Genomic DNA, 109,806 nt, shown 5'->3' with positions numbered 1-109,806 from the left:
CTGACCTCTCCGGGCCAAACACAATTTCACGTTCTTCTGGGGCCACAAATTCATTCCCATAATATATAACTCCAACATAAATCGTGTGCACTATGCCACAATCGCATTTAAAGACATTAAGGTTGCGTGTGATATGTGAACACGCGGCCCAAACGAGTACTCAGCCCGTGTGCACCGGTGCCACACATGGCACTAAATATGTTAAAAAAACACCATGACACTAAATATGTTGGCCGATATTTACAGTATAAAATCACACGGAAGTTTAAACTTTTTAGAAGATATATGGGAACCATTTTCAGAAATACCTATCCATATTTGGAAATAATCATCGTATTTTATGAACTTTAGGTAGCAAGGTAAATTGTTATTATGAAGAAAATTTCTCAGAAGTTCATTGATGTAATTCACATATGGACCGATATGCGGTATTAAGTTAAGCAGAAGTTCGAAAGTTTATATATTATATTATGTATTTATGGTATGTATATGGGTAAAAAGTCAAAATGTGTGGGGTTATATATTCGGTATCTGTGGACTTAAGTTATGGTCTGTTTCTGAAAAGTTATGACCCGATTTCGACAATTTGTAAATGTGGTATGGCATATCCTAAAGGTATTATTCATGAGTAGTTTATTTTGATAATGATATGTACGATGATATGATTGCATTTGATAGGTTTCCAGTTAACGACATTTTTCGGTCGTTTCAGTAGTTCAATTTGGCGTAATGAGTTAAAACTTCTTCTTCTTTACTGACGTAGACACCGCTTACGCGATTCTCTTCGCTACGTGGCGCCAATTGGATATTCCAAGCGAAGCCAGGTCCTTCTCCCTTGGCCCTTCCAACGGAGTGGAGGACTTCCTCTTCCTCTGCTTCCCCCGGCGGGTAAAGCGTCGAATACTTTCAGAGCTGGAGTGTTTTCATCCATCCGGACAACAGCGTAGCCGCTGTCTTTTAATTCGCTGAACTATGTCAATGTCGTCGTATATCTCGTACAGCTCATCGTTCCATCGAATGCGATATTCGCCGTAGCCAACGCGCAAAGGACCGTAAATCTTTCGCAGAACTTTTCTCTCGAAAACTCGCAACGTCGACTCATCAGTTGTTGTCATCATCCAAGCCTCTACACCATATAGCAGGACGGGAATTATGAGTGAGTATAGAGTTTGGTTTTTGTTCGTGGATAGAAGGCTTTGCTTCTCAATTGCCTACTCAGTCCGAAGTAGCACCTGTTGGCAAGAGTTATCCTGCGTTGAATTTCCAGGCTGACATTGTTGGTGGTGTTTACGCTGGTTCTAGGATAGACGAAATTATCTGCGACTTCAAAGTTATGACTGTCAACAGTGACGTGAGAGCCAAGTCGCGAGTGCGACGACTGTGTGTTTGATGACAGGAGATATTTCGTCTTGCCCTCGTTCACCACCGGACCCATTTGCTTTGCTTCACTGCCATTCAGCGGGCTGGAGAAGTGTTCCCTCCATAATCTAAGTATGCTCTGGGCATCGGTGGCTAGATCACCTTTGAGGGTTCTACAGGAGTATGCTCCGGTCTTGAAACCTTCTGTAAGCCGCCGCATTTTTTTGTAGAATTTTCGAGCATTACCCCTGTCGGCCAGCTTATCAAGCTCTTCGTACTCACGCATTTCGGCCTCTTTCTTCTTCTGTCTGCAAATGCGTCTCGTTTCCCTGTTCAACTCTCGATATCTATCCCATCCCGCACGTGTTGTGGTCGATCGTAACGTTGCGAGGTAGCAGCCTATTTTCTCTCCGCTGCGACACGGCACTCCTCGTTGTACCAGCTGTTCTTTTGCACTTTCTGAAAACCAATGGTTTCGGTTGCAGCTGTACGTAAGGAGTTTGAAATGCCGTCCCACAGTTCCCTTATACCGAGTTGTTGACGAGTGCTCTCAGAGAGCAGGAGTGCAAGCCGAGTGGAAAATCTTTCGGTCGTCTGTTGTGATTGCAGCTTCTCGACGTCGAACCTTCCTTGTGTTTGTTGGCGTGCGTTTTTTGCTGCACAGAGGCGGGTGCGAATTTTGGCTGCAACAATATAGTGGTTCGAGTCGATGTTAGGACCTCGGAGCGCACGCACATCTAAAACACTGGAGACATGTCTTCCGTCTATCACAACATGATCGATTTGGTTGGTGGTTTTTCGATCCGGAGACAGCCAGGTAGCTTAATGTACATATCTTCTTATGCTGGAATCTAGTACTACAGATAACCATATTTCGGGCCCCGGCGAAGTCGATCAGCCTCAACCCATTTGGGGATGTTTCCTCGTGGAGGCTGAATTTACCGACCGTAGTGCCAAAGATACCTTTTTTGCCCACCCTGGCGTTGAAGTTGCCAAGCACGATTTTGACATCGTGGCGGGGGCATATCTCATAAGTGCGCTCCAAGCACTCATAAAAGGCATCTTTGGTCACATCGCCCTTCTCTTCCGTCGGGGCGTGGGCGCAAATCAGCGATATGTTGAAGAACCTCGCTTTGATGCGGATTGTGGCTAGACGTTCATTCTCCGGAGTGAATGATAGTACTCGACGGAGTCTCTCTCCCACCACGAATCCAACACCAAACGTGCGCTCCTTTATATGGCCACTGTAGTAAATGTCACAAGGACCTACTCGTCTCTGTCCTTGTCCCGTCCATCGCATTTCTTGGACGGCGGTGATGTCAGCCTTTATCTTTACGAGGACATCTACCAGCTGGGTAGCGGCACCTTCCCAATTAACGGACCGGACATTGCATGTGCATGCCCTCAAATCATAGTCCTTATTTCGTTTGCCATGGTCGTCATCAAAAGGGGGGTCTCTCATCTGAGGCTGTTTTTTTCTTTTCATTGGGGGTGTTTTTTTACGTGGCGGGTCCCAAACCCAGCGCACAACCCTATGCAGGGGATGTTTCGCCTTCAAACGGATGTTCTTAGGCTACCCAGAGGATACTTGGTCAAAGACCGGAAGTCGTGAGCTGCTTGAGTCATATGTAAAAGAATCGTTTCTGGCCACTCCCAAGTGAATGGCGATCAGAGAACTTTCCTCACTTGCGTGAACTTCTAAACATGACTCCATCCTGCGTGATGGCCACGGCGAATATCGCATTCGATGGAACGATGAGCTGTATGAGATATACGACGACATTGACATAGTTCAGTGAATTAAAAGACAGCGGCTACGCTGGCTAAGTCATGTTGTCCGAATGGACAAAAACACCTCAGCTCTGAAAGTATTCGACGCAGTACCCGCCAGGGAAAGCAGGGAAGAGGAAGACATCCACTCTGTTGGAAAGACCAGGTGGAGAAGGACCTGGCTTCGCTTGGAATATCCAATTGGCGCCGCGTAGCGAAAAGAAGAAACGACTATCGCGCTGTTGTTGACTCAACTATAGTTGCGTAAGCGATGTGTACGCCAGTAAAGAAGAAGAAGAAAGGTCTCGTTTGCAGCTGTACGTAAAGACAGTTTCCTTATGCTGAGTTGCTGATGAGTGCTCTCAGAGAGCAGGAGTGCAAGTCGAGTGACATACAAAAAATTCAAAACCACTTCCTAAAGACAGACGAGACAAGAAACGAACAAATTCATGTAAACAAATATTTTAATATCGCATTAGAACAAATAAAAATATTGTAAAAGACGACAGAAGAGAAATTGGTAAAAGTTTTAATATGATAAATATAATATTTGATGAAGAGTATCAACAAAATATGTACTTAGGGGCAAATGCAAAAATTCAATAGTTAAAAATCATGAAATAATGAAATATAATATTGATTTTAATATTTTAAAATATTTACCATTGGTAACAGCAACTTTTAACAATACAGCCCACGTTTGAAAACGTGAACTAATTAAAACCAAGACAGTTCACATTTGCGAAATGTTCACGTTTTCGAATACCCAAAAATAATAAGTTAATATATGTATGTATGTTTAAATAAATTATTTAAATTCACATTTTATTATACTTTCGGATATACATATGTTAATTTGGACTTAAAGGATATGATAGGAAATGTTTGAGAAAAGTGTAATTTAAAAAATCCGTCATTGTTTTTGATACTTTTTTTTTTATAATAATTGAAATACAGCTTTCTCCCTTAGTCGTCTCAGTACATTCACATCGGTTTGATTGATGCCTTCATGACTAGCCCACTGCAGTGTTTAATTGAAAATTTCAACTGCTTCATTTGGTTTTATTTTCTCCGGTATCTCAGACGAAGAGATTCGTCCTCTGGTTCAATATCGTCGTCCGCAATATCTACCTGAATATCTTCGTTCCATTCACGAACGGTCAACATATACTATCATCTTTTCCGCAAAATTTTAAATATTCTTCCAGCGATTAGCTAGGCTTTCTTCCCTGACACGACTTCAAGCACCTCCCAAACGACTTATTACAGTTTTTATACTCTCGCAACAAAGTTTCTAAGGAGAGTAGTATAGTTTTGTTCACATAACGTTTGTTTGTAAGTCCTAAAACTAAAAGAGTCAGATATAGGGTTATATATACCAAAGTGATCAGGATGACGAGTAAAGTTGAAATCCGGATGTCCGTCCGTCTGTCCGTCCTTCTGTCCGTCCGTCCGTCGGTGCAAGCTGTAACTTGAGTAAAAATTAAGATATCATGATGAAAATTGGTACACGTATTTCTTGGCTCCATAAGAAGGTTAAGTTCGAAGATGGGCAAAATCGGCCCACTGCCACGACCACAAAATGGCGAAAACAGAAAACCTATAAAGTGTCATAACTAAGCCATAAATATAGATATTAAAGTGAAATTTGGCACAAAGGATCGCATTAGGGAGGGGCATATTTGGACGTAATTTTTTTGGAAAAGTGGGCGTGGCCCCGCCCCATACTAAGTTTTTTGTACATATCTTGGAAACTACTATAGCTATGTCAACCAAACTTTATAGAGTCGTTTCCTTCAGGCATTTCCATATACAGTTCAAAAATTGAAGAAATCGGATAATAACCACGCCCACCTCCCACACAAAGGTTATGTTGAAAATCACTAAAAGTGCGTTAACCGACTAACAAAAAACGTCAGAAACACTAAATTTTACGGAAGAAATGACAGAAAGAAGCTGCACCCAAGCTTTTTTTAAAAATTGAAAATGGGCGTGGCGTCGCCCACTTATGGACCAAAAACCATATCTCAGGAACTACTAATCTAATTAATTTTACAGCAAAATAAAAAAATATGTAAATGACGGATAATGAAATCTCGATTATCACTTTATCATGCGAGAGTATAATAATGTTCGGTGACACCCGAACTTAGCCCTTCCTTACTAGTTTCTTTTAGCATTAAGGTGTTACTAGACTGTTTTTGTTTCGCATATGGATAAACCAACGATAAAGATTTTTCTCCATTTTAGGAAATTCTGAAGAATGCAGTGTTCTTTTTTCCAGGCCTGGAAAATGTTTTTAATCTTCGAAATCCTATGTGCCGGCAACTACTTTCAAAGCAGCCCCTAATATATTAATACTCCTTGCCTTTCTAAGGTTCAGTTCCTGGTATTGTTTCTATATTACCCCTAAGAAATTAAAGAATTTTTTTTAAGTGCGACTGGGAAAAATGCGTCATAAGTAATCTTGCTTCACCAGCTATTTTTGAATACATGGTTAAATTGGATGTGTGCCTGAGATAATTAAAGTTTTGCCAGATAGCTGAGTTTCCATCACTTTACCGTTTTCACCCTGCAGTATTTCCTTTAGTGGTTTCGCTATAGATTCAAAATCTTAGATAAAATACCTATAGGCTTTCATACAAAACGATTTGATTTAAAACATTGTCGTTGGTACTTTAAATTTTCTAATAGCTTCCGTTTTAATGGAGTTTGTTGTAATGTTTCCTCGAGAGTCCACAAATTCAATATACTCGACTTTTTCTTTGAAAAAGTGTGACTTTTCTCGCGAAACTTTCGCATTTGCGGTAGAGAGCATGCGATGTGCTTTAAATGGTCTACCATGCATGATTTGCCAATTTGATTCCGAAGCACATCATCAATAGCTCTTTGAAACCAGACAGAAGTCTGCAAAGTTCGCTACAGAAAAGGCAATTTTTCCGAATTGGCTACATTAAGGTCGGCAAATACGCCTTTTCTTTTTATAATAATTTTGCCGAATTTTTGCTGAACTCGCTTGGGAACTTCTATGTTATTGGCGTCAGCACATTTTAAAAATTGAAGTTTTACAGAACTGAATGCAGTTTGTAATCTTTGATTTTTGATATTCAATCCCGCACTTACCACATTAAATGTTGACAGATTTGGACGTACATATATAAAAAGGTCGTTGTGGAGTTGAAAGGATGCATAAGGCATGAGTTTTGAACAGAGTTAAAAGCATGACGTGACTTAAGGGGTTGCATGGGTTTACAAGTTTCAAAAAATTTATTTTTTTATTGTCTCCACCGATACTAGAATATTGTATTAAATTGATCCGAGTAATAGTTTCGGAGATACACTTCTGGGAACTTGTGCGCTCGATACTAGATAGGCTAGAAGTAAAACTATTTGAAAAAAATATAGCGAAATATTCATTAAATTCAATTTTTTTTTTTGTAGAAATGTATGCCAAAAATTAAATTTTCAGTTTTTTTATTTACTTTGTCCATTCTAACTTAAGGTTTTAACTAAAATGTAATTTTTTTGGCCGAGTTTAAAATATATTTTTTTTTTAATTTCAAAATTTCTTTGTTAATAGTGGTTGTTTGTGACATTAAAAAACTAACAAAATATTTAATTTTTTATATATGAAAAAAACCAATGTAACCCTTAACTAAGAAATACTCCTTTACTGCATGTACGGTTTAATGTGAGCTCCTATTTCCATAAGTAGCTTTACTGTGCTGTCTACTATCGGTTGTTCTACAAACGACATAGAGCTATTCCTAAAAAATTCACTTCATCATATTGATTAGTTTCATCTCTAATGTCATTAACGCCCGATTCGGCTATATTTTGATATTCTAATTCCTCTTGAGTAGAAGAACTTTTATTTTATGAAATATTGTTTATCCATTGTTGCTTCGGTCTCGTATACCCTGCAGTGCCGCTATCTGGCCTTTTGATGATTAATTCGAAGATGTACATAAGGAGAGAAATTTCTTTTTGTTAGCTGGATAGGCTGTCTGAATCGGATGTTTTGGGAATGGACTCCTATTTTCTATCTTCTGTCTATTAAAAAATGGATTTTGGCCCAGTTGTAGCTTTGTATCGTCCGAGTCTAAACTCTATTGCAATGGTTGTTCAATCCGATGAGCCCTCTCTTCCAAACTTTTTGCAAAATTATTTTCGAATTGAATGCGTTCATAATTAGACTAAGCTTCTTGAGTTAAGGCTAACGCTGATGGCAAGTGATTCGGACATGCCGTAAAAATAATCTCACTTAAGGGTTTGTACTTGAAATAGTTAAGTACTCTTAGTGCATATGATCTGAATTTTTCGTTAAGAGAAGCAGACAAGGTGCTGTCTTATGTCATTATCGTTTTATCAATGAGAAGTGTTAGCTTACATTCGATTTGCTCATAGTATGCATTGACTTATTGTCAAATTCCCTTGTAAAAGTAGTATACTTGTATATTTATATCTGAGCCATTCCCGACCTGCTTTATTGTTTACCTTGGATTTTTGCTATTTCTTTGTTTACTTTGTGTTTATTTGTTATATTTTGGTTTTACATTTTTTTTTATTTTAAATTTTTACATTGATTTGTAAGTATTAGTTAAAAATGGCGAAGCGAAAGGTTACAGAAAGTGAAATATTGGAGGCTTTGGAAGCGAGTGATGATTTTTCGAGTGCTGACTCTTCACTTTCACCGGCAGATCAGGCCTTCAACAAAAAATTCCAACAGATGTTCCTTTTTTAGGAGGCATTTCTTCTATTTGTAGACAACGAAGTTATTAATTAAGTATGTGCAAGAATATTTAGATCAATCCACCTTAACCAGATCTTTGCGCAAAAACAATGAGTACCGACAACAAACTTCTCTTTGTAGATGGGTTTGGTGAGCGTCGAATCTATCAGAGATTATTGGTCTAAATATTTGTTGTACAACTTTTCAATTCCGGGAAAACAATGTCGTGAAATCGTTTTCAATTGTTGCCCAGTGTCATGCACTTCTCAGATAATAATTCCATTTTACCAGGCGATGGTATTAGCGCATTAGGAGTGCTATAAAAACGTGCCACATGGCACTCAATGTGTTAATATAATTGCATTGAAATTCAGAGGTGTGTTCCGTGAATACATTACCATGTCCACGGAACACTTACTATGTTTCTAAGAATGTCTGATGCTTGATAATGCTTCGAATTTCCCTGGTACTTTCCGAAATCCGTATAGGCTGTGTGAGCAGCCTTATGCCACGAGACGTATATATCGGGTTTCTCTTCAAAGTGAGGTACTGACAATACTATATCTAAAGTTTTGTCGCTGACGGTGTTGAAAGCATTCTCTTATCACAAGAGGGCCAAATTCGTCCCAGGAAGAAATCAACCATCGAATAGCATCCAAAACAGGAATTATTTTCAACAATTTACTTGCATTGTTGCATTCATCAAGGCATGTTATCAGAGAAAGCATTATTTTTGATCTATAATTTGTTTTTAACTACTAAAAGAGCGATAAATCAATAACTAAATATGCCTGTTTAATCCAAACAAATACTCCTCTGCATTACTCCCACAAATTGCATAAAGTAATAGAGGCGTAATGCAGAGGAGTATCAACCGCCCCAACTTCACGCAACAGGCGAAAAAGGAGGAATGAAGGAGACGATTTTCCCGCGCTTTCACCAAAAAGAGTATTATTATCCCGCCAACATACCGAAGCGAACACAAGTGAAATCGAGTGAATACAAAAAGTAAAAGTGCGCCATCAAATAAAACATAATTTCTCTAACGATAACAAGTGGACACAATAAGTGAGACATCCAATAAGTGATCATAATAAAACGTTTTCACACAAGTAATACGGATACAACATAAAGATCCACGGACATTCATTTGCAATACTCCACAGCGAGGGAATAAACCCAACACACAAAACGAGTTACAACGTTTAAATTCACAACAATTCGTATGTATAATAACACTGAATTCTAACACTAGCAAATAGGAAATCAATAACAATTAATAAATATTGGAAACACACACACACACATTCATATTTGTATAAAACCAATGAATTATTAAACCAGAATTTTATAACGTTCATACTCAAATTAAGTTTCTTTTAATTAAACGCAATCGGCCCCATACGTCGACATACCCCGACAATGCCAGAGACTTGAACTTTTACACCTAAGATGGTATGAGAAGACTTTATAAGGAGCCGGGGTCAAAATTTAATAATGGGCCTGGCACCCCACCACTTTTAGAAGAAATCACATATCTCGGGACCTGACGGATCGATTCCGACTAAATTTAGTTCGTGGCATTCTTTTTAAATACCTATGTATGTCCAAAAAATTGTTCATCTCCAACCCCAATATCTATAGTTGACTTTCGTCCGAAAATATCGGGAAACATTTTATTAGTCTTTGGCTTTTTAATTGCATGTAGTATTGACAAAAAATGTATCAAATCTCGTCAATACTATTTCCTATATATCTAAGATCTTCAAACTTTTCAAAGTTGCAGTTGGCTTTATATCGTATATATCGGACAAAATGTAAGATATCTTTTGAAAAGTAAGTGAACGTATAACACTGGATGTACTATAAGTTAATGCCAAAAATGTGAGAAATCGATTCACCAATTAACCCAGCTCCCATATACTTCATAAACATTTTCGTTGTTCTGAGGCCGAATACGTCGGTCAGTGTGTCAGTTATGTAGTTTGGAAGCGCTGCCAAAAGTTAATACAATCAGTCCAGACTTTCCTTTGCCCCAATATATCCATTGATTTCATTAATGTCATTTAAAATATGAGATATTTTTTTTTTATTTTGTGAGAGTTTTGTTTCAAACTTCATATCCCTAGTATAATGAATTCCAATCCTCAGGTCCGAATTCAGGAAGGTCTTTATCAGAAGTTAAATCAATGTTCAATACCGGCTTTAATGTGCTAATTCAATTTTACGTTGTCGACGTAATTTGTTCGATTAATATATTAACGAATAATACTGATTTTTCCGGTAATAGTAAATTCAAAAGACTCCGGAAGATTAAAAGTAGATAGGACAGAGTAAGAGCCGTTGAAAACATTGATAAATTCCTCCATTCATCAGATGGTTGGACTTAAGTTACAAATAAGATTATTTTTTTGTATTTACTTCGTCATATTTTTCACACCTGTTGTTGTGAAATAAATATAGTTTAAAAAACTAAAAAACTAAAAAACACACTTTTAAAGCACATCAAACTAAAAAGTGAAGAATAATTCTTTGTATAAAATAACAATAATAATGAAGGAAAAATTCCTGCATTATTGTGAAAATAGCGTGGAATGCTCGATATATGAAAAATATGTCACAAAGCATTCCACACTGCAGTTGCTTTTCGGAAGCGTTTTGAAAACTAGTATCTGATTTTTTTTTACTACAAAAATTCTATTATAAGTATCCATTTTTTTATTACTTAAAAGTCACATGTTTTGCATTATTTGATATTATTTCTTCTGGAGCGCGGTTATATTGATTTGTCAAAAAAGTCTTGCGGTATTGTCGCTAGTTGGCGCTGAAAGCGCGTAGTTCTAGTTTTATTCGTCGCATCGGGTCATGCTATACCTTTTTGGAAAGCTCATTTCACGAGCTAACACGTGTTTGATTAATTGTCGTTTCTTTTAAGTCGTTCTTGAGTTATAGCGTCGCAAACATGGAGCAAAATAAAAAGAAAATACGGCATATTTTACAGTACTACTACGATAAAGGCAAAAATGCATCTCAAGCCGCCAATAAAATTTGAGCAGTTTATGGACCCGATACAGTTTCCATTTCCACCGCACAACGATGGTTTCAATGTTTTCGTTCTGGTGTAGAGGTGGTCGAAGATGCGGCACGCTCCGTTAGGCCTGTCGTCGGAAATTGCGATAAAATCGCTGAATTGGCCGAAAGAGACCGGTATAGTAGTCATTATAAACCATTTGAAGAAGCTTGGAGTCACTAAGAAGCTCGATGTATGGGTGCCACACGAATTGATTCAATAAAAATACCGCAAGACTTTTTTGACAACCCAATATATACATACTATATATCTATATAAAGTATACTTTTAAGCGCATCTTTTTTGGTGAGCTGCTTAAACTTACTATCGTCATCCTACAGTGTCGCTCAAATATTCTAGGTTTCAGTACCACTTAAAAAAGTACCAACAAACATACATACATATAAGTGAAGCTAATAAAAGCGTATTAAAAATGTAAAATCCATAAGGGAAAGTTTCTACTTATGTCCATATTGTGTGCCCTTTGCCATCATCTACAGGTCATTATCATTTCAGACAGCTCGCAACTTATGCATACGTATGTATGTACATACGTTTGAAATTGTAAATATAAATATACATATATCCAAGGTCATGTGCTCTACTCAAAAAATATACTCCTGTTCGAAATAAATATATTCATACTACATATAAATATACACATATGTACATACATACATAAATGACCAACTCTAATTTATACAGTTATGTATCTGAAAACCCATATACATAGTATGTATTTGTAATAATACGTCCAAATACGTGCGTACATACTTATCCTTGTGAAAGCGCAAAACAACCAGTTGATAATTTAAGGGTAAGTACAGAAAGCACATGGTATATACATATGTACATAGGCATGTAATATAGTGAAGCGAAGCTTTTTCCGTAAAAAGTTCCTATAAAAGGAGATAGGAAGCTTGTTCAAAAATTTCCAACGAGTAGCCAGACATTCTCTCAACAGGTTATGTGAGCATGAGTACAGTTAAGTTATAAGGACGAAAATCTTTGTGGTGTTCTGAAGCAATTGAAAGATATAAAAAGCCAAACTCTCGACTTAGGAGAACTAAATCAGCCAATACAACATTGAATGTGTGGATATGCAAGAGTACAATAAAAATGAGCATACAAAGGTGGCTCAAAAACAGCCCCATTATGGTTAACGTGGCCACAGGTTTTAGCAGAGGCAAAACTCACGAATACGAATTTGCGAATTTCAGTAGAAAATGAAAGTTTGACAGAGACTCGTTCGTGCTGTATTCATAAAATGCATACAATTTATCCAATTTTAATTGCTGTTAAGCAAAAAAGTTAATTACCAAAGAAAAAATTGTGCAAATTTTTTATTTTTTTTCGAATAAATTCCGTAATCAAATCTTTAACGAGCTATCTGTGATGAGTTTACAAATGTACACATAGGTATGCATGTAGAACATTATTAAGTAGTGTCACAAATCTGAAAAATAATAATAAATGTGATAAGAAAGATAATTTATGATGAAACCGTTAAAATATGCCTTCATATTTGATCGAAGTTGAAGTTTTTAAAATAATAAAGTGCCAAAATTTAAAAATTTACGCCAACGCACTTTGCAGTCTACCACATAAATACTGAAGTACATACGCACTTATACACATACAATGTATGTATGTATGTATGATATACAAATGTGTTATATTTCTGTGCATACATATTCCTAAGAAGTTTGTGCTCAGGAGCAATGCATGTTGGCGAGCAGGCTCTGCTCTCGCTGTTTTTGTCATCAAATCATCAACTTTGGTACCATCATTCTATTGACAATACATACATATGTACATATATAGAAGACGTACTAAGTAAGAAATTGTCAAAGATATGAAGAAGAGACTAACGATGGATGTGTCAAACACCTCAACAGCGCCATAATGTCGCTCAAAAACTTTTCACGTAAATGTTCAGTGAACTAACATTGAATTAATTAAATGAAGTTCAAAACAAATTTAATACAGATTACAACAAAAATTTTTCCTCTCTGGTTATTCTATCTTAGAATTTAATTTTGAGTTATTAATTCTTTTTTTATTAGTAAAATATACAGTAGAAGACTCACAAAGTGATATGAAGGCCTAAGCTTTTGCAAAATTTTATAAAAATTTGTTAAATATCTATTTTAATTTTTTAATGTGACTTCCAGATATATACATACATATGTACATATATGCAATTTAAGAATACAAGTCCAATTTCCGATTAATACAATTGTTTCGTTATATTAAACAATATTTCGTATAGTACACATTCTTTTGTAATTCCTTATATACATATGTACATATGTATGTAATAATTATATTGTAGCGAGAGTTGGAGCAGAAAAACTCAAAATTTTAACGAACAAAATCATATTACAGGGTTACAATTTACCTAAAAGTGAGGAACAAAGTTAGTGGAGAATTAGAAACAGAAAAACACGCAAACTTTTTCATATTTTGATTTCCGAAGTATAGACGAATGTATATACATATATATACTTATGTGTAGACATTTAGAAATAATTGCATTGACCTGCATTTTAGAAGTTACTGCACTCTTTCAATGACACCTGCAATTCAATTGAGAAATTCAGAGAATTATTCGTTAAGTGCCTAGCATCGAACTATCTTCTTGGGAGAAATCTTAATGCAGTAAAATACATTTAAAATTTCTAAAACGAACACTGAACAGGGTTATGATTTTACACAGATTCTTTTTGCGGTAAAAAATTTTAAATTTGTTATCATTCCCAAGTATGTACCATATTTATTTATGTGTTGGACTTATATAGTATGAAGAATGAAATCTACCCTAATTTTAATTTTCAATTGGTGAGAAATCTAAAATAAATAAATATCATTAAAATCGGTGTTCTTTTCGGTTTTGCACTATAGGTCACAATATCGAAATGAAAACACTTTATTATTTTATTTTGTATGTAGGTCATTTGGAGCCGTGTCAATGCCGTTTCCACTGATTAGCCGTAGATTATTTTACGAGAATGAGTAATTTGTGAAGATTGATTGATCCTAGTATTTACATTAAAGTATATTTATACTCTTGCAATCTGTTGCTACAGAGTATAACAATTTTGTTCACCGAAAGGTTAGTACATATCACCTCAAACTAAGCGAGATAGATAACGGTACTGTTAAAACTACTAAGAGGGCTTTATGTGAGCCGGTGTGAAAATTGGAGAAAGGCGTGGCTCCGCCCACGTTTTGGTGAAAACCCATTTCTCGGAACCCGACCACCTGACTTCGACAAAATTTAGTACGTGGCCTTCTTCACTTATTCCTACGTCACGAACTACAACTGCAACTCTTTCCCATATAGCACGATTTTATATTCCACTTGATTCTTTCACTGTCCAGCGTACAAATCAAGAAGCAATTTATATAATGGGATAAAACTTTGCATGAATAATGCTTTGAGTGTATGCCACCTTACGACCAAAAATTGTTTAAATCCAACAAAAACTGTTCAAGCCCCTAGGTACGGAATATTTGAAATTCAGGGGCAATGGTTCGTCTGCATTTATCGGCCAATATGTGAGTTATCTCAATGAAAATGAGAGCGCATGTTTTACTCCTAACAATCTACCTGTATCTTTGTGTCTAAAAGAGGTAAATTTAGGCGAAAACTATATAATGAATGTCAGGATTTTCGAACATCCAGCTAACTTTGCTCTATATGATTGCTTTTTTTATTTTAGAACTTAGCCCTTATGCTTTAAATGACACTATCTTAGATTATTATTGTATATTGTTTATTCACTTTTACACCTTACATACAAATAACTGTCTTTCTGCATATATACAAGAAAAAAGAAAACAAACTTTCAAAATGCGGGGTGCTATATTCATATCTAAATATGTATGTACATATATGTAAGTATATGTAGTTAAATGCGAATTATTTAGTTGTGCGGTAAAGGTACGGTTAATTGTCAAAAATGTCGGACATCGTGGATACGGAACTACTAGTGAATTGTACAATACTCGCCGTCAGGCGTTTCGGACTTAACACTATTGTAAATTCATCTCTATTGAGCAGCCTGAATCGATCGGAAGTTATCAATCTACTTTCTGGAATAATAGAGAATAAGGACAACTTAGACAACATTAATGATGCAAAGTGAGTTTATAACATTTACAATATTTATTTATATAATTTTATTCAAAGTCAGATACAGATAATAAAACAAGTGTAAATAAATAAACCTTTGCTGCCATGTGTAATTATACTTAACAGAATGGGCACTCTGAGTTACCGTTCCAAATAGTGAGAGGAATTGAATAAATGTTGAAACCCATTATAATTTTTTTATAAAGTACAGTTTTAATACTAAAAAGTGTATTTTATGCGATTTTAAAAGTAGGGTCGTGCACTACGTTGATAAACGGGGCGAGATATTACAGTTTTACAAACATTTTTTGGCTAGAATTTCTATACGACTACCGTGTATAATTCTATTATAAGTTTTAACAGTATATCGGGGAACGTTTATGAAGCAACAGAAAATGCTCTGAGGCAAAATGTCTATTTTTTAATGGACTTGAAAAATTTCATACCACTAACCCCAAAGTCTTAAAATGATTTTTAACAATATGATGTTCTTTGTAATAAAAAATGACGACCTTATATAGTGCAGACAGGAGTTGAAAATACATTTAATACCAAACCTTTCAGGAATGTGAAACACTATCTTAAGGAGCCGTATGTTACACCTCTCTGGCAAGGCGATATAATTCAATAGTTTGTAGCAAGACGAGTAATAGAATTCATTGTTTCTGAAACTATGTTTTTATGATTTATTTTGAATGGTACTCCATTTGCTTATAAGGAAATTCAGTTACTGACCATGTCGATGAAATCGGTTTGTTGTGCTAAGTGGCTAGATTACGAATTTATTCATGAAGGTATTGAATGTGCTCTTTTTATGATATTTGCATTTCTTATAATTTTACCAAATATAAACTTATTATTAATAAAATTTATTTTTCCAGCCAATAATACCTGAGACAGACATATAGTAACAATACCATAGTAAAGGTATCATGGTATTCTGTTTACTACGTTGCTGACACACACGGCAATGTGGTAAACTCATTTACTACCTTTGTTTCATAGGCATTAAATATTTCAAAAAAATGTAAACAATAAATATGTAGATGTGTGTTATGGAGAAAATAAGTACAATTATTTCAAATACTGTAAAGTTAATCTATTTTTATCGCAAAAAAGTTATTTAGTTAAAGTCTCTTTAAAATCCTCACATAAAATGAGGCATTTGCTGTTTTTCCGGAAGAAAAAATGTGAAAAATATTTTGTTTTCCATTTCAATAATTAATTTTTTAAGTCATTTTGACAGAATATTTTGAAGAGCTTTTGTGTATAAGCTTTTAGCAAAGTTTGTTACCTGTTTTTTAGCTGTGTTTATACAAATACCACAACGAAACATCATAGTATATTTTGCTAGTATTTGGTGACACACATATGGTAGTTGTACCATTTATGGTATTGTTACTACATGTCTGTCTCAGGTATAAGGGGATATGTGCTCTTTTTCGCGCATGTAAGGTTTGATAAAAATCAAACTTGGAGATATCTAAGCCTACAGTCTATACATAGTTTTTTTTCAATGCTCAGAAATGTGTCTTTCTGTTTACTTCGATGCATCTTTATTTTACAAAACTAAACGGATATTATACATACATATGTGCATATGTATGTCTGCTATTTTATTTTATGTTTTTTATTTTTCTAACGTAAATGAAAATAAGGATTTAAAAATAAACGAGAGCAACTCTTATAAAATCGTTGATACTCGTAGCTTCATGAGTTGTGATCCAAAATCTATCTTACATCTTGAGCAGTGGGGGGCATATTAGCCCTCAGTGGCATTTTGCACCGTTCGGGCACGCGTGCGCATTTTGAGGGCTAGATCAACGTATTTTACCACTCCTTGTTTACAAATGAGAGCGCGCGTATATATGGGTAGTTGCACTGTGGGTAACAAACATTTATAACTACTATAAATTTATAAAATGTAAGACAAACAATAAAAAGTATAATAAATATTTCAGAAGATGTTCTTTGGTTAAAATTCCAGCAGCTTCCAAAATGCATTCTTTAATGAAATCTCCATCGAACAATGAGTGGTTACCTAAAACCATTTTAAGTGCAATCGTATAGCTAACATATACCGATCATATTCTTCTTAATTTAATACAATTCCAGAGGCACTTAAATCTTTAAAATTTAATAAAACAATTATAGAAAAAAACCTCAATTCTTTAAATATTTTGGTAAAATAACCAAACTGAAAAATATCACAAATCATACATATGTATATGTATTTATATACGCATTTTCATCAACATGGAACGTCAGTATTGTCATGTCAGTATTGCCGCAACCATTCTGCCATGGATAAAATGATACGAGACTCTTTGATTCGAGAGAGAGCTGTCGAAACTCGCATTTTTATTGGACATTTTATATTAACTTTTGGGTATTTTGCAATTTTCACACTACTATATACATATATAAAAATGAAATTCAAAGCAATTCATAAAAAACATCATATTCTCAAGAGAAATGTATTCAATACATATATGTGCATATATACTTAACTGCTATAACTTAAAACATAATTTACATATATATTGGATATACATATGTATGTATATTCTGACCACAAAAATCTTTATTATTGATATTTTCGCTAAATTATTTAAATTAATTAAATTAAACACTTTTAAAATGCACATATTAATGTTAAAATGCAAAATCATTAACAAATTTACATAAAAATGTATGTTCGCACAATTTAATGAAATTTTATTTCACACTGATTTTGTCAGTTAATTATAGCGGTTTATTTCTGGCATCCCACCTTTTCTGATATCAGCTGTTCGAAATTCCGTTATCTCCATCGCTATCAACTTAATCAGAGAACGCGTTTGAGAAAAATATGCAAGCCAATACGAGAGTTACGTATCATCTTATCCATGATTCTGCGATGAACATAAAGTTTCGGAGGAATGTTATTGATTTTATTCGCAACCTTTTATGCCTTTCCTTTCGTAAACTGATATTCCTCTCATCTAGCCCTCGTTTGCACTTTGCTAACTTTGCGGGCTAAAAATTTGCCCATCCCCGATCTAGAAGAACAAAATAACTGTAGACCAGTGTTAGCAAGCATTGTTATGGCACAAGTACTATTTAATAGTAGTTAACTATTATAGTTGTCTGAATTTAGAGTTTGTGTGCGCGGCTATCTTCCAATTGCGCCAATCTGCAATAGCTACCTCTTCATTTAGACAATTTAGACAAGGATTACGATGCCACATTTTTATTCAAGTTATCGCATGATTACAACCCTTTATCCTGATTATTTATATTTATATAACTGTATATCTATCTCGATTAGTTTTAGATGATACAAACCACCGTTAGGTAAACAAAACTGTTATACTCTTTAGCAACATTTTAGAGGAATATGAAAAACATATGGATTGCAGTATATGCAAAGTAGAAGTCCTTGTAGCCTGATCTTAATGCAATATTTGAACTATTTAGTTCCTAAACACACATGCAAAATTCAACCCTTGTCCTTATTCTCATTATACTATGGATATATGTACATATATGTAACTACGTACATACATCTATCTTGGTTAATTTGAAGAATTAAAATAATGGTTAGATAAACCAAACAAAAAAGTATGTGACAACATGTTGCGCGAGTATAAAAATATAAGTTAATAAAATATTCATTATTTTTTATAATATTATAGTTCAAACTTGATTTGAATATATTTTGTATGAATAAAAATTTGTCTTCACAGGGACTTTTTAACGGAATGCTTATTTCCGTCACCGACGAGACCGTACGAATTGCCATGGGAACAAAAAACTATTTGGGCGATTATCTTTGGTATGATGCTATTTGTGGCAATTGCCGGAAACTGCATTGTCTTGTGGATTGTTGCTGGTAAGACTTACATAATAGATACCACAATTTCGATTTAAAAATATTTAAATTATGATCGCTATACACTTTTTACATACATACTACATATGTATAGTATATCCTCAACCAAAATGCAAGCTAATATAGCACCACTTTTATTAAGTTTGAAGCAGAAGGAAAAACTATAGAAAATATAAATTACTCATATTGAAACAAAATTTTATTCTGGTTACGATTTCACAATATCTGATAGGAAATGTCCTAAAATTCATTATACTTATGTATATGATGGAGCGAATCAATAAACTACTCAATTACGAACTGTATGATGATATGTTATTTTGCATTATAAACTCCTAAACTACTAAACCGATTTTAGTACATCATACGATACCACCTAGGTAGGTAGGTAGGTAGGTGGAGTGGCCTTTAGAAGGGCCATTGGCCCTTACTCCATTGCCTCCTCTCTGAACCACCCCACATAAAGTCCATCACTACGAAAAGTTTTATCTGCACAACTTGCGGGACCTCGTCTCGTAACCCTCGGCCGAGATTTGCTAAAATTTTCCTGTATAGAGCTTTACAATCCCATAGAAAATATTTAATTCTCTTCTTATAGAGTTCTTGTATCATTCCTTTTAAATTTTAATAGTCAGCATGTCCGTCCCATTCCATTCGTGCCACGTTTGCCTGTCGAGCCACCGATACTCGAACATGTTATGTTGATTGTCCACTAAGAGAACAATATATTTTTTCACTAACCCTAACAGACTTTAGTGCTCTCAAAACCGCCTGACTGTTTGTGTATCTAAGAATATTCCTCGTGGTGAGCACATTTCTTGTCAGAACATGAAGTTCTTCTTGAATTTCTGTGATCTCTACTTGAAAGGCACATCAGAGATCTGGTAGACAGAATGCGGTTATCCAGCTTGAAGCTGTCCATATCTCCAAGCTCTTGTCCAGTTTAGGCAATATTGGGAAAATACCATCTAAAAGGATAGTTTACCTACATATATCTCAATCCATAAATATTCGAGTAAGGAAGGGTAAAGTTCGGATGTAACTGAACCTTTCATACTGTTGGAAGTCGACGGATCAAAGCGGGCTACCTATAGATATTGGTATATTAAAAATGTAGAGAAAAGGATCAACTTCAATGTTCGATGAAATGTGGAATGAATTGTAATCAAATTTGGTATCATATTATCTTTTGAAGATCATATAATCTCTTAGTTTTAATACTATATTTTACTTCCCGTCAGCGAAAATTAAACTAAAATCGTTGGACATAGAAATGGAAGTGCTGATTTCATAAATTTTTGACATTGTTCAAGTACACTTAAAAACATATTTTCAAGCAATTTTATAAATATAAACATATATATACGTTCAAAAATGGAGAAAAGTCAGCTGGACGTTTCAAAATAATGGAAGGTCGAAAATATTTATTTTAGGAATATAGGTGCTAAGGAAAGTATTGATCCGATTCAACCCATTTTTGACTCAAGAGTAAATTATTATCACAGATACACCAATATTTTCGGCAAAAAGTCAGTCATGCGCACTTCAGCTCCATTCCTCATTCTGATCATTTATACATATGTATGTATACATAGATATTAAGAGAATAGCTCTTATCCGGAAATAATATGAGTATTTTCTCTATATTGAATAGTTTATCACAACTTAAACAACAATAAGCTATTGCGTACACTTATACTCATAAAAAATTTTTTGCAATCCCGAATGAAACTGAACATTGTATATCATATAATTCTTCGTATATACATATGTAAATGCAAGAGATAAGCGTTACCCCGTAATTTCTGTCTTCGATCCAAATTTTTAATAATATCAAAACGTTTTTTCTGAGAACAATTTTCACTCTGCAAGCGTGGAAGACTTCTCTTGGTATTTCTGACAAGGGAAACCTTCTCTTCATTCGCTTTTTGAAGTTAGCTTAATATCGGTATTCTGCTTGAGACGATTGTCTCATGTCTCTAATAGTGACTATAGTAATTTAATGACTCTGTTAGTCAGGAGTCTCATTTTGGTATTCTGGCAGATACAGTATACTACTATACAATATACTACTACACTAACTAACAGAGTCACTAAATTACTACAGTCACTATTAGAGACATGAGACAATCGTCTCAAGCAGAATACCGATATAAAAGGTGTTCCTCCCTTGTCGGAATACATAAGTAAAACTTAAAGATTTAAGCATGATCGAAAGTTTACAAGTAATTTTATTCCATATGGTGTACTGAAGCTATTTTAAATATTGTATATAAGTAGCGCTTTTTGGTGAGAAAGAATGATCGATATTACAACAAAAATATACATATGCTCTCAGTATCTCTTTGTAACTATTATATAATATACATAGTTTTTCGTTAATTACTAAAGAATATTTGGACAGTTTTAAAATCAATGTTAACTCAATTATTGAAAAATGTTTATGGCAATTCATATAAGAGTTCCACATTCTAGAAAAAAGAGAGAAAATCCGAAATTACACAATTTTCAATTTACAAAATAGTGCCATTTACTAAAATTTGTATATTAATTATGCTCAGAATAAAAATAAATCAGTAATTAGGTTAAAACTATGAACTATTGCTTGTGTTATTTTAATGTTTTATTTCTGTATTTCTTTACTACGCAATACTACCGACGGATCCATACCAAAGGTCATCGCAGTATGCGCACTGTTACAAACTACTTTTTGCTCAACTTGAGCATAGCCGATTTGCTGATGTCCTCGCTCAACTGCGTTTTCAATTTCATCTTTATGCTGAATTCGGATTGGCCCTTCGGTTCTATTTACTGCACAATAAATAATTTCATGGCGAATGTAACTGTCTCGACGTCGGTATTTACCCTTGTGGCTATATCACTGGATAGGTAAGGAACCGAACTGTTAAAACTGCAAATATGCCTAAATAACATAACGGAATACATACATACATACATATGTATGTGTATATACACATTAGCCCATAAATAACATGTTCCTTGAACAATAAAAGACAACGAACTGTTATTTTTGATCTAAGCTCCATGGACCCGCATGATAAATTTTACAATGTAAGTATGTACCTACATACATATGTATGTACATATGTTAATTGTTACTCAAGATGTATTTTGCACGGAGAAACTTATAGACAAACAGTTCGACACCCGGAAAAAGTTCAAAGCTTAGTTGTTGAGTTGTTAAACAAAATTATTAAACCCCATGCAAGAGACTGTATAAATACATATGTATGTATGTATGTACATACAGTATACTGTTGCGTTTTTGGTAGGTGTAGGTTTAATATGAAATATTGTAATAATACTTTCTTCACAATTAATAAAATTTTGCCTATTATTATAATAAATTTATTAAATTTTCTTGCAGATATTTCGCAATTGTTCACCCTTTGAAGAGACGAACATCAAGACGAAAAGTACGGATCATTCTGTTACTAATATGGGTTATAAGTTGTCTGCTAGCAGCGCCCTGCTTACTGTACTCAAGCACAATGACGAAAAGGTAATATTAAAATATCTAAATGAAAAACAATGAACCAGTGAACCATATTTTTTTGAGCAGCATTATAGGTTGAAGTTTTTCTGAAATTTATTGAACCACTCTCATTATACATATATGAAATTATGAAAGCTGAATGGACGATTAATATACTAATATTAATAATATTAAACATTTTATGTTGATAGAAAATTGCAACCAAAACAATCTTGTAATCTGTTAGCATTTTTCGAACTCTCAGAAGCAATGTCCATTTCAAAGTTAAAAAAATGTTTCAAAAATTAGTTTATCTTATATATAACAAGAAAAAACGTAAACTTCGGTTGCACCGAAGCTATGTAAATACTAGGGGCATGCGAATATTCGAAATTTCGAATTATTCGACGCGAATCAACTGGATTCGCATACCCCTAGTAAATACCCTTCACAGGTGCATTTCTGTTAGTAACTATGTGTTCAGTTTGTATGGAAGCTACATATATGCTATAGTAATCCGTTCTGAACAATTTTTTTTGGAGATTACATTGTTGCCTTAAAAATAATGTATACCAAATTTCGTGAATATATCTTTTCAAATGTGAAAGTTGTCCATACAAGAACTTGATTCCGATTGTTCAGTTTGTTTGGCAGCTATATGCTATAGTTAACCGATCTGAACAATTTCTTCGGAGATTACATTGTTGCCTTAGGAAATAATATATACCAAAATTCGTGAATATATCTTTCCATATAAGCATTTGATTCCGATCGTTCAGTTTGTATGGCAGCTATATGTTATAGTGTTCCAATATCGGCCGTTCCGCCAAATGAGCAGCTTCTTGAAGAGAAAATGACGTTTGCAAAATTTCAAAACGATATCTTAAAAACTAAGAGACTAGTTCGTATACATACATATATACAGACGGACATGGCTAAATCGACTTTATAGGGTCTCCCTCGCTTCCTTCTGGGTGTTACAAACTTCGTGACAAACTTAATATACCCTGTTCAGGGTATAAAAATGAATCGCAAAATGTGTTGCTAGGCGCATAACTCAACAAAGCCTGGACAAATTTGGCAAAATTCTTTTTCCTAAATGTTCGCTGAGGTTCAAAGATGATTTTTACGGCGAGAAAAATTCGAATAATTGCCGAAAACCCCCTAAAAACAGCCCTTTTCTTTTTCCCATACAAACGAAAGAATGTTTGTTCGTTAGTAACACAAATGCTCGAGAACGGCTAAACCAATCTTGATGAAATTTTCAGAGGTTGTTCGCTGTGGACCGGGGAGGTTTTAGAAAAACCCGTATGCTTTTTATGAGGAAAATTCAGAACATTGGACAATTCCAAAAAGTAACTTTTTTTCATACAAATTTTTTTTGCAATTTTTTTGTTTTGTTTTTTAATTATTTGAATAGTTCAAATTAGTTGTTTGCTTTTTTTATTCAAAAAAAAAAAATATTGAAAATTATTCAGTAAAAACGTTAGGTGTGTTTCACACAAAGTAGTCAATTACAGGTTGAAATTTTTTACGATACCACGAAGAGGTCGCGCTAATATCGGTCGGTGTTCTTTTTGCCATCAACGTATGGCAGCCCAAGTCACTTGAACGAGTACTCCCAGGATGTGATGGCATACGTGCGGAATTATGGATCGCGGTCAATCCACAAGCACTCGTCACGATATCATAGCACGATTTTTCAAACAACAGCTACGATATTTGATTGACTTTATCTTGAAGCAACGTATGGTATATGTATGTACATATATGGTGCTGTTAGATGCTGGATGTACTCTGTTGAGATGCAAAAAAGAGGTTTGCCGCACGCACACATTCTTCTTTAGATGGTGGATTGTAGTTACAGCAGATCCAATTGATGAAATCATTTCTGCGGAAATTTCTGATGCAGAGAAAGATCCAGTATTATACGAAGTGATGAAAACCAAAAAGGTTCATAGACCTTGCGGGCATCACAATCCCACTTCGCTTTGTAAGTCTGGCAATAAATACACGAAACACTATCCACGGTTCTTTCGGAAACACAAACTGGAAATGATGGATATCCACTCTATCGCTCACCGGACGGCAATGGCAGAACATTCAGCATTCAGTGTGAATAACGAAGTTGACAACACATGAAATGTACCATATTCGCCATTATTGTCTAGTTCACATTCAAAACTCATGTCGATGCTGAGTATTGCAGCTTGATGAAATCGATCAAGTAAATTTGCTAGTACGTCACCAAAGGAAGCAAAATGGCGATTATTGGTCTTGAACGATACGGTGATAATCACTGGAATCAAACGATGGACGATGTGATAGCTACTTCGAATGCAAATGAAGTTCGCACACTTTTCGCGATGATCATTTCGCCTTGACAGCCTTAAAATCCGCGTCAATTATGGGATACGAACAAAAATTACATTGTCGAAGACATTTTACATCGTATTCTATAAGAATTGGAAATAGGCAAATTTCGGTTCCAGTGCACGGTGGTTCCTCCCATACGACAAAAATAAAAAAGTCTATGTTTATATATTGGGCTTGTAGCTAAATAAATAGTTGCATATGCCATCAAATTTATGTATTTTGAGTTTGTTTTGATTATTTCTAACGGAACTTCTTGAGTGAAAGCAACATATGTACGGCCTTGCACAGAAGTAAATAGTTGACAAAAGTAAAAGCGAAAGCAACGTGTACATTCTACTGCAAAAGTTTAATTTAACCCTCGTCGAGACCAACGGGTCTGGCCAGGCATATTTTGTTTTTAAATGTTATTTAAATATATTTAGAGTGTAGCAAACGACTTGCGCTTCCAGGTAGTTGTTTAAATATATTTAGAGTGCAGCAAACGACTTGCGCTTCCAGGTAGCTTCCTAGAATTTTATTGTCTATAGAATTGAGAAAAAAATTCAAGGATATCGTATCGAAAAGGGCGAAAAAAGGATATTATAATATTACACCTTAGTCGAGACCAATGGTGCTTGTCTAGACCCCATATATTTTGTATGAAAATATATGAACTTTGGTATGTTTCTATCACTTCGCACGGTTGATTTATCTGTTTTCATGTTCGTTACATGCCCAAATTGGTTTATATGTTTATCTAGCCGCTAGAGCGTTTTAAAGGTTAATAAAAATGTAATTTTTCTCAAAATGTTACATTTTTTGTGAACGCTATTGCCACGCCCCTGGTAGGGATAGAAAGGAGGTATACCCCTCCAACTGTAGTGAAACAAAGGGGGGGACATGGTGAAAACGCATTTTCGCCTATTGCCATGCCCCCGGTAGGGCGAATTATACATTTTCGGAAAGCTCTTTAAATTACCTAACCGCTGCAATTTATTTGACCTACCTACGTCAAATACTTTAGCCGCTAGAGCGTTTTAAAAGGTTAAAAAAAATGTATTTTTTCTCAAAATGTTACATTTTTTGTGAACGCTATTGCCATGCCAAGCGTGAACAAGGCAGTCAATTTGATTTCAATCAAATCGAGAGGTAAGAAATTTCAAAAATGTATCTATATTGTACATATAAGTATGTAGCGTAAATACAACATGTATTTCCATATAAATGTATGTAAACACATAGGGGCCTAGCCAAGCACCATTGGTCTCGATTAAGTGTATTAGACCGTTGGTCTCGACCAGGGTTACAAAAGTGTCTAAATAAAAATACTGAAAATGGAAATTAAAGTAGATGGTAATAGTATTATTTTTCAGTAATAACAAGTTTTTAAATTGTGCTGTTGTTTTTAGAATAACAAATTTTAATGAAGTGTCTTTTTGATTCAGTTTTGTTGTTCTTTGTTAAATGTGTTTGGAGATTTAGTAACTTTGTCAACCGAATGCAGTGACCGGATTAGTGTGCAAATGTTGATACAAGTATATAGTTTAAAATAATATTAAGTTCATGTGCAGGGATTTGCAGGTTTCTAAATAAAGTTCATTAAACTAATCTAACTTTTTAGTTTCAAAGTGTATTTTGTACATCAAATGTGCGTGTTATAGCATTGGTTTTTGCAAGTAATGTGAATAAACAAATTAGTTGTTGTTGTCTCACTCTCTCTCTCTGAGATTTTTATTTTTTAAATTTCTTATCGTAGGAACGTCTCATCAATGCATATTTTCTCGCTCATATATTTTTGAAATTTGGTGCTCTAAAAATGGATCAAATACGACGAAAGGTCAGGAAGTTTTTGAAGATATAGTCAGAAAAACAGGTTTTGAAGTTGACGAACACCCGTTTGATGATATACTGAAATGTGTAAAATATTTATGCAGACGCATTGTGGTGATGTGGAAACAAAACCATCGCGTAAAGTCAGACGTGTTAAGAAACTACTCGGATTGGCTCTCTTACAAAGAGGTTGTTACCTTAAGTCTCGAAACTCGCCTATTACACACGGCAACAAAAGTTGCGGCAACTCTTGGCTTATAGGCGAGGGGGCGACGAGGAGAGGAGAATCGCGCCGAGTTTCCAGTGTTCAGCAACTCGCTTTGTGTTCTTATTCGTAGCAGTTCGCTACGACGTTTTTCGGCATTCGTGTTCTTTCTTTCATAGTACATAATATTTGCGTATATTTTTTTTGAAATTAAAATTTTGAATATATTTAAAAAATTTAATTTCATCTTTTGGTAAGTAATTTGCAAATATGTATACAAATATACATAATATAATATAAATAGTTTAGAAAATGGAGTATGACAAAAAAAAATAGGCGTGTCATGAAGACACGCGATAGAAGTGAAACTGAATGATTGGATCGGCAACACAGTGATCGTCGTCAATGTTCCTGGGCAAGTGATTGACCATTGTATTGACATCCACTGGAACATTGATGACCTGCCCCAAAATTCCAAATTGTCCATGCACATGACGCAATCTGCGAATTTGCATAAATGGAATTCTAGGAGTAATGAGTCTCTCGGACACTAAATCTAACTTCGGAAGATGTGCAGGGATCGGGGGATATACAAAACCATTCAATTTCGACAAGGTTGGAATTTTGTCTCTCCTCAAAGCCTGGCGACAGCTGGTGCATGCCAGCTCATTATTACTTCTGAATTCTGGAAATTTTTGTTGAATACGAATTTCATTTTCAACGGATAGAGTCTTCAAGTCATTTTTAAACCATAATCTATCACATACACAACACGTAAAACCGAACGTATTATTTCTAAAATCACGGTGAAAGTTCTTATGTGCAGTTTTAAACTTATTAAAGTCTGAATATTGTAATCGATCACCACTATGTACATCACAATCAGGAGGAGGATGAGTCGAAGTCGTTGCTAATAGTTCATTCTCTGGATTATTTACACTATCGTCTACACTGTCACGTAAGAGGTTAGCACGTGTTTGCCTCTGTTCCCTGCTATCTCGTTCAATTTCAGTTCTACTTTTTTTCCGTTTTCTATTCTGATCAATTCCTTCACTCGCCCGTTTTTTCTCCCGCCACGTTTTTGTCCTTTCTGCACCCGACTTCGGCATATTTGCACAAAACTCTCGATTTAAGTAATGAAGACACGCACAAAAACAAAATACTCGTACGTTGCTTATGATCACTGTGTTAGACACCAACAGCTGTTTTCCGCGATCGCGACGCCGCCTGAACGCAGAGAATGGCATGAAAGTCAGAAAGTCTTCCGTCTCATTCTCGCACGATACACGAAGGCCTCTCACTCTCGCCCGATAGACAAGACGTAAGGTAGTCCGTCTCACTCTCGCTCGATTCCCGGAGGCCTCTCACTCTTACTTACTACGTTAGAGCGAGCGTCACCAAAAAGGTTGCCGATCGAGATTTCAAAACCCTCCCATAAGAAGGTTTCACTTCAAAAATCGAATTAATTAAAGATATTGTGAAATGTATGGAGAAAGCCATACAAATTGATTCAGACGATAGTGAAAAGGGTGATATATGTGAAAGTCTGTCATATAATCTTTGTTTTAATTTTGAATTATAAATAAAATGTATTTCTTAATTGACAGAACTGATTAATATACATATGTGATAGAGTGGCCCAAATACCTATAAGGAAAAAGAAACGACAATGGGTTAAAGTAAAGAGTAGACAATGGGTTAAAGTAAAGTGAAAGAGAATGAAAAAAAACTCGAACAGAGTTGCGCAACACAAGTTGCTCGTGTGAAGGTAATGGGCGACAGCAAAAGAGAATCGCCCGAGAATTAGCAACTTTTGTTGCCGCGTCTAATAATGGACAAACTCTATCTTTGCCTTCTGAAAAAGATGCCGCCGTTGCGGATACCTTACGTGAAGTACATTTGGAATCAAATCCACTTTTTCAGGAAGTAAATGTCACCGAAGTTCTTTCACTAATAATTGATACAAACTTAACAAAACATCAGTACTTAAAAATCAGTGATTTTATAAACTCTAAAGTTTCGTACAAAGTTTTTCCCAGCTATAAAAACGTTTTAAGTGAAAAGAAAAAAAGTTATCCAGATGCAGAATCGGTTAGCGTGAGTGAATCACAGGCTGAAGTGGAGCTACAAAGTTTACTTGACCATACAGCTTCACGTATATTAGATCTCCAAACTGAAGTGTTGAACGTCATACCCGATGTAAATATAAGCAATCTTGTTTTGATAGGCAAGTGGGGATTCGATGGTAGCTCCGGATACAGGGAATATAAACAACGTGTTAGTAACAATACTCTACAAGACAATAGTTTATTTGTAACATCCTATGTGCCCCTTAAATAAGTTACTAAATCTTCGACACTACAAGATACTAAAGTTATATGGAAACATCCTCGACCGTCGTCCGCTCGATACTGCAGACCAATACGATTTAGTTTCAAAAAAGAGACAAGAGAAGTTTGCATTGAAGAGAGGAATTAATTCGCGAAGAAAATTGATAGTTAAAGTGCACAGAATATTTAAGAAAATAAACGTCGAACACAAATTGCAACTGACTATGGTTGATGGAAAAGTATGCAATGCACTAAGTCAAACATCATCTGCTAAGCTGCGGAAGCCAAAAACAAGGATATTAAGAGGTATAGGCTTCAACATACGAGGAAAACTTCTCGAATTACAACAAATACGGATTTACTTAATATGTTATTGTTGAGCTCAGATCCATTTATTACAAGTCAACAAAAATTGCCATGCAAAAAGAAAAGCGCATTATTAAAATCTACAATAGAATTGTTGGAAGACTAATTACGTAAAGGACCTTTTTATTGAGGTTTACAACGTCCTTATTTTTCTTCCAAATTAATAAAATTTTTATTTGAACTGTAAAAAATAAATTGTTTAATTTTATAAAATTAAATGGCACATCTGTTTTCCTTTCTATTTATTAATAATAAATCCGAGGATTGGTACAAAATTTATCACATGCTCAGGTATTTTAACGTTAGAATTATAGTCATATGTGGAATATGAAAAGTGGGCGTTATACAATTGCGATTTTTTCAGACTATCGTACTTCATGAACAGAAATATGATGTGTATATTGTAGGTGAGTATCTCTATTCTAACTATTTTTGTCGCTATCCTCCATACAAATGGAACCCCTGTGCAGTGGTTTGATATCAATTGCACCTGCGTTTAGTCAATTCACTTCAATGAATAATGAACTTATCACGAATGTTTGTGCCAATATTGGCCAAAATATCGTACTACGATTGCACTCAAGCGCAATTTTAGCTGCCAAAAATATGAAGCCGTGATTTATCCATTGGAATTTCTAAAATCTTTTGAGAGGCTTGGTATGCCACCGCATTAGTTGTGTCTCAAAGTTGGATCTGTCATTATTATGTTTCGCAATATTTATGCGCCGAAATTTTGTAACGGAACCCTACTGATTGTGCCGCAGCTATCATATACAAGGGACAGAATTCTTGATTCTACGAAATCCCTTGAGTTCCAACGATTTTCCATTTGAGTTCGATCATATTCAGTTTCAAGTTGGAAAACAATCATCTCTGTATATTTACGCACCGGAACAGAAACCAAAAAAGGTTGTTTATCAGATGCGCTACATTGAAATAACTTTAGAAAAATCGAAAATAAATGCTTTTTAACACAACGTAAATTCAACTTTCTTTTCATTTCAGAACACATAATTTCACGCAGGACAACTCTTGCGGGGTTAGCTAGTTTTATTATAAAAGAATATAAATTTTTAAAACAATTATTTTTGCATTCGTATCGCTTTGATTATTTCCAGATACTACAACGGCAAATCGAGAACTGTGTGCTTTATGCTGTGGCCAGATGGGCGCTATCCAACATCGATATCAGATTATGCGTATGTAATAAATTTGACTAATTTGTATATATCTCTTTAAGAAGCCAAATATTTTTGAAATGCAGTTACAACATCATAATCCTCATACTCACCTATGGTATTCCAATGGTTGTCATGCTAATATGCTACACCTTAATGGGTCGTGTTCTCTGGTATTCAAATTCCTTGCGATAATTGCATACATATGTGTGTTTCAATCCAATGTAACCATCCGTATTATTTTAGGGGAAGCCGTTCTATTGGAGAAAACATTGATCGTCAAATGGAGTCGATGAAGTCGAAAAGAAAAGTGGTACGGATGTTTATTGCCATCGTTCTAATATTTGCAATATGCTGGTTGCCGTATCATATGTTTTTCATCTATGCTTATCACAACAACGATATCACATCCGCCAAATACGTACAACATATGTACTTGGGGTTCTACTGGTTAGCTATGTCAAATGCCATGGTAAATCCAATAATATACTATTGGATGAACAAAAGGTAACAAGATTTATAGTTATACATACTTAAATTTATTATTAACGGTGTTGTTTTGGTTTTTTAGATTTCGATTGTACTTTCAAAGGATCATATGTTGTTGTTGCTATGGTGCAGTCAATCACAAGACGGATTCCCCGAATTTAATTGCAAATAAAAACAGTTTTCAAAAATCTATTAAAGGTATATAATAACTTTTTACACTCTAGCAACATGCTGTTACAAACCATTAAGGTTTTGTTCATAACATCTTAAACTAATCGGGTTAGATATGGAGTTACATAAGTACGTATGTATGTACATATACATATATATATATATGTACGTACACAAATGTTCGGGATGACGAGACGAGTTGACTTCCGGGTTGTCCATGCAAGCTGTAGCTTGAGTAGGAATCGAGATACATACATATGTATGTATGTCATTTCAATTTCAGAGAAAATCACTTGCCAATAATAATGCCTAAAATAGATAATCTTCAATTATAAATAGTGTAACTAACACGACTTTCTTTCATATATGCATATAGTTTGACTAAGATCAATCTAACTTATTACCAAAACTTTTTAAGGCAAAAACGTTTAGGTATAGGTATTTTCTCTTGGTCGCATAATTGACCTTTTATGTTAATGTTTTCGTATTTGTTTGAGAGGCTTTCCGTTTTTGAATTACATAACCATTTCATGTCTGTAATTCTCCCGCGCGTTTGGAAACTATTGTTAAAGCCGGTTACGAATATTCGTGGAAAAACAGTATTCGTAAACTCTTATGAATTGCATCTAACGAATTCAACTTCACAGAAAAACTATTGTATAGTATAGTGAATTAAGTTTTCCTCAGGTTTCTTCCTTATTATAACTTATTCTTTTCCAGTGCCACTGTTACGGGATTTGAAAAATCTGCCAATTAAAATATACCAATTGAATAATAATTTTATGACCCAAAATTGTGTGTTAACTAAAACAAGTAAGGAAGGGCTAACTTCGGGTGCAAACAAAAATTTTATACTCTTGATACCTGCAGGAATCAAAGCTAGAGAAATATCTTAAGGTGTGAAATGTCAACCAGAGGTACACAATCTAAATCTAAATCTGAGCAATTTTATATAACATATATTGTACATTAACTAAGTATATATAACTCATGCAGTGACCGACAAATTTGTCATTAGATTTGTTAAAAAAAAACGAAAATCATAATACGTAGATTATAGGAATTGGTGTAGCATCGTTCCAATTTTATCTATTAACTATTATTACGAGTATGTAACATACCAAAAAACTGTTCCCTGGGTTTCGTTATTCACATACAATCACCAATTAAAGGGAGTAAAGTCATCCGGATGCTCGAAAATCCTGATATTAGTTATATGGGGGCGAGGTTAAGCCGACTAATTTCATTTATTTAAGAAACAAAAATATACTGTTATGAGTAAACACGCTTAGTCATTTTCATTAAAATCATACAAATATTGACCGGTATATGCAGCATAAAGTCATCCGGAAGTTCGAAAATCTTTATATTAGGCATATGGGGGCTCAAGAAAGTATTGACCGGGTTCAACCCATTTTTAATATACAGAGTTACTATTGTCAGGAAAGGATTCTCTCTGAATTTCATTTGTACATACATTGACCGAAATTTTCGGTCAAAAGACAACTATAAATATTGGGGTCTACATATTCGGTACCTATCGGCTTGAATAGTTTTGGTAGGTTTTATGCAGTTTTTTGACCTATTTTAAATGAATTATTAGTGCAAATTTTTCTAATGTTAAATTAACTACTTCTTGATTTGTGCACTGGAAAGTAAAAGAATCAAATCGATTTTAAAACTGTGTTATATGGGAAGTGGGCGTGGTTGCAATCAATCCGATTTCGCCCATTTTTACACTGTGACGTAGGAATATGAGAAGAATGTCGCATACTAAATTTAGTCGAAATCGGAAGCCGATGTTGGTGATTTCACCAAAAAGTGAGCGGTACCTCGCCCATCGTCCAGTTTTTATCCCTTCTCCCATTTCAAAAGTTAATTTTCTTCTCATATCATCTCAGAAGTTAGTTTTAGTAGTTTCCAACAGTACCGTTATACATACATTTATTCATTTTCCCACTGACGGTAGGAGTTTTTATAATTAGGCAAATTTGGATGTTGTAGATTTAGCGATTTAGGGCATATGAACATTAAACTTATTTACACTTTTTACAATTTTACAAAAGTTTTTACCACAGGTGCCCCTTACTACTGGGATCCCCTGTGCAAAATTTGCAGTTCTATATCTTAATTTACTGTTTAGTTATGGCACTTCATAAGTTTTGGGTTAATGGCGTTTTGCGGGCGTGGCAGTGGTCGAATACGCCCATTAACGAGGTCGTAATTTTTTTGTACTAAGGAACTCTTACCAAGATAACTCAATCTTTACTCAAGTTTCAGCTTGCATGGACGGACGGACAGGCAGACAGACAGTAATTCACCCCGGTTTCAACTTTTCTCTTCATCCTGTTCATTTAAATACGTATACAAGTATGTATCTATCTCGCTTAGTTTTAGGTGATACGTACAACCGTTAAGTGAACAAAAATAATATACTCTGTATCAACAGGTTGCAAGAGTATAAAAAATTGAATTCAACTTTTACAACATTTTAATTTTATTCTTGTTAATGTTATGGCCATGTATGTGAACTGCATTATAATTTTAATCAATACTAAATATGCGTACTTTTACCTGTTCTTTTTACTTTAGTAGAGGGCAAAAATATTTGGAAACGTAGCACAATGGAGACACAAATACAGGTGGCGCAAACTTCACTTCGAGAGAGAATTACCATGGATAAAACTCCGAATAAAGTTGTTGTAGACTGCATACAAGAGAAAGCCAAAAATGACAGTTCTCCAGTTTATATTTCAACCAAAAGCGGAACTGATCAGCAACGAATTATAATAAAATGTATTTCCTGTGACGAGGACAATAAATATGGTAAAGATATTCAGGGAAAGAATGGAAAGGATGGAAAAGACACACTCTGATTGTAAATTTATGCATAAGAAATACATACATATACATATATGCATTTGTAAATAACTTAAATTAAGTAATTCATATGGAATATGTAAGCCCACTTTTGCAGAACGACTTAATTAAACTGATTATGTAAATAGTTAGATTATTAAGCTTTAAAAATATCTTTATAGATTTAATCAACTGCAATTACATATATCAAATTACATGTTGGTAATGCAAGTATTCAAAATTTTTAGCTTGTTTTGGAGGTACATACTTATTTATACTTTCGCATGTTGCCACCGAGTTATACTCTTCGACACCTAACGGTTATTTGTAATAGAGATGTGTATAAGCATATTAATATGATCAGGATAATGAGATGATGATAGCGTAGATAGAAATTGAGATATATTAATGAAATTTTCTACATATATTCATTGGCAGAGCGGATGTCGTTTATCTAAAATTTATAAAGTCTTATAACATATCCGTAAATCAATTTAAAAATTCATATTCATCCGGGGTTAAAAAGTAAAGAAATGGCCGTGAAACGTTCCTTAAGGGGTTACGTGGGGTTCAGAGGCTAAAAATAAGCGTATTTTAATTTTTTTTTTTCATATTATATATTTCATTCAAACAATTCAGCATATGGAAGGTACATATTTAAAGACTATTTTGTGAAATTTTCATGTAAAAATTTTGAGAACTCAGCCGTTGACAACTCATCTAACGTGACGTCTCAAAAAAAAAGTGATCTTGCCGTGGACGTCATAACTCATAATTGGATTATCTAAAATCAAAGAACCAAAAATATTTCGTTAGTACATGCATAAGTCTCTTTATTGAACGAAGGAAAAAAATAATATTGAAATTTGAATTTTTGACAGACTTAGAAAAAAATAACACATTAAATTATTTATTAAAAAAAAAAAATGATCGTTCATTAAGTAGATAAGATTGCAAAGATGTGTGCAAAATTTGAGCCAAATCGGTTTATAACTTTTCGAGAAATTTTACTCGGATCGATTTGAAATTTTAGGACAGTATTCTAAACATATTGGACTATTTAATAAGACAAAAAAAAATCGATTTTTTTAAATTTTCAAACCCATCTAACCCTTTAATAGATTTTAAGTACATATCACACATGCCATTGAAGCCAAAGTGTTAGGAGCAAGTCTTTCTAGTACACCTTCATAAAGTGAAAAAAAATTAAATTGGATCATAACCACGCTTACTCCCCATATAACGGATAAGTTGAAAACTAATAAAAAAAACTAATGAAATAAATACAGCTGGGCAGTAAGCCTTGCCCCACTGTTTTTAGTTGAAATTTCATATACTATATCAGGATTGTATTACCAATTTCAATTAAGATTATGTTAATATAATTAATATATAATATTATCCCGATTTGCTTATGTTACAGTGTGAAAATGTGCCAATAGTTTCTTCACAGAATCCATCTTTTATGCAAAAATGCCCGAAATCAGACTAAAATTTTCAAATCTTCAGTTCGCATGGCTGACTTTATACCGAAACAACTAAGAAAGGGCTAAGAATGTATCCGAACATTTTATCCTCTCGCAGATTTGAATTGTATAAAAGTAGGAAGTGTTTCCTCAGTTATTTCACATATATTCCTGTTTCTTGTTTTCGTGCTATCTGTCCTCAGTTCTTTAATTGGAGAAAACGTAAGATATCTGAATGATAATGTGACCGTGGAGACTCTGACCATTATGGAATAAAATTTGATGTCCTGATATTCGGGAAATCATAAAAGTGAAACTTGTTGTCAGAACTATAGTTACGTTCAATTTCATAATTCCCTAAACACAGGATTCGATTGAGAAAATTTGTTAAGAGGAATAGAAAATCCGTTAACAAAAAAGCCATCTGAGATGAGGCTTTTTTGAACACGCTATCAAACTAACAGAAGATTCGAAGAATATAATTCACAAAGTTGATGGAAAAGATCAATGGAAAACAATTTGCATAAGTTGTCCAGTTGACCCATTAACCAATCCATCATGTGTGTTTATAGATACATATATGAATGAATTATGTCATTACTAAGTGACCTCAAAGAACTATTAAACTGACTAACATGTAAAGAGAATATTGAGAAAAGTGTAAATCTACTTGTTCTAAATGCTGTCTGCTCCAGGTGTAGAATTGTAATGTTGGTTAAGATTACCATATGTATATTGCTGATAACAAACGACTCTTTCCTACACCTGCACCAAATGTGTCAAGTTCTTTGCTTTATATTGAGGCTTTGGCTTTTATTAGTCATTATTGAAATTTAGCTCGGTGCCATTATTTGTTGAATCGTAATATTGTATAGGCCATTTTGTGTACTTTCTTCTGAATCTATTTCATTATAAAGACTTTATACGACATTTTCAAGTAATCGTTGCTCAAAAAAGTGACATTTTCTTTGATTCTCCTCTATAGAACACGATGTGTTGGCATGTCTGCTCAATATCGTTTTCAATGAGATTTTGCTGTTTATTCCGCCATGGAAAGTAAAACATTGCCATTTCGTGGAAATACTCAACTCTGACCACATCTGGGCTAAGAGTGCAACTAGTGAATTCCTTTCCGCCCTTCCGTAGTGACAATGTAGTTATAGTTGTTCTCTTGTAATCACATTTGATCAATGTTGGCAATACTCAATTTGTATACCTGGTTTTACACATATCTAAGTTTTCAGTTATAATTTTTCATAATGAAAACCATCAAAACTAAAATGTAATTATCAATCTTGTTAAGAGAACAGACTTTTTTCTGCGGAAAAATCAAATTTTGGCAAACATGCGAAATCCAAATATGGAGGTGACAGGCGGAAGCTATGCGAGTATGAAACTCTCATAAACAGCTAATTGTCATTTTTATAATATTTCCAATCAAAATGGATAGAAGATAAACATTGCGGTTGTAAGCCGCCCATTGCTACAAAACCATTGAATACTACAAAAACATACTATATACAATATAAAGTTTGATTTGGCACTTTCTGCTATTTTGTCATCTACCCCCACTTCTTCATAAACACTTTTTAAATATTAAAATAAATATTAAAAATTATAAATTTTTATGCTAATGTTTGTACATGCATATATACTTGCATGTCTAAATCTATAATTATGGTACAAGCATTTCATTATAAATGTTTTAATACCAAAACCAGAGATACCAACGTCGCAGATTTAAACCTCTTTTTTACATAACAAACATAAAAAGTCTCCATACTTCTATCTGATTATATGTATTGTAGGTATTTAAAATGTAATTTTAGTATTGAAGTTCCCGCTCACTTCATTAACTTCAGTTTAACAAATGTCGCTCAACTGAGATAATTACTATAATTGTTATTGGCGGTTCCATGTCAAGTACTTTATACAAGTTTTGCTTGTTTTCATATCTTAGAAGCAGGTTTTTGGATGCTCTGCCACAGTTCAATGCAGTTGTTTAAATGGAAAGCTTTACTTATTGGTTTTTTCGTGTTAAAAAAAATTAGGATATTACAAATATGAAAAAAAAAATTCGAGTTCAATTATTTTATGCAAAACGTAACATGTTAACATATTCAATTTCAAACCATTTGCATTAGATTTAATTATAATATTCATAACATGTTCAGTTAACTTTAATGAGAATAGATATAGAGCTTTAAAATCACGACAGTTATTATATTTCACACATGATTTGAAGAATTATAATTTGATTCGACTCTTTTTGGACGTGAGTTTTATTTCGATAACGTCATTGGCTCTCAATGTATATACTGTAAAGTTAAAAAATCATATAGGATTTAAAATTAAGATATATGAAAAATAGGCGAGGTTATACCCTAATTTCGCTTATTTCATGAAAAATTTTAAGGTTCCTTCGCATTTGTTTATTAATTTCTCGCAGTTTTAGTCCGTGATATGGGGATTGGGCGGGGTTAGTATCTGGACCCGAAACGCGGCAGTCATGAGCGAGCGAGCAATCGAATCGAGTGAAATTTCGTAACATTTCCCCTTATGAACAACATGAAATGCGAAACAAAACAAAAAAAATATTTAAATTGGAATTGACCGTAAATATTTAAATTTGATATACGTTTATATAGAAATTTATTAAATTTTGTTTTTGCAGACAAAAAAATGATCCTTGTTTTTTATATAAGTTTATCTGATTCAGATGAAGAACATCGTGTATTCATATTTTCTTTTAATAAATATATTTTCAATAAAAAAGGAACTTGGAATTAACATATCGTAAATATGGATGCTTATTTCTGAACTCTTCTCTTTAAAACATCAAGCTCATAAGTTTTAATCCGCTCTTCTTTTATTTTCTCTCCTTTAAAGCAATTTATTTCTCAATATTTTTTTGGAATGGGTTTGCGTTACTTCTTATGCGCGTAAATTGGATTTTAAAAGAGAAAGCTTTTCGCTTTCGACAGCGGGCTTCTTTTTAGTTGATTTTGTAACAATGCGACTGGCATATGGTGTCGGATCTTCATCTTCTTCCTCGCTGTTAATGATCATCTCTACCAACTAATTGAAAACTTCTTTTGGCACTACATTTCAAAAGTTCTAATTGTTGTCAACCCTTCTACTGCAAGATCTATCCCCGTAGCTTGGAGGAGTTGCTCTTCTGCTACAGTTACCACCGCCAGCTTCGAAGCTTTGTTTAAAGAAATTTTCTTTTTATATTGTGCTTTTGATTAGCAAATACCTATTTGTGTATTTAATTATTATTTTTAGTCATTTATTATTTTGTTTATTTAATTATTGTTGCTAAGTTTTGTCTTTCATCGGTGGCCCAGCAGGGTTAAGTTTTAGCGCCAATGGATTCCATAGCTTCGATGTTTTGTAACTGATTTACTTAAAACTTTTTGTTTTTAATTTCTAAAAATAAATTTTCAATAGCTAACGAGTGACATTGCTATTCTTTAGAAGAGACGAGAACACGTTATCGAATGAGGTAATTTCAAATTTCGAAAGTGTGTATCCGATAACGAGTACAACGATCCAAAAACCAAACAAGATAACAGGTTAACTTCGGCTGCACCGAAGCTAATATACCCTTCACATGTGCATTTCTTCTAGTAACTTTGTCTCCAGTTTGTATGGCAGCTATATGCTATAGTTAACCGATCTGTACAATTTCTTCAGATATTACATTATTTCTATGAACAATAACTCATACCGAATTTCGTGAAGATATATATGGCAGCCAATCCGAACAATTTCTTCGGAGATTACATTATTATCTTAGAAAATAACCTGTGCCAACTTTTGTGAAGATACATTTTCAAATGTGATCGTTCAGTTTGTATATTGGCAGTTCCGACAAATGAGCAGCTTTTTGAAGAGAAAATGACGTCTGCAAAATTTCAAAACGATATCTTAAAAACTGAGGGACTAGTTCGTATATATACGGACAGACGCGCATGGCTAAATCGACTCAGCTCAACATACTTATCATTTCTATATATACCATATAGGGTCTGTGACGCTTCCTTCTGGGTGTTACAAACTTCGTGACAAACTTAATATACCCTATTCAGGGTATAAAAAAGACATGAATTTCGCTCGTTAACGAGTGCAGCGATTCGGAAACTGATTTCAGTTATTTTCACTCAGTCGTAAGAATGGTCTCAAAGATTTGCAAATTATATTCCTTGGAAGATAAATACCTTTAACCGATTATGGGGTGGGGCCACGGCCACTTTTTAAAGATTTTATATCAGACTTCTTATGGTGCTAATGAACGTGCGTAGGAAATTTCAGCATGATATCTTAATTTTTCTTCAAGATACAGTTTGTGTGGACCGATTTCTACTTGTCTCGTTATTCTAATCATATATATATATATAACCCTATTTCTATCTCGATTTGTTTTAGGTGATAAATACAGGTGAACAAAACTATTATACTCTGTAGCAGCATATAGCAAAAGTACTCGTATAATCGCGGTCAATATGTGAGATATATTAATGAAATTTAGAAAGCTTATATCTTAGACCTGATATTTTCGAAGTTCCTGAATATTCAGTAGACTTTATATCATATATAAGATACCTTGGAAAATTAAATTCGCGTATAACACTAGATATATTACAGATTAATGCAAAAAATGTGTGAAATCGGTCCACGAATTACCTCAGTTCCTGTATATGTATTTCAAAAACGTTTTCGTTATTCTATCAGACCTCTCACCGAATATGTCAGTCAGTTTGTAAGATAGATATTTGGATATTGGAACAGTTTGTCGAATATACCCGCGCGATGTCAAAAGTTAATGCAATCAAATGTATATACATATATACATATGTATGTAAGTATGCAAGCCGGCATACAACTTTTTATACACTCCTGAGTACTCCTTCAACCAAATGTTATAACTTTCATTTTCAAATATTTGTAATGTTGAAACATTACTCGCAATGTGAAATAATTTAATAAACCGAACTATTTGTAATAAAATCAAAGTGAAACTACCTTTCTTACATATCTAACTACGGCTCGCCTGAAACAAGATAAAGAATAGAAATAGCATATATAAGTATTCCACTGTTGTTCATCAGTAGGCGGTCGCAATACGTAATACAAATTTTGTTAATGGTTGCTTAGTTGATACTATTGTCGCGCAGGTCATACACAATAAGGGTTTATAGTACATTTATAGTTATAAATAATATAAATTTTTGTTCGTTGGAATAATTCATGATGCTTTCTTTAAAACAGTAACAATTAAAAAAAATGCATAAGTATGTTTATCATATTAGCTATCGTATTTGTGGGCACTGACTATGTTTGGCGTTGTCAGTACCATTAAATATACGACTTGTGTTGTGATTTGATTTTTATAATATTATGAAACGATAACAACGAAAATCCGTGTATGTAGAGTCAGTTTATGTACAGTAATTTTAATTTGTTAACGGTGTTTATGGCACAAAATGGCAATTGTGTTTGAAATCATCAAACTTTAAAACCAAGTGCTTAGACTGCCCTAATTAAACTGATTTTGCATATCTTTCATAATGAATAATGTGTACATATATAGTATGTATATAAAATATTGCAATAGTCATAAGTAAGTATATATGTAACATATATAATATGTCGACAATTATTCTATAGTCCACTGACTGCTCAAAATCAAAATATTTTAAATAAAAAATAAAAATGTTATAAATAAAAACAATATATATATATATATAAACATATAAGAAACTAATTGTAACAATATATGTATGAATGTAAATATGGAAATAATTTTTAAATTATTTTAATTAAAGATTTTACTAAATCTAGTGGAATACTTTCCTTTTAATTTCAATTTTTTTCTTCAAAAAAAAACTATTGAGAAGCTAGATTAGGTTAACACGCCGATCCATTTACAAGCACCAAGAGGGATCTTAATTCGACAGCTTAGAACGTTGGTTCATTGAGAACCTAAAACTCCTATAAATTGATCCTAAAGACGTTAACAATTCAACAACGAGTTTTGAGACTACCACAAACTTGTTCAGGAAGTTTCGGCTATCTCTCTTGTTTCACCGAAAGCATGATTACCGAAATGTTCCAACCTCACTTTTGCAAAAGCTGGACAATGAAGAGAAAGGATTTGAATATTTCTACTTCCCTTCTTCATCCAACTTTGACAATTTGCATCCGATAAGATTTTATTAGACAAAATTCATTAAAAACTCCTACGAATGCGGTCTCTTGCAAGCTCATTAGTTTTCAATTTTCAACGACTCCGCTATTGCCATGTGCCCCAACGAATATAATAATGAGATAGCTTAATGCTATTGATACTACTATAGAAAACTTTTCCTTTAACCAATCCCTTGAACTTCGACTTATCTATGAAAAATATCACTGCGCCTCTTCTTCATCGCCCTCGTCCATAAATCCCATGTCGGTATGTGAGCAAAGAGCCACCAGGAGTAGACTCTGCAAGTTTTCAGTTAAAAACTAGAGAATTTTAGAATGTTCATCTTTTGACCGTCTGATATACCCAACTTACCTTAGAGCGACCTTTGCAGCAATACACTTATTGGCTGTATCCACGGATGTTACATGTAGAATAACATGGAGTACCATGGTTCCTACGTTTGTGGTGCACCGCAGATCACGATGGGAGCCACTCGTTGGACACAAAATATTTACATATGAAGTAAGGTCAACCGGAATGTTTGAAAATTCTCTTATTGGTTATATGGACTCTATGGCTAGTTTTCTCCGATCTTATTCTCGCTCGCTAAATTTTATTAAGATAACTCACATATTGGCCGATATGTGAGCCATAAAGTCAGCCGGAAGTTTGTAAAACGTTTTATTATGGTTATTTGGCTAAGAGAAATATTTACGCGATTCAAACTATTTTTGACACACAGACATGTATATTATTTCTCTATTGAACTATGTATATTTTCGTTAAGCCAGTCATGATCTTAGCAATTTTTAGACCTGAGATGGCATACCTTAAAGGCAATATACCTGCCCATTTTTTATCCTGATATATTACTTGGTGCTTGAGTTGTATACCGGAAGGCAAAAAAATCAGATGGAATTTAAAGTAGTGTTATGTGGAAGTAAACGTGGTTGTAGTCCAATTATATGTGCAGTGGCGTAGTGCTCTTCCGATTTTACCGCTGTCGCAAGATGTGTTGATCAATTCTTAGTACCCGCCAGCGTCAACTGATTCGATGCAACACGAACAATCTGTTCTTCGGCAATCACGGTCGAGTAAACGGTATGGCTGGCTTCGGTTCAAATCGTATTATATCGGTTCATAGCGTTGCGAAGATTGTTTGAATCGATGTGAAACTGCGGATAAACTACGGGTAAATAAACGAGTAAATCTACGAGACAGCAAGTAGTAACAATTGGATTGATTTGAATCATGTGTGGCAAAAAATTTATCAGTTTGAAAATGTGCGCATATCACAAATTTTCGATGCGTAAACAATGGAAATTCCATCGAGTACGTACATACATATATACATGCATTTGTTGTATGTATGTACTCAATGGAATTTCCATTATACACATAACATATGTATTAGGGTGATTAAAATTTTATTTTTTTTTTCGTTTGGTACTCCGAAAAATAGGTCCCTAGACACCTCTAAGAAAGCCTCTCCAAACATGAGTTCTTAATTGTAACGAGAAGGTCCTCCTACAGTGCGGGACTTTAATCCGCTAAACCTAACCTACTCCCACCTCATGTCTCTCCCACGGGACCATTGGATAAAGTATTACTTCATGGGAGAGAAGAAGAAGTTTAAGTCTCCTCTATTGCACAGACTGACTGACGCCTAATCTGTTTTAATTATCTCAATTTTGTCATAATTTGATTTACCGCTTCGCTGACAGCTTTTCACTTTACAGAGGACTCGCACATAAGTGCTGTCAAATTTTCCACAGTGATACTACCTCCAAGGGTGGTTATCAGCTTTTCCCTTATACTTGAAAACCGAGGGCAATAAAAGAACATGTGTACAGAGTCTTCTATACATCCTGTACACGTCGGACAGTATGAACTAATGTCATGATTATATTTGAAAAGGCAGCTTCTGAAGCAACCATGCCCACTGAGTATTTGGGTAATATGGAAATCCAGTCCCCATGTTGTCTACCTATCCACGAATGTGTGTATGTCCGAAATCAGTCGGAAGATCCACCGTCCTTTGCATGAAGTTTGCAATGCAATGCTTTTACTTCTCTCTTCTCTTTTAGCTGTGGTAGACGTCTCTAATTAGTTATACATATGTATATTCACGCGAATTTGTCTCACTGTATGTCAATCGGTGCCATATTGGCTAATACCTCAGCGGCGTCATTTGAAATGGTTCGGAAAGCACTTATCACGTGTTAATTGGTCTAGCATATGATTTTATTCCTATCTAGCGCCTGTATCCATATTGGAGCCGCATACAGGATAACTGAATTTATTACCTTAGCTATTAAACATAATCGGCTGGAACGCACACATAAACATATGTATTTGAAGTACATATATAGAACAGAAGTGCACAAGTATACAAACCGAACGTGTCGATCATTTCAATCATTGAAGCATGATCAGGTATAAGCTGATCGCTAGTGATTCAAAGTTGTTCGCTATTGCTGATTTGAAGACAAACGGTTCGCTTTGTGTACATGATGACAGAATCAGACGGAGTAACGGATCAGTAATTAAGTATAAACAAAAATTTATTACTCGTTGCAGTTCTCTGATATATAAGTACATTAAACTTATCAGGGGGCGCGGCTACACACACTTTTTAAACATTTCCAAACTGCAAGTGCCTCTTGTTATTGCGAAAAATCGTTAGGTGAACAAAAATATTATACTCGTATTCCGGTGGAACATGTTGCGAAAACATAAAAATAAGAGAATTAAACTGATATGTAGGCTAACATGACATAATTGCCCTAAACAACAAGCCCTCTAGATACGAAAGTGTAAACTCTGAATTATTGATTCATTTCTACTTTTAAGTTCTACAAACCTATGTCATACAATTGTATAATGTCTTAATATTCGAACATTTCTGTTTGTTTCTGTCATTGTACATTACATTCATTTAGAAATTTATTGATTATACATATTTATCTAAATCTTTGCATAAGAAGCGGTAAATACAATATATACATTTATTTTTTATTATGATTTCCTTTACATATGTTTTAAAATGTAGTTATGTGAGTATTAAATTTAACTTAATGAGTTACACTATTATTTCCTGCTGATATTTCAGCCCAGACTTAATAATTTTCTGGCCAAGAAATGGGTAAGTGTGCACCGTAAAACCATGACGATCTCAGTATAATTCGGCCTTCAGCAGCTTCGGGCCCACAAACTTCTAACGGCCGGGTTGAAGAAGCACCACTTAAGGATTTTGAAAGTGCGTTGGAAGCGTGTGGATTTGGCAAATTTAATTACTGTCTCCTCATTGTGTCCATGCTGGCAGTAGCCGCAACTGTGTTTGAAACGTCAAACATATCGTACATATTGCCCACTGCAGAATGCGATCTTCAGATTGGCTTATTATCAAAAGGAGTACTGAACGCTATAACTTACGCAGGTAAATACAGATGAGAATACCAACGTGCATATGTGTGTATGTCTATTCCGCATGAAAGGAGATATTATTAGCAGTCATATTTAACGCTAATCCAAAACTTAAAAAAATCGTGATTGCTACATACATATGTGGGCCATGGATACCTTCACGGATATCTCTATTTTGTAGCTCTTATAAATACTCAAAAGATTAAAAATATAAGTAGTTAGTCTCAACATTTCAAGGGTGATGGAGGACTTATGTAAACAATTGTGTGCAAGCTCTTTGGTGTTTCACCATCAAACCGTGTAAATACCTACTGTTAGCATTAGTTATATCATTATAGCCTCTATTGAATAGGTGTGGTAAAACTTTTTGAAAGCATAGTGTCGAAAAACTTCTACTCCCACATTTAAAACAAAATTGTTAATTGGGAAAAAAGTATCACATAAAATCGATAACGGTACTGGTACGTTACTGTGCCCTTTTCTTCCTTCTTCGATTTCGATTTTATGTTTACCGCCTGCGGTCTTATGAATGGACATGTGTTTAAACTGGAAAAAATAGAAATAATCTACAATTCCGTAAATATTTTGCCTTTTCGTTATTTGATTATTTCTATTCTAATAAGAAGAATTGGAAACGATAGAAAAATAAAGAAAATTGTTGAATTTATGTGGGATACTCTTAAAATACCGAAGTTCAAAATGACGACACATCAAAATACCGACAAAATTTAAATATGCATCTAAATCAAAATACCGACGAATCCAACCACCGACAAACCAAAATGCCGACATGTGAAAAATACTTTACCTTCTCCGTCCTTATTTCTACCGAAGTACAGAAAGATAATTCTACTGACTAAGGCTTATGATCCTGAGGCCGCATGGCCTCGAACGAACAACGCCACCTTTTCTTGATTTGTCGGTATTTTGACGGTCGGCATTCAAAATTTCGAAATTTTGATTATCGGCATTACACTTTACAACCAATTTATGCACTGTTTTGTTAAAAAGGTTTTCTGCAGATCAAAAAAGTTTTTCGCATTTGACATAATGTTCAGCTGAGAAAATTCCATCGTCAGGAGTGGAAAAACATATTGTGGTCTGATAAAACTAAAATTAATATGTGGGTATTTAAAAGAAAAAGAGGAGAGAATGGTTAAATTTACCAAATCCACACGCTTCCAACGCTCTTTCAATAGAATGTAATCAGTCAAACAGACTCTAACTTGGAAACACTTCCAGATAAATTTCCTTCAGAGATTTATATGCGAGTACATACAAACTTATGCTTTTAAGATTTTTTTCATTATGATTTCATTTAACAGTTCTTTTACTAATAAGGTATGATTATATCGGCAGTGCCTTGGGGCTACCTAGCGGATACCACTGGCCGAAAGCATGTGTTAATGTACGGACTTCTTATTGGCAGTTTAATGGATATGGGATGTGCTTGTAGCCAAACCGCAATTCAATTAATCGTCTTCAAGTTTTTAGCCGGCTTTATGTAAGCGTGAAGTACCCATTCAATGTAAAAATTTAGTTATATCAACATATTACAGTAATTGTGGTCCACTTGCGGTAGTCCTGACATATTTATCTGAGTTCCATATAAAAAAGCATCGGTCTCGAGTATTAATGATTTTAGGTATGATTAAAACTATCGATTTGCTTATATTGCCCGCCATTGCAACAGCAACTCTGCCACATCATATAGCGTTTGAAATATGGGTTATGAAATGTGAGTAAATTAATTGTTATAATATCCCAGCCAGCCTCGTATTGGCGGTATATAGAAAATTTCCGAATGCCAGTTATAATTCATCCCTCTATGGAATATAAGTATGCTTGTATTAAGTAAATGAGACTTATTTATCCTTAAAACAAATTCAGTTCATACATGGCATGTTTTCCTCGCTATTACTGCTTTACCTGGTCTCATCAGTGGTCTAGTACTTCCTTTTTTTCCGGAAAGTCCCAAATATCTTATGGCACAAGGAAGAAACGTGGAAGCTTTGGCAACTTTCAAAACCATATACGCTTTGAACACGGGGAAAAGTAAAGAATCTTATCCGGTATATAAACAAAATGAAATGATAATTATAGTAACATTAGGGTCATTACATTTCATCGGAAATATATACTATATAGGTAATAGCTCTATTTGAAGAAGCGCCTGAAAAGGCTGCAAAGATAGCGGCAAAAACTGATAAAGAGCAGGAAGCGACAAACCCTTTGAGCAAGCAGCAGACCGCCAAAGAAACGTTTAAAGATGGTCTGAAGCAATTAAAGCCCATGTTTTCCAGCCCTTATTTGAAATTTTGTTTTATGGTGTACCTAATGGGATTTTCCATATTATTGGGGTAAGTTTTGAACCAAAAAATAGTAGCCAAACGTAAACGGAATACATTTTTTCCCTATTAAAATTTCAGTCAGAATTCGGTCCGGTTATGGCTGCCTCAACTCTTCGCATCCATTGTAGAGTATGAACAACTTTATGGCAGCACAACTAGTATGTGCACCATATTAGAATATAATGTGAATAGAACTCATCTAATTAAAAACGTAGATGAGATGAAAACGTGCGATGTTCATATTAGCTTTGAGTCTTATACAAACAATATTGCTGTCTCCGGATGTACCGTTTTCGGATTCTTTTTGGTCAGCTTTATAATCAACAAAATCGGAAATAAAACCGTGCTGAGTAGGAAAAGTTGTAAAAAAAACGAGGGCGGTCCGAAAGGTATTAAGTCCAAGAGAAAATGAAAATTTTGAAAAATGTAATTTATTTCTCTATACAGTTTTATTTTAGTTACACTCTACTTGACTCAGTGATGATTCGAACTGTCTACATCGTCTGAAATATGTATTTTCTGGGGGTCTAAAAAGTAGACTCAAATTTCTACTGGAAAGTGAATTTAATGAAATATGAAATAAAGAATAAGTCACAAATTGCCAAAGTAGAATATACGATGGCTGGGACAGCAGTATGTTGTCTAATTTGACCAAATGATAGTGATATGGTAGAAATGTGAATGCGTACGTTATCACGGTGAAAAACAAAATTGTTTCTGCAATTCGCCGTCGAGTCAGGGGATTCATGTTTCCTCTACGGTCGCGACCGATCCAGAAACTTCTTCTGATTGCATCTGAATTTCGACAAAAACTGCTGTAAGGTAGCCGCAAAGTGTTCGAAGTAAGCAAACGCCCCACATGGGCGCTGACAATTTCTCCTACCCAATACTTCTTGCCGAATATTACTCATTGGTTTTGCTTACTATCTGAGATATCTCCCGCAACTTGGTTACTTTTTGGGCCGCCCTTATACATAACAGTACAGTAATTAATTTCTATAAACAAATATATATATGTATTCATTTAACTGCAGATGGTGCGCTGTTGACATCCTTTATTTTTGCTGTATCATTTTATTGGTCCCTATCTGAATATTCTACCTTAGCCATTTCGGCAATTTTCGTAACTGCCAGTAGCATAGCTGGTACCACCGTTATAAGCGTCTCAGTCAATTTGTTTCCAACTGTAATGAGGTAAGAAGGTATTTTTTTTGTAATCGAACGTAACTCTAGTCCACTAGTAATATACTCAAAACGACCAAACAAATACTATTTTGTACTATAAATGTAAGTGACAAAATAAAATACAAGTATTATTGGATATTGAGTTAAAATATTTTGCAATTTAATATTAAGTAACATTTAAAATAAAATTAATTAAAAGGAATTAAAATAAACACTAGAAATGCCATTAAATAAACTCTCACTTTATTTTATTTCCTAAAGCTTTTGTTAGACAGTTGATTAATATTTTTCATTAATTTAACATAAATTTCATAAATTTTAGTTTGTATATAGTATATGCAACATAACTACATACATATGTATGTTATTTTTATAAATTCCAGAGCAATGGTTGTTGTACTTGTACTTACTTCTGGACGACTGGGCTCTCTGCTGGGGAATGTTTTGTTCCCATTATTTATGACCATGGGTTGCATACCGCCGTTTGTAATGATTGGTGGCGCAGTATTTTGTAAGTTACTATATGTTTCTTTCATTAAAAAGTCATTTAAATAATTCATTGAAACTTATTAAATTAGGTGCCTGCATAATTTCATTTTTTGTGCCAGGAGCAAACAGCGAAACATTCAAATAATTTGCACCAATATTGTGAAAAGTTTTTATTTTTATTTAAAAATAAAATCCATTAAAAAACGATGTTTTCTTCACTCTCTCAAATTCGTTTAGCCTTAATTTTAGCCCTATAGTATTCAGTTCTACTATACTCTACTTTCACCATAAGAATTACGACGAATAATGAATAACACGGCACGTTCCTGAATGATTTTCTGTACGTCATTTCTAGTCAATCAAACAATGAGGATTTGTGATTTTTTTCGATTTTATTCACATTCAGCTAATGTGTGTACCAGAAAAAGATTCCCTCTGAGGATAAATGCTATAAAGACAAATATTTATGGGGACTGGGAAAAGTATTCACCTCGAGTATACTCAGGCGACATCGCAATCAAAAAATGAGTCATTACCGCTCTACAGAAACGCTTCGCCATGTTAGAAAGCAGTTTGTCTCATTTGGGAAATACAGAGCACTAATCACGTATTAAGCGTCTAAATTGGATGTATGTATGTATCTAACAACAGTGTTGCCGCCGAAGTTACATGTACAATTGGGAACAGTTCAATTGCCAAAACAGCAATTTCCAGTTTTAGTTAACTGTACAGTAACGTTCTCACAGAAATTGCAGGTTTTGCCCAACTTTTGTGGACAGTCGGAAGATTGGCCAATATTTTATACGGGTTTCATCGAGTCAAGCGCGATTTATGAGTACAGCAAATACGAAAACAACCAACGTTTATTAAAGAGCTTGAAAGGTTATGCGCTCAACCGAATAATGTCGTTAATATAATTGAATTGTTAAAATTTTGGTTGACAGTTGATCCGAAGCCCACTTAAAGGAAATCATACCCCTTTGCAATATCGAAAATCAAACCATTTCAACAAAGGTATGGTGGTGAATTACATTTCTCAAACTCTAACTACATTACTCTTTTATCGGTCGCCCCATACGGAAACCAAAAGCGTGTCGACATTTACGCACTCCTGGACGAAGGTTCATATATCATATTGATAGCAGTGGCGGATTAAGAGTATCCAAGGCCCTAAGCACAGAGCTGTGTAGGCCCTCTATTGCTTAAATGGAAATGGAAGGAACGGAATGGAGGGTAGAAAGTATAAAATGAAAGTTCATCAAAATAGAAAGTGTAGTAGGTATAATTTAAAACTTAAAACATTTTTTTCCTTGCCTTAATCAGAGCAAACTCCAAAATTACATCGTCGAAATTTATCTGACGAAGTTGTCTGCCTCAATACACATTAATGCTAAGGAATTAAGCTTGTCTGGACCGATTTTTGTTCTTTGCGAGTTTTTTAATATTTTTAGTTGTGAGAAGGATCGTTCCGCAGAGCAGTTAGTAATCTTTAAGCTGTGAAAGATTCTAAACGCCACTTCTATATTTGAGAAAACGCACTTTACTTTATCTTTAATAATCATTTCATATAGTTCGGAATGGGTGACCTTTGTTTCTGAAAATTCATATTTCATTCGAACTTATTTGTGAAAATTATTAAATTCACCGAGGAAGTTTTCATTGAAGTCTTCTGGGTAAGATTCTAACAGCAATTGAATATCTTTTTCATATTCTAAACATGACTTATTTAGATCCGCAAGAAATTAAAACTTTTGTGAAACTTCGTGGTATATAGTACATCACCTCTTCTTTGCATTGTGTGTCAATTATTACATTGAAAGTCTCAATGCGGAATTTGTCTCTAGGATTCAAATCAAGTTCCTCTGCATTTCCATCATTTACTTGTTTCTTCCTAATTCGTCTTCGAGTTTCCCTATATTCCTCATTAGGAAAATTTTTTCTTGCCTCGCCTTCAAATTTCAACCTCATTTCAACGAGATGACCCGATAAAGAAAGATACAAATTGGAACACGTTTTAAGATCTAATTCTTCTTCTTGGAGTCCTTTACTTGTGGAATATCATTCCACAAAGTGAACATAAATATAAACTCAAAATCTTGCACTTTGTTTGAAATATTTTGTGATTCTAACCTGGTCTCAACTTTTTGGTTTGTGTCCTCAGCAATTTCATCTAAAGCATCCAAAATTTTCCGATAGGATTGTAATATTGCACTCGTGAGCTTCCCAACGAGTGTCCGACAGCGACTTCAGAACGATATCGTTGCCTATTAATTTCTTTTAAAACTGCCCAACGATGAGTAGAAGCCGAAAAAAATTGTACCAAATAACAACTGCACAATTGAAAAAAATTTCACTGCGATCGTACAACAATCAACAGCACTACGACCAACCAAGTTTAGAGTATGTGCAGCGCATAGTATAAATACAGCATTTTTATTATGTTCTAAAATTTTTTGCTGCATCCCTTTGTATCCTCCTGACATATTAACAGCATTGTCATATGATTGCCCTCTGCACTTTGCAATATCTATTTTGCAACCCACTAGATAACTGAGTACTATATTTGCCATCTCTTCTCCGGTATGACTTTTTAAATTTAAAAACGTACATGGGTATACCAGCAGATGGCGGTACGTATCTCAAAATAATACTTAGTTGATCCGTATGTGATAGGTCAGGCGTGGAGTCCACTGAGAGGCTGAAGTGTATTTCTTCGACAATCACTTTGTGAACTTTATCACTCATTAAATAGATAAGTTCGTCGCATACTGTTTTCGATAGATATGGTAGGTTATTTTTTCCATATCTTGCAATATGGTTTGCTAAAAATGGATCAAATAGAACCACAAGTTCAAGTAAACCCAAAAAATTCCCATTATGTATAGATCCAAAATACTCATCATGTCCCCTAAAGGCCAAACCACGTTCTGCAAGCGTTTGTATAACTGCAATAACTCGCTGCAATACATTTTGCCAATATTTTCTTTCTTCTTTCACTTGTGGCTCTAGATTTTTGGTGATCCCTAGACCTTGTCTTCGACTCAAATAAGTTAGCATAAAGTCCTTATGAGCTGAAGGGGATGTTCGAGTCTCAATCACTGCGGCAATATTGCAAAGCATCATATTCGACGCAAAAATGTGGCAACTTTTGCAAATGTCAAGCGTTCGAACAACTCAATTATTGACATTTCGTGCGCGCAAAAGTGACAAAATCGGCATCAACAAAATTCATGATGGAAGAAATGAGGTAAGCGAAATCGCTCTTTATTTTTGTTTATAACTAATTATTATTATTATTTATGTGTACTAATGAATAATATTATATTATTTTTATTTTTAATATCATTTCCAGCCCGAAGCTAAGCCACAACTTTACCAAGCTCCTCGTGAGATGCCTGTTCGAAATGGAGCACGAATTTTCTGCGGGGAAACGTAAAAAGTCGGTATTATGGCCAAAAGTGGTCAACAAAATGAGCTTGGTAAAAACGGATGTTCCGCAATCAAAGGACCTCATGCAAAGAAAGTTTTTAAATTTATTTGCGACATACAAACGAATGAAGAAACGAAATGGGCAGACTGGGAGAGAGGCAACAAGCTGGGAGTTCTTTGAAGAGTTCGACGAGGTGTGCGGTAGGCGGCATTCCATACAACCGCCAGCCAAAAACCTTCAAGGTTCCATAGTGGATAGCGCCGAAGTAAGTGAATGGAGTGGGGACGAGAAGACTGACGACTCTTACGAGAGTCAACTCGTAAACGAATAACGAAAGCGTCCAAAGACTGCCGCCAATGAAGCATTGGAATTTTTAAAGAATTATGCTCTAAAAGAACAAGAACCTCATGAAGAAGTGCTACAATTTGGAAAAAAAAAATTTGACTGAACTTTGAAAAAGAAAAAATAAACCTTATGATGAAGCTGGGGGAAACTTTAGTTAACCGAAAAGTAAAAAAAAATTAAACAATTAGGCTGTTCACGATAAGGTGGTTATTGGGTTATGTGATTAAGTAAACAACAACAAAATGCGTTATGACAAAATAACCAAAGTTGACCAACCTAGGCCCTTGTTTACAGATTATGTTGTTGTTTGCTTATTTCCAGTGTTAGAAAGTCGTTGGAATTTTACTAATGGCAGCACAAAAAATAAATAAAACTAAGCGAATGGCATTTCCATTTAGATTTTCTTATTGGAAATTATGCTATTAACAGCGGTTTTTTGTTTACAATCAGCAAATTATGCAAATTTTATACAAAGAATTTTTTGAACCCTTAAAATTCGGATTATTTAATAAGCACATACCTTCAATAAAGTCGATTTCCTGAATAGCAGAACTTATTTTAAATTCGATTATTTTGCTTTTTAAACTTTGTTCAGGCATTTTATAAGTTGGAATTTCATTGAACTAAAATTGTAAACAATGAACAGCTGTTTGTGTAAAAATAAGCAAATAACCATACAACATAGGGTGCTCACGGAGCGTAGAGGTTATTTTTAATCTAATAATCACATAACCCGATAACCACCTTACCGTGAACAGCCTAAATCTAAACTTGATCTCCAATTATAATTTTTTATTACTGTTGTGACCTGTACTTGAAGTAGTTGAATTGAAATAAAATATCACATGTACATATATTTATTTACTAACATTTTTAATTAAAAAATAAAAAATTTAAGAAACAAAAAACATTTTTAAATTATTTCTTTTGATAATACCTTAGTTAGTATCTTTTATGTTTTCATGTGTTTCAGCATCGTTTTCATTAAATGTTTCCAAATTTTCCAATGGATAATTGACTTCAGAATTATTAAAATTGTTCTGCATTATTAAATTATGCAGAATTACACAAGCTAATACTACTTTTGATACCTCTTCCATATTTTGAATACCAATATAATATAAAATTTTGAACTTTCCCCTCAAGCTTCCAAAAGCTTGTTCTATGAATACTCGAGTTGAACTTAAATAATAATTAAATTTTTTCTCCTCTCTCAACAGATGTCCATTATCTCTATAAGACGCGATCAAATATTTCGAAAGAGGATAAGCTGAGTCAGCTAAAATTATAGCATCTTTTGCAAGTTGTATCTCTCCAGACGTAATTCCTTTGTATAGTATATCGGATTTTTCCATACGTTGGCGTCATGGCAGCTCCCTGGGTAGCCGATGAAAACATCCAAGAAACGAAAATAAATGACACTTTTTTGAATAAAAACAAATAGAAATTGTAATTCTTAATTTTTCTAAATTTGTTTCATCAAAATCGGACAAGTGGTTCGCGAAAAAACATCAAGATAAGGAAAAAATTTAAAAGGTCATGAAAAAAAAACTGACACATACGAACGTCAAACCCTTTGAGTGTTTTACTATACTGACCTAGTACCATCACCCTGACTTGGAATTTCTCACCCCCCCGATTAGCTGTTGTACTGTGTAATACGAGTATAACACAGCTATTTTATGCTTTTGTTGGTAAAATAACGCCAGGTTTGTTAGAGCTTTGAATAATTTTACATTTTACATATTAGTGGTATCACTCCTCTCTACTGTAAACTCTAATGTCGTCCTACTGTCGTTGGCAAATATAAGAATATTTTGAAGCTAGCGAGAGCGATAATTGACGGCCTGCAGTCGTGTAGTCGTGCAGCTGTCAAAATAACTGTGTCCGTAAGAACGTGTGTATTTTAATATTTGACAGATGTCGCTTGCAATCTGTCGCGCTCAATGTGTTTAGCACATGACTGACGGAGCGTGGCGCGGGAAGTGCGCGGCGCGCGAGTTACATGTACTACTCAGTTTGTAAAAACACCTGACAACGCATTTGACAAATACGATGAACTGTTAAAGCAAATTGCAACATAACACCTTTTCCGGCTTTTGCAATTTGCTTTAACAAATAAAGTAATCAAAAATTAATTTAACAAGTACATTTCCTAAGAATTATTGGAATATTGGAAGTAATAAAAGTATGCTTATTCAGCAATGATACGTTAAAAATACGTTAATATTATTAATAAGCAAGTTGTAATTAGAATAAGCTTCATTTTAAGTCAATTTAATAAAATAAAGCAGACGGTTCTTGATCGCCATCAGCGTCACCTCGTTGTAATCCAATTTAATTTTTTTTGGCTTTTTTTAAACGTATAATTGGCGCAGTCGGTAATCCTTGGAAAAAATTATTACAAGGATAGTGACAAACGTGACTATAACAACTAAATAAATCCTGCGAATCTGTAGCCAACTCAGGAAGTTGACCAGACCCTCCAGGATATAACTAAAATAAAATAAAGTAATTTTTCACAGTGAAAACGGCCATAAATAAAAGGCGTTAAAACCGAAATATCCGAAAAAAAAACAAGTTTTGTAGTGAACACGAAAAAAAACACAAAAGCGTGGAGTCACCAAAATTAGCGAAGGTAACGAGGAAAACTATCGAAATCAAAACATCCAGGCAACAAATATTCGATAACAACAGAAAAATGGAACAAGAGCAGATTCAAATACCCAACGTAGAGCAACTGAACAGAAGAGAGCAGCAGTTAGAGCAACTTCGACAGGCATATGGCGAACTCCAACATCGTCAAGCAAGCAATGAAAATGACATACAACGAATTATGAAAAACATTCAACACATACCCACATTCACGTAAAAAGAGAAGTAACAATAAATTCATTCAAGAGCAGCATCGAATATTTACTGTCAAACATAAGAGATGGGGAAGTAACAAAGGAAGCCACCAGGGCAGTATACTACAGGACTATACAAGGGGAGGCAAAGGACGAAATAATAAATCTACCGCACCCTGACAACTGGACGGAAATCAAGAAGGTGCTGAAGCTAAGATACAACCCTGATTTGGAACCCCATGAAGTATATAGGAGGATATGCAGTATTAAGGCAACCACGGTGAATGAGTTATCAATAGTTATACAAAATATCAAATACAAGGCTGAGGAAATTAGAATATATTATTAGGACGATGTAGGGATAGACATGAGTAAGTCTTTTAGTGAACACAATTAAAGGAATGACACAGGGCACATTATTAGACAAAATTTACGAGGAACATGTCCTCATAACATTATAGATATCATGACAAAAAGAAAATATGAAGATACGTGTATTAGGCCAGAATTTAAAAGAACAAAACTCGCATATGGACAGAATGGACAATACAGCAACAATAAAAAATACTATAATAATAGTAATGACAAATATATAGGCAAAGATGATCGACCAGGTCAAGTTAGGCAAAGTGTTCCCAATTTTTCACAAAATAAAGGAAATGTTAATAACAATTCTAATCAATTTAGAAAGAATTTCCAACAGAAAGGAAATAGAGATAAAAATTCTCACCAATATGGGCAAAGGTTCCCAACACATAAAGATAATAATTCAGGTAGAGAAAGGAGAAATATAAACTCAAATCAATTAAGGCTAGATAAAGAAGAGCCTATGGAAGTAGATAGTATAGAATTCGATCAAGAGAGATCTCAAATGGCAGGACGCCCTAGCAGCAGGAGCAGCCAAAATCGCTTGCAAACGCCTAGGCAAAGCTATAGATAACTTGAAGATTATAGGGAAGTTAATGAATCGATTTTTTTTACAATGAAGCCTCGGAGAGCTTTCCACGAATAGTAATAACAATTAAAAATAAAAAATACATTGCGCTTATAGATACAGGAGCCAATATAAGTTTAGTGGATTCTGAGTTGAATTAATTTCGAAAAATCCCACTTAAAAATAATATAACAATCAGAACAGTAACAAGCAAGGAAACTATTACCCATGAAGTACATACATACAAAAGCACCAAAAGAATTCAATTTACCTGAAAATGCCTATGTATGTACATATGTATATAAAATGGCGATCAGCATCATTAAAAAATAGGAAATATAATTTCATAATAAAAATTGATTTATTAAATCATTTAAACACGATGATAAATCTAATAGATGGAAAAATTTCACTAAATAAAAAAGAATCAGAATTTTTAAATAAACCATTCAATTTCAGGGAAATATGTACTCTAGAAGCAACAAATGAGAAATTAAAAGAAATTAAATTAGATCATCACGAAATTATTGAAAAAACTCGTAAACCTTTTATTTAAAGGAGAAAAATTAACAAGTACTACGGAAATACAACACGAATCTACCACAGAAGAGCAACATCAAATAAAATTAGGTGAATATCAATTTGACATCGAATATATTAAAGAAAAGGAAAACAGAGTAGTAGATTTTCTTAGCAGAATACAGGATAATGAAGATAGGATAAAAGAAAATGAGGATGAAAATACCGATGAAATTTCAGAGCATAACCTAAATATAGTTAACAATTTAGATGATGATACATCAATGCAAACAATACATTCAACAGAAGAAAATTTACAAGATCATTTTTATATCAAGGAGGAGATAGTTAATAATATAAAACTTAAATTGATTTGACAAACAACAAGACAGAAGAACTAAAACAGATACAAGGAAAAATAATTATTTTTATTTCAGAGTATGATTTCGATAGATTGAGTGAAATATTTAAAAAATGTATAACAAAAGGAAAAGTAGGAATCGATTCAGAATTATCTGAGCGACAGTACAATATAGTACAAGAGAAACTAACAGAAATGTTTTCAAATGATAAACAATTAGAACTTATAAAGAGCACAATGAGAGCACAGGATATAGAAACTGAAGTGGAAGTTGTTAAACAAATTTCGTTGTATCACATTAGAGAAAGTATGCATTCGGGCATACGAGTACAAGAAACATATAATCAACTTAGAAATAAAATGTATTATCCTAAATTAGGAGAGTTAATACAAATAGTAATTAACCAATGCGAAACATGTCAAGAAGTAAACTATGATAGGAGACCTATTAAACAAAAATTTTTTCATACAGAAACGCCTACGAAGAATAATGAAATGAACCTAGTATGTAATAAAAAGATTCCATTTTTTAACAATTATAGACAAATTTTCCAAATATGGAATAGCATATCCTTTAACGAATAGAAATCACATTACATTCATTGAACAATTAGAAGACTATTTTACCAAAATTGGAAAACCGAAGAAAATAGTAGCGGACAATGAATTTAATGCTACAAGAATTAGAGAATTTTTAAATAATGAAAATATAGAACTCCATTTAACCAAACCTAACAGTCATACGGGTAATGCAGACATTGAAAGATTTCATAACACAATTTCAGAAAAATTTAGAATGGTATATAAATTAAATAAAAATGTATCAGTTAAGCAGCTAATTCAAAAAGCTATTAGGAATTATAATGATAGATTTCATTCTACAATAAAATTCACACCCAACGAGGTACATAACAATAGAGTAGATAAAGAGATAGTAAGAAAAGATTTAGAACAGCAAAAAGAAAAAACAATCAACAAACTAAATAGGAGCAGGGAAGACTATAAAGAACAAAGAACAGAAGGATTTATAAAAAATTATAAAGCAGAAGCACTTAGAAAAAATCTATACTAGTAATATAAAAAGATCCTTAAAATTTACAGATTTGGATAATGTTGACGGTAATAATTTTAATGACACAACATTGTGACGGGACAATGGTTTTGACAGAAATAAAGGAACAAAATGGATTCATAGATTTACAGATTAGAGATCAGGCAATACCAATCGACAGCGATATAGTACTTCATATGACGAATGGACGAAGACGACAGATAAAATATACAAAAATATCTTTTACAAACGAATGACACATTTAACGAACAAATTAAAATAAATTATTATTTCGCATCAGCTATTGAACATTTAAAAGAAATTGTTAAGGGGTTATATACAGTTAGGAGGTCGAAAAAAAGCCATTTTTCAAGAATTTTTTCTAAGCAAACTATTTGGTTTATTGATTTGAAACTTGGCAGGTATATTATGACAACCTTAAACTATATTCACATGTTTTTTTTTGCCAAAAATAATTATCGGGAACGTTGATATTGCCAATTTTGCAGAGGTCCGCAAAAAAAGGCCTCTTGCGGTGAGCACGATATCTCTGGACTGGATCATCTAAAAAGCAAAAACCAGATAAATTTCATTAATATAAGAAATAATCTAGTGATTGATCGAAGGAATTAGCAAAAAAAATTTTTTTGAAAAAATGGCGTCTACTCAAAGCAAAAGGTTCGATTTTCGACCAAAATTCGTGTCTTTAATTGTTTCTAAAAATAAGAAATTTTCATCGAATGGGGAAATCCTTCGATTAAGTACTAAAAAATATAGTTAAGAAGCTTATGTAAAAATTTCAGACCGATCGGTTCAGCCGTTTCTGAGAAATCTTGCTCACCGACTTTGAAAACACCGTTTCGAGAAAAACGAGTTTAAAGTTTTGAAAGCACTTTACTTGTAGTCGGCGCGCCTTCACTAATGTGTCTATAACTTCGAAAATATTCGTCGGATCGACTTAAAATTTTGTATGTGTATAGGTAGGTAGGTATATATTAAGAAAACGTAAAAACAAAAAAATCGATTTTTGAAATCCTAACTGTATATAACCCCTTAAAACTGACGGATTAAAAATTGAAAAAGAACTTAATTCGATAAATAAGCTTATATAAATTATAAGTTTATTCAGCACAATTACTTTTTAAATATAAACTTTATTTAATTAATGCATTTTTAAAAACGAAAATCTTAAAATATTATCTTTTTTTTGCAACCGGTGTGTTATAGTATAGTATAGAGAAGGTGCAAATCGAAATCTGTATGCGCGGCATTTTCGCTGCTATTTAGCAGAATTGAGCTCGTGCAGTGGCAGAAATACAGTGAAACCTCTACTTGCGGACACCTCCAATAAGCGGGCCCCTCTCTTAACCGGACAAAAAATTCAGAAACTAAATTTTACTTTGCGTTTTCAGAACAAATTCCACTCTATCAACCGGACCCTCTCGTGACCTGACGCGGACACTTTTTTTACTACTTTTTATTTTCATTACCCCTGGAAAGCGGACGCGGACCTCTCGACAAGGGGCAAGAAACTTGGAAACTTGGATTACTGAACGAAAGTGTAAAGAAAACTGTAAAATCCTCCGAATAGGGGACGCGAAACTCTTATTTGAGGACAACGAAGACCTTTATAATAGGACCCAGTGTACTATTTTTGGAGAATGCCACAACTCACCCTCGAGATATTAAACTTAATAACATAAAGTTGATCTTTTTACCTGCTAATACAACATCCATTTGCCAGCCCCTCGATCAGTGAATTATACAAAATATCAAATGTCACTACAGATGCAATATTATCGAATATATTTTAACAAGAATAGATGGAATTTCAATGAACAAACTTTCAAAAACATTTGACATTTTGGAGTAAAAGTTTTCTCAGTTTCAGTTGGCACTTAAGAATGGTACAGCGATCCGTTGTTGTCCATTTTTTATATCGAATTTCATCAACGTCATTTTCTTCGAAACAGAAGTCAAGTTGTTCACGAACGTCATTGATTTGTAGCATGAAGTGCAGGTTCGATTATAGTACGATTCATGTGGATTCGAGCATACAAATTTTTCCAATTGGTCTTTAAATGATGGTTTTTTTTGCTGATCCATGAGCTGTTCTTAAAACACTTGCTAAATTTGAATCATATAAAAAAAAAAATACATAATCTTCCAGTGTCTTCATAATTAATCCGATTTAATCACAGTTAAAGCCAATTAGATATATTATTTACTAATTATCATCAGATGCAATTACAATATTTTAACAAAAAAATTTAAGCCATGAAATTCATTTCAAAGTCACATGTTCGTGTGATGTTATTTCTTTGTTTGTCTCGTTTATGTATCTATTCATTATTAATTTTTTCACCAATCATTCACTCATTTTTTTCAAATTTTGAAAAACCTATTTTGCCGTCTGGATATTTTTCTTTAAAATTCTCTTAGAGTTCCGAAATATTCATCAAAACTAGTTTTTTCTGAACATGTTTACTGTTTACTGTTCCTCTTTCCGGGAAGTTGCTATGAATTTTCTTCACTCTCATAAAATTGAACGATCTTTTTTCGATAGATTGGCCCAGAAATGTAGGTGCAACTTTTTTCGTTGTCCTTAAAGATGCATCGCTATAATTATCATTTTGTTTTTGTTTTGCTTTTTTGCTTTTTTTATTTGTAACTTTGTTGATCCCTCAAATTCTTGGCATACTTGTACCTTACGACCAATTACTTGGTAAAATACTCAAAAGTTGAGCTTTTCGAAATCTGTAAGCATAGTTGTCGATTGAAACATGTTTGGTATATAAAATGATACGAAAAACTCAAATAAGACATAGAACAATGATTTTATTGCGAAGACTTTTCATTTTATCTTTCTGTTTCTGATTGGAAAGCCGATCTAATATTCTGAATAATTGCAGAATATTCCTGAATTATAATGTCCGCTTTCAAAGTAGGAACAACATTAAAATCGTTCTCGAATTTCTTTTTTACCATTTCTTGCATTTCTTCAAGCTTATTTGACGTGTAAGAAGTTCTTTGTAACCTGTAATTATCAATATATGTATATGTATGTAGATTAAATGTATTTTTCTGTAGAAAATAAGTGCACAGATTTTTAAGCAGGAAAGTTGTCAATCACAGTTATGAATTTGAATAGTTTCGAACGTATGTATGTATACATACAATTTTTTTTTGACTGGCGAAATTCCCAAAATTGTATCTATTGAGTCTTCGATTACGAAATTTCCATGTGTGGACCCTGTTTACTAGGTTGATCCGAAGAATGTTGTGTTTGAGATTATTCTGGTGTTTGGGATTTAATTAAAGAAGGATAATATTTTATGACTTCTTTGCGACATTTTATGCACAGTAAAGAATTCTCAACAGCATTGCTAAATTTCCATAAATGGTCATTCGGAAACAGGCGTAAATCTCTGCCTGATCTAAAATCTAAAAAAAAAACGCCTTCCATTGTTATTTCTCATGTTAAGACTCGGAATACATCCAATTAAACAATACTTACGGGAGGCTGGCTTTTTGAACGGATTAGAACAAATTTTCTTTTTTCTATGTACATTCATGTTCCCAATCCGAGTGTCAAACAAATTTGACAATAATTCAAATAATACAGATGCATCCTGCAAGACGGGTAGCTGTTAGCAAACGTGTAAGCGACTTGCTATTGTTCACTTTTGCATTCGTTAAAATATTTGTTACTTTTGTTCATAAAGTGGGAAAAAATTAACAAAATATATATATTTGTTAGCAAATCTCTTTACTGTATGTTACGGATAACAAATTCTTTTGTTAGCGGATAGCTTACCTACATATTTGTTATGGATAACAAAAAGTATTTATTGCCCGAATATCTGTTAGTGTTATTATTTGATTATCAGTTTGTTACTTTTAACATATAAACATGTTAGCAGGAACAAGCAGTAACAATCATATCTGTTACCCATTTGTTGCATCTAGCAAATTCAATTCTTTTAAATAAAATTCTGTTTTTTTAATTGTTTCGCTTTATTTAATAATAAAATCATATTTACTTAAACATAAGATTAAGTTTATTGCAGTATAAAATTCATATTTGTAAAAGTAAAATTAGAAACTTCAACTTAAAACTAAATAATATGTAGAACTTAGAACTAATATTTACAACTTAAAACTAGCATATACAAGTTAGAACTAATTTATACAACATAAAACTAATACATATACATACATATGTAAGCAATAATAAGAAAACTTATATTAATTTAGCCTTAAGTTTTTTTTTTTTTTTTGTTTAAAACAATTGTGGCTTAAGGCCACAAATCTCCGGAGCTCCCCACAGATAGTATTTTTATCCTTGTCAGGAAATATATCTAAAATAAAACGTTATAAGATAAGGCATTCAAATATATATCAGTAAAAAAACCTACCAAAGGCTAACCCTACGCACTTTAAATTAAGTAGGGATTCCTTCTCTTTGCGCCCCTCTAAATTGTAATGGTGAGGAAACATACCACGCAGAACGCCGTCCACACTGCCTTTTGCGCTCTTTGACTTCAATATTAGCCGCATCTGTTATAAAGAAAAAAAATTACAGTAAATGATATTACAATCGCATAATATTTAATATTGGGCAGTTTTGAATCGTCTTTGCCGCTATGACGTGGCATTCGCGCAATAATTTGCTCTGTGCCTGCACCTCGGCCTTTTCTGGCATCTAGAAAATTAAAATATATAGCTTCTGTTTTAATTTGGTAATGTAATACTACGTTACTTACTTTGTCTCTTAGGGACTTTTCAATAGCAGTAAGACGGGTCTCAATGGCATCCAGCTTCTGAATTATATCTGAAAAACATAAATGCATTTTTTTAAGCAAATACTAATATATTTATATATTATATTAATACATTATACCTGCATGGCCGCCAGACGACGGTGATGGTACCACAATTTGTGATGGTTCTACTGGAGGAGCGCAAACGAGATTGTAAGAAATTTACACACTTTATCTGTAAAAAAATATTATAAGAAAATGCAAAATGCATACATATGCCGTCAATGTGTAGCGTACTTCAAACGACGCTGTGGCACATACAGTTGCCTACAAAATATTAGCATTCCGACATATGCATGTGCACTGACTTACGAAGTAAAAGAACTACCGCTCCGACATGGCCTTCCTGACAAATCCCACGTCCTCGTGTGTTTACTTCAAACCATAATATTGTAACACTGCAGTTGTTATTGTATTTGTTATTTACAAACATTTCACTAACTTTTCTTCAGATAAAGTTTGAGGCTTTTAGTCAAAATCAAGCAATAGACAAATAAGCAAATTGATTTCTAACATTTCATAAATTCTTTTCATTAGATTTTCTTCTTAACCATACTTTACAATTCATGCAAAATTAATTAAATTTACCAACCGGTGTATTTCCTTTTGCACCCACTTATTGATCCCTCCCATAACAAGTCCATCTGTTATGGTGCGATCATTATATTTTTGTTGGGATTCCAAAGCACCTACTGTGCCATTTTTTATCTTTATCCGTCCAAATCAACTTCTTTACTTATTTGTCTATTTGGCATTGCTTTCAAAAATTCATGCGTATACTTATGTATGTATGTATATGTTTTTGTTTTTTTTTTTGCTTGTTAATGATTTTAACATTTTTACTTATCTCCCTCTGAACTTACAAGTTTTGTTTGTCATCCCAAAGTTCAAAAATCTTGATATTAGATATATTGGGGCTAAGGGAAGTACTCGTATTTGTCCGATTCAACCCACTTTTGACATACAGACGCACCATTATAAGGGTATCATTAACCCTAAATTTCAGTTATATATATTACACATTGACCGAAATTTTTGATCAAAAGTCAACTATAGGTACCGGGGTCTAACTATTCGGTACCTAAGATCTTCAGAAGTTTTTAATGGATTTGAGTAATTTTTGGTCATAAGTTGACACACACTAAAGACATTATTCGTGTTGTTTTTGTCCGATTTCGTCCACTTTCACAATGTAACATAAGAATGTAAGAGAAATGCCACATACTAAATTTTGTCTAAATCTCTTGGTCGAGTCCCGCAATATGGGATTTCACTAAAAAAAATGGGCGGTGCCACGCCCATCGGCCAATTTTTACACCAACACGAAGCTCTCTCATACCATCTCGATGGTAAAATTTAATGTCTCTGGCGTATTTAGTTATTGATTTATTGCGCTTTTAGTAGTTTTTAACAGTACTGGGGGAGTGAGAGGAGTTATCCTCCGATTTCAACCATTTTCACAATGTCCGTAGAAGTTCATATACTATTTGTACTCAGCAACTTTGGTTGCTGTAGCCTAAGTGGTTTAAGAGATACACATGTATATTAAACTTGTTAGAGGGCGGCCATACCACGCCCACTTAAAAAAAAAATTCCCACAAGTGCCCTTTGTTACTACGATCCCCACTGCATACCATCAAGATATCTAAATTTTTACTCAAGTTATCGCTTCCACGGAAGAACGGACGGACGGAGAGACAGACAGTCAACCGGATTTCAACTTTTCTTGTCACCCTGATCATTTTTATATATGTATATAACCATTTATCTATCTTGTTTACTTTTAGGTACAAGTATACATACATATACGTTTCATAAACAAGTATACATATACAAATAATCCCTTATATTTACAATATTTCTATTTAGAAATATTATCTTAAATCAAAAAGAATTATTTGTAAAAACGTTTACGTTAATATAATATAACGGGATTAAATTTTGCACGAATAATTCCTTTAATGTATGCCACTTTTTGATAAAAAATATTGTTCAAATCCAACAAATAATATTCTAGACCCTAGATACCGAATATTTGAACCCTAGTACCTGCAGTTGAGTTTTGTTCGAAAATGTCGGTCAATGTATGAAATTTATAATTGAAATTCAGGGATAGTACTTCTTTGACCATGGTATGTCTGTATGTCAAAAATGGGTTGAATCGGACCAATACTTCCCTTACCCCCCATATATAGCGTTACCAATCAGGGAATTCCCTGATTTTGACCTTCGGCACTGATTCCTTGATTTTCGAGAAAATTCCCTGATTTTCGTGAACTGATTCCCTGGTTTCCTCCTGAATCGGCGATTTTTTTTAATTATTATTATTTTTTTTTATTGAGTGCGTGAAAAAAAGTAAGCATCACAACGTTTTGGTCTACATGGTCGTTTTGAATTTGCGCACCATGCGTAAGATGCATTTACATGAATCATATCATTCATGGTTGCGTTCCAAAACTCGACCGAAACGCACACCATATGATATCGCCAACATACTTACATACATATATAACGTCGCATAGAAGTACGACTGCATCATATGTCATCATATGTTGAGACGATTCTGTTTTTAGACTCCAAAAATGTTCATATTGACGACAAGAAATTGATCGATCAGTTGGAAAATTTGAATGCGTTCTTGAAATCGAAAAAAGAGGACCGGGAAATATCAGACGAGTTTTTTGCGCCATCTGTTAACGACCAGCTGTGTGAATTCTTCAAAGCTAATAAGAACGCTGAGTCGTTTTCCGAATTCTTGATAATAGTTCAGTATTTGCTGTCTATCCCTGGTCACAACGCAAATTGCGATTTTCCATCACTTTGGCCAGAACTTCCGGCGATAGCTCCTCACGCTATCACAGACGGATATTGTCTTTAAGTGTTGCAAGAGTCTGAGGCTTGTTGACATACACCCGCGACTTCAAAAAGCCCCACAAAAAGAAGTCGAGGCCAATGCAAATCGCCAAAACGGGAGATTAGGCGCTTGGGAAATGCATCCTTCAACATATCGGTTGTGGCACGTGCAGTGTGTGCCGTTGCACCGTCCTGTTGGAACCACATGTTTTCCAATCCCGATTCATCAAGTTGCGGCAAAAAGAACTCGTTGGTTCGATGCCTCCTCCAGCGAAAACATTACACCATACAGTGACTTTGAGCGGGTGTAATGGCTCTTCGTGGATTATACGCGGATTTTCAGTTCCCCAGAAGTGTAAATTTTGTTTATTTATGTACCCGCTAAGATGGAAATGGGCCCCACCACTCATGATTACTTTTGATGAAAAATCATCTTCCTCTTGGTGGTGATTAAGAATGGCTTGAGCGTATGTTAGACGCGATTGGCGATCAGCAGCGAACAGCTGATGCACCGTCTGGACTTTGTACGGAAACATCTTCAAATCGTGTACCAAAATTCGCTGTAAACACCGTCGACTGATACCCATTTGCGTGGCACGTCGTCTGGTCGATGTCGACGGCGCTTCCATGACATCCTCGGCAACAGCAGCAATATTCTCTGCAGAACGGCTACTCCGGGGTCTGCCACGCCTGTCAGCATCTCGTGTTGTGCCAGTCTCTTTGAAGCGAGCGGCTACACGTCGCAATGTATCACGAGTAGGCGTCGGACAGCCAGGAAATCTGTTACGAAATTCTCGTTGTGCCAAAATCACCGACCTATTATTGGTCAATAAATAGTCACCAATTACCCGCGTTCTGGAGCAGTGTAGCGTACCACTGTTTATTTACGTGTATTTCGCATGTGTTTACTACATAATTGACAAAACAGAACTGACATTGGAGGTCAATTGCAAAATTTATAGCATCTTCTGATAGAAGGATTACTTTTGCGCCACCCTTCAAAGAAATGAATTGTGAGGAATTTCACAAGTATTTGTCCAGCGATACAAATTTATTTTTACTAAAAAATTGGAGCGTCCGAAAAATATGCCAAAAAATATGTTAATGAATGACGATTGTAGCAGCTTAGTGATAGTTCTCAAGTAGAGTTACTGTTATTCAAATAATTTCGAGAATGTTTGTAAAAAAAAAAAATATTCGGAAAATGGTATTCATTTTATATACCCCTAACTTAAGCGAAAAAGTTATCTAAGAAAAACAGACAAAAATCGATTAATTTGGAGAGGTGGGTGATACATACGCAACGGGACTGATTTTGACTCAGGCCGATATGGTAACCCTACCCATATACCTAATATAAAGATTTTTGAACTTCGGGGTGACTTTGTACCGCATATATCGGCCAAATATGTGAGTGATCGCAATGAAAATGAGGGTTCTTGAAACCTTCTGTTCGCATCTTTTTAGGCTTTCAGCCTCTCTCTTCTTTTGTCTGCAAATTCGCCTCGCTTCCCTCTTCAAGTCTCGATATCTATCCCATCCCGTACGTGTTGTGATCGATTGTAACGTTGCGAGGTAAGCAGTCTGTTTTCTCTCCGCTGCGACACGGCACTCCTCAACATACCAGCTATTCTGCTGCATTTTCCGAAAACCAATGGTTTCAGTTGCAGCTGTACGTAAGGAGCTTGAAATGCCGTTCCACAGTTCCCAACAACTCGGCGAGTGCTCTCAGAAGTGCAAGTCGAGTCCAAAATCGTTCGTTTGTCTTTTCTGATTGCGTCTTCTCGACGTCAAACCTTCATTGTATTTGTTGGCGTGCGTTTTTTACTGCACAGAGGCGGGTGCGTATCTTGGCTTTCCCAAGTTCGAGTCGATGTTAGGACCTCGGAGCGTACACACGTCTAAAACAGTGGAGACGCGTCTTCCGTCTCTCACAACATGATTGATCTGGTTGGTGACTTTTCGATCCGGAGACATCCAGGTAGCATGGTGAATTTTGCATGTTGGAATGTACTTAGTACTACAGATAACCATCCATTTGGGAATGTTTCCTCTATGAGGCTGAATTTACCGACTGTTGTGCCAAAGATACCTTCTTTGCCCACCCTGGCGTTAAAGTCGTCAAGCACGATTTTGATATCGTGGCGGGGCAGAGAAGACATCTTTGGTCACATTGGCTTCTCTTTCGTCGGGGCGTGGGCGCAAATCAGCGATATGATTAAAAACTTCGCTTTATGCGGATTGTGACGTTTTTAGACGGTCATCCACCGGAGTTAATGACAGTACTCGGTGACGGAGTCTCCCTCCCACCAGGAATCAAACGCCGAACTTGCGCTATTTTATATGGTCACTGTAGTAAATGCCACAAGGACCTACTCATCTCAGTCCTTGTTCCGTCTATCGCATTTCTTTGACGGCGGTGATATCAGCCTTTATTTTCACCATGACATCAACCAGCTAGGCAGCGGCATCTTCAAAATTAAGTGACCGGACATTCCATGCCCTCAAATCGTAATCTTTAATTCGTTTGCTATGGTCGTCATGTGTTCTCCCATCCGAGGCTCTTTTTTACTGTTCATTGGGGGCGTTTTTTACGTGGCGGGTCCCAAACCCACCGCCTTCTCCATTTAGCTCGCCTTCAAACGGATGTTGGGTAGCCAACTAGAGGATACTTGGTCAAAGACCGGAAGACGTGAGCTGCTTCATCCATATATAAAAGAATTGTTTCTGGCCACTCCCAAGTGAATGACGATCAGAGAACTTTCCTCGCTTGTGTGAACTTCTACACATGACTCCATCCTCCAGCCTTTGTATCCATAATGTCAAAGTTAGTTAATATTTGTTTTTCTTATACATTTTCTGTTTTTATTTCAATGATTTTGTGTTGTATATAATATATTCGTATTCAGTTATCACTTTAAAAAGGCATTTTCATTGGTTGAAGTTTTTCAAAAATTTCTTTTTGAACCATAAAATTAAAACTTTACAAATGAAAACTGCTTATTTTGGCATTATGGATCCAATTATTTTAGCAAATTGTTGTTTTTGGGCTATCGACACAATCTTTAATAATTGAATCATGTTACGAGAGGAAAAAAAATAAATTGAAAAATAATTATTATATTTAACTTTGTACTCATTTTCTCATAGCTATTACAGTCGCCTTGATTTGAGAATATACGACTTTCCAATCTTTGGATTCACCCAAATAACTATAAACAGTGAATTTCCTTATAACCGGACACCCACCGTCGCAGTGTTTTTGTCCGACTAAGAGAGCTGTCCATATATGGAACGTGACAAAAGCGAGTGTTTAAAATGTACACTTAGAGTGAGACGCTGCAACTCAGAACTACTTAGATATGTATATTTCTATTAAAATAATAAATGCGAGGCAATAACAGCCAGGAGTGAATGAACAACAATTAACCCATTAGTATCCGTAGAGCCATCCCGAACCAGACGGCACCAGCGCAAGACAATTTCTTTGCTGTCATCATTTTACATATTGTTCTTAAAAAACCTGTCTCAAAAACGGCGATTATAAATTGTACACATTCTTCTTGACAAATTTTAAGAAATCTTGTCCGTTAACCACAGGTAATAGGACGAAATATTACAAACTAGTTTCCGTCTGTGATCATTGGATCGCACACATGTCTATGATTAGGAATTGCTTTTGTATGGAAGTAATTATAAAAATGTTGTGCTCATGAAATTTGTTCAGTTATAGAAGATGTCCGGCTATGTGAACTGTCAGTAATGGGACATTTCACTTTACATGCTATGTACATACTTAGGTTATAACATGGAAAGGTAAAATCGACAAACCCAAGGAATTAAACAGTTTTGCAATTAAGGCTTTCACTGCTACCGTTTGTAGAATGACTTGTGTGATTTGGATCGGTGATTCTATTGTCCGGTAAACTCATCCGAAGGCATGCGGAGGATTTTCGAGGAAACACTTAACATGCTTATCAGAAATTCAACAGATTTATTTATTAGCCAACATCGTAAATATTTATCTATTCATACATACATATGTATTTCTATCAAAAATAACTAACACCACACAAACTCTTTCGAAGCAATTTTAAATCACGCGGTAAATCGCGGTTCGTTGTATCCAAGTTATCTCTAATAGACGTTGAAACTTTCTTATGTTTGCACATTTTAGAACTTATTTTCTATAAAAAAAACAAACCGTCAGCATGTACACTACCATAAAACCTAATCCATATGCTAAAAACGAAAACAATATTTTAACAAATTAAGTAAATTACACAATTATATGTGCATAAGAAAATAAAACTAGTTAACAATATATTTAATTGGAATTAACATTATATTCAACTACTGTTTTCCATGATGATTTACTCACAAGAGTACATACCTTATGTATAATTAATATTCTAAGTTATGCATACGTCGATATATTGTAGTACATGAAACACTGATTTCCGTATCTTATATACATTTCACTTCAAGGACATTTCCTCCGTGTCTGGCAAAATGAAAGATAAAGCACCAGCAGCTGCATGAGTAAAAAAATTTAATTAATATATGTACATATGGGTATAATTAAGACATCAAATAGGAGATAAGCATTACAATATTGTTTTTCATCATGTGTTCAATATTGACATGTATCTCCAAATATTAATAGGTTTTTTTTTTTTTTTTTCAAAGATGAATAAAAACTATTAAAACCCTGGAGTTAAAATTTGTATTGAATATACAGTAGAAACTCGATTAACCGGACTAATTGTTGTCGATAGGCATTCGGATAATCGAAAATCCGGATAATCGAATGTATGAAGAAAAACATATAGATATTCATATCCTGCAACGAAAATCAATGTATTAAGAAATGAACACTTACTTATGTATGTATGTAAATATTTTCTTAGATTACACTACATACGTAATACTAAACTGCAGCATTAATCATGAAATACAATAAAATATTTAGGTACGTATGTACGAATAATTTGTCTACAATATGTATTTGGTAATTTGCATTTGGTTATTTCATGATAAGTAGGTAGGTAATAAGTTTAATTTGGTTTAAAATATTTGGTAATTGTCATTTGACGTAAGCAACTTTTTCTCTTAATTGCTGCTTTATCACGAATTCGTTTCAGTTGTAGTAGACTCACAGTATCACTCTAGGGGTATTCTCTCGCTCTTGCAAACCCCTTGCACGGTGCAAGAATTGCATATATTTCCTCTCGGTGCACCGGCACAACAACAAACACACGCAGAAAATTATTTGCAAGGGCTGTAAAATATGTCAGACCAAAAACCATGTATATTTGCGTGCAATGACATGGAAAAATATAATTGCAACCCTGTTTTAGCTGACGTTTTACATAAAGTCATATAGCGTCGTTAAATTGCCTCTTACGCTTTGGCAGGTTTAAATATGTAGACGTGACACGCACGTCAGAGCGGAGTCACAATTGCAAATGAACTAAAACAATAATGAAACGCGCGTGGCAGCGGCAGCGACCCCACACTGCGCGAGCGGAATATGCAAGTTCCGACACGTTCATGATTCCATAATTTCTACGTAGGTACATATAAATTGGTCGCGATTGGTAGTCCGGATAATCGCGAATCCGTATAACTAAGGGCCGGATAAACGAGTTTCTACTGTAGTATAAATGTAATTACTTTTTCTGTACACTGTTTAACAAAATGGCTTTTGAATGTTTTATGAAGAACATTCTCTATTTCAATTTCAGAAATTTAATCTTAAATATTTACTTTTTGCCCGCTAATTCAAGGTACCATTGAATTATAAAACTTATTTAAAGGCAATTAATAACTAAGATTTCCAAAGTGAAATAAAATTTACATATATTGTATCAGGAAAAGTATCGAAAATAAGTATTACCAAGCAACACACCGCCGATCATTAGAAAAGGTTGTATACATCCCATTTCCATAAAAACAGGAAACAGCATATTTCCAGTCAAAGCGCCCAGACGACCAAACATCATTGCGATTGCAACCACCAGTGATCTAGAAAGATATTGTTATCAGAAAATTAAGAAAAAAACAAGAAACAACTTTAACTTCGCTTGCAACGAAACTGCACTTCATAAATACAAACTATTTCTTACAAGAACAGAATTTTGATGGATAAGTTTTTAATGGGAAATATTCTACGGTTCATTCTGAACAACTTTGCCTGAGAGACTATGGCTCCAAAACCGGGTTTGAACCAATGTTTTTTAAGGCGAAGTTTATCTTTTAATGGTTATAAAAATTTAAAGTATCAGTAAATATTCAACATTATTGCTGTACTGCTGTAATTATTACGTAGCTCGAACGGACACATTCTATTGATCATTTCTCGGAATCGACCAGATCCCATACAACCGATTATTCAGTTATTTTATTTTCCGGTAGCCTGCCTTTAACTAAAAAGCTGAAAGCACGTAATTTTGTAGAACAGTTCACTACATGCTTGACAGTGATAATGAAAACAAATACATATAATCGGACATCTGTATCACATATCTCCAATATAACCAAAATTTTCCATATAATACCTTCCTTTGCATACATATATACACAAAAGTTTAGATACTTGCCTCAAAGAAGTTGGAAAAAGAGCAAGTACCACTCCTAATAGAGATGATGTTGATACCCCTGCCACTGATAAAAACACAGATGATATAATAAGTGTGGAAAGACCATTTACCGACCAATAGAGCGATATGCCGAGAGTGCCAGATATTAAGAGTCCATAAACTAAAAAGTATGAAGGATTATTCACAATATCCTTTTACAAATAGTTTAATCACATATGTTTGTACTTAGTAAATTTTTAGCTCCTATAGCTCGCACAGTAATACCAGCAAAACAATATGCTACTACACCAGCCGACGATACGACAATATTATTAACGTATAGATCTATTGACACGTTTGGTAACTGTAAATTAAATATTATTTGATAATTTAAAACCAATTAATAAATAGTAATTAAAATTTTACGTTACTACAGGAGTCGTGGAAATCTGTAATCACTGATGTTTTATTAACACTATACTCTAGAATTGCACATAGATTCGCTGAGCTTGATTCACCGTTATCTAGAGCTTCGTATTCAGCGATCGATGCAAAAAGTTGAGGCAACCACAGTCGAACAGTATTTAAACTGCAAAAGATAAGTCTTTAAATGTTAGCAATTTCAGTCTAAGATGACCAAGCATACCCAAGTAAAATACAGAATTGCATCGCATACGCGTGAATGGAGTGACCTAATAACGGCTTTGTGAACATAGGCTTAATCTGCTTCATTCCTTCCTTGAAAGCTTGGGAGAATGTTCTGGGCTCACGTTTGTATTTCTGCTTAACTGGTTTGTTTTCTACAGTAAATATAAGCTCATTAACATTCGAGATACGATTCGGAACTTCCTCAACCAGCTCTTTGACCTAAGGAATATAATAAAATTATCAAATGGGTAATGACTTTATCAATGATAATATATACTGGATAAGCACTTCTGCTTGTTCTTTTATTAATAGAATAAATCTTTTGAAATGCTAGGAGGGCCTCAGCATTTCTTCCTTGAGACATTAAAAATTTAGGACTTTCAGGCAACGCAATTAGTCCTAATCCGCTGATTATACTTGGTAAACTGCATACTGCCAAAAATATTTGCCACGGATGTACTAAAACGGTAATTGGTCAAAATAAATATTCTAAATATGATTTCACAGTAAATATAATACTTATTAAATAGTTAAACAATACGAATTCCCAGTCTTGTGGAAATATCGCCCAAGCCAATAGTGGCATTATAAGTGTTGCCAAAGACATGACCATCCCGTAAACCATAAGAACTCGTGGTCTATGGGCGGAGCCGTGCATTTCAGTTAAATATGTTAATAGTACTGCACCAGGACCATTCACGCTGTAATGTAAAATGTTTTCTAATTGGAGACAATTCGCAAAAAGTCAAAATTAGTCTTACATGAAGCCGCCCAAAAATTTAAATGCAACAAGCATTTCAAAATTTTGCGACAAAGAGCTGCAAAGGACGCAAACGGCGTCTATTAAAAAACCATAAATCAGAACTTTTCTCCTTCCAATTGTGTCTGCGAGATAGCCCCAAATAACAGCCGACGATATCATTCCGGCATATGTAGCTCCATTTAAAATTCCTTTATCAAAAAGTGTCATTTTAAGATCACACTCAGCAATTGGAAGTATATACGACATTGTGGTGGTTTCAAAGCTGGCAGCGCAAGTCGCAAATGTACCAACTATGAGCAACAATAAATTGAATGTCCCGAAACCTGTTAAATTCATGGCTTGCTCGAAGTCGGCTGGTCCATATTTTTACATAATTAATAATAAACAAAATGATACAATTATCTTTATATTTTTCATTAATACATCATGTTATTTATTCTAGTACGTTTCAAAAATTAAAAGTAGCTCATAAGAAAGATATATACATACATATATTAGATACATTATTTGTTAGATATGATTGGGGAATGAAATGACTACTCCACAGTATTAAATTTAGCCTCTTTGATTGACTTATTATGCAGCAATTTTGTACTCTTGCAACATGCTGCTACAGAGTATAATTGTTTTATTCACCTAACGGTTGTTTGCAGCTGCTAAAGCTAATGCAGTCATATGAATATTAAATAATTTTGTCCGATTTTCCCCATTAAGTAACCCTAAGAACAATTTTCATAACTTCTCCTCAGAGAGTTTGGTCGACCGCCGATGACATGTGTACCATATTGAATGTAATTTTCAGCCCCAAGATGACCCACACTACTACGATCGTCTGTATCAAACTACTGTTTTGTTTCTTAATTTGAATCTCTTTTAGCCCTTTATCTACTTTAGGTACTAGGGATCACAGGCACTCTCTAAGTTCCATTAACATAATGCACATATCAACATGAAGTTCAAAAATCTCTGTATAAAGTATATGGGGAATAGGGATGTTTTCTATTTTCAAGAAAAATTTTAAGTAAAATATCAGTTCGCATATAGAATTTAGCATTGTAGTTGTATATTTTTTCAACTTTTGCTTACAACTTTCTTCGATAAGATTCGTAGTTTTGCCGGCAATCTATATAAACCGTTTTTAACCCTTCAAAATTTAACCACACCCTCTCCTTCCTCTTCCAGCGGTGTCCACGACACTAAAGAAGAAGAAGATAACTTTTAAAGGAATGTTTTTATGGAATAAATCAAAGGCAGAGCGGACAATTTTGTTTTAGAATATAATTTTCTCAAATTTGATTCAAAACATGAAAAAAATGGACAAATTAAAAAAAAAATTGTTTTAGAGTATGGTTTTGTCAAGTTTGAATGTTTATTTGCTTGATTCAAAACATCAAAACAATAGACAAATTAAAATGCCAGTCACGATTTCAATTGAAAACAAAGAGCGTGTTAAAGTTGGATATTCTTTTTTGAGTAAAACCTAACACTTCACGGTGCGACTGCATATAGGATATCAACTCCTGTACATACCCGTACTTATATAAGTAATCAAAGAGTGAGTAGTTCCATAATTTAATTGCAATATGTTTAATTATACCTTTTCGGTTATCACTTGTTGGTGTTGTAGACCCAACATTTTCATCCATTTTGAATTTTAATATAGAATAATAAACACTTTTTAACAAATAACACAAGAAACCAATTTAAACATATACATATACATATATAAGTAGCTATATTTCGTTGCACTTTCAATCGCGTTAATTAGTACGAATTATAAGTCCGTGGTTTTTTTCATTTCCTTTATCTTAAGTAGTTTTTATATAAATACAATTCAGGGTTCTCATAAATTTATCTTAATATTGTATATATGTATGCAAAAATTGTACTTCAAATTTTTGTTATGAACTTGCAACTTTCTATCCAGATGGCCAACTACTCCCGTTAACGAACAGAATACGAATGCCTTATTATTTCGAAAGATACATCTGCTAATTAAGAGTCTTAGAAATCCGCCTAAAGATTTATTGCAATCATAGGGCATGTTATCACCTATCTGTATCTTCATATTAATATAAGACTTTGTCGACGTCATAAAGATATTTAGAAAAAATTTACTACGAGTAAGGTTATCAGTAATCTTAATACATATTCATGTGCATACATACATATGCCTTTGAAAATTTGCCTGTAATGGTGTTTCATCATCCATCTAAGTAGACATCTCTGCTCAACTTCTAATCAAAATCCAATTCAAGATTTTCGACAAAATTTTCTAAACTTTTGATAAATTTTTTATCGGTGGTTGAAAGTCAATAATAAATCGTTCTACAACCATCATGTACCTGTATATCGATCGATAAATAATATATCTTAATGCAGTTATGTGTAAGTAAGCATAAAATAAACTGTGAATTTATGGTAAGCATCTAGAATTAGTCTATCCAAGAAATATTTCCTGATAATTTTCGACAAAATTCCGTTGAAAACCATTTAATACTACAGATGTATATTTATTAGAGAAATAAACACATAAGATATACATATGTATCTGACATAAACTTAACCGAATAAACTAAATTTAATATAATGAGTTGACATACAAAACGTCAACCAGAAGGTCGAAATTGATGATATTGCTGATATGAGATTAAGACCAATTTCTACATCGACTCCATTCAACTTCAGCGCTTAACCATTAATAACGTATAATATGGTTATGAGAAAAACACGCTTACTCAATTTAATTAAGATAACTCACATATTGGGTATAAAGTCTGCCAGAAGTTCGAAAATCCTTCCATTAGGTATATGGGAACTAAGTGAAATATTGAACCGATTCAACCTATTTTTAACGCAGAGACATACTATTGTCAGAAAAAGATATGATCCGATTTTAAAAATGTTTAGACCTGAGATGGTATACTTTAAAGAATCAATTAAAAATCGCTGCCAAAACCAACTTCAGTACTTCAATTACTCTGCAAAATGCTGTGTATGGTTGAAAAGCTTCTATTGGTAAAATTTTTTGAGGGCGTAACAATAGTCCGATCATGCTAACTGCGAACTCGTCCTTCCTTTTTGGCCAAGGAACACGTGTATCAAGTTTCATCACTATACCAACACGACGGACAGTCAGACAGACATCTGTCTCGCAGTGATAGAATTGCTTCAAAATTACTCTATTTATTTTTTTTTTTAAGGAAAGACACTGTTGCACTCTATGCAGTTAGCGTATTGATTTTAAAATACTATTTTTTCTCCGCCATCGAATTGTTCTTTACAGAAGCTATTAGATATGGCTAAGTTCAGTGACTCCACATTGCAGTCATATTTTTTACTGGCCCAAGCAAAACTTTGATCTCATCAGATTACTAACAATTAAGTATTAAATAAAGCTTAAAACAATAGAGCTATTCAGACCGAACTTAATCTGGTAAGCACTTGACTGTGAACATACTTGTTGAAACAATTTTCAAACATGCCAGTCTAGTACTCCGTTACTCGGTAATAAAAACAAAACGGTAGTAAAAAAACTATCAAGTAACTACTAACGTATTAACAAAGCTGGCCTGAATACCTCAAATATACTTTTTTTGAATCTATTTTAACTCAGAATATTTTATAAAAAACGTTAACTAAGGCTGCACCGAAGCACAAAAGGATACAGAAGGATCCTTATCTTGGTTTTGATCAAACAGTTTTCATGGCAGCTACGTTTGTATATTACTAAGAGCAAAAAGTAAATTAGACTTTGTTCACAATTTTAAAATTACATATATATTATTCTGTATATGTATGTGATAATGGTACTTGGCAACTATCTATGTCAAATTTTGTTAAGATTTTATTGTCAAATAAAAAAAGTTTCCAAACAAGGTATTGAGTTTGACCGATCAAATGAGGGGCTAGTCCGCATATATACAAGTACTTGTACCTAGATATTACAAACATCGTGGGAAACTTAATCTGCTCTGTTCAGGGCATAAAAAACTAAACTCAAAAAACTAAACTTAATGCTTATTTACTTACGCTAATATTTCATGGGTAAATCTTTAGGCTTTACAAGTGCAAGCAGTCCAATTAATGTTTATTCTTACATCTCGAATTGCTACTTACCTTTAAAATATGTGTTAGCAACAAGCAACAAACACGAATTGTGAAATATTTTCTGACTAAAACTAGATATCATATTTATATAAAGATTTACTTAAAAGTGCAAATATAACAAAATTACTGATATACCTTTTATCTGGATTCAAGGTGAAAGAAAACAGCATGCCCGTGTTATGTGAAACCCTAGTGACACATCAGAAAGCAAATAACTAATTTTTATTATATACGTCATATAAGAAAATTTGCAATTTCATTCTAAACATATAAATAACGGAACGAAATACATAGTTCACTCACGTTCAGGCACAAAGCCTAAAACACATAAAATTAATTTTTAGGTTTTATGTGTTTCAGTATTTGGTATGCAATGAACTGTTAGTTTTTGGCAATTCAGGAGTAACAAGTAAGGCAGAGCTAAGTTCGGGTTTAACCGCATATTTTATACTCTTGCAACTTGCAAGACTCGCTATTATATATTTTAACCAAGACTACCTAGAATCAGCATGGCATTGTCTAATAAAAATGACCCCTGGATCTCATCATTCAACCCTTTTTTTACACAGACACACCAATGGCACGAAAGGATTATCCCTGAATTTCAATTATATATCTTACATATTCACAGATATTTTCTGTCGAAAGCCAAGTATAGGTTCTGGGATCCGCATACCGTCAAATAGAGCCTTAAAAAGGTTTGGGTTTATTTGGAAAAGATTTGGTCAGTTTAGGTAGTATTCGTGCAAAGTTTTATCTCGTTATATTAATTGCTTCTTGATTTTTAAACCGGAAGATTAAAGAATCAAACGGAATTTAAAATTATGTTATATGGGAAGTAGGCTTGGTTGTAGCCCGATTTTGCCAATTTTCACACTCTGGCAGGAATGCTAAATAATGTCATGGTTGAAGTTGGTCGCATGGGTCCAGAGATATGTTATTTCACCTTAAACAGGTCCCATTGTCTAATTTTTACCCCGGCTCTTATTAAGCTGTCTAATACCATCTCAATGGTAAAACTTAATTATTTCATTCATTTCCTTCGGTAAAGGCTTTTACGTGTATAGGCATTATCTTGAGACAATTTTTGGTGAGATGCCCTTCGCTACTGCTCTCCTCTGTGCCATATTACAGTCCTATATCTAAATTATGGTTTTTAATTGGTTTTTCTTTAATCAAGTTTTGTCGGTGTGGCAATGGTCCGCAACAAAAATATATACTAAGTTTTATTACGATATCTAAATTTTTTCTCAAGTTATAACTTGCACTCACGGACAGACAGTCAGTCACACGGATTTGAACTCGTCTCATCATCCTCATCATTTCTTATTCCACATACTATAATCCTATATCGATTTCGATTAGTTAGGTGATACATACAACTGTTAGGTGAATAAAACTATTAAACTATGTAGCAACAGTATAAAAATAGTCGGCATAAGAGCACTATTATACCGAAATAACCCATTTGACTTAAGTATTTAAATCGGATAAGTACTGCCCATAATTGGAATAGACCTTATATAAGAAATTCAAACAGATTGCCTTTATATCGTATATGGTACATCAGTCAATATGTAAGATATCTTAGCAAAATTATGTGATATAATAAAATATAATGCAAGAGTTTCATTATTTTAGTAATCTCTTTGCCGAATATTTAAGTCATTTGGTGTAAACCCTATTAGATGAAATAGTTTCCAATTCTCTAGTTGACTTTTTTCTGATATAAGTATTTAGTTTCAGATAATAAGGTTGCTTTGTTCAAGTTAAATTTAGTAGAAAACGAAATAAGTCTATGACCTATAATATAAGTTAATATATTAAGATACCACATATGATTAAAACCCATTCATTCATACTCTGTAAATAAATCAGGGCTCTGTAGTAGCGTATTTAATTGAAGTGGAGCATAGTAAACCAACTATTCCTTTATAATGTGGGCCGTGTGCTTCGGAACGTTATCCGGCTGGAAAAGCCAACCCTTACCAAGGTTCAGTTTAAACACGGTTGCCCTTCTCCACAAACACTATGTTTTCACCGCCATGCTTGACAGTAGAAATGGGGTTTTTCGTGTGCATTGGTGTATTAGTTCTTTTACAAATGTTTCCAAAAATGTTGTATTTGTAAAACTGGTAAATTGAATTCAAGGTCTTTATCTTGTAGGCGAATTCCAAACGAAGCTTTCGGTTCTTTTCACTGATGAGGGGTTTCCTGTGTAGAGTTCTGCTATGTAATCCATTGTCTTTTAAAGTCTTTTAAGCCGTTGTGAAATTAATATCTGGTCGCACTGCTAATTCCGTGGCTAATACCATGTCCAGACCGATACTTAATCACAAGATTTCGGCTGCTGAGTTTAGCTTATCCCACTAATCCTATAAATGTAACAAGATTTCGCCATACAAAAATGACTGTTCTTAACCTTGTCTCAGAGGTGATTAGAATGTAATCTACGCGAAAACTCTCTGTACGACCCTGATTTAGCATCATCTACTTTTCAGCATTGGAAATCTATTACATTATCATAGCTGATTTAGACACTACAAAGAGGAAAAATGTAAACAAAGAAATGAATTAAACGCAATGAATGTGAACTCACCTGAAAAACGACTTCCCAAATAAAAATAAATATGTCCATTATTTCCATTATATGGAAAATATTTGAAAGAAAACGGCTTTTATAACGAAATAATATAAAACAATGTTTTCTTTTAATAAATATTAAGCACTGTGAATTCTTGAATGGCAAAAACATCTGTTTTATCATCTGTCCAACGGCAGTGAATTTGTGAGTAGTGTAATCTAATCACTCAAAATTTTCCGTCGACCAGTCCACAGTTTGCTTTCAACAGTTTTATTCTTTCTCAAGTTTTGATATATGGTTTAAGCTGTTGATTTAGGTAAATATTACAGATTCGATATTTTACCAAATAATGTATTCTCCATTTTATATTTTACAACAAGGTTTCGCACATCATAACATATCGCACTTGTTACGGTAAAGTGTAACAACTCAAAATTTGAAAATTTTCAGTAGAGACGAAAAACTGTTTCCGTAAATATTAATAATATATTACAAAGAAAAAACAATGTAATTGCACGAAAATATCATTAAAAATAATATAACCGTTGTTTCATTTTTATTTGTTTAGTATTTGCACGAAAATAACAAATTTTTGAGTTATTACTCTTTTCCTGAAATTTTTTTATATACATAGTGGTACAATGTACAAGTGTACAAGTGGCACAATTCAAAATGTTACACTTTATGTGATACACTAACGAACCAATTTGACAAAACACTTGGAGACAACTAAAAATGTAACTCTTTAGTTGAGTCGAAAGAAGTCATTCTGAAAACAAAGAGAGAGTCATAACGGTTTTTTTAACGAAAGACTAGACAAATCACTGAACGATTTTTACAGTGGGTAGAGATGACCACTGCACATTATTTGCTTGCAAAAAACTAAAATTTGGAAATTTTGAGTTGTTACACTTCACCGTAACAAGTGCGATATGTTACATTTGTTTTTTTTTAGTTTTGTATGAGCACTTTGTTATATTTGTATTGAAATGCAGTTTTTTTTTGCAGTTTCAGACACTTTGAAACAGATTTAATTTACATATCTCCCAAAACGTAGTTAAATAACCTAATTAACCATACTTGCTCAGAAAAAGTATTTTCAGCATACCTTTGTGTGTGTAAAGATAGGAGAAATCGGATTACAACCCGGTCAATCTCTATACAACGGTTAAGTTGAAAAATACTGAAAGTACAGTAACTCAATAAATCAGAAACACGAAATTGCGTAATGGAGGTGGCACTACCCATCTATAAGTGAGAACTCGTATCTACAACAAAACAAAAGGTTCTTGCAAACAAATCAAACATCAATTAATATTTCGGGGTACAATTTTACAGCAATAGTGTCTTTAAAGTGTGCCGCCTTAAGATCAAAACATGTATAATTCGGACAACAAGTGTTCAATCCCCCAGTTCCTATTGCTAACTTTTTACCAAAAATATTGATTATTGAAATTCGGAGAGAATTATTTATAGAAATATGTTTTCTATTGTCTTATTTAATTCTATAATATTCTCAAGTTGATCCGACTAATAGTTTTAAATATATATTGTATGCTATATAAATTAAACCCATTAGACGCATTTTTTCAAAAACATTAGCCTACAGGTGCTCCATGGTACTACGATCATTTGTGCCGAATTACAGTTCTATATCTGAACTAAGTGCTTAGCTCTATCGGCCAATTTGCGAGTTTTCTTAATAAAATTGAGAGAGCGCGTTTTTGTAATATCGCTTCACATTTGTGACTATTTCCCGTCTTTGATCCTGACAAGTTGGAAGAGTATGAAATGTTCGGTTACACCCGAACTTAGGTCTTCCTTTCTTGTTTCTTTTTATTTTTGATAACCCTGTAAAAGGTTTTACTGTCAACACAAAGACACCTCCTTCGACGGGCTGCCAGGAATTAGGTCGTAATGACCGAGTTTTAAATATATTTTTTTTGAAAATTTCCCAACATCTTTGTAAAATATGTATGTTACGTTGGAATAATAAAAAGTGTAAATAAAATGTTTCATTTTTGTATGAAAAAAAAAATATATTGAAAAGTCCCCCTTTTCTTTGAGGAAACCCATTTAACGCCTTAATGGCGAATGACACGCGTGATGTTTTGCTCCAAGGCATAGACTTTAAACTTTACATATCCCCACAAGATCACACTTGGTGGTCAATCGACCACTCAAAACGTGAAATTATTTCCTCATCGAAGAGTTCTCTCAATAAATCCATTGATTGATGCGAAGTGTGGGAAGTGATGCGGTATTGTTGAAACCAAATGTCTCCGAGATCACGAACTTCAATTTCAGCCATCAAATTTTTCAGGCACCGTAATGAAGGCTACGTTCTCACCGTCATAATTTTGAAGAAATCTGTGGTCACAAGCCATAACAGCACAAGTGTGTTTTTTTGATTTTTCAGTAGAGCATTTTAAAGATTCAAAGTAAAATTTGAAAAAAGTTTTTGAAGGAATCCGGGAATTTTTTTTTAAATATCTCAAGTGATATCATATCCATCTTATACTGCCAAAAAACTTAGGTAAGTGCCCGTAGTTTTTAAAATACGCTTAAAAATGTGATTCAATCCTTTTTTCCCTAAAGTTATTTGACATGATTGAAAGACATAACTTAACTTGTGTTATTATTCTGAACTAAAGGTTCTATTCTCCGGCGACACAATTCAAGTTATGCCGATATTCCAAAATATTAAACAAAATATGTTTAGCATAACATTAGTAGTGCTCTTTTGTCAAAGTTGGTTGTATATTAATCCGCAGTTTATTGAACTCAAATTAGTCCATAAAAAGTGAAAACTAAGAATAAAACATTGGAACTTCAGCAATTTAAAACATAGAACAGTGGTTTTTATGATGACAGGATATCCTATTGAGAGGTATCGTTCTCAATGTTTTCAGTTGAGGTAGAGGTATCGCCAATGTCTGGATCAATATTCCGTAAGTTTAAGTTGTTGTAGAAACTATGGAACATGGGATCGATTAAGTTTAAAATGCTCAACAAGTCTTCCTTTTTCTCTTTCGATATAAGAGGAGTTGCCGTGATTTTATCTTGGTCCTGAATGGTTAAGGAGCTGACACCACGCTTCATTACATTGAGTGTCTTAAAAGGCTGCGTATCCTCTAACGAAGTTTTGTATTTTACACCACCAAAGCGATTTTTAGTGTATCGGAGCCACTTCACATCAGACCACGTAAACTTTTCCCCATCTTCATTCACTTTCCTCCAATTCAATTTATTTTTAGCGATTGTACCAAATTTGTAAAATTTATTTTCCATTTCAATTACTTCAAACGTTTTGTTAGTACACAATTGAAAGAACGAATTGATACCAATCACGTGGATGGTGGATTTTCATAGTAGTCTTCTTCTTTTTTCGTTCGATGAGGGCGTGAGCCACATCACACTCCATATGTGTATGCCCTGGCTCAAGGAACTTATGCTCTATCATTTTAATATTAGGGTTGCTCTCTAAGAAATCTATAAACATTGAGCCCACAAAGGAGTTTTAATTTTGGCCAACGCATGAATCGCTATAAAATACGATTGAGTCAACATGTTCGTCTATTGACACCTTCTTTAAATGCTGGAAAATACATGATGATATTTCGTTAGCACCTCGCTGCCCAACTGCTTCGTGCCACATATAGCAAAAGGCCTTATTCGTTTCACAATCGTATATGGTTAAATTATAAGTATTCAATTGCCTCTTATAGTAGCAGACTGAGGTTTTGAGGTAAGGAGTTGGTAAAACTTGCTGCAAATCAAATGTGTACGTTTTTATATTTATGTGAGTTTTTGGCAGATCTTTATCAAAATCCTTTGATTTATAAGCTCTATCTGCATCTGCGCGATGCCTTGCTTGTTTTTCAATCAGCATTGTATATTCTGGCATATTTTTATTGATGTGGTCTAATTGGGATTTAAAGCAGTCACATTTATTACAAGTATCAAGTTTCGGTTGTTTGAATTTTAAGTTCATTGTGTGGAAAATTTCTGAATATTTTGCTAAACTTATAGGAGTTTCAACGTCTTCGCCATTCAAACTGTACATTTTTGATATTGACAAGTCGGAGCTTAAATATTTAGTTTCGACCTGTGATTCGTTTAGCTTGTTTATTGGAGTGGACTTGCCTCTCTTATCGGCCAATGGTGATTTTGGATAATTAAGTTTCTTTTCAATCACATTCCTCAAAAAACTGTTTGTTTCTCCAAAGCACTTCAAAAAACAACCTTTACAGACGTCAACTTTGTCGCTATCAATATTTACAGAATAATAGTTTGTTATTCGTCGAATTTTCGTTCTAGTTGATTTTTTTTCAGATAGCTTTTCGACAATTTCGACGAGTCCACAAATGAACAAGTAAGGAAGGGCTAAGTTCGGGTGTCACCGAACATTTTATACTCTCGCACGATGAAGTGATAATCGAGATTTCATTATCCGTCATTTACATATTTTTTTATTTTGCTGTAAAATTAATTAGAAATAAATTCTGAGAGATCTACCGATATTTTCGGTGAAAAATTAGGTTAGGTTAGGTTGGGCACTGAGTTCTTCGTGTTCGATATCAGGGACCTTGAAAAGTTATAGTCCGATCACAACAATTTTTCCACAAGGAATACCTCAGCTCACATACCGTATTTGAGTAAAGTTGGTTTCTAATGTATATATTATACAGAGAAGGCATCAGATGGAATTCAAAATAGCGTTATATTGGAAGAAGGCGTGATTGTGAACCGATTTCATCCATATTTCGTACATGTCATCAGGGTGTTAAGAAAATATTATGTACCGAATTTCATTGAAATCGGTAGAGTAGTTCCTGAGATATGGTTTTTGGTCCATAAGTGGGCGACGCCACGCCCATTTTCAATTTAAAAAAAAAGCCTGGATGCAGCTTCCTTCTGCCATTTCTTCCGTAAAATTTTGTGTTTCTGACGTTTTTTGTTAGTCGGTTGACGCACTTTTAGTGATTTTCAACATAACCTTTGTATGGGCGGTGGGCGTGGTTATTATCCGATTTCTTCCATTTTTAAACTGTATATGGAAATGCCTGAAAGAAACGAGTCTATAGAGTTTGGTTGACATACCTATAGTAGTTTCCGAGATATGTACAAAAAACTTAGTAGGGGGCGGGGCCACGCCCACTTTTCCAAAAAAATTACGTTCAAATATGCCCTTCCCTAATGTGATCTTTTGTGGCAAATTTCATTTTAATATCTTTATTTATGGCTTAGTTATGACACTTTATAGGTTTTCGGTTTCCGCCATTTTGTGGGCGTGGCAGTGGGCCGATTTTGCCCATCTTCGAACTTAACCTTCTTATGGAGCCAAGAAATACGTGTATCAAGTTTCATCACGATATCTCAACTTTTACTCAAGTTACAGCTTGCACGGACGGACGGACAGACGGACGGACGGACAGACAGACATCCGGATTTCAACTCTACTCGTCACCCTGATCACTTTGGTATATATAACCCTATATCGGACTCTTTTAGTTTTAGGACTTACAAACAACCGTTATGTGAACAAAACTATAATACTCTCTTTAGCAACTTTGTTGCGAGAGTATAAAAATAGCCTTGATTTGTAGTCGCCCATTCTCCAATATTCCTCAAAAATGTGCTTTTGTTTTTCAAAAGGTACTTTCAGAGCGCATTTCTTTGGGCAACTTTCGAAAGGTAGGCACTTGCGACCAGCAACCACTTTTCCTTTTTTCGTGGTGTACGATCTTCCCGAATTTCTATTTAATTGTCTGTCTTTTTTTATATTTTTGGGAGGTTGAGTAAATTTTTGGACATTTTCATCAGTATCGGCATATGGACTCTCTAATATTGACTCCGAAATATAAACAGGTTGATTCTCCTTTTCTGATTCCGTGATCGCACTTGAAACAATATAGTCGGGTTCTCTGATAGAATCATCGCTGCTAAAGTCCATTTCGAATAGTTGCGGAGATGTATTGACGATCTGAGTTGAGAACAATTTTGTAAAATTGCGTGGAAAATTGGCAAATCTAGATTGCTACATGATGGCTCATTCAGTACAACGGGATCGTGAAACATATTGAAGAATAAGTTATCGCCTATGGCTGGAAAATGGCTCGTATGAAAATTGGCTTTCTCGAAGGGCCATTGATGTAAATCACGCGTTTCTGAAATTTAATGACAAAAAAATGTGGCACAATTTAATAAAACTTATTTCAAACACTTAGAATGTCGGATAAATTTTAACCTACCTTGGTCTTCTATTGCGTTTTGAATTTTCACTATGTAAATATGTACTGCAAAAAAGCACAATTCAGCAATTTCTTTAAGCTAGCACTTGGAATAAAAAAGCAAGTCAAGTTAAATTGTTGGTTGCAAATAATTCGTTTTGGAAAAATACCATATCTTTTGTTATGTCAACTAATGATAAGAAACACAGCACGAAACAAAAGCACAACTTAAGTTATGGTAGGCATTAGAAAAAAAATACTTTGGATAAAACAACACAAGTATACTTATGTAAGTTTCCGAACAACAAACTTACTTCGGAATAAAAGCACAAGTTAGATATGCTATTTTTCCGCACGCAAAAAATTAACAACCAGCCGCTCCGCTTGTTGAATGTGAACTGAGAACAAAAACACAAGTGAGGCGAAAATCAGCTGATATCAGAGCACTGGGATGTGTTGTTATTCCCTGTGCATTTGCAATCACTTTGATTTGATCAGTTTTTCTTTCGTTAATATCTCACTAACTATTGGAGTGATCTTTATAAGATTTTGACACAATGTGAAGTCAAGTATGGAGATTCCAACCATGATAATAACTCATTTTGGCCAAAAGTGGAGTTGTGTTGTTATGGCTTGGGACCACAGAAATATAGATCGATAATTCCACCGGCTCACAAACCACACCAAACTGTTGTTTTTTCTGGATAAAATGGCTGTTCTTGAATGTCTTCAGGTTGCTTTTTGTTCCAAATGCAGCAATTTTGCTTATTTATGTACTCAATGAGCCATAACTGAGCCTCATCGTTGAACAAAATTTGGCTAGAAAACGTCGGATCTTCTTAGAACTTTTCAAGATTCCATAGGGCGGAGCAATGTCGCTTGGGAAGGTCGAGCGGCCTAAAATGCACAAAGTTGTTCCGTACGTCTGTCCTGCGTTGCTGCGAACGGCGCCGATTCGACTATCCACGGTTTTCCTCTACACTCTCAGTTATTCTTCAATGCATGCTGGACGTGGTCTATTCACTCGATATTATTCAATATGAATACTGAATGCTGCCGATTATGTTGACCATGCGAGGAGCGAAGCGCGCGAAACATATTCTTTACAGAACGTGAATTTTCGTAATAAAGTTGAACGATTTGTAAACGTTGTTCAGGCGAAAGTCTTTCCATAATGAAATGGCAAACAATACTGAACAAAAATAACATGGATCACACGTGATCTGTCAGAACGGTTATTGAAGTACTTGGTTCACTCGTTAGCTTTTTTCTCCTAACGGTTGTCTGTACTACCTAAAACTAATCGGGATACGTTTATATAAACGATCACGATAACAAGACGAGTTGAATTCCGAGTGTCGTTCGGTCCGACCGTCCGATTGCCCGTGCAAGCAATTTGAGTAAAAATTAAAATTTATTGATGAAGCTTCGAAACCGAAAACCTATAAAGTGCCATGACTAAACACTAGCATGGGGCCCCGGCCTCTAGTTTAAATATCTCCTTAAGCAACGACAATGAAATTGACTGGGAAATATAACGGTACTGTTCAAAACTATTTTTAAAAATTCTTTCACTTTCCAGTATACAAGCACGAAGTAATTAATATAATGGGATACAATTTTACAATAATATTTCCTTCAAGGTATGCCACCTCATGATCAAAAATTGTTCAAATCCAACTAAAACTGTTCAAGCCCCGAGGTAACAATAGTTGACTTTCGGCCGAAATTACCGGTCAATGTGTGAAATTCTCTTCTAAAACTCTTTACTGATAATAGTAATTCTGTATATCAAAAATTAGTTGAATCGGATCAATACTTCTCAGAGCCCTCAAATACCTATCAGGTGACTTTATGCCGTATACATGCATATATCGAAAAATATATGAGAGATATCGCAATGAAAATTACAGAGCATGCTTTCCTTACAACAGTGTATTTTTTTGCCTAAAATAGATACAATTGGGAGAAAATACAATTGGAGAATATAACTAATATCAGGATCTTCGAACATCCGGCTGACTTTGCTCCATATGATTTGTGACTGTATGTCAGATGCCTTAATGAAACCCAGGGAACATTTTTTTAGTATGTGGTACGATAATAGTTAATAGACCGATACTACCCCGGCTTTCATACACTACATATCGTCATCTAAAAAGCAAAACAACGTATAATAAAAAATTCGAAATTGAGTGTTTTATAGATTACGATTAACTTATTTAAATTACATACTTACATATACTACTGTGATCAAAATGAAAGGTGAATTTTTAATTTATACTTCACGTGTTTTTCAAATCGGCAAGTATTTTTTTTCTGTAAATTGGTAGTACTGTTAGTGACATCTGTGCTAAATTTCACGTCAAAATATTCATTAGTATTTGAGATACGCGTCGTTTTTTGAGGATCTAAAAGTTTTAACCAAAATTTAAATTTTGTTTCACTCATATGCCATTTTATATCGTGTTACATTCATTTTGATATAATGATTTTCATTTTCTTAACAAACCTTTTGGCGAATATGTCGGTCAGTGTATGACTTATGTAGTATATATGTATGTACATATAGTGCATGTACTTATGTATACAATGTCTGTCGCAAAAGAAACAGAACTTTTTAAATATACCTGTTTCTGGTGGCGCCACCTATTGGTGGGTATATGAAATAAAAAGTTTGATCTCTTGTTGACATTTCGTAAAAATTTTAAGACAATTGGATAACCTCAATCAATGTTATCGATCAAAAATCATCGGTCGTAAAATGCATTTTGAACAAAGAGCAAATATTGTATTAAAGTTTGTTTTAAACTTGGGAAATCGTTTACTGAAACATTTCAAAAAAGTTTATGGTGATCAGTGCCTATCTCGTAGTAATGTGCATGAGTGGTTTAAGCGATTCAAAGAAAATCGTGAGGACGAGAGCCATCAACGAAAAAAAGTCGTCTTCAGAAGTCAAAAATAAAGACAATGATGATATGTTTTTACGATTCCGAGGGTATTGTACACCGAGAGTTCGTCCCACCTGGCCAAACGATTAATGCTGTGTTTTACCTTGGTGCTATGAAGCGTATTTTGTCACGCATTCGTCGTGCTCGACCACAATACAGTGAGGCAGGGTCCTGGCGCCTGTCGCATGATAATGCGCCGTGCCTTCGGTCGACGCTTGTCACTGATTTTTTGATAAAAAAAACTCCATATTAACCATTAATCACTCACCCTACTCACCTGATCTGGCACTCTGTGATTTTTAACTATTTGGAAAACTTCATTTGCCCATGAAAGAACACTGGTTTCAGGACATTTCAGCTTTCGAAAAGGCGACGAAAATGAGCTTAAACACACATTTGAAATACTAATTGACCGGGCTAAACGCTGTATCGAAGCACAAGGAAACTACTTTGAATAAAAAATATAACTTTTAAAAAATATTCATTTTTTGTTGTTTTTTTTTAACACTCCTGTTTCTTTTGCGACAGACCTTGTATATAAATTTGCCTGGATTCCGATTCTCTGGTTGACGTTTTACACCTTAAGATATTGATTCCTACAAGTTGCAAGAGTATAAAATGTTCGGTTGCATCCGAGCTTGGCTTTCTTACTTATTTTTTTATTGCTTATATGCAATCGTCTATTTAATTATAAGCAAATTTTAAAAGTAATACCAATTATTAACGCACCACCACCAGGAGGGGTTAAATTAAATACAACTTCCAAAAAAGATGTTACTGTTGAAAAAATCACACTCACATTGAAAGTCGGACAAGACGTAAAAGACATAAGTATTTAAAAGTTTACATACGAAAAAATAATTTTTAGTACTATTTTGTGGCTCCACCCTTTTGATTTTCCACTGCTTGTAGTCTTCTCCCCATTGATTCAACCAGATTTTTGCACACATTCGGACTAAGCTTGTTCCACTCCTCTTGTAAAGCATTCTTCAACTGGTCCTTCGATGTGCACATCCTGTTCTGTATCCTGCGTCCTAATTCGTCCCACAAATGTTCAATTACATTGAGGTCCGGGCTTTGTGCAAGAGTCTTGATTACTTTTGGGCAGTTATACAACAACCAACTTCTTACATCAAGCGCCGAATGTTTTGGGTCGTCGTCCTGATAAAACTGAAAGTTGTTTTCAATACCAAGTTTTTTCACGCTTTCTTTCAAATTATTCTTCAAAATCGCCAAATATACATGCATACTTATTTGTTCATTATGCCATCTATAAAATGTAAATTTCCAACTCCTGAAGCTGCCATACACCCCCAGGCCATTACTGAGTCACCACCGTGCTTCACTGTTTTCCTTAAATTTTTGGCATCAAGTTCTTTATTTACTTTACGCTACACTTTACCTCTTCCATCACATCCGAATAAATTAAACTTACTCTCGTCTGTAAATAATACCGAAAAAATCGACCTTAGAATTATATATAAATAGAATTACAGAAACGTTCTTATTGTCAATATTTACCGTTCTCCAATATGAGAAATCTTTATCCATAAATTTTCGAGCAAATTCAAGTCGATCATGTTGATTTTTTTTGCTAATTAGGGGCTTTTTCTTGCTACTCGACCTGTAACACATTGTTTCGTAATAATCTTCTTATAGTTTCTGGGTTAACCTTAGTACCAGAAGATTCTTTCGACCATTGCAGCTGTTTGGGTGCAGAAGTAAAATGTCTTTGTTTTATTTCTCTTAAAATAAAGTTCTCATCTCTGGTTGATAATTTTTTAGGTTTGGACACGCGCTGCTTATTTGAAACCAATCCATTTCGATTATATCTAGTAATAATATCGTGAACTGTGGATTTCTTATACTAATAATACTCACTTAAACATCACTGACTGGCTTACGATATTCAAATGACAAATTTTCAGGCTTATAATTAAATTTCGAATACATTTAACGGAACATTTACCGTTACATTTTCTAGAAATACAGTTTGCCCGAGTTTCAATGTGAGGCGAAAAAATGGCCTTAGTACAGTTTTAGTTACATGCGTTAAGTTTTGTTTTACTTTGAATATATGTATAATTTTGTTGTTTTTAATAGTAAGACATTTTTTTAATAAAATAAAAAAAGATCGAGTTGAATATCTTTTTTCATTGCAATGTTATTATAAATAGAAATTTTGTTTTGTGCTTGCCCGACTTTCAATGTGAGTGACTGTATATACAAAACTCTTATTAGAAGTAAATACCCTAAAAGCTGAAAATCTGAAGCTTAAGTCCACTGTTGTAAGGAAATTATGTCTAAATCAATAAAAATTTTCTATGAAACTCAAATCAGTTAATAAATAAAAATGAAATCGAAATTGAATTGGCGTGGGTATGATATCGGACGCACATTATACGTTACAAACCTATTTTAAAATTGAAAACTATGAAATTTACCATACAATTCATCCTAGTAATTGCGCGCGTGACCGATGTGCAATATTAATTAAAAATACGATTAGACATTTTGAGGAAAAAAAATTGAAAAGTGCAAAGTATAGCAATCCAAGATCAAATTCAATTTAAAGAGTTTTAATGGGTACAAGGCTTACGACTATAGAGGGGAGATAACTCTATAAAGCACTGCCGTCAACCGGAAGTTTCAGCGGGCTTGTGCCATAAACTTACAGATTGGGAATACTTTAGAAAAATAATGGAATGTTATGAAAATAAATGTACTCTATATTAAATACATACTGATAAATCGAAATCTTAAATTTTTTTATTTTACAACAAGTATGCAACATCCAGTTTGGAAAAGTACGACGGTCAATATCCAAATGATATAAGAGAAATAATTAAATTAAAGAGAAAGCTACGACTTAAGTGGCATCACCCAGTAGATAAATATATTTAAATAAAGTTTCTAACAATCTTAATATTTTTTTCAGCGGCTACGCTGGCTACGTCATGTTGTCTGAATGGAGTAGTACCTGCCGGAAGAAGCAGAGGAAGAGGAAGACCTCGAATTCGTTGGAAGGACCAGGTGGAGATGAACCTGGATTCGCTTGGAATCTCCAATTGGCGCCACCTTGCGAAAAGAAGGAACGACTGGCGCGTTGTAGTTAACTCGGCTATTACCGCGTAAGCGGTTTATAAGCCAGTAAAAAAAAAACAAGGTCTTAATCGGAGAATTAAGAGATTTAAAAATGAAAGTTTCGCAAAATATCTTGGATCCATAACTGAGGGAAGAAACTCAAACTACTCTCTTTTTTTAAAAGCTGTAAAAGTTTACAAACACCAGATACTCAAGCAAGTGCTGATAGTTGGGCCCGAGATGATTCAAAAAAGTGGAAGTATTTTCGGGTTATTCAGCCAAAATATTCTCCGAATATGAAACACACGTAGATTATCCCACTGTTTCCAGTCGCGAAAGCGAAGAAACCTCTAGTTTCACAAGCAATGAGCTAAGTCGGGAAATCTGAAAAACAATCAAAACCCCGGTTACGACCTGATTACTGCCGAGATTCTAAAACAGCTCCCTTCAATAAGTAAAAATTACCAGCAATATTAACGCGGCTTTTCATCTTAAATAAGTATGTGCCAACTTATTGGAAAATTGCTGAAATTGTCATGATTCAAAAGCCAAGATGGTTTTCTTGATAAGATGTTTCTTCTTACAGGCCCATATGACTTCTACCAAGCTTTTTAAGAAAATTCCCATTCTTCCTCTTTACTGGCGTAGACACCGCTTACGCGATTATAGCCGAGATAAAAACCGCGCGCCAGTCGTTTCTTCTCTTCGCCACGTGGCGCCAATTGGATATTCCAAGCGAAGCCAGGTCCTTCTCCACTTGATCCTTCCACTTGATCCTTCCTGCTTCCCGCGGTGGGTACTGCGTCGAATACTTTCAGAGCTGGAGTGTTTTCATCCATCCGGACAACATGACCTAACCAGCGTAGCCGCTGTCTTTTAATTCGCTGAACTATGTCAATGTCGTCGTATATCTCGTACAGCTCATCGTTCCATCGAATACGATATTCGCCGTGGCCAACGTGCAAAAATAAATCTTTCACAGAACTTTTCTCTCGAAAACTCGCAACGTCGACTCATCGGTTGTTGTCATCGTCTAAGCTTCTGCACCATATAGCAGGACGGGAATTATGAGCGACTTATAGAGTTTGGCTTTTGTTCGTCGAGAGAGGACTTTACTTTTCAATTGCCTACTCAGTCCGAAGTAGCACCTGTTGGCAAGAGTGATCCTGCGTTGGATTTCCAGGCTGACATTGTTGGTGGTGTTAATGCTGGTTCCTAAATAGACTAAATTATCTACAACTTCAAAGTTATGACTGTCAACAGTGACGTGGGAGCCAAGTCGCGAGTTCGACGACTGTTTGTTTGATGGCAGGAGATATTTCGTCTTGCCCTCGTTCACTGCCAGACCCATTTCTTTTGCTTCCTTGTCCAGTCTGGAGAAAGCAGAACTAACGGCGCGGGTGTTGGGGCCGATGATATCAATATCATCGGCATACGCCAGCAGTTGTACACTCTTATAGAAGATGGTACCTTCTCTGTTGAGTTCTGCAGCTCGAACTATTTTCTCCAGAAGCAGGTTGAAAAAGTCGCACGATAGGGAATCACCTTGTCTGAAACCTTGTTTGGTATCGAGAGGTCCTTCCAGATCCTGACGGAGCTTTTCGTGATGCTCAACGTCAGTTTACACAGCCGTATTAGTTTTGCGGGGATACCAAATTCAGACATCGCGGCATAAAGGCAGCTTCTTTTCGTGCTGTCGAAAGCAGCTTTGAAATCGACGAATAGGTGGTGAGTGTCGATTCTCCTTTCACGGGTCTTTTCCAAGATTTGACGCATGGTGAATATCTGGTCGGTTGTTGATTTACCAAGTCTGAAGCCACCCTGATAAGGTCCAATCAGTTTGTTGACGGTGGGCTTTAATCTTTCACACAATACGCTCGATAGAACCTTGTACGCGATGTTGAGGAGGCTTATCCCACGGTAGTTGGCGCAGAAGACCCCACACTCCTTTTTTATGGATTGGGCATAGCACACTTAAATTCCAATCGTTAGGCATGTTTTCATCCGACCATATTTTACAAAGAAGTTGATGCATGCTCCTTATCAGTTCTTCGCCGCCGTGGTTGAATAGCTCGGCCGGCAATCCATCGGCCCCTGCCGCTTTGTTGTTTTTCAGGCGGGCAATTGCTATTCGAACTTCTTCATGGCCGGGCAATGGAACGTCTGCTCCATCGTCATCGGTTGGGGTATCGGGTTCGCCTTCTCCTGGTGTTGTGCGTTCACTGCCATTCAGCAGGCTGGAGAAGTGTTCCCTCCATAATTTAAGTATGCTCTGGGCATCGGTGGCTAGATCACCTTGGGGGGTTCTACAAGAGTATACTCCGGTCTTGAAACCTTCTGTAAATCGCCGCATCTTTTCGTAGAATTTTCGAGCATTACCCCTGTCGGCCAGCTTATCAAGCTCTTCGTACTCACGCATTTCGGCCTCTTTCTTTTTTTGTCTACAAATGCGTCTCGCTTCCCTCTTCAACTCTCGGTATCTATCCCATGCCGCACGTGTTGTGGTCGATCGTAACGTTGCGAGGTAGGCAGCCTGTTTTCTCTCCGCTGCGACACGGCACTCCTCGTCGTACCAGCTGTTCTTTTGCACTTTCCGAAAACCAATGGTTTCGGTTGCAGCTGTACATAAGGAGTTTGAAATGCCGACCCACAGTTCCCTTATACCGAGTTGTTGACGAGTGCTCTCAAAGAGCAGGAGTGCAAGCCGAGTAGAAAATCGTTCGGCTGTCTGTTGTGATTGCAGCTTCTCGACGTCGAACCTTCCTTGTGTTTGTTGGCGTGCGTTTTTTGCTGCACAGAGGCGGGTGCGAATTTTGGCTGGAACAATATAGTGGTCCGAGTCGATGTTAGGACCTCGGAGCGCACGGACATCTAAAACACTGGAGACGTGTCTTCCGTCTATCACAACATGATCGATCTGGTTGGTGGTTTTTCGATCCGGAGACAGCCAGGTAGCTTGATGTATCGTCTTATGCTGGAATCTAGTACTACGGATAACCATATTTCGGGCCCCGGCGAAGTCGATCAGCCTCAACCCATTTGGAGATGTTTCCTCGTGGAGGCTGAATTTACCGACCGTAGTGCCAAAGGTACCTTCTTTGCCCACTCTGGGGCATCTCTCATAAGTGCGCTCCAAGCACTCATAAAAGGCATCTTTGGTCACATCGTCCTTCTCTTCCGTCGGGGCGTGGGCGCAAATCAGCGATATGCTGAAGCCCATTAGCCCCTCAATAAAATCATAGAGCGACAAACCATAATTCCAACGCATTAGTTTTGGTTTCGAGCTAACCATTCTAGAAGTACGATTGATCAAATACACCTATTATTGAAAAAGCCTTTGAGGAAGCGGTCGATAAAGTTTGTCATAAAGGACCGCTTTCGAAACTGAAACTGATTTTACCGAAACAGCATTACTATATCATAAAATCATAAAATTATCTGGTCGCTACTTTCGCGTTAAACCAGGAGACAAGTATTCTATTCTTAAGAAAATAATAGCAGGAGTTCCGCAAGGTAGTGTGTTGGACCCTCTTCTTTATATTCTATACTCGCATGACCTATTAATTATATAACAGCCACATTTGCAGGCGATACTGCGTTGCTTGCTGTAGTAGTGAACACGAGTCAACTACTAATCTTCAAATAGCTATAGTCCTACATGAGCGTGGCAAATAAAACTGAATGAAGCTAATTCTGTACGCATTGTTTTCACATACAAAAAAATACAGCACTTACAAATTTCCATAAACGATGCACGAATACCGTACTTTAACTCCGCTAAATACCTAGGGATGACGCTTGGATATCAGCTATGATGGAAAGAGCAAGACATACAACTCAAAAATATTAATGGGTTAATTGGTAACAAATCAGTCAGTGTTATCCATCGAAAATAAATTATTTATCTACAAACAAATACTCCGACCGATTTTGAGCTATGATGCACAACTCTGGGGATGTACTAACGCAAATAATAAGAAAGTCATGCAACAATTTCAAAACAAGGTAATAAGACAAACTGTCAAAACACCTTGGTATTGTAGACGTGCTGATATAGAGCTTGATCTAGGTGTAAACTCGGTTAACGGAGAAATATTAAAAATTGCAGCAGCACATAGTGCAAGATTGCTACAGCATTGTAACGAAGAAGTAGCCATGTTAATTTCTAGCGATTATATGTATATTGTATGTACATATATTCTAGTGATATTTCAAATAAGCCAATAATCTCAAAGTAGTTTTGTAATTTTGTAATAAGTATATGTACGTTTAAATCATATTCAAGTTGCTTGTTAGTCCATTCTTTGGTCTAAACTAGTTGCAATGTATTAATAATAAAAAACAAGTAAGGATGGGTTAAGTTCGGGTGCAACCGAACATTTTATACTATTGTAATTTGCAAGAATCAGATGCAGGGAAATACTATAAGGCGTAAAACCAATCATTTAGAGTAAAGTCAACCGAATGTTCGCAAATCCTCATATTAGTTACATAGGGACTAGGCCAAGTTTTTGCTCAAATTTATCTATTTTAGGCACAATAATACACTATTATGATTAAAACACACCATCTTATTTTCATTGGGATAACCCATATATTGTGCGATATACGCATTACAAGGTCACCCGGAAGTTCGAAATTCTTTATATTAAGTATATGGGGGTTAAGGAAAACATTGCTCCAATTCAACCCATTTTTGACATACAGTAATACCATTATAAGAGAAGGATTATCCCCTAATTCCAGTTATATATATTATATAATATCACACCCTGACCGACATTTTCAATCAAAAGTCAACAAAACACGCTCTCTTATTTTCATTGAGATAACTCATATATGTTGCATAAAAAATTATAATATAAGAGAAATGCCAGGTACTAAATTTTGTCGAAATCTGTTGGTCGAGTCCCGAAATATGGGATTTCACTAAAAGATGGGCGGTGCCATGCCCATCGTCCAATTATCTCTCTCATACCAACTCGGTCGTAAAATTTAATGTGTCTGGCGTATTTAGTTATTGATTTATCAAGCTTTTAATAGTTTTTAACAGTACCGTTATATGGGGGGCGAGAAGGTTTACCCTTCGTTTTCATCTATTTTCACAATGTCGGCAGAAATTCTTATAGGATTTGAACTCAGCACATTTGGTTGTTATAAAAAAGTGGTGAAGATATGTATACTCTAATGTCAAGAACCGATTCTTAATCGACTTCGACTACTGGAGATCGATTCCGAAAAATCGATTATTTTACGAGAAAACTCGATTTTCGAGTAGAATCGGAATCGAGTTTACCATCCCTACTGGCAGCTATCGGGGCACATATAAAACCTCCGCACAATAACCACCACAAAAAAATGATTTTTTTTCATGTTATTTATATGGAAAACAGAAAATTTGAAATAGGCACCTCTCAATATTAATAGTAAGAGCTCATCTTTTGAGTGACTTTTTTTTACACATTTTCGAAAGTTTCGAGCCTGTTTTTCAGTTGAAAAAAAAAGGTTGCCTCAGAATGACACACCCTAGTATACATATTAAACTTGTTAGAGGACGGGGCCACGCCCACTTAAAAAAAATCCCAAAAGTGCCCTTTGTTACCGCGATCATCGGTACCAGCTTTGCAGCTTTATATCCCCCGCATACGTTGTCCTGCGTGAAATTATGTGTTTTGAAATGAAAAGAAAGTTGAATTTACATACGTTGTGTTAAAAATCTTTTATTTTCGATTTTCTAAATTTTTTCAATGTAACGCAGTTTGATAAACAACATTTTTTGGTTTCTATTCCGGAGCGTAAATGTACAGAGGAGATGGTTTTCCAACTCGGGAACACGCCACGTATAACTGGCACGCACTCATGCAATCGTAGTTACGATAATTTGGCAAATTTAGCATAAACATTCGTGATGAGTTCATATTTCGTTGAAGTAAATTGACAAAAGGCAAGTGGAATTGATATCAAACCACTGGAACCGAAATTTGCCTATTTCCAATTCTTATCGAATACGATGTAAAATGTCTCCGGCAATGTAATTTTATTCGTATTCCACAAGTGACGCGGATTTGAAGGCTGATATGTCGAAATGACCATCGCGAAAAGTGTGCGAACTTCAGTGGCTTACGAAGTGGCTATCGAATCGTCCATCGTTTTCATTGATTATCATGTTCTAGCAATTGTAATTGCTTGCATGCTTCTCAAAAAGTTACACACACTCTACTATTCACAGTGCGCAATGACTCAAATGATATTGAACCACGTACATTTATCAATAGCATTCGAAGGTATTAGCAATCGTCGTTTTTCGGGTGGATTATGTAAATTCGTCCTAAGGAATTAGTTGAGAAAACACCTGGATGTCAATCTACTGGTTGGCCTTGCTTTCTGCGAAACTATTTCTTCGACGATGCATTCCATGTATAATATCAAGGCATTTCCGAATAGAGCAGTGTTCTCGCAAACGAATCACTGACGCAAGTTGAGAAAAAACTCGTCAATGTCAATGTTGTTGGAAGTGTTTCCGCTGGCTGTACTGTATTCTGTGGGTTGAAAAACACTCTTTAGCCATTTTGCAAATGAACTGCGAGACGCACAACAGTCGAAAAACGTTCATGAATTGCAAAAGTAAATACTCTACAAAGCGCTTTATTGCAGCTCACGTATCGACCGTATCGTTCAAGACCAATAACCGCCATATTGGTTCCTTTGGTGACGTACTTACAAATGTATTTTATAGATTACACCAAACCGCAATACTAAACATTGATATGGTTTTGAATGTGAATTAGACAATAGTGGAGAATATAGTACGATCCACATGTTGTCAACTTCGATATTCACTACTCTAAGTTGTATAGTCATCTGATGAGCTACGACGATAGAGTGGATATCCATCATTTCCAGTTTGCGATTCCGAAAGAAAAGCAAGTGGATAATGTTTCGTGCATTTATTGTTAGACATACAAACCGAAGTGGGATTGTGGTGTCCACAAGGTCCATGAACCATATTGGTTTTTATCACTTCGTTTGATACTGGATCATTCTCTGCATCAGGAATTTCCGCAGAAATGATTTCATTAATTTTATCTGGAATAACTATCCACCATCCAAAGAAGAACATCGTAACTGTTGTTTGAAAAGTCGTGCTGTGACAACGTGACGATCGCTTGCTGATTGACCCCGATCCATAATTCCATACGTATGTCATCGCATCCTGGGAGTACTCGTTCATGTGCCTTGGCGTTGATGGCAAAAAAAAACACCGACCGATATTAGTAGGACCTCTTCGTGGCTTCGTAACAAATTTCAATCTGTAATTGATCACTTTGTTTGAAACACACATAAAGTTTTCAGCGAATAATTTTCAATAAATTTTCAGTTAAATAGCCGGAATAAAAAAGCAAGCGACCAAAATTGAACGATTCAAATAACTTACAAATCAAAATATTGAAAAACAAAATAAAAAAGAATTCTATGAAAAGTCACTTTTTGGAAATTTCCAATTTTTCGACTTTTCCTTATGAAAAATACATATGTATGTATATGGTTTTTTTATATCTAACCCTTTCCAGATCCACAGCGAACAACTTCTGATTTCATGAAGATTGGTTCCGCCGTTCTCGAGCGTTAGCGTTACTAACAAACAAACAATCATTTTTACTTACATATGTATGTACATATGTATGTATGTATGTATATACAAAATAAAACTATTGTATGGGAAAAAGAAAAGGGCTGTTTTAGGGGTTTTCCGGCAACTTTGGTAATTTTTTCTTACATAAGAACCTTCTCCTAATAATAACAAATACAACAACAAAAATCAGCCAAATCGGTTCAGCCGTTCACGCGTCATGCCGTGACAAACGGTTTCATTTTTATATATGTACATATGTATGTATAAGATTTTAAAATTTAATTTCTTCATAATTTTTTTTCGGAAAATTTTCCAGAATTTTCTTAAGTATTCTCCTTGTTTGGGTGGAGACCTGTCCGAATTGGTGGTAATCACCGAAATCGGTCCAGGCGTTCTCCAGTTATAAGCGTAGTAACTAACGTCACTTTCTTTTATATACATATATATATATATATGTAGATTTAGTGCTTAGTTATGGCACTTTATATGTTTTCGGTTAATGGCGATTTGTGGGTGTGTCAGTAGTCCGATTATGCCCTTCTACGAACTCGTAATTTTTTTTGTACTAATGAATCCACACTACTCTTGTAGAACCCCCCAAGGTGATCTAGCCACCGATGCCCAGAGCATACTTAAATTATGGAGGGAACACTTCTCCAGCCTGCTGAATGGCAGTGAACGCACAACACCAGGAGAAGGCGAACCCGATACCCCAATCGATGACGATGGAGCAGACGTTCCATTGCCCGACCATGAAGAAGTTCGAATAGCAATTGCCCGCCTGAAAATCAACAAAGCGGCAGGGGCCGATGGATTGCCGGCCGAGCTATTCAAACACGGCGGCGAAGAGCTGATAAGGTGCATGCATCAGCTTCTTTGCAAAATATGGTCGGACGAAAGTATGCCCAACGATTGGAATTTAAGTGTGCTATGCCCAATCCATAAAAAAGGAGACCCCACAATCTGCGCCAACTACTGTGGGATTAGCCTCCTCAACATCGCATATAAGGTTCTGTCGAGCGTATTGTGTGAAAGATTAAAGCCCACCGTCAACAAACTGATTGGACTTTATCAGTGTGGCTTTAGACCTGGTAAATCAACAACCGACCAGATATTCAGCATGCGCCAAATCTTGGAAAAGACCCGTGAAAGGAGAATCGAATTATTCGAGCTGCAGAACTTAATCGAGCAGGTACAATCTTTTATAAGAGTGTACAGCTGCTGGCGTATGCCGATGAAATTGATATCATCGGCCACAACACCCGCGCCGTTAGTTCTGCTTTCTCCAGACTTAACAAGGAAGCAACGCAAATGGGCCTGGCAGTGAACGAGGACAAGACGAAATATCTCCTGCCATCAAACAAACAGTCTTCGCACTCGCGACTTGGCTCCCACGTCACTGTTGACAGTCATAACTTTGAAGTTGTAGATAATTTCGTCTATCTTGGAACCAGCGTAAACACCACCAACAATGTCAGCCTGGAAATCCAACGCAGGATTACTCTTGCCAACAGGTGCTACTTCGGACTGAGTAGGCAATTGAAAAGTAAAGTCCTTTCTCGACGAACAAAAGCCAAACTCTATAAGTCGCTCATAATTCCCGTCCTGCTATATGGTGCAGAGGCTTGGACGATGACAACAACCGATGAGTCGACGTTGCGAGTTTTCGAGAGAAAAGTTCTGTGAAAGATTTATGGTCCTTTGCGCGTTGGCCACGGCGAATATCGTATTCGATGGAACGATGAGCTGTACGAGATATACGACGATATTGACATAGTTCAGCGAATTAAAACACAGCGGCTACGCTGGCTAGGTCATGTTGTCCGGATGGATAAAAACACTCCAGCTCTGAAAGTATTCGACGCAGTACCCGCCTCGGGAAGCAGAGGAAGAGGAAGACCTCCACTCCGTTGGAAGGACCAAGTGGAGAAGGACCTGGCTTCGCTTGGAATATCCAATTGGCGCCACGTAGAAAGAAAGAAGAAGAAACGGCAGGCGCGCTGTTGTTGACTCGGCTATAATCGCGTAAGCGGTGTCTACGCCAGTAAAGAAGAAGAAGAAGGAACTCACATACCAAGTTTCATCGCGATATCTCAATTTTTACTCAAGTTACAGATGGCACGTGCAGACGGAGAGACAGACAGTCAACTAGATTTCAACTTCTCACATTATTCTGATTATTTATGTATATGTGATTCAAAAAATGTTTATTTTTTTTCGTTTGATACTCGGAAAAATAGGTTCCTAGACACCTCTAAGAAAGCTTCTCCAATCATGAGTTCTTAATTGTAACGGGAAGGTCCTCCTACTTACAGTTTTCCATTTTTTCTTATTATCAGATAGAAAAATTTATATCTCGCTTCTGCTAGGGTGCTTCCATAGGTAGGTAGGTAGGAGTGCAGCCCTGTTATCTTTCGAGTTCAATTAGCACTGGCTGTGCCATTTTGATGTAGTAGTCGTGAACCTTTTATATGTGATAGACATCCATTCAAGGTTTGGTGTTAATGGATTCCAAGTGTTCTGTGTCGGATCTGTGATAGAGCTGGGCATTTAAAGATAAAGAGGAAAATTGTTTCCATGTTCCCTACTATTTCGCAGCCTCGGCAGTTGTTGTTTTATAGCATACCCATTTTAGACGCATGTTCTCCAAATGGCCAGTGCCCTGTTATGGTAGATGTTACTATTTAGATACTTTTCCTGGACCTATTTAATAAGTCGTTAGTTCGTTTCTTATCATATGTTGACCATAATTGTTTAGTTATGTTACATTTTGTTATGTTTTTTCCTCTGTTATTTGCAACTTGTTGAAATTGTCTATTGATCTCTCTTTTGATTGATCCCAGCGGACTTGGTATTAGCTCTGCCTCATATTCGTTAAGGAAAGCTCCTGCCTTTGCCAACTCGTCTATTTTTTCGTTGCCGAAAATGTTCCTGTAGTCGAGAACCAAGATCAGTCTAGGCGAAACTTGTCTGTTATTGAGCTTAGTGCTTTCTTTCAATTGAGGACTATGCTGGAATTTGTCATGGGCGAAGCCAAGGCCAGGAGCGCCGTCTGGCTATCTGTAAATATTGCTGTTTTACGTATCCCCTCGTGGTTTACCAATAGAGCTTCGCAGGCCTTTTTATGCCCAGTATTTCCGCTTGGAAGATGCTAACCGAGTTCGGTAGACGAATAAAAAGAGAAATGTTCAGATCATCGGAAAATACTCCCGTGCCTACTCCGCAGTTAATTTTGGACCCGTCGATATAGACTGAGATGGTTTCTTCCTCCCCTATTATGCCTCTTATCCATTTTCATCTTCCTCACCTGGAAGTGTCACTTGAATTCCAGCATTGGAAGAATGTAGTGTGATTTATTGGCGTTTATACTGAGTTGGTTTAGGAAATTATTATGTCCATAGTTCTTCTGATTCCAACCACCAAATTCTTTTATTCCAATTGCAGAACATGCTGCTATTTTGTGAATATGGATGCCTATGGGTAATTGGTGCATTAGGACATGACTTGGTTGCACCAGTAGCATCTGCACATGCTGCTGTTTGTATTCTATTTAATTTCCTGATGTTGTATTGTTTCTTTATCGCTGGCCGTCATACCAGTATGAAAGTATACGTCGAATGGCAACCGTATACATCAACATGATTAAACTAGGTTTGAGGCCCCAATTCTTGTTGACGATTCTTTTACAAGTGTAGTATGCAATGTAGGCCTTTTTTAATTCTTTATTTATTTTCCAGGTCAGTCTGGTGTCTATCTCCACCACCAATTATTTAGCTGTGTGGGACAAAGAGATTGTTGTACCGTTTAGTACGGGAAGTTAAAACTGGGGACTTTTGGCTTTCCTTGTGAATAGCACCAGTTCTGATTTATTAGGGTTAACACCTAGTCCATTGTTGTCAGCCCATAGGTTTAACCTGCATAGTACTCTTTCTAATTTCACTGACTGTTGAAGGAAACATGCCTGATACCAACAACAATATATCATCTGTGTATGCTACTACTTTCACCCCTCCACCGTTTAGTTGGAGTACAACTCATAGAAGCTCCCATATCTTCTTTGTGCTGCAGCGCCGTTTGATGCTATAATCTTCCTATTCTTAAGAATTGATTGTATCCATCTACACACCGTGTCGCCTACGGCGCCATGTGTCAGAGAATTAATGATCGTGCTTACTTCTACATTACTAAAGGCTACCTCTATATCAAGAAATGGTGTATTGTTTGTAATGTAGTAATTTTTCAATTACACTTATCACATCGTGAAGGGCAGTTTCGGTTGATCGGCTTTTTATGAATGCAAATTAATTATTAGACCGAGTTCTGGTGGGCAACTGCCGTGAGATATAGTACGTGAGGCTATAGACTAATTTATCAATTTGAACAGTACCATTTGAAATTTATATTTACAATTTATTTAAATTTGACTCTTAAATAAGTATATATTCGATACATTTTATATTATCTTCGTCTTCTAATTATTTTTTTGATGGAAGTCTTCTTATATGTGACATCATTTAGACAAAAAATCTCTTTTTCTTATATTGTATATTGAAGGTAAAAGATTTAAGATTTGTTATTATCTTTATGAATTATTCTATTTCTGTTTTGTATTTTAACTGTATTCCCTGAATTCTCTTTTACAACCTTTTTTATTTGGGATTCAGCATATTTCTTTTTTATATCTTTTCTTTTACAATATTGAAATTATTTATTTTTAAAATAATAATACCTACTTTTTTTGGAGTATATTTTTTTATTTCATTGTCGGTATTATCTTCGACTGGCGTCTTAGGATGTTTAGGACTTAGGACTTTTTGTCCCAAGTAATATAAATTTTGTATTTTTATATGTTGATTTTGATGTTGGTTTTTTACCATTATTTTTTTTTGTTTTATTTTGCCGGTATGAACTTCGGCTGGCGTTGTAGAACATTTTCGTTCCACAATATATTTTTATAATTATTCTTTTTATTCTGCTGGTCTAAATCTTCAGCTGGCATTTCAGGACCTTTTTGTCCCAAAATATTTTTTTTAATACGCTTTTATTAGCTTCACTTGTATGTATGTATGTTTGTTTGTTTGCAACTTTTTTAAGTGGTACTGAAACCTAGAATATTTGAGCGACACTGTAGGAAGGCGATGGTAAGTTTAAGGAGCTCACCAAAAAGATGCGCTTAAAAGTATGCAACATCTACATATATAAAACTAGTTTTGGTGACATTTAAATAGCATACTAAGTTGGGCGTCGACCGTTCATAAGATGCAAGGTTGTATTTTAGAACATGCAGTAATTTGTCTGGGCTCTCGACTGTTTGCTGCTGGACAAGCTTATGTAGCACTTACAGCCGGTTTCACGAAATTTTCTAATTGAAAATTAAGTTTCATTTAATTTTAATTTTGATTTTTATTTAACTTTGCACTTAAGTTTGCAGCGTTTCACCATTATTCATAATTAGCAACCCAAAAATGACAAAGCAGCGATGTTAGTAAGAATAACAGCTGATTTATGTAAACAAATAAATTGTACTGATTAATAAAAATGGAGAGTGTAGCTCGAAGCAAGAATTTTTCATCAAGTGACATTTCTACTTTGCTAAGCCTAGTGCATTTTTTCTTTCCCTCATTATACGAGAGCGACGATTTATAAATATATTTATTAAAACCTCGCACTCCATATCACTTTCGTCGTCAGATTCCATTTTTTACAATGTAAGTATTTATCTTCTGCTACTTGCAAATCAGCTGATTGGAAAACGTTAACATAGTTGCATATGACAGTATTTAATTAATATTTAAATGGCAAAGGGTGACCATTTAAATACAAATTAAGTCAAATGGTGAAACTGAAATAAATTAATTTTCACTTAAATCAGTTTCGTGAAACCGGCTGTTAGTCGTTGTAGATCTTTGGACGGTATTCGAATTGAAGAACTAGACTGTTCAAAGTTGACAGGTAAACTCCCATGTAACAGTGAAGCTTTAGAAAAAATGATTCTATTAAGAAGTAATAATTCGTAAAGTCGTCAATGGAACTTGGTCGCAAATAATGTAACAATTAGTCAATGAAAGGTTACGAGTAGATATTAAATGCTGCCTAATTATCGATTTACTTAATCAATACTACATGTCATAGTTCATATTTTAACAAATATGGGGTTTCTCACATCAAACTAAAAAATTAAAAATAAATATAGTTTAAAAAAACTAAAAAACACCCCTTTAAAGCATATCAAACTGAAAAGTGAAAAATAATTCTTTGCATAAACTAACAATAATAATTAAGGAAAAATTCCTGTATTATTGTGAGAAAAACGTGGGGTGCTTTGTGACATATTTTCCATTTCATGATATACTTTAAAAGCTTGTTTTTTAGTTTTTTAAACTATATTTATTTAAATAAAATATTGCCGGTGAAATCTTCGGCAGGCGCTTCAGGAGTCTCTGCTACCAAGGAATTATATTTTTCTTTCCTTTAACTTTATTTTTCAAAACTTCCTTACTTTCCTGTTGGTTATATTCGCTTCCTAAGCTAAATAAATCCACCTCTCTATCACCATTTATTATTAATTTCTCATTCACCAAAATCTATTACCGCGCCGAAGTTACTTAAAAATTTGTAACCAATTAATAAATCTGTCTCCACATTTTCAATCTCGTAAAAATTTGCCTTTTCCCAAAAATTAAATGATAATATTGTATTGAAAACCCATTAATTGTTTTTATTCTTTTGTAAATATGCAACTTGTTTTTATTTTCGTTATTTATTATTTTTTGTGATCTTTTCCTTAAGAAAGGAGAGTCTGGAGTTCAAAATCGCAGAATTGAGCTTTTATTATAAACCGGAGGGTCCCCCTTGCCGTGGTGAATCGCGGTTTCAATATATTTTGTTATATGACTGGTCGAGCCTTTAATTATTGTTTTATTGAATATAATTTATTGGTATAGGCTTTTTGAAACCTGAATCATCGCTACACTCTCTACTTCTAATGAATCCCTATTATAATAGTCCTTTAATGTCACTTTTTTCCTAAATATTTAAATACTGCGTTCATGCAGTTTAATTTCCTATCTTTGTCGTGGAAGTATTCTATTTTGTCATAGTCCAAGTAATTAGGTAGGGCGTCCAAGTCTGTCATTTTGAATTTTTTTTTTTATTTTGCGTTTGGTGGTTACCCCCACAACTTCTACAAGTGTAAAGTTTCTCGTACCCTTTATTTTTAATAAGTAAGATTCTAATACTGTCCATATATAAATCAGTCCATAAGATTTTCCACACTACTTATAAATATAACATTTCTGTGATTACTTAACAATACATATATCGTCACCTGAAATGCAAAATAACGTATCATCAAAAAATTCGAAATTGAGTGTCTTATTGATTATAAAATTTAATATTTTGTTGGGCCACCACCGGCATAATTACCCGTTTCAACCGTCTAGGCATTGGAGCTACTAAATTTCTATTCCGGCGTTATTTTCTGCCACTCCTCTTCCAGCTTCTCTTTTAGAGTTGGAGCACCACTAATAGCGTGCTCTCGGATCTTTCGCTCCAAAATTTCCCACACGTGTTCTATTAAATTCAAGTCCGGGCTTTGTGGAGGTGAATACAGCTGTCGTGGAGCAGAATACAGCAGCCAGTCCTTCACTACCTGCGACGTATGCTTAAGATCATTGTCCTGTTGGAAGAGCCAGCTGGTTCCTAGGTAAAACTTTTCCACGGATGGACTTGTACTGAAAGCGATCCATAATGCCTTCAACAAATACCAGATTTCCAACGCCTGAGGCTGCAACTGGTCCCCAAACCTTAACATGGCCACCTTCACGGTCAGCATTAGGTGCTTGGGATCCATAGCAGTGTTCGGTTTTCTCCAAGCTTTGGCTTTCCCATCGTATGCAAAGATGTTGTATAGGGTGGGCCATCAAGCGCTTTAAATTTGAATTATCAATATTTCGACATTGCAAACGTCAAATACCCTTCGGAAAGCGACAGATATTCAGTAAAAAGTCTAAAATTTACGAAATGTGGCGCTATTCACTATTCTACAGTTCGCAGATTGGGCAGAAGATCGTTTGACCGATGATGGTCAATTTTACCGAAAAATCATCTTTTCGGACGAGGCTCATTTCCACCTCGATGGTTACGTTAACAAGCAGAATTTGGGGCACAGAAAACTCAGACGTAATCGTCGAGAAGCCAATGCACCCAGCACTAATCACTGTATGATGCGGATTTTGGTCTGGTGAAATCATCGAACCATTTTTCTTCGAAAATGAATAAGGAACCGCCGCATCAACCAATGGTGAGCGATCGCGCAATGTTAACCGAACTTTTCTTCAAGCAAATTGAAGAGGAAGACTTGGACAACATTTGGTTCCAGCAGGACGGCGCTACGTGCCATACAGCAAACGCTACACTCAATCTTTTACGCCCTATCTTCGAAATTTAAAATTTTATATGGCCCACCCTTTATTTGGACTCATCCGTAAACAGATCACGTTTCCAGAAGTCAAATTCCTTATTTATGTATATGTTTTTTTGCAAACTCCTAGCGAAGTTTCCGGTTTTTCTCACTCATAAGGGGCTTCTTACGAAGAGTTCTGCAATTAAATTCTTCATTATTGAGGGCCCTTGTTACTGTGCGTGGGTGAACAACAATTTGGGATCTCTCAGCTATGTCCTGGGCCAATTTAGTACCATGAGCTTAGGGATTTCGGTCCAC

At 34.9% G+C, this 109,806-nt stretch overlaps 3 protein-coding genes and 1 long non-coding RNA gene across 17 annotated transcripts; 2 read left to right on the top strand and 2 right to left on the bottom strand.

Annotated features, from left to right (window-relative positions):
* The first annotated feature begins 11,870 nt into the window (after nucleotides 1-11,870).
* Nucleotides 11,871-41,541, top strand: LOC105226651 (tachykinin-like peptides receptor 86C). 5 transcript variants are annotated; one of them, XM_049448803.1, is made up of 10 exons: nucleotides 11,871-12,350; nucleotides 14,765-15,078; nucleotides 18,798-18,943; nucleotides 21,619-21,832; nucleotides 22,332-22,466; nucleotides 30,644-30,724; nucleotides 30,790-30,876; nucleotides 30,950-31,210; nucleotides 31,275-31,390; nucleotides 33,959-41,541. In XM_049448803.1, the coding sequence occupies exons 2-10, from the start codon at nucleotides 14,897-14,899 to the stop codon at nucleotides 34,237-34,239; spliced, it is 1,503 nt and encodes a 500-aa protein (XP_049304760.1). In that variant the 5' UTR covers nucleotides 11,871-12,350; nucleotides 14,765-14,896; the 3' UTR covers nucleotides 34,240-41,541. The 5 variants fall into 5 exon arrangements, with proteins under 5 accessions (XP_049304760.1, XP_049304759.1, XP_049304758.1 ...); XM_049448802.1 differs by having other exon boundaries at nucleotides 11,872-12,350; nucleotides 14,878-15,078; nucleotides 33,956-41,540; XM_049448801.1 differs by having other exon boundaries at nucleotides 11,872-12,350; nucleotides 14,865-15,078; nucleotides 33,956-41,540.
* A 1,767-nt stretch (nucleotides 41,542-43,308) lies between these two features.
* LOC105226647 (synaptic vesicle glycoprotein 2B) lies at nucleotides 43,309-51,224 on the top strand. Of its 8 annotated transcripts, none has more exons than XM_011205630.4 (11): nucleotides 43,309-44,870; nucleotides 44,994-45,026; nucleotides 45,081-45,320; nucleotides 46,649-46,811; nucleotides 46,867-47,045; nucleotides 47,198-47,379; nucleotides 47,456-47,667; nucleotides 47,737-48,017; nucleotides 48,693-48,852; nucleotides 49,227-49,354; nucleotides 49,422-51,224. In XM_011205630.4, exons 2-11 carry the CDS (start codon nucleotides 45,023-45,025, stop codon nucleotides 49,475-49,477), a joined length of 1,605 nt encoding a protein of 534 aa, XP_011203932.1. In that variant the 5' UTR covers nucleotides 43,309-44,870; nucleotides 44,994-45,022; the 3' UTR covers nucleotides 49,478-51,224. The 8 variants fall into 8 exon arrangements, 6 of the variants coding, with proteins under 6 accessions (XP_011203932.1, XP_011203936.1, XP_011203934.1 ...); XM_011205634.4 differs by having other exon boundaries at nucleotides 45,078-45,320; nucleotides 46,667-46,811; XM_011205632.4 differs by having other exon boundaries at nucleotides 45,078-45,320; nucleotides 47,737-48,008.
* A 19,244-nt stretch (nucleotides 51,225-70,468) lies between these two features.
* On the bottom strand, nucleotides 70,469-76,456 carry LOC105226648 (synaptic vesicle glycoprotein 2B). Of its 3 annotated transcripts, none has more exons than XR_007421760.1 (11): nucleotides 76,087-76,456; nucleotides 74,488-74,842; nucleotides 74,246-74,427; nucleotides 74,004-74,185; nucleotides 73,725-73,945; nucleotides 73,505-73,667; nucleotides 73,325-73,442; nucleotides 73,100-73,259; nucleotides 72,397-72,524; nucleotides 70,891-71,031; nucleotides 70,469-70,739 (listed from the first exon to the last, which is right to left on the bottom strand). XR_007421760.1 is itself a non-coding variant. In XM_011205638.4 (10 exons), the coding sequence occupies exons 1-10, from the start codon at nucleotides 76,133-76,135 to the stop codon at nucleotides 70,976-70,978; spliced, it is 1,614 nt and encodes a 537-aa protein (XP_011203940.2). In that variant the 5' UTR covers nucleotides 76,136-76,456; the 3' UTR covers nucleotides 70,822-70,975. The 3 variants fall into 3 exon arrangements, 1 of the variants encoding a protein (XP_011203940.2); XR_007421761.1 differs by having other exon boundaries at nucleotides 70,469-70,684; XM_011205638.4 differs by lacking the exon at nucleotides 70,469-70,739 and having other exon boundaries at nucleotides 70,822-71,031.
* Nucleotides 76,457-84,894: 8,438 nt separating this feature from the next.
* On the bottom strand, nucleotides 84,895-87,800 carry LOC115066692 (uncharacterized). Its single transcript, XR_007421771.1, has 3 exons — nucleotides 87,731-87,800; nucleotides 87,438-87,522; nucleotides 84,895-87,353 (listed from the first exon to the last, which is right to left on the bottom strand). It is a non-coding gene; the product is annotated as an uncharacterized LOC115066692 (long non-coding RNA).
* Between the last annotated feature and the right edge of the window lie 22,006 nt (nucleotides 87,801-109,806).

This window comes from Bactrocera dorsalis, chromosome 2 (genome assembly GCF_023373825.1).
Source record: "Bactrocera dorsalis isolate Fly_Bdor chromosome 2, ASM2337382v1, whole genome shotgun sequence".
NCBI classification, from domain to species: Eukaryota; Metazoa; Arthropoda; class Insecta; order Diptera; family Tephritidae; genus Bactrocera; species Bactrocera dorsalis.
The sequence above is the reverse complement of the archived record's forward strand: the minus strand, read 5'-3'. Positions and strand labels throughout refer to the sequence as shown.

Excerpts from the sequence above, each read along its gene's own strand:
- LOC105226647 (XM_011205628.4), top strand. Across the intron at positions 48,853-49,226 it reads TTGTTTCCAACTGTAATGAG|AGCAATGGTTGTTGTACTTG; the intron begins GTAAGAAGGTAT and ends TATAAATTCCAG. Across the intron at positions 49,355-49,421 it reads GATTGGTGGCGCAGTATTTT|GTGCCTGCATAATTTCATTT; the intron begins GTAAGTTACTAT and ends TTATTAAATTAG.
- LOC105226648 (XM_011205638.4), bottom strand. The coding sequence starts at position 76,135 with ATGGATGAAAATGTTGGGTCTACAACACCAACAAGTGATAACCGAAAA. Across the intron at positions 74,428-74,487 it reads AAATTTTTGGGCGGCTTCAT|CGTGAATGGTCCTGGTGCAG; the intron begins GTAAGACTAATT and ends TTTACATTACAG. Across the intron at positions 72,525-73,099 it reads CTTTTTCCAACTTCTTTGAG|ATCACTGGTGGTTGCAATCG; the intron begins GCAAGTATCTAA and ends ATATCTTTCTAG.
- LOC105226651 (XM_049448802.1), top strand. The coding sequence starts at position 14,897 with ATGTCGGACATCGTGGATACGGAACTACTAGTGAATTGTACAATACTC. Across the intron at positions 15,079-18,797 it reads GACAACATTAATGATGCAAA|GGACTTTTTAACGGAATGCT; the intron begins GTGAGTTTATAA and ends TTGTCTTCACAG. Across the intron at positions 31,391-33,955 it reads TTTTCAAAAATCTATTAAAG|TAGAGGGCAAAAATATTTGG; the intron begins GTATATAATAAC and ends TTTTTACTTTAG.